Source organism: Pelecanus crispus, chromosome 9 (genome assembly GCF_030463565.1).
Source record: "Pelecanus crispus isolate bPelCri1 chromosome 9, bPelCri1.pri, whole genome shotgun sequence".
NCBI classification, from domain to species: Eukaryota; Metazoa; Chordata; class Aves; order Pelecaniformes; family Pelecanidae; genus Pelecanus; species Pelecanus crispus.
Genome location: NC_134651.1, coordinates 22,609,035 through 22,753,213, shown reverse-complemented (window position 1 = coordinate 22,753,213; position 144,179 = coordinate 22,609,035).

The following is a 144,179-nucleotide window of genomic DNA, read 5'->3' as shown; positions in this document are numbered from 1 at the left end:
ATGTGTGTGTGTTTATACATAAATATGTACTGTATAAATGTACTTTCTAATATGTTCTGTCAAGATAATCTATCTCCTCTTGCCCCAGCATCAAAATTTCAGAGATTGTTGATAATGTTTCTGTGTCACTTTCTCATCCATGCCTTGTTGGATATTGCCTTTTTTTTTTAATTTTATTTTTTTATTTTATTTTATTTAAAAACTGATAAACTGCTAACAGTACTTGTAATGCATTGGATTAATGTGCTTGCTTTCTAAACAGTAGTTTGGATTCTGCGTGCTTGCAATTTGAGGAAGCAGAAAAAAAGCTGTGAATAACCAAACATGCACATTTGCAGGAATTCTGTAAATCTGTGTTATGTAATGATGGCAATACACAGCTGTAGTTGCGATGAACAGGGATTTGGAAAATGTACCATTCAGCCTTAAATTCAAAGAGGCAGAGGAATTCTGTGATGGCTTAGAAACTATGCCTTCTTGGAGGGGGGGGGTGGGTTGGGGGGTTGGGGTTGGGGTTGGTTTGGGGTTTTTTTTGGATGAGACACACAAATTCAGTCCACCTGTGGCAAGTAAATCTATTTGTGTCTGTAACACAGGCAAGGCCATATTACTGTTGGCACCAGGAGCTCAAGAGAGGTGGAAGGCTCTTGCAGCTGTGTATTGTTCATGCTGAGGTCCCAGGGAGCCTCAGAGCCAGTTCCCTATCTGGTTGTCACACACTTGTAAAGAGCCAGGTACAACTTGGGACAGCCCACAGGAAAACCCTCTTTAGTTTACCTTTGTGAACTAGTTTCCTTCCATCCTCATTTATTTCTCTATATTGCAGAGCCCCATTTTGATGTACAGGCAGTGACGTGGTGTGTAGGTGTTGTGGTTTAGCCCCAGACAGCAACTAAGCACCACGCAGCCGCTTGCTCGATCCCCCTACCCCAATGGGATGGGGGAGAGAATTTGAGGAGTAAGATTGAGAAAAATTCCTGGGTTAAGAACAGTTTAATAATTGAAATAAAGTAAAATAGTAATGATAATAACAACAATATAATAATGATAATAATGTACAAAGCAAGTGATGCACAATGCAATTGCTCACCACCCGCCGACCGATACCCAGACAGTTCCTGAGCAGCGATTGCGGCTCCCTGGCCAACCCTCCCCCCCGAGTTTATGTACTGAGCATGACATCATATGGTATAGAATAGCCCTTTGGTCAGTTTGGATCAACTATCCTGCCTGTGCCCCCTTCCCAGTTTCTTGTGCACCTGGCAGAGCATGGGAAGCTGAAAAGGCCTTGACTAGCAGAAGCAGTACTCAGCAACAACTGAAACATCAGTGTGTTATCAGCATTGTTCTCATCCTAAATCCAAAACACAGCACTATGCCTGCTACTAGGAAGAAAATTAACTCTATTCTAGCTGAAACCAGGACAGTAGGACAAAGTATAATTTTTAATTATTTCTGTTTCCACATGAACAATTCAATAATTTTTGTATAATCCTAAGAAAGTGATATAGAATTGCCAGAAAAATGGAAATGGGACAGGGAAGAGAGAGAAAGAAAAGGAAGGTCAGGCTGTGGGAGACAGTTTAAAGTGGTCTGAGTCTGTCTTTTACCTGCAGCTGGTTTGTCCTCACAGAAAATGAAGCTGAATCCAGTTGTTAGTGCTCCTAAGAAGAGTCTAACCTATTACTTAGAGTGAAACATTAAGCTACCTAATTAATGAATACCAATTAATTAAGTACTATACAGCAATGTCAAACATATGAAGTCTACTCTGCATATCTGCATTATAGGGCAAAATTTTACCTAGACTATTCTTCATGGATGCTGGGAAGTTGAGACAGGTCATGTACACCATCTGAAGGGAGAGAACTGGGGACCTTGCAGCATGGCTGAGGTGGTACTGTGTGTGATCTGCTGCATAGAGTCTGCTTGGGAGAAGACTGAGAAAAAGTAGAGATGCTTATGTAGAGCACAGATGTTGCTTTACAGAGATGGAGAGCAGAGATACAACTCTTGAATAGCAGCACGCTATTAACCTTCATCCCTGTAGAGAAAGGAGTAAGTATGTTGGCAGAAGTAGGCAAAGAACATGTCTCTCTATGGTACCCCATGAAGCTGCCTGTTTTCTTTGACTGTTGTTTCAGGGAAGATTAAACTGGCATCTCCTATGATCAGAAAAAGAACATTTGCTGGGAAACCAGGACCTGGAGGAATTTTCTAAATGATGTAAGTCATATTTCTTATGTCATTCTGGTGTCTTCAAGTAGAATTGCAGTCAGGCATTTGGCATGTCTGAAAATAGAACATCTTCCTCCAAATGCATACGACTTGCCTTTGTAATATGGAAGAGAATTAGTGCACATCAATCAGTGTTCCGCTGCAATTTCCATGTAGCTTCCCTAGTTCTTCAGCAGGAAAGGCAGGAGAAACACTTCTTAAATTCCAGTGGAAAGCCAAGGTATTTTGTTACCCTTTGACTAGGGTAATAAATTGTAGTGGAAAAGAGCAAATAGAGATAAGGCATTAAGCTAGCAATGTGCGCCAAAAAGAGTAAAGTGATACCAGTTAAAACTTTGGCTTAAGCATTGTCCCTAGATGTAATTTCAGTGACTTTCAGTGTGTATGGCACCATTTCCTAGATAATTCCTTTTATCAATTGCAGAGTAGAAGCTCCTTTCACATGGTACCAGTCAGATAGTATCTGACCACATCATCAGGCTCCCAACTGTATTTATAGTGCTGCTGTTTGCTTTTGCAGTTTTTTGTACCTGATCTGTAACCATGGCTGGAAGCAGTGTTTTCTGAATGCTAGAGAGTTACTGATGGCACTGGGGTGTTACTGCGTGCAGATGTCAAAGTGAGAGGTCATTGGCATAAAGGAAATTAATGTATGTAAATGAAAGTAGTTAAGAAGCTTAATCATGGGAATAACATTTTCTTCCCTTACTCTAGTGATGAAAGACCTGTGCTTATTTACAGCTCTTGTAGCTCATAATATGCTCGTCCTTTAGTCTCAGCACTAAAAGCTACTGTAGCCCAAGTATGAAGTAAGTTGGTCTGACTTAACATTGGTTTTACTTCAGTCCTTTGTCTGCTTGTAATGAACTTGTACATCTCTCGCACATTCCTTGACCTGGTTGGTTAAGGCACTTAAAGCGATAGGTTTGCAATGGTGTAGTCTTGAATAAATAGTCAACCAATAATGCTGAGGATAGATAATAATAAGAATATACTGTCACTGTATATGACAATACAACAAATCATTTCAAAAAGCAAAACTGAAATATTCAACGAAAGCCACATGAGAAGCTTAAAAGAGTTGCTAGGAAACATCTTTTTTCTTTTCTGTGCTCTTGTTCACCTTGGTGGTAGGTTTTATCAAGTCTTCTACCAAGGACGAGAAGGGGGGGGGGGGGGGGGGGGGGGGGGGGGGCGGAAATCATCTTTCTAAGTTGGCTCTTGTCCTCAATTAAAATGAGCTGACACTGTTTCTTATCAGTATTTCACTGAGGCACCCAAGCCTGTTCATTTCTTTCTTTAACAAATGATTGATCTGGACCTGAGAATTGAGGGAACCTTGTAAAGTGCTAAAGCAAAGAAATGGAGGTAAAGGCGTTGGTTGTGCTCTGCTGCAGTGATTTTATGCAAGTGTTTTTTATCCTTAAGAGATGTCTCACTTTTGAGTTGAAGAAAAGGTTTATATAGGCTCAAATCATTAAATACTTTATTTACTTTCAATTAGTGATATGCTGAACTGTTCAAGGAAAAGTTCTGGGATGGAAAAACTTGGTGCATTTGCATATTGGGATGGTGGCAGCTGGCAGCTTGTTTGCCAGGTTTTCAGTGGATTTTTATGAGGACTGTAACTGTAAAAGCTAAGATTTCTAGGTAGAGTGTTTGGGTAGCATATGTGAAACTCTTGGGTTAATACCTTTAGTCCTGATGAAGAGCTGAACATCACATCCTGCAGTTCATGGATGCACTTGCTGTAGCTGGGCAATCTGTCTTGTTGCAATAACCTCTTATGCTTGGCTGCCAAGAGCAAAAGCTGTCATAGCTTTTAGACATGTTAGTTTGCAGGACTTGCTTTAGGCATTACTAAAGTTGAAAGTTGCTGAGGACAAGAAGTGGTAGCAACCTAGCGACTTCCTACTCCTGGCAGCTGGAATGCCATGTTGTCCTACAAAAGCTAGCCTGCAGTTGTGGCCAGAATAGGCTGGGAAGGAGGGAGACTGAGCAGTCTTTTGAAAGACCTGGCATGTCTTTCCTAAAAAGTTCAATTTATATTACACTAAGGAAGAGTCAAAACCAGAATTCTATGCTTCTGTATAAAGTTTGAAGGAAAAATCTTGTGTTTTCTTCTTCTGTGATAGAATGCTGTGTAGTATCTATGAGACACTTCAAAAACACATAATATAGATGTGGTCAACATGTCCAAAGGTGAAATTAAGCAGTGGGTGGAGAAGCTTATCCTTACCTCATCAACTTAAATTTAAGTCTTCCATTGTAGCCTGCGAAAATGCCTGACATCTTTGGAAAATTCATTTTCTTTCTTGGTAATTCCTTACAGGGACTTGTCTGTGTTCGCTAACCTCACATAGTAATTGTTGCTGAGTTCAGTTGTGGATTTAGGCTTTACAGAAGTAAAGCAATAGAGGAAAATGTTAATTGGGGAAGTCAAGGGACAGGTCAGGTTTGAATACAAGTGACCGCTTTCTTTTCACTACAGGTGAATTATACAACTGGAACTGGAGAGAGGTAAGACATTTCTCCATCACCTCAAAGGAAAGGGAGGTGAATCCTGTTCTGTGGGTATAGCAACTTGTTGAAAACAGAGCTGACTGGTAGTTGGTGTTTGCACAGAAATAACCTGGACTGGTGGTGTGGTTTAACCGCAGCTAGCAACTAAGCGCCACACAGTTGCTCGCTTGCTCACTCCCTTGTGGCAGGATTGGGGAGAGAATCAGAAGGATAAAAGTGAGAAAACTCTTGGGTTGAGGTAAAGACAGTTTAAAAAGTAAAGCAAAAGCCATGCACACAAGCAAAGCAAAATAAGGACTTCATTCACTACTTCCCATCGGCAGGTAGGTGTTCAGCCATCTGCAGGAAAGCAGGGCTCCATCATGCGTAATGGTTACTTGGGAAGACAAATGCTGTAATTCTGAACATCCCCCCCTTCCTTCTTCTTCCCCCAGCTTTATATGCTGAGCATGACATCATATGGTATGGAATATCCCTCTGGTCAGTTGAGGTCTGCTGTCCCGGCTGTGTCCCCTTCCAACTTCTCATGCACCCCCAGCCTACTTGCTGGTGGGGTGGGGCGAGAAGCAGAAAAGGCCTTGACCCTGTGTAAACACTGCTCAGCAATAACTAAAACATCTCTGTGTTATCAACACTGTTTTCAGCACAAATCCAAAACACAGCCCCATACTAGCTACTATGAAGAAGTTTAACTCTATCGCAGACGAAACCAGGACAACTGAGTAAAATGTGGCCAGCAGTTTCGGAGAGAGATGGGAAGACAGAAAGAGGAGTTATATTTAGCCTATGTAAGGAAGGATTGAATCACATTAATATAGTAACTATAGAGGAAAAGAAGGCAGGATAGATGTTAGCAAATGAAAGAATGTTGTGAACAAAGATACAAGATGATCCTTGAGGTTCAAAGTTGCTTTTTTTTCTCCTGTGTTCTTATAATGATTCTGCTTGCGTATATAAAGTGCATCCTTTCAATATGCTTAACATAAATGCCAAAACAATGAAATATACATTGACAGCCATAGTAAAGCATCTGGTCTTACTTATGTGCGGCATACGAGAAGTCCTTCCAGTGTACTTGAAATGCAGGCTAGGTAAACTGTGAAGTTGGGTACAAAAGCAAAAGCGTTTTAGCAGTTTCATTCTTAAAAAGGAACAAAAAGTCTGCAACGCAGCAATCAACTGATTTGCTTGTGCAGTTCATGTAGCATCTTGATGTATTGTAAATAAACATTCAAATAATTAATACTCATGGATTTCATCCTGAAATGTGAAGCTTCCAATTAAACTTGAGTCTGACTCCTGCTTCAGGAAGGGTTATGAGTAGGTATATCTCACGTGATCTCATGACCTCTTATTTACTAATCATTAAAAATTAAGGGGTTCATCAGGATTTTAATATCTGCATACTCTGCAACCATGTTATTGCCTCTCTGTGGTGAATTCCAAGGCTTAGGACCTAGAAGGTAAAAATATTTTACCCTAAACCTTCTTTTTAGTGCTTAGCATATAAAAAAAGCAACATAACAAGTAATTGGTGTCAAAACTTATTCTTGAATTTAAAGATCATTTTTCTTCACTGCTAAACACCAGTCCAGTCTTGTTGGACCTCTTGAATAAGAGGGGTATTTTAAGACAGTGGTTATTTAACTACTGTTAAGAACATAAAAATCAGCAGCCAGCCAAGTCAGTGAATTCAGGAGACGACTCCCTCACTCTGAAGAGATCACTGCAGATGTTTTCCTAATAATTGCAGTCATGTTTTATAAAGCAGAGGATATTCTGGCAGAAGGAAACTGGAACTTAAAATATTGGCAGTGTTTTCCAGCTAGGACAAGCAGAATTTATCATGTGTCCACTAAACTAACTAGCCAAATAAACATGCTTAATTTTGCTGGTCAGGGTGTCATTCATCATCTTAATGATGGGGGAGCTGAATTCTATAGATAGACATTTTTCTATAAGAATTTTATTTCAGGGAGCATTTTCATTCAACTGATATTCTTTCACTGAGAACCATACCTAGCAGTCATATCAAGTGCAACAAAAATTTAAACTGGCAGCAGTTATTTTTTCTGCCTCTTTTTTTTGAAATATCATTAAAACCAGATGAAATTAAAGCTTTGCTTTATAAAGTCACTGTTTTCCTGACTATTACAGTTAAAGCAGTAAATGCAAACTTTCTAAATTTATTTGCCAGAAAAAGCAGAGATAGTCCTGAGAACTGTTTCCCAAGACAGTGTGCTACAAATCTATGTCAATATAAGTTGGTGGCAAGAAGTAACAAACACTGGCAAGATATTTTAATTCTTCTATTTTTTTCCAAAAAAACTTTGTTTATTAGATTGTCTGGATTGTTCCCCTCCTATAGTCTCAAAACATTTGTGTTGCTTTTTTCCATTTAAATTCTTTTATTTCCTCCTGAGAAATCTGAAGGCTTTCACAAGCATTAATGACACAAACCCTCGGCACAGTTCTGCCACTGTAATACTGTTCACAGGGAGAATTAAAGCGTAGGATAAGTTAAGGTCAGAGCCATGATGAGAACCCAAATTCTTTTACTATTCCTGCAAAGCTTTAATCTCTTTACATTTTTGAGTTTATGGTTTTGCTAATTATTTCCTAACTATTAAAAAGGAAAAAATGGTTGATACTATCAGAGCTTTCTTTTCCCTTCTATGTTCAATTCCTTTCTCTTCTATTATGGTTATGAATGTCCTTTTCCTTTTAATTGCCAAGCCTTGACACCTTGTTATCCAATTTTCTTCTTCCAAAATCTACTCTAATGACAAGACAGAGGAAAATTCTGCTGAGTGTTTCTCTGTAGCAGATGAAAGATCATTCCTTTCCATCTTCTTTGTAGCAAGTGTTGTTCTTTGCACTGTAGTTTTCTCTCTGCTTTTGTAGCCAAAAATGTAGGCCTCGCTCAGACGTCACTCACTCGTCGCTTCCAAAGCCCTTCAAAATACCAGCACAAACCATCCCTTTTATGTTATTCATCCGTCACTTGCAAATCTCTTCGCTGGCTCTTGTGTCTGTGCTGTGTTATGATTCTATGTAGCTCTGTCTTGTCTGAATCTTTTTCTTAAATTTTTGGTCACTCCCTGTTCAGTCTTCTTCCTTCATTGCTCTGGCGTCACGCCTCACTCTGGACACTGCGCTGTAATTCACATTGCTGCATTTCTTTGGAAGACACTCCATTGCTGTTACTGTCCTCCTGTGAAATCAGTCCTTTAGTGAAATTCATTTGTCTGGCCTTCACTGGTAACATCTTTTTCCCACCTGTCGCTTAAATTATTTTCAGTTTGATAATGAAGGCTGGGTTTAGCTGGTTTTTGCTCATGCAATAATACATGAGGAAACCCATTCAACTGTTGTCCTCCGTGTTCCTCAGCAGGAGTCAGCTCAGGCCTGCAGATCGCAAGAACCTCATGCTATATACTGTAAAGACTGTTTTGCAAAGTGCTGTGCACAGAGGCTGTGAGGAAAGAACGCTGTAATCCCATGCTGTCTTCTGTACAGCTTCAGAGAAAAATAAAAAGATGACAAGGAAGGTATGGGTACGCAATTGAATTTTCAGGGGTTTAATGAAATCGGTGTTTGAAGGTTCCAGGATGGGAATGCCATGAAAATAAATAGTCTGCACAGTGGTCTTCATAGTAACATCTTTTGAGCTACTGTTTGTATGACTCCAAATCTGAAAACATGTACCATTCCCAAGAAATCATATGCACTATAGGTAGATGGGCTCTTCTTAAGACTTTCAGTCAAATAAATCCCAGAATGAATTAACTTTATTAGTAATAATATGGTTCTGGTCATGAATGATGGATGAAACGATGAGTAAATTAATACTGACCTGCTGCTGGAAATGAAAGTAGAAGTCAGATTCATCACACAAAGACGAACTTTTGAGGACTGCGTATGGTAGAGAGTCAGTAAAAGTATTTTAATATCATTTAATGAGCAAAGGAGTTTTATGTATTGTTTTATACTTACATGTGTAGCATATGTTAAATAGCCGTGTTAAATTTTAGGCTGCTCACCTGCCTTTGCAATAAGCAAAAAATATTACTGCTACAAGTAAATTTTTGAACTAAGGAAAACTATGTTAAATTGTTAGCAAAGAAAGGAGATGTATTTATTTCTGCCAGCCAACCTGAAGGTTTTACTTCGCTGTTCCTGGTGCAAGACAGACCTAAGAAAACGAGTCTAATGATCTTTGAGTCATAAATACACATTCTAAAGCTACTTGAAAGCCAATTCTAATCAGTTATCATGAGGATTCCTGGGAATAAGAAGCTTAAATAAAGCCAATTAAAGAAAATGCACAAATAAACTTCTAAATTGAAAGGGGAACAATAAGTAAAAGGAAAAGCTCGAATTTAGTGGAGGTCACATCATAAAGGATTGATAAAACCAAAGGATGAGAAGTTGCAAGCAATCTTGCCCATGCAGGATGATATCTCTTACTGTTGCACAACTAAAGTTGTTGTATTTGTAAATTAGTAAGGATTCTGCATACTGTCAACAACCAAGTGTTTAAATAAGCCTCCTGGGAATGGCTACTACCTGACTTCCCTACTCTGTGGCATGGGAAGTACACTCTTAAAAAAAGGTTAAAAAACCTTATGTAACATTAAATACGGCATTTTGTGTAAAATTACATTTTGTATTTTATATATTTCATACATTTATGTTTTATATAAATAAATGCATCTTAGTAATTTTACAGTTTTGCATCAAGTTCAACAGTGCAAATAGATTGTGTTATTCACAATTTATCTGGTATGTAGCAGAAATTATGGAGCAGGGGAATCTTTAGTTGGCTGAAACTCAGTCCCGATGAAGTGGGGAGATACCTCGAAGCTGCAGAGAGGAGGACAGTATTTTTATTTCCAAGCAGTGTTTTTGTGATGAGCATCAGCCAGTTATTGTGTATCAGGCTCAGGATGGTGTGCTATGTGCTGCTTCCTGAAAAGTAGCAAGGTATTTCTACAGCTGAGGTGGTTTGGTTTTTTCCAGTACTTAATTGCCTGCTCTTCAGCTGTGCACAGCATACTGCTTGTTTGGTCAGAGTTCCCAAGCTGTGTCGGCACGGCATTGTGTTTTGCCACACAGGCACTTTCTTAATTACTTTAGAAATTTTCATGCTCTGTAAATTGGTGCATGTTGCTACAGGAGTGGAGGTATGCCGAAGACTGTCAGCAGAGATTCATTCTGTAGCACTTTTGTTTTCTGTATAGCATCAAGTCATGTATTTGTAAGGCAGAATTTAGACAAACAAACAAAACCCACCCCTCCTAACCCCCACTAACAATAACACCTAGTTATGTCCTAATTTGGGACTAAAACCACATAAATGTTATCCATAAGCAATATTTAAATTCTCTTTAGTATGACAATGTGACAGAATTGTTTATGGATGCACTAGTGTTGTTTCAGCTGGAGTCATCTTTCCTGTGCAGTTTTGAAACCAACTACTCTTTACACGTTTTGGTGCTGCAGTGTCTACTTTAAGTCTCTGTGAGATTAAAGTTGCATTTCAGTAAGTTCTACTGATGGTACAGAGCTGTTAAAGCAGCCAGGATGCCACATTGCAGGACTACCGTAGTAACTTTATATCTTACAGAAGTAGCCAGAAATTTAGGTTGATCACTCTTTTTCTTTTCTCAGAAACAATAGCACTGCTGTTGTAAGTGGTTTCAGATTGCTTTAAGGACTGATTTCAAGGAGAAACACTAAGGAAGTGAGGTTTTACAAACAAATTACCAGGAATGTCCTGAAAATGCAGTTATGTTTCACATATTTTTATTAGACTAACTCAAAAAAATTAGCAGAATAGCTTTCCGACTACAAGACTCACTTCTTCAAGTCAATACTGTGGTAAATACAGGGGATCTCCTGATAAAAAGAGGCAGGTGCTCTCCTGAAGTTGTCTCAGACAGATATTGTGCTTCAGGCATGCGCTTGCTGTACTGTATGATTCCATTTCAGTTTTTCATTATAGTTGTTCTTTGGGGTGAGTGGGTCAGGAATTTAAATCCTTTGGTTTGGATCAGGTTCAGGTCAGTGGAAATTTTAAGTGACCTGACCCAGCCATGAACCAAAGATAGTCCCAGAAGTTTCCCTTGAGATGGAAACTGGACTCCTGATGATGTTTGTCTACTGGTGACGCAGTATGGCTTTGTAGATAACATATGACATTGTGGGGTGCTCATGATCACAAACCCTTGTTTGGATAAAAAAAAAAAAGGATGTTTTACTGAATTTGATAAAGTTGCTAGTCACATTGTCATTTGCTTTTAGTTCACTTTAATAGGCCAGTGAATCTGTAATTTTTACAATGTGTTCCAAGGCTTTTATCTCTGCTTGATCTATTTTTAAATGTTTTTTATTTTCACAGCTAATTTGCAGTTTCTCAGAGTATAAACTTACCATGCAGGACCACAATACCATACGGTTTTATGGTTTCATTGATTAGTTTCACCTTATTACCTTTAATTTATTACGAAAAAAAAAGAAAGTTCCTGTATGCTATAGGTCATATAATTGGGATCAAAACAGCACGGATAAGAGCTGCTGCCACCTTATGAGAAAAACTGAGCCAAGGATTGCGTGTGAATATAGTGTGTGCACTATCACGTGGACCAGCTTAGCCTGAACAAAATCGGCTTCCTCTCTTCTTGCTCTCTGTTGTTTTTTTTCTGCCTACCCTGATCCACACCTGGGCACTAAGATTATCTTCAAGAGTCTCCTGAAATATTCCACGTATACTGTGACATAGAAGGATGAGTGAGGAGCTATTAAAAATACAGGTAACGTTTTTCAAGACCCTAGACATCAAGAGATTTAATACCTGTAAAGCTTCTCCTCGCCAAAGAGATCTTGGTACCTGAAAGGCTGAGTAACTCTCCTCATGATAACTTTGACTATTGCTACCAAAATTATTATGATAAAGTGAAAATGCACCAAAATGATTAACCATTTTTTTCCCAGTTAATCCCCAATCCCCATTTCTCAATTTCCTATAAATAATAGCTAGAGTGTGTCTGGCAGCATCTGTTGGTGTGGGTTTTTTTTTCAGTTGTATGGTTGTTTGGGGGTTTTTTTTAGGACAACTATTTGTTTGCAGTTGTCTAGTGTAGCCAGTTAAATTGGTTTACTGACAGAATTTGCCCTGTTGTCCAGGTAGCACTGACCTGCAGATCTGTGCACTCTATACAGCGCTGAGTGTCACTGGCAAACTTTGCTGGAATTCTCCCTTCGTCTCGCACTGAAAGGGATATTGCATTTCACTCCCCAGGCTTGAGGATATTGCAGGACATGAGCCTTCATCCCCTCTACACAACTTCTGTCTTCTTTTTCCTCCCCACCTTCCCACCCATCTGTGTATGCTCAGTTTTCAGTGGAAGGCTGGTGACACAGACTCCTCTGATGTGAAAGATGCCTCCATCTCTTTTAATTCAAAACAGTGAAGAAGTAGAGGTTGTCATTCTACAGGTCACGCTTCATCTTCATTTGTGGCCGTAGAGAGTGGCAAATGCAGCCTTCATCACCCCCGTCCTCCCCCACCCGGAGCCCAGTGGAAAGAACCCGCCCCCCCCCCCCCCCCCAGTGAGATCCATAACAGCCTGTGGGGGAGAGAAATCAAGGTAAAACATGACACCAAGGCTCCCTTGTGTTTAAAGAAATGAAGGGAAGCATGAGGGCATAAAGGGGTATGTTTTATTTCTTAATGAGATTATTTTTTGCAAAGCTTGTGTTACCATGAAGTCCAAAGATTGATAGGCCTTATCGTGGTTAACCTAGTTTGTAACCTCTTTCCCTTTAAATTCATCCAGCTCAGACGTTAATAATAGGACCTCTAAGATAAATAGAGATGGGTATTTTATTAAGATAAATAAGATGGATGTTTCAGGGCATAGCGCTGCAGAACAAGTTTCATTTTGGAATGCAGCATAGTTTGAATCTGTTCTTTCAAATGGATGCTCTCTTCCGGTTATTGTCAGAGTGGTTTAGTAAGCATTAAATTAAGGAATGAAGGCACTTCGGGTGATAAATAGGAAGAGCTGATGTCTCTGATGGGAGATATGTGAAACTGTACCTTCTTATAACGTATATTATTTAACAGGCCAGAGACAGCCCAGTAAAACTAGCATGCAGTGAAACAAGAGAGGTATTTTGAGAAATGCCCCTTCCTGCCCCGAGTGCCTAGCAGTCGCTCTGCTAATACGTTCTTCTGCTGGTGCTTATAAGTAATAAACTAAACTCTTAATTACTGGATTTCTAAACTGATTTCAGGTCATTCATTTTGTGAATAACACCTCTGGGGAACGTGTAAGTGAAGAACTAGCTCTATAAATATCTGTTGGGATTCTGTAGCTTTCCTTTATGATATTTCTTATTTCTGAGCAGCTATAAGTATGAAACATACCTCTGTCCAGAGGCCAGGCTTTCCTGCTCTAGTACAAAGCCTACTTCAACTCACTGTGCAAATACTGTGTTTGTATGTACTCAGTCCTTTCTGTCTGCTTGGCCAGTACAGCTAATAGATTTTTGAGGTTTTTTTAAGGCCCTACAAGAACTTTGATCATCAAGTGTGCTCTCTTATGTGCTGCACACTGGTTGATTTTATCCACTTAAGACCTACAGTATAAATTTTGGCTAAAATAAACCTCTCAAAAAGACATCCAGTCATAGATGGAAGACATAAAACACTGGAGGATCTCTTGGTAGTTTCTTCTACTAATTTCCCACTCAAACCGTTAACGATTTGTGTCTTTAATACTGAATTTGTCTGGCTTCTGCTTCCAGCCATTTGTTCCCGTTATGCCTTCCTACTAGATTAAAGAACCCTTAAGGCCAGGATTTTCTCCACTATGATTGTCATCTCTCATCTTTTCGATAAACTAAATAAGTGATGGAGCTCTTTGTGTTTTTTACTGTGAGGTGTTCTGGTTTTTTGCCAGCCTCTCATCTGTGGCTTTTTTGACATTTCTTTCTTTGCAATGCCTATTTATTTTATCATTGCAGTTATTGCACGGAGCATCTTGGTATGTTTTTTACTTTTTGAAAATACGCTGATCTGCCAAAATTACATAATCAAATGCACACCTCATATACCCGAACCAGAGAAGTGACAATGTTCCAGATGTATAGAGTTACCAGAATTGTGCGGCCAGGAATTTCCCAGTTAATGTGTTTGAAGCTGGAGGCTGGTGTTCTTGGAAATGATACAGCCTTTCTATGTTCCAGATCAAGAACAATGAATCTCATTCTCAAATTCTTCAAAACCTTTTTCAGACATCACTTTGTGAGCCAGATTTTCAGCTGGGCTAAGTCAGTGAAGGTCTGAGGTCAGTAACTCTGATTTCAGCACTCAGCTGAAGACCTGAAGCATATATATAATATATGTAGGTAATTCATATTTTTTGCATTGACTTTTAAAAGATAATTATCATGATACTTTTTTTAAAATTAGTAAAATTTAATACTGACTGATTCTTGTTCCAGAAACAGACTGACATTATATCAGTAAAATATCTGGCAGCCAGTCTCGAACAGATCTACCAAATAAATTGTTGCTCAGTGTAACTCTAAACTACTGTGACCTGTGATTCTGCAGTAGAGTGATGCCCTGGTAACAGGCTTGGTGTTTGTCTGATGGGGCCACCGAGCCAGATATAGCAAACTGCTAGTCACCTGACTTGTGAGTTGCATGAATTGTGAAGATGTTCAAAGCTGAAAAAGATGAACCATATATATATTTTTGTATGTCAACTTAACCTGTGTAGATTATAGTCTTCCACTATAAAGAAATTTGTGATCTTCCAGAGATTGTCCTTCATTATAATTTTGCATACTATTTGCTGCAAAGCAACAATATCTAAAGGGAAATACTCGATATACCCCTATTGTATCTGTTATCCGGTATTATTTCCATGTGTGCTGAATTCATTGTATGATGTAGTTGCTGGGGCACTTTCCATGCATATGGCTGGTTAGAAAATTTATTGTAATAGGAAACTACAAAGTGAGTTTTTGGTGTTAGTTTTATTTTGTTGAAGTCAGACTGAATGGATTTTTGTGTGTGTTCTATATGTATTTTTTAGCATTGTTGGAAGCCCTGAGTGCTTTTAGACTTAAGCCATCAGAAGTGTATTTTCTTCAGCTAATTGCACTGACCTAAAACCTCTGTGTATACAGTGACTGAATTTGGCAGATGGCTTTTCCCCTGAAATGTGCTTAGACTGACTTGGACCCACACAATTTAGGAGCCTGAGGTAAGATTGAAAATTACTGTCTTTTTGGTTATTCTCCATGATCAATAAATAACTGAGACTTCCTGAACCACTGGGGTATGCTCTGGGCTGGGTGAGAGTTAAATAAAATGACTGTGTTTGTGTAGCTTGTTTGACTTAGCTTCATCAGCATCCTGAATGTTTAAATTGAATCTTTCTACACTAAATTCATTATCATTAGGTAATCTGACAAAACAGAAGAAGTCAGTCAAGTTTGATACCTCTTCCCAGGGGATCTACAACAAGAGTCTCAGGGCAGTAGACTATATTACATCATAGCTTGTTGTGCTGAAAGTGACCTTTTCTCAGGAGCTACAGTCCTAATTCCAAATTCCACCGCAGGAGTTGCTATTTCAGGTTTTCTTTTTGACATTATCTTATGTGTTTAATTTCCTGATCAATTCTTACTGGGAGGGCAGGGGTTGAGGTGTGTGGTATGTACTAATAGATTAGGGTTTGAGTTAAAGCCCTGTGGAGTCAATGAAAAAAATCACCTTGGTTTGGATAGATTCTGGATGAGGCCTTGATGTCCACACAACTGGAGCAGATAAAAGTTAAGAATATTCTATTCTAATGTAAATATGAAGAATATTGTTCCTTGGCTGGCATAATAGCAGTTCATGTAGCATAGCTCTGTCCAGGTGTGTAGCCAGTCAGTTGTAGGATCAATTAAACTGAGCATAAATTGAAATCTGAAACTTTCAAAGTTTGGAAGAAGATCTGGATGTTCTTTCTGATTGATTTTTCTGGGACTGACCTCCCAGATTTTGCAGACAGCTTTGTCAGTCTGTATAGCGTGTTGATGGTACCTGTCTTCTTAAGTCCAAGGGGATTACACTGAGGATTTCAGGAGTTAAAAACATAAATTAAGAGCCCATACCTGAAGATGTAGAAGGACTGAATTCTCTGAAAACTGGGCACAGTAAGGGAAGGTGTGATAATATACATCCTAAAAGAATGCATAAATTTGTTGTTTTGAATACTGCATGTTACATGTATGTAAAGAACCTTCAAAACTTCTGCCTTATCTTCTACATAAGAAAATGGAAAGAAAAATCTCCTCTTTAAAAGGCCCGATCTTGGTGATCCATAGGTGCGGGGAAGAATTAGTCCAAATTTGAGCTGGATAGCATTTTCACCAATAAAAATAAATTCTGTAGTTCTGTATTATAAATTTGGCCACTCTAACTGCTTGTAAAAAATTACATTATTTATCCACTTTTCATGTGGGTCAGGTGGCTCATTTTTTTTTTAACTACTCCGTGAACAAAAGTTTTTCAGTGTTTAGTAATACAGTTTGGGATGAGCTATGAAGTTTCTCAAAAGAGGAAAACGTTATTTGTTTTTTTTTTAAAAAAACAAACTATGTGTGGTATATATAAATATGTTAAAATATGTGGACCCTGTTTGTTCCATTATTTGTGATGTGGTTGGCCAGCTGAGTCATGGTTCTGCTCCCCTGTTGAGCCATTTAAAAGGGGAATAAATGACTTAATATAGTTTCAAAAACTTATTGCCTCCTCTTGGCATGCAAATGGTTGTATTTTTAAGCAATGCATTCATTTGAGTATTTGTGAAGAGGGAATTAATAAAAGAATTCTTGGATTTTGAAAAAACTGGGCAGGAGGGAAGGCAGAAAAGGATCCTTGAACCTGATCAAGATGAGCAGTTGTTTGAATGCAAAAGACTTTGTGTACTGTAGTGGAATGTTTTTGTCCATCTGCCTACTCATTCTGAAGTGGAAGAAGTACTGTTGTAATCCAGCAGCCTTAGTCCCAACTATGATGCTGCTGTTATGTTTTATTTGACTTATCTGTCTTTCTCCGCTACACACTTTAATTAAGAAAGCTTTACTACATATTAGTCACCATAACATGCTGGTGGCTCTCAAATTAAAGAAACCAACCTCTGACCTTATGGATAACAAAGGTAATGCATAAGTTAATGCCTTGAACATCGAGTTTCTGGAGATGTGCTTTTGAACTGCTGGCTGCAGGTCAGGGTCAGCGTGAGGAAGGCTTGGAAGAACACTGCTCAGTATAGTTGTCTAAACAATGCAATCTCTGTCCATAAGGCTGCAAACCCATCCCCAGGGAGGGACATATATCAATGAAACACTCCACCTGTCATGCAATTCTTTTACATTCTCGATTATTTTCTTGGAAGACTGATGTTCCTCTCCATTTTACTGTAGAACCTTATCCTCCGTTGCCTTCACGAAAGGCAGAATCTCAGTGAAGTGATGATAAGTAACAAATGTCATATATTTGATTAACTTTCTATAACTTTACTTTTCCACTGCTGAATATGGAAGAATAACAAAATGCATATGTGTTTCCAGAATCTGGAATCCCATATATCTAAATTGTGCCAAAAATATTATTGTTTTGAAAGTGTTTTATTGGAAATACTTTCCGTGATATTTATAGAGAACATGGATATATGGCAACACTATTGGAACTCCTGAAATTCAGTGAGAATTCACTTGTTCTTAGTATTCCACTAAAACATTTCAGCAAGAGCAACAAAAGCGCCACTCCGTTACAGTCAGTTCAGCAACACATTGTGATAGACAGTACCACCAATAGAGACCAGTTTTATGTTACATTATTGAGCTCGAAGTCAATAGAGCAGTACTAGAACAAGTCAACAATTTCATTCTTACTCTGCCAGAATCATTATAGTGACAACTATAGTTCAAGGACAGAAGATTTCATGTACCCTTAGTTATTTCCACAGCTATGTATAACTGATGCCAGCATAAAATGCTGTAGACTTAAGATTGGTCTTCTGTTCTTAGCCACGTTCATTCCTTCTTTGCTAATTAGGAAAAATTGGTCAGTGATAACCTGGAACTGTTGCTTTCCTAAAAAGAGCAATAATTGTACAAAGAGTGTAAGATAGTGCTATACACATACTATTTAACTATGATATACGTCCAATGTACTTAAGCATAGATTATGATTTTTCTAAAAAAAAATTCGTCTGTATATACTAGCAAAAAATATTTGCTGAAACTCATTTCCCTGATTGAATTATGTATAAAATCAATTTTTTTGCAAATCAGTTGCTACAAAGTACTATAAATATATGCAATATTTGACATCGCTGCATTTAAGGTGTAAGTGCTAATAAGAAAGTCTTCTGGTTTTCTAAATGGAGAAGAGTGGATAGTCTTGTGAGGAAGGCTAGAACAAGACTAGAACTCAGACCTTTTGCATTCAAAGCCCTGAGTGTGCCACATAATCATGTTTAATTTCAGTCCTTTTGGCTCTTAAGATCCTAAGCTTTCTGCAGAAAAGGCTGTTTCTACTCTGCCAGGTACAGTGAGGCCCACTGTAATTTCCAGATGCTAGTACAGTATTACTGAGTGAGAATTGTCCAGAGCTCAAAAGTCAGAGGAAAATAGTAAAATTAACCAAAAGCAGTGATTGGTACAAAGACAGTTGATGAATGTCAACACTTTGGATTTTTACCTTTTTTTCTTTTCCTCAAGGGATCTGTTCACAGCCTGAACTGAGGGCTTCAGAAGGCACGCCAATGAAAACCTCAGTGACGTTTGAGCACGGAGGGTATTCACACGTCTGGAATATCTGTCAGAACAGCTTCTCTGGTTATTGTAAAAGTAGGCTGACCATTTCACAACTAGTTAGGTGAATTTTAATGTGTACCTGTGTGTTCCTATGTTGTGCTTTTTAATTTTTTTTTCTAATTAGAAAAGTTTGACACTTTTTTCCAGCTGGTACCATAGATGCAAATTTGCCTTTCTGACACACAGAAATAGTGAAATGGCTGACAGCAGTGCAAGAAAGTCATAGAGAGATCATGTGGTATAGGAAGTGGCTTTCATCTCTGAGGCAAGGGGATGCATTTAGTTAACTAAATTCCTCCAGGTCCAACTCAAAGTCTAAGCTTCCTGTCCATCAACATGAACTAGTGGTGTGAAGGTTGTAAAGTACTCCCATTACATGCAGATCAAACATACCCTTGTTCAGAGCAATCTAGACTTTTCTGCCTCTTTTCATTTCCCTCTAGACATAGATTAAGCATATTTGGTATAATTGTTTTTTTTTCCTAAGGATATTACTGGATCAGCATATGTATTTTTGCTTACTACAAAGAAAATGCATTTTTCCTTGGAAGAAAAATGCTTTTTGTTTAATAATTTTGCAAGCTCACCAAAAAATGTATGTGCTTGTGGATACATACCGTAAATGTATCTAGAAAATGTGTGCAAAGTATTTACTGCTCATGTAGAAATACTTCACGTACCTGCTAGTAAAACAAAGGCATTTTTCAGTTTGCTGTGCTGCATGATGTAAAAGTATGAATTCATAATAAAGCAGAATTAAAAAAAAAAAAAATCAGCTGATGTGGTGGAGAACGTTAGGCTATATATATTGAGGTAGAAACAATTCAGGGGAAGTAAAGGATTTGAATTTTGATCATAAATATTGCACCCATGTAGTGCATTGCAATCCTTTTGCAGGGCAACATGCACCTATTAATAATGTATGACTTACACATAATTTACATTCTGGGGCTTCCTCCTGGAATAGCTGGAGTTACTGACTAACTTCTGCTTACAGTCGTGGGAGTTTGCAATGCTCACCCAAAGCAGGTGTGAGGCTCCATTGGCTGTGTGTTACTGTTCACTCCCACTCAGAACTCCCAGTGTCTTTTCCCTGGGTCTTGCAATGGCACTATTATCAAGATGCAGTACAAAGGTCTCTCCAGGATAATACAAATTTAATCTATTAGCAGTAAGTTAAAAAGGTATTTTTTTAAAAATTATTCATCATAAACTGTGTTAATTGAATTTGTTGTTGGTTATGTTTGCGGTGTTTTGAGTTTTGGGGATTGAGAAGGCCTGACATTAAGCATTTGAGTGATTTCTTTACAAAAGAATTGCCTTCCTTTTAAAGGACACTTGCAGTGCAGGAGGCTGAGAAACTGCTCCCTTTAAAAGGACGATGTTTTCCATCTACTGAGAATACGTTTTCTCAAATTTATTTTAAGAAAGGAGTTTTGTGCTGTTGATGATGTTTATGCATAGTCTGTGCACAGACCCCCTTGTCTCTACAAAAAAATCTAAATGAGGCCACAATCTAGGGTGCAATAATATTTCTGAGATTATAAACTGTAGCTCCTGTAACAAATGCGAGGTTACTACTAGGTCATGAAAGCTCTCAGAAACCTCATAGCTGAGTCATGTAAGCTAATAGAATAAAGCCTTTAACCTACTGAACAGCATTAGGCAGGTACCATATTAAGTAACCTTGTCTAAACGGTGGTGAAGTACACTTAGGAGAAATGCTGTCAGAAATACACATGCCAGAAATGGTTACATGATCTAATAAATGCTCTGAAAACCCTGAAGTACTGCATTTCATTTACATGTTCTTTCATTGTCCTGTAATAAAAACTCTTTTGTTAGGAGTTCTTTAACAGGGAGTAGGGGAAAGAGATGTTTTATTATAAAGGAGAAGAGTTAATTAATTTTGTTTATTACAACTCCTGCTATGAAGTGTTAATTCTAGTGTTGAAGTCCTTTAAGATCCTGCACTGTAACAAAAAATTGCTGTAAAGGTTAAAAAAAAGTTAAATTAATTGGAAAAGATCAAGTTCAATCAGCTAAATTTTCAGTCATTTCAGTTAAATTTGATATCTGCAAGGATTGAGGGGGGTTAGACAGACTTAGATCTAACAATGATTCATAAGTGGTGAATATTAGGGGGAGTGTTAGAAAAAGAAATGAAACCATTTCTAACTGAAAGGTAAGGAAAATGACTGGCTTTTGGTTGACACCGTCAGGCCACATATTGAACAAAGAAATAAAACAACTCTTTCAGAAGAAAAGTTGGAAGTTACTCATTTGGAAGTATCAAAGGGAAGCTGCACGGAGATGTGTGCAGTCTGTGATACAAAACTATTTCCTTCTATTTTGTCTTTTCTGATGCTGTCAGATGACTACTGTTGGTCATCAGAGCCAAGCGTGAGCTGTCTGTGCCTGTGTTGCCACAGCCCCAATCACTAATCATTATAATCTCTTGTGTTGGAAAGAGTAATTATGAAAATAATCTGTCATTTATTTTGTATTCTTCAGACAATTGAGATCAAAGAGTTGAAGTCAGCTACGTGGTAGGAGAATTGTTTCAGTGTATCCAGTGATGGGACGCATGGAAATGGTTCAGAGCTGCGCCAGGGGAGGTTTAGGCTGGACGTTAAGAAGCATTTCTTTACTGAGGGGGTGGTCAAACACTGGAACAGGCTTCCTAGAGAAGGTGGTTGATGCCCCAAGCTTGTCAGTCTTTAAGAGGCATTTGGACAATGCCCTTAATAACATGCTTTAACTTGGTCAGCCCTGAATTGGTCAGGCAGTTGCACTAGATGATTGTTGTAGGCCCCTTCCAACTGAATAGTCTATGCTATTCTGTTCAAAACAGTGAATGTTGCTAAAACAGAAAGGTGTTTAACTGTGTGTAAACTTCTTCACTTATTGAAAAGCTTTTTCCTATAGCTGCGCCTGAGGCTGTATGGGCTTCATACAGCAGACCGTCAACATTATGAATACCTTCTATATTAATGAGGAGTTTCCTAGCATTAATGCTACCTGTGAGTGTGCAATTGGTGAAATGTTACCCCATCGCCCCCACAATAACCTTCTGCTCCATGAAGGGTATTCTGAATTGCAACACAGCAAGTGTTTATTTCCTGCCATTTTGTCTGAATGTCTCAGGGTAGCGTTGTTGCGATGTGAGCTATTATCACTGCTCTCCCTGAAGAGCTCCTTAGAGCTCTTCCTCTCATTTCTGGTGGCAATTGCTTTGTTAGGAAGGGCTTCCTCTGTCCAAGCAGAACACCCAGACTGCGTTCTGGAATCCAGAAGAACGGAGGGTGCGAAGCAAGTGAAAAATCTTACTAAATCTTTTTGAGCAGTATAACTCCTTTTATAGATAGATACACCTATGCTTTTATTACTTGCTTGTCTGTATACTAGTGTTGCTAGTGGCCAGGTTGCTGGTTCTGATTAGGAAGCATCTCTTTGTGCTAAATTTGTTAAATTTGCAAATGATTAGGGGGAATGTCTTTGGGAAATGCATATAGTCTTGTGTTTCACAAATTATAGACTACATATGGCAGCAGCTGGCAATAAATTCAAACTTCAATAAATCCAAGCCATACAAAACTTGCAATTAATAAGAATTGCTCTCGTGAGATACTTTTACACTGCTTCCTTCAAAATACAGCGCTTCCTTCAAAACACAATGCTTCCTCCAAAATGATAAGTCATGCATTTACTGTACTTTAATTGAAACAGTTCCCAGTGGGTTTTAACACAGTCTTTCAGCTAATTGTAAAGAAGGTAAGCCTGAGTCTTCTCTGAGTATGTCAGAATAAAACTCAGGAGTAACTCTACCTAAAGGTAAGGGATTACATAGGTAAAATTGTTGTGAAGGAAGAGGAAATGCAAGTAAAATATAGACATAAATATACATTATTTGGGATAGCACTCAGAGTGTAACTAAATAAGAAACCACTGCCTTGGGATATACTACCACATCAGGAGTTGTGATTGACTAGCTTTGGCTGGATCTGAGAACAGAGAAATGCAAAAAACTCTTACACTGAAAAATTAAAAGCAATCAACAATGATTAGGCATGTGTGTCATATGTAAATGTAGTAAAAATGGGTTGTGTTTTTTCAATTAAGCCAAAACTAAACAGTTTGTGTGACACTACTTTCGGATAGGAAAAATACCATTTCTGCCTGGCACAATAAAATTTAGACAAATGAAAGAGCTGATTTAAGTAATCCTTTGTCTTACATATGTGCATAAATTAAGGCATGATGAAATCTTTTGGTAATTCATTCTAGCCATGAAAATGTTTCTCTGGGTTTCTTTCTGGAGAGAGATCAGAAAACAGTTATTTCACAGGAATAAGGATTTCATATTGGACCACACAGTAAACCGAGAGTTATATAAAAACAAATCCAACATGTAGACCATTTTTTATTTCCATATAAAGACAGCAGACTTTTGTTTGTCGCACACATGTGGAAGGTGTCCATTGCTGCTTTTGAAATGGATAGAGCCTTGTCCGCTGGACACCGAATGGAGTTCTTGTGCTGAGAATTCTGCAAACCTTTGTAGTGATCTGGTCTGTTTTTGAAGTAAACAAACTGATGAGTAGAGCCATTTTTGCCCCATATTTGTTTTTTTGTTTAAATGGTCTTGCTATGGATACTACGTCCTGGCTTCCTGGGTGCTCTTATTATATCCAAAGAGGACTAGATAAAGCTACCATTCACGTTCGTTTGCTGCTAGGGGGGAGATGAGGAGTTGTATCTGCAGTGGCTAAAGTGACTTCATTCCTCCAGTAGATTTTTTTTTTTCCTTTTTCTTCCCCCCCCCCCCTTTTTTTTTTTTTTAACTTTCTCTCAAAAAGACAACAGAGGAGTCTTCTGTGGCCTCTTAACTGCTAAAGCAAAAATTTTGTATCATAATTCCTGTTGGTCTGGAGATGCAAGCCAAACTAAAAAAAAAGACATGAGTGATTTTCAACCCCAGGCTGGAGGAAAAGAGCAAAGAACATGATATAAAATAGTGTTGGTAAATACAATTTCATGCCTACTTTCTCATATCCCTAAATACGTTTTTGTACAATATGCTAAAATGTAGGATTGGGCATCATTGTATTCCAGGCTCATAGTCTTAGACTTCCAGTAAAAAAAAAATCAAAACAAAATAAACAAAAAACCTGATAATTTTAACATTTGACAACGCTGTAAATACCATTTGTGACATGAAAATCCAGGCTAATTCCATTTTTTATTTCTTTGTAAAAGGGCGAGTTAAAGGCTCAGGTATTCTCCAGCCTTCATGGTTTGCAAAGGTTAATGAAATGAAGATGACACTTTCAGTTGTGGATGAGAGGCACTCAGGAGCAACACAAGGTTGGAGGTATAGATATGTAAGGTCATGGGAGGTAGAAATGTTACGTGCACTAAAACCAGTTTCTCTACCGAGTCTGTAATTTTTAATATCAACATCAGGAGCTGATGGCTGTTTGACATGTTTTGTCAGTCCCCTCCTGTATCAGATAGTCACATTTGCTATTATGATAACTTTTGACAGTGTTCTCAGACCACTGAATGATTCTGTAATCCGCCTTGCTTTATTGGAAATCAGAGAAGAATCCACTGCAAAAAACAATTCTTTAAATGGAGAAGGTGTAATTTTTACTTATTTTTCAAGGAAGAATTATGAATTTAAGTGGCAAAGTAAGCCATATAATGACAAGTGTTTGAAGTGGAGGGCTGGAAAAGGTCAAATTGGTGCAAATGTTACAGTCAGAGGCATTGTAGAAGGGATGTAGAGGTAGTGTACTACAACAGTAGTCACAGTACATGCGTAATTCAGCAACGTCTTTGACACAAGTTCCTTTTCCGCGAATCACTTAAGAGACTTGCATTTTTGTCTGGCTTAGTCATTATTCGCCAAACAGTTCTTGCTAAATAGTTCTCTTCACAGAATTAGTAGCTCAGTTGTGAGGAGTGTGTGTTTGCCATTTGTGAGGTTCAAGCTCTTTTGATTGCACACCCCACAGAATTCTTACTTTTACAAATAGCAAGTTAAGATATTTGCAGGTATTGTCCAGTATTGATTAATTTTTATAATTCCATTGCTACTGGGAAACTTTCTTTGCTGCAATAGCTGTGGAAAGTGAACAAATGAATATATTCAGAATGGGAATAAATAAATTGGAAAACTTGTTTCAGCACTTGACCAGAGTTCATTGGTGGCAAGTCTTGTATAAAAAGGTGGCATGTTTTCCGTGGCTTTGTTCAGTTACTCAAAAAAACCCCCTAAGGTTTAAAGCAGCTGGAACTCTTTATCAGATTCATAAATGATTTTACCTAGAAAAACAAAAAGCAAAACAGCAATGGCAGTTCTGTTTATCAGGCTGTGTTTCACAGGGATCTATGGATACCATCCCCAAACCAAGGAGTGCCAGATGATACCCCACTATTTCCTTCCGTGGATCTTTGGAGAATTTACCTATGTTTGTGTGAGCTCGAAGTTCAGGTTCCTCCTCCCTTTATGGACGAAAGACAGACTTTGGCCTGTTCTGTCTTGTTTGGTGAGGTCAGAGTCATGTTATTGTTTTAATTCCACGTTTCCAAGGTTCCTTTCCTTAAAAATTCCTCAGAAGCAGTATTTTTTGACCATGAATGATTTTTACTCTTATTTATTGCGTTTTTTTTCCAAGTTAGTTGAAAACATTTAAAATTCTTTTTAGTTTCAACAAACACAAAATAAAATTAAATGTATTTCTTCATCTAGTTCTGATGCTGCACTTACTCCATATTCTACTCTCTCTGACTTGAGCTGACCAACCAGTTCTTCACTTTGAGCAAGACTTTTTCTGATAGATCACCAACATCCACTCTTCTGGCCTCTGTCGCTAGGTAGTATGCAGTATGAGTGTGTGTCTGAATTGCCAAACAGACATAAATAATATCTTAAGGTCATCTTTATTACTTGCTTCTGCTTTCTTAGGAAGTGCATCATCAATCAGTGTTTGTGAGCCTGCATCCCTGTCATCCTTGTGGCTGGCTTGTGTGACTAGTTGTTAATGCTATAGGCAGAGAACAAGAGAGCCTGGATTTAGAAAGGCAAAGGGTAAAGCCATGAAGGAGAACTGGTGCAGATTCTGCTGATGGAGTGGAAAGAAACTTAAGCAAGTAGCAGGAGTGTTGTCAGATCAATGATATCCTTGCAGTTTTTCCACTCTCTCTCTGCTAAAGATATTGTACTTGAAATAAGCCCGAGGCAAAGTGATGGTGGTGCTGAGGAAGCATGCTGTGCTAATGGGCATTTTGCATTGCTTTTCTTTGTCTCTGGTTTTTTTTTTTTTTTTCTATGTTATAAGCTGACTCTGTATATAAGTATTTCTTAAATACTGTACAGTTCCTGATAGAGCATTGGTCTACTCCTGGGAAGACTGTGTTTTAACATCAGACAGGTGATAACCAGCGTGTGAACATTAGGTGCACAGTTACTTGTTAAATTGCCCAAAGGCCAAGGAGAAATTTGATTCTTTGTTAGTTTTGGATCTAGACAATTTGGGGAAGCATCCTTATTGTGGAGATGCCTAACAGCACAAGTCTCACTCCTAGAGTGCAGAACTGGTATATCTAGGAGAGGTAACTGGCTGTATCTCATTCTATCAGTGATCACTTTCCATCTTGCCAAAATGAATAGGTTCATTGAATCGTGGAAAATATTGTTTGCCTTTTAAAAATGTGCTTGTGTGGATAGAGTTGCAGTACTCGCCTTCCTCTCAGTCTGCTCTTGTATCACCTCAGGCTATGGTCTGTCAGGTATTATTACGTCTACAGAAATTTGGGCTCAGTCGGGGTTATGATAAGAGATGGTAAAAGAAAACTCATGTGGGAAGAAGTATAGGTGATTTTGAGGCTTTTTCTCTGAATCAGTTCTCATTCACTCCTCCTTACACTGATGCTAACTAGCACTTTGCTGTTAATTTTTTAATAAGACATAAAACCCATCTGGAATATTGCAACAGTTTTCAATTAATATTTTCTTTAATTTCCAATTAATTTGTTTTATTGGCTTTCATCCCTGTTTTCTGTTCATTTACCATGAATTGCCTGTGAAACCCTGATTGCATGTGATTTTGCAAGGCATGAAATATTACTATTACATTTCTATTGCATGAATATTTGAGGGAACTCAGAACAATTAACTTTGGTTAGGAGAAGCACCAAAAGACTTGGAAAATCTTCTAAATCTTATCTAAACTGGCTAAGATTCTTGTGCCCGGTTGAATTCTTACACTGGGGAAAAATCTTGTTATGAAATTACAGAGCTAGGTAGAAAAATCTCAAGAGAGGAAGCTTCTCTGAGATCTTTCTTTTAGGTCTTGTTCCCAATCAAGAAGTATATACAATCTTTTTGAGGTATTTTGGCACTTGGCTTGATGGTCCGTGCCAGAACCCAGAAGTGCATGAAAATGAATAACAAAAATAAACTGTGTTAATTGGACAAATCACAGTTTTGAAATCTGTCTCATTTAAGGTTTGGGAAAATAGTTCATTTTTATTGCCAGGATTTCCCTTCTCTGTTTTGTGGCCTCTCCTACTCTTCTAAGATTTATTTACAGAGATGGTTTTAACTTTTTCTATCGTAGATAACAAAGTGATGTTGATTCAGTTGCCGTGTATTTTGATAGATGAATTCCCTGTTACTCATCAAAATGATTTGGACCATCTTTAAGTGTCCAAAAGAGGACTTACAGATGTAGCACTTATGGATGTATTGAGAGTGACTGACTAATGGTCATAGTGTTGTTTGAATAATGACTTCTTGCTTCCCGACTCACTAGCATCCACATTTTAGGCATGAAGAGAGGTGTCTGAATTCTCAATAGAGAGAGACTTTTGGCTGACATTTCCCTCAAAGCTTATTCTACTTCGAGTGCATTTTTGTGACTGCATTCAATGTGGAAAGAGAAACTGTGGGAGGCTTGATGTCACATCTTATTTAGTGTTGCTTCAGGAATACAGAGAGGGAATTCTGTATGTGCAGAAGTCTCAGTGCGTAGTTCCTACCAATAATAAAACAACTAAGGTAAAAGAAAACTGATACTGAGCAAGAATGTTGAACTGAAACAGAAAAGGTAAAAATCCACATTTCTGCATAAACTATGCTGGGAAATTAGTAGTATCTTACTTGTTTCTGAAATTGCCATGATGTATTTGTTACTAACTGGGATGGGTTCATTTTGAGGTCCATTAATTTAATCCAATAAAAATTTGGCTCAGGTGAAGATGAAGAAAATAGCTTGGGAAAAAAACACAAACTATGAGCAAGCCATCACTTATTCTTACATATTACTTGTGCATATTCTGATCCTGCATAGGAAAGTTGAAACTAAGAAACATTTTGCTTTAATAGGGTATAAATCTTATCTTAACATTTAGATTAATTATTCTTTGTAAAATAATGCCATATCTGTTTTAACATGTCTAAGTGAAATAGTTTAAAGTTATTAACTTGATTCAGTAACCCAGAATTAACTATTACCAAAACTATGTCAAGGACTCTGGATTTTTTGGTTTTCATTACATGGAGAAAGGCTTGTGCCAGCAGAAAGGGAGTTTCTTTTCTTACCAGACTCTTATCACATTGGTCATTTGAACTCAGAGACAGAAGTAGAAAACACCACTAAAGGCTCAGTTTTAACATCAGAATTAAAGAATGCTTAGGTGCACAATTGTTCTGCAAGACCACTCCATTCTGGCTGTGCCATGTAAAATGGAGAGTACAGTTTATCCTAAAATCGTTTTAAAATTTTCTGACCTGTTCCAACCTTAGAGTATGATTCTTCAAAGAATTTTAATTCAAGCATGTGCACAATCTTAGTGAAGGAAATTTCAAATATGGTTTGAAAGACTATTTCTTAACAAAATCACGTTAAAAAGTATCTGTCATTTTTAGAAATGAAAATTTATCCTTGAAATAGGCTTAATCTTTGTTGCTTTTTATAAATGATCTTTTGATTAGATTTACTTGCTTTAAGAGGTATAAAGGCGAGATAGTGACTTGCTGTATGTCGTGGAACTGTCACTGAAGTTGACTACTCTCATTTTCAGCAGCCGAGCATCTTGAACTGTGTCCTCACCTTAAAATTTAACTTTAGATTTAAGGATGCATGTTTTCTTTGTTTCAATGAGGTAGACTTAAATATAGCCTTCAGCAACCTCTGGAAATTATATGTCTTTTGGATTTTATTGCTCTTTCTGGTTTTGAGCATGTTGTCATTTTTATCCCTTCTTCAGTCAAGATGCTTTGACTTTCAGCAATATGACCTTCCACAATCAAAGTTGTGTGCCAAATTGCTAGTATGTCTGTTGTTAAGTTACCTGTTGCCCAAGTAATCGACATGCCTTGTCTCCAACACCCAGCAAGGCTGGAGAGAAGGAAAGTATTCAGCTCACAACTCTGTCTTGATTGCAATTTCCGTTTTAACCTCCTCCTGTTTAAATCCCTTATCAAAGTTGTTTAGTCTCTTTCCAAATTTGTTCCTGAGCCTGTAAGCACTTAAGCACCTGAGTATCGTTATCACACAACTAGCACTGCTGACTCAGATCAACATGACTGCAGTGGGAGTGCTCAGAGAGGAAGAAAGAGCACATGTGTTCAACCGTTGGCAGACTCGTAATTTATAGAGTCAGTGTTTATAGTCCATATTTTAGAAGGCATAGATGATAAGAATGTGAAGTCCTTTAGGTACCTACAGATAGTACTGGATGTGCAGTCAGAGAGGACTGACTCCCATATAGGTCTCACAAAAGCACTGTTTCCATCTTCAGGCACTTTTCAAAATCTGACAAAGTCTCCTTTCTAAAAAGACCTCAAAATGTCAAAAAGAGCAGGAAAGTGTCAGGCTGAGTAAAGTGATGGGACAGAATGCATATGTGTAACTTTGCATACAAAGGTGATGAACTGCAGATGTTTAGACCTGACAACAGGGCAGTATTACAGCGCCTTTGTTCCTCTGAACCAAGCAGACGTTATATCCTTCTCTCTCTTTTTCTCTCATCCCACAACTTAGTTTTCCCCACTGTCTGGTTCTGCACTTGGATTGGAGTGCTATATTTTTGTGTCCTATTTAACAGTGATACTGTTTTCTGATAATTGGGAATATGGGGGGGGGGGGGGGGGGGGGGGCGTTTGCACCTTGATTGCTGCACATTGTGCGAAGGAAATCTCACCTTTCCTCCTGTTCAGAGTAACTGAAGAGAACTTCTTAAGCCAGCAGGAAGTGATAGAATCCATTACACACAGGATGTTAGGAAAGCTTACATGTACTAATACAGCAGAAACTACTCTGAAAGAGAGATTTGCATATGTGAAAAGGATGATAAAATCAATAATCTAACCCATCCAATTATAAATGAGATAAGCTGATTTGGAAGAAAACTGAGCAAGATTCACCTTGACCCAACTTTTGGTCACAAGGTGGAAAGTGCTTAAATTACTGTGTTTTAACAAGGTACTACCAACAGGTTGGTCCAAATAATTCCTCTGCACATGTGCTCTTAGCCAACTCCCAGTTGTGAAACAGGCCATGTTAGATTAAATGATCATAAAACGTACTCTTAAAAGTTGTTTTCTTTGCAAAGGGTGTGGGTTGAGAGCACATGACTCACTGCTATGACTCAACTACAGATGGTAACTTGTTAAACTAGAGTAACTCAACTAATTTCAGTTGTGTCTGTACATCCAAGTCTTCTGTGATGATGTGGAAATAACAACACATGGAAATACAGGAAGGTCATAACTACATTGCTAGGTTTGGTTTGGAACTTTGATATACTTTGCAAGAAACTTAGGTGAAATTCACAATCAGCGCCACCCATTTTAGTCATATTGATTATATGAATTGTGATCACACAGTTATCACATTCATCTCTATTCCATCAGCACACTTCTAAGCTGCCTTCTGTCTTTACTATTTGTTAGGAATACATTTTACTGATTACACTGCAGAAGTGCTTACATTCTATGCATGTCTCGAATTGTCCTGGACCTTTTCTGCTTATCATGTTGTATTTACTGTTGGTAAATGTTCTTTCTATATATCATGAAACCATCTATTCAAGACACTCTATACTTCACCTGTGTATCCTAATGACATCAATAGTCAACATTCTCTAATGCTGTTGGGAAGGGTTCACTTGGTGCTGGACTTGTCTCAGAAGGCCTGAGAGAGAGCTCCTTGTTGCTTTTGCAGAGGAAATTTTCCCACTGACTACTGCTGCTCCCAGTGGGCTCATAATCAGATGTAGCAAAATGAATGAAACTACATGAACAGGAAAATATTTCTGCATGTCTATGAGGGCAGCAGAAATTGGCCCCAAGAGGCAATGAGAATGTTAATCTCCAGCTGTTTGTAAAGTTACATTTGCCGGGCTTTTTTAATCCAAAATACCTGAATTTTAGGCCAGTCACATCAATTGGCAGAGGGATGTCATCAGTTCTGCTGCACCAGTAGCAAAACCAGTTTTAGGCTACTGAGATTTTTAGTTAACACATCTGCGTCCTTAAACCAGGAGACCACTTTGTCTAGGGCTGTAAAACTCACCATACTAGACAGTGCTGGTCCAGTGGAAACATTTTGGGGGTTGAATTTTTAATATATTTTCTTAAAATTATTTCAGATGGCACTGGGATGCAGTCATCTAATAGTTTTCCTGTGTGACAGTGGCAGTTCTGCAGATGTAGAACTGCTTTTCCTGGAATATTTGTCAGGCTTAAACCATATGTTTGATGCTCTTTTTTAGATGTGTATATGATTGTTATAAAAGTCAATTTATTGTCTGCATTGCACCTTCTTTCCTGAAATCTATTTAAAAGCATACAGTGATACAAAAGCATATTTTAAATCAGTGATTGAGTTCTAAAATATTTTACTCTTTAGCTTTTGAAACCTGATTGCTTGAAAAGATCTGAATCCTACATAAAGTATGTTCTAGACCTGTGAGTAAAGGCAATTTGGATTTGTAAAGCCTCCCACTTACTCCATACATAACTCTCACTAAATTGCAGTGGATGCTTTTTTGTTTTCTTCTGGATGGAAAAACTAAGATTTGTGATAAGAAAACATACAGATGTTGTTTTGTATAGCAAGGAAGACATCTGTCGTGGTTTAATCCCAGCCAGCAACTAAGCACCACGCAGCCGCTTGCTCACCCTCTGCCACCAGAGGATGGGGGAGAGAATTGGAAGGGCAAAAGTAAGAAAACTTGTAGGTTGAGATAAGAACAGTTTAATAACTGAAATAAAATAAAGTAATAATAATAGTGATAATAATAACAAAAGTGCAGTGAAAAGGAAAACAACAGAAAAGAGAGGAACAAAACCTGGGAAAAACAAGTGATGCAATTGCTCACCACCTGCCAAACAATGACCAGCCTGTCACTGAGCAGCGATCGCTGCCCCCCAGCCAACACCCCCCAGTTTCTATACGGAGCATGACGCCATATGGTATGGAATAGCCATTTGGGCAGTTTGGGTCAACTATTCTGGCTGTGCCCCCTCCCAGCTTCTTGTGCACCTGACAGAGCATGGGAAGCCGAAAAGTCCTTGACTAGTGTCAGCACTACTTAGCAACAACTAAAACATCAGTGTGTTAGCAACGTTATTCTCATCCTAAATCCAAAACACAGCACTATGCCAGCTACTAGGAAGAAAATTAACTCTATCCCAGCCGAAACCAGGACAACTTCCCACTGTGCACAGCAGTGGTATCACTATCTTATTGATTCCTAAAGTTCATCAAAGTGTAGCAGGCTATGAGAAGCACAGAAATGAGGAGTGGAAGATACAGTGCTTAGGGTGCTGACAGTTTATTTAAGGGCATGCTTGCATCATCAGCTGAAGACAGTTGTACACTTCCACCTGTGTTCGAAGTTTAAACTAGCTGGTATGAAAGCTGGGTAGCTACATTAGCACAGAACCGTTAAATTAGCATAGCGCTGAGCCTGAACTAATAAAACTCACAAAAAGTCCAGATAACGTTAGTTCAAGCTGAGTGACGTTCCAGCGTGGTTTCGTTCCTTTGGAGTAGACGTGGCTTATGCCAGTTGTGGCAGAGCTGGCGTGTGCTACATGTGACTATGTACAGCTGACCGCACATGCATGCCCTAACGTGTTAAGGTCGGCAGGGGTGTGTGGAGGAAAGTCAGTTTCTGTATATAACTGCCCTGGCAAACAAGTGCATCTATGTGAGAACCCAGGAAGAGTTAGCTTAAAAATTCAGTTTAGTTTCCCATTTCAGTTATGATGGGAAATTAATATATTTGTGGATGAATAGGAAGTGTAAAGGAGTATAAAAAAAGGTATCTTCAAGCTCTGTTTCTGGTAAAAAATATGCAACTTTAAAGAAAACGGCATCAATTAAGAACACAGCTGCCACTCTGAAGCTGCACTGAAGACAGCCCCAGATGAACACTCAGGTTGACTTAAATTTTGTAGCTAAGGTTTACATTTTCTTTAAAGTGATATTCCCATTCCCCATGTCAAGGTTATCTTAGTGATAGCCTTTGAAACAGTTAGACCACTTACCAATGGATGGATGTTCAGAAGTTTGACAGTCTCTGCATTGATACTACTCTTGCATGAAAATGGCTTTATCAAGCCTATAATTAGAAATGAAATAGTCTTAAATGGTTTCCACACAGCTTGACTTTCAAAGAGGTTCCAGTTTCACATAACTTCATATAAACAGAGAATCAGAAGATATAACCAGATACCACAGTTCCTGCTTACTAATTGCCATAAAGCAGAGCCATCTGCTTTATACAAAGTCTGGGTCAGGTAATCCTTCTAAACTGTGACCTTTGGGGCTCCATGGAACTTGTTCTTGATTAAATAAAACCTTCTTAGGAAGTTATTGGGAAACTTGGTGCAGGTTCAGTATGAGCAGAGAATGTAACTGATTGGATTTCTGTATAATCAAGCAGACTGTTCTAACCTAGTCTGTATTTTGAACATTTTTTTTCTTAATGTTAATCTTTCATAGCAATTCAAGGTACAAATGTATTATTTCAGTTTTTAAAATGATTCCTCATAAAAGATAAATTAGATGACAAATGAATGATTTAATCATAAATGCATGACAGTTAAAGACAAAGAGAAGTGACTGAATGTTTCATCAACCTAAACTGGGCTCAGAAGCTGGGCTGGGGAAAATGGCATGCATCCTCCATATTGTGCAGTTGCCTGACCTTTTTTAGAGAGCACGCACCACAGTGCAATGGGGTGGCAAACATGAATGGAGCAAAATAGATATAATTGCAGCTCAGCAAATACAGTAGAATACTTGTAATTCCTCACAACTATTGCATTACTAGCAAAGCTTATATCACGGATGCTTTCAAGTTTGTCTCTTTTCCATCATATACTTTATTTAAATATTTGATCCATTAAATGAAAATAGTCACTGTGATTATATAATCAAGTACTTCTGCTCTAGTTTTCTTTTGGCATTGGTGACTATTAGTTTTGGCTGTCTATCTTTGGCAGGCAACTGCCAATTATTCACTGCCAGATTAAAAATAAAAGTATTATTGCCAAAGCAAATAATATATTATTTTGCAGTTACACAGAGCTTTCCAGTTGAGGATCACAACATAGTTTGTAACCACTAATGAATTTAGCCACTTACCACCCACCGAACATTCTTATCCTTGCCTTAGGGATGAGAAAGATAAGGTATTGTCGTGGTTTGACCCTGGCTGGATGCCAAGTGCCCACCAAAGCTGCTCTATCACTCCTCTTCTCAACTGGACAGGGGAGAGAAAATATAACGAAAAGCTCCTGGGTCAAGATAAGGACAGGGAGAGATCACTCAGCATTAATGGAATAGATTAATGTTTTGACACAAAATACACAAAGTGTATTTTGAACTTTGATAGCTCCCTTCTTATTTTGTGGAAGATAAGAGAGGAAGTCAATCATGGCAGACGACCCAATTATCTTGATTGTTTAAACTTCATCGTGATATTACTGTTCCTCTCAACAGTTGATGCAGTCAGATGTCCTCATATTGACTGTGGTCTGTGTAGCTACTTTGCATTCTTAACAAAATTTTGTGAAGAAGTACTGCAGTGGAGAAGAGTTTCTTACTGAACTAAGTGATCTCCTTATGTCTGAGGTCTACTGTCTTCTAGTTTTAACACATCCCTTTGAAAATCTCCCTCTAGCATCAGGATCATAAATCTGAACATTACCTCCAAAGTTTTTGTCATCCTCACATGTATGAATATGTTCCTTAGAATTGTGCTAGCACAGAAGTCTAGCTCTGCACTCCACGTTTCTCTTCAGGTGAAGGTTTTTCCTTTCCCAGCTGCAATGTATGATAGGGCCACTCCAAATCCTGAAGGGATATTGGTATTTGGGGAAGTGTGACTCTGGTTCTAGGTTTTGTTCTTCATTTGTAGCCCAGTATAAAGATGTGATGAGAGTCTGCTTTTCTTTGTTCTCGGTTGCTGCGGGGGCTGATATGACTGGTGATATAATGGTCTTCTATTGGCTGTGAAGTGAAAATTTCTTCATCTCTGTACATTTTTCAAATTGCAGAGACTGTTTTCACTGTGAGAATCACCTTACATACACCTGATCACTTTGTGTAAAGCACTGAATACCTTAAGTGGCCATTAAGTGCAGAACTTTGCTGGATTCGACTGTCTGTGTCATTTTATTAAACAGAGGCATCTGAAATCTGATATCTAATATATTCTGTGAGCAGAGCAGCCGTTGGGGGCAAACAGAGGCAGTTTCCCTTGAAATTCAAAGTGCAGTAGCTCAGAGACAACCATCTGTATGTATTTAGGGAATCTGAAATTACCTGAATGCCTGGCAATTTTTTTGTAATTATCTCAGAAATTAATTATGATATTTCACAGATAATTCTCTAGCCCTTTCATTCCTGCTTTGATAAAACCTACTAAAAATCTGTTGCCTATTTTAGTCCTTGCTGAGATTAAAAAAATCCCCCAAACAAACAAACAAGCTTGCTTTGAAATATCTTGTTGGAAAGTGTGTGTGTGTGTGTTTTAAGGATTCCACATTTTAAAGACAAACAAGGGAGTGCTGAAATTTACCACAACAGCTTCACTGAAAAATATTCCATCACTCAGATCAGAAGTAGGCAAAAATCACAGAAACATTTGGAAGAAACAGCAGTGCCAAAGCATGATTTTAGCTATTTTGGGAAAGCAGCTGCTTCTCTCTGACATGGACTCAAAATGTAGGATATTCTGTAAGGTGGATCTGTTTATTCAGATCATTCCCTACAGTGTTTTTTTCATGGGAACATTGACTAGCATAGTTATTTGGGATAAGCATTTATTTTGAGCTAACAAGAAATCTCTCTCCTAGGCAGTCACACAATTGCTAAATATCAGTTGATTTTAACTCCTGAATGCTTATTTTCAAATACTCAATGTAGAATGGCAAGAATAACATGGGAACATGAACTTAATTTTATGTTGATATGTTGATTTTGTGTAACTAAAGAGATACAGCACGCTAAATTGCCAGTGAAAACCAATGCTGAACAGTAGCTTCTACTTTGAAAATCTCTCTTTAATTACAGAGGAGAGACAAAGCTGAACAGCACGTCACCAGAATACTACCTTCAAATTTCAGAAGTGGGAAAATTGGATAAGCCCCGGTATTCGGACATCCTTGACTCATCCTGGCTTAACTTTTATTCTGGCAACTGCAAATGTCTGGGATAATCTTCTCCCATCCCTCCTGGATCTCAGTGTTGTAGGAATCACAGCTGGTTTCAGCATGGACCCCTGCATTAGAACTCTCTGTGCTTGACAGGCTGTATTTGGCAGCATGAGAGTAATATGGTTCCTTTATTTGATTTTGCATTTGATTGATTGTTTTTAATGAATTTATTTTCTTTCTTGTGGTTTAGCTATAGTTCTTGCTGATGGCAGCAATATCAATCCGTACCTCTTGTCAGCTATGGCTGGTTTATATAATTTTTTAAATAATTTTTGAATGAATGCTGATTGCTGTGTCCATATTCTTTAGATTGGATGGTATATTCACTTTTAATTCCTAGCAGCTCTCAAGAATATGATAAAATATTGTAGCTGGATCAGGGTACAGTTGCAGACAGAAGACTTCACAGTCTCGGGGGTATACCATGCAGTTACGTGCCTTTTGCACTTGCAGTTACATGACTTTGGAGATGCATGCTTATACCTCTGTGCCATACTGCGTAATGGCATATAATGCAATAACTGGCTTGTTGAGAGCTTTCCCCCTGTGTTCTGTTGCTTGCTGTAGGCCCTGCCTGAGCTTCCACAACCCACAAGGCAGGGTAGGTTTTGCTGGGCACGGAGAGACCTATTACTTCTTAGTGAGTCCCCATACCTCAACTGGCTAGGATCTGCAGGTGTTTGCTACTTGAACGTGTTGTGTTGTTTTGAATGCAAGCTTTCTTAGCTCCAGGCGGAGGAACACCTAAATGATTTGCGTTAAGGGAGTTTTTTTCCAATTGGAACTTTGAAGTTCTGTGAAGCCAGTTTGTGGTCTAAAGTAAACTCTTGTTTTATGATGTGACAGGACAATTTCGGAAAGATGTCTGGCAACGTTACATGTTTTTGTTTCACAATATTTTTCCAGTAGGAAGTGTTTAATAATGGAAAATTTGTATCTTCATACTCCTTTTTCTTGTTTCCTCTTGGCCCCTCTTCCCCATTTCTGTTAAGAAACAGGGGTCGGTCACTGGCCCCAGCAATGATTTTGACTGCAAGATTTATTTGTGGGAAAAACATAGTGACAGGAATCTGAGTGAATCTATTAGTGTTTTAATCAGCCTGATTTTCTTTCTTTGTTCTTTCAGCAAAATTCTGTGACTTCCTGCCTACTCAGAACAGTGACTTTCTTCTGGTGGTGTTCTTGAAGAGTCTAAAGATACTGTCCTGAATAGCTTTTTGATCATATCGGTAGTTCTATCGTGGGATCCCAGGCATTAGTTGAATTTCTGAACTGCAGAAATTCTGCAGATCAGTGCAAGGTCAGTGCTGCAGTGTACTCATCAACAGTCCAATGGGAGGTACAAGAAAACAGATTTCTGAACCTGCTGACCAAGCTGAAGACAGTAAGAGAATTTTTCCCTGAATACTGTGGGATCATTGTAGAAATACCCAAAACTCAGTGAAATAAGTGTGAAAGGCACTTCCGGTAGAACAAAACAGGATTTATAAGAGGCTGATTTGAATTGTGGAGGTTGAACTGTAATCATAGCTTCTTCAAAAGTTACATTACCACATCTTTCTAATAATATACATGCATGTATGTTTGCCTAGCCTTAGGAGAAAAAATAAAAAGGAGTTAATTGAACTGAATCAAACAACTACTTCTATCTGTAGTACTGTGATTTTTGATGGAACAGCTTCAAATCCAAGCTCCACAACTTTTTCCATTGTTAAGTTCTCACTGTTACTCTGTTGTCTAGATGTCAGAGCCTGTTTTTCAATGGAAACCTCTGTGGTTGAACCTCATGTATCTTATTTTCATATGTAGATCCAGCACTTTTTGTTGTCATAGGACTTAAGTGAAAAACCCTTTCCTGAGTTTGGCTGGATTGAAAATATCTTGGACATTTTGTTCGATCTGAATTCCCAGATGTTCCATTGCATGTTAAAAACATAGTTACATGAGAGTCATGTTTATTTCTTTAACCTGGCCTTTTTGTGCACTCCCAAACAAATACGGGTTGCATGCTAGGAATACAAGCTTAGTAATACGTCAGTCAAAAGTGATGCCAGTTAGGTGGTGGTGCAAATGAACAAATAATTTCTGCCTAAATGAAAAGGCATGCTGTCTTGAACCTTATTGAAGAGAGCAATGAAGTGGAGTAAACTGAGTCCTCTGGGCAACCTGCGAATCTTGGAGTAGGAACATAACAGCAACGCAGAACACACTGAACAAGCCTGAATGACTGAAACAGTGAGTTTAATCCTATATTGCATACATATATTCTATACCTTTAATTGACTCCAATATTAGCAGAGAAGCCACATATGTTACTCTATGGAAGCTGTTAAGAGAAATACGAAAAACTTATTGTATATGGCCCTGTTTTATCACTGAATCCCAATGAAATTAAGGCCCTTTGATAAGATCCCTATACATATAACCATAACAAAACACAGGGCATTATTACCTGTCTGTAATCTCTCAAGCACTTTTGTTTGACTTCAGAAGCTTTGTCTATTACCTGTGTGCCAACTTTCCTACCTGTAAAATGTCTGCCCCTGCTGCTTTGTAAATGGTTCCTAGGAAGAGAATTCTTTCTAATAGGTATGGGAGGCTTTTTGGAGGTTCATGCTACAGCTTTATTTGTTCTAATTATATCTGACATTTCACAAGCTGCACGTTCGTTGTTTGATGAGCAAAACATTGAAAATAATTAGGCCAAATGATCACACAAACCCCAACAGAAAGCTTTTGCAGGGCATGTTAGCTGCTTTTTATTAATAATTATCCTCATTAAACTTTACCAAAGTATATTATAATCTCTTTCTGCTCATCGTTATTGAACTCCTAAAATCAGGTGAGGATTTGAATTTTCATATGAGATGAACAATGTTTACATTTGAAAAAACTTTAACTTGTTCAAATACAACTCATTCCTTCCTACCAACCCGTTTTGTTTCTGATAGAAAACAGCTATAGATTTTCCATTTTGCCAGGAGAGGTCACTCTTTCTCCTTTGTCTTGCCTGGTTCTGGCTATAGTACCATAAGAAATCCTCTTTCCTTGCTAGTGTACATTGGCATATTCCTTGAAGTAGTGTTTGGATGCTGTCTGATACATGTGATGAGCGCTATGCTTGAAGGATTAGTAACATTTGCTTGATATCAATATGGAAAAGTCCTAAAGAATTTTGTGGCAAATGATAACGTATCTCCAGGTTTCCATCAACCATCTGGTATAATTCTAACAAAAGCCCATAGTTCTCTCAAGTTCTATTATAGAATTATAAATGGAGGTTTTAAAAAGCAGAAAGCAGAGAAGATATCACTTAATTAAATTGTACAACTTTTAAAGGAATTTTGACAAACCTTAGTGTTTTAAATTCATGTGTTAGTGACAGTCTTCCATGGTGTCCAACACTGGAATAATAATACAGCTCAGTAGCAATTGGTAAGAATTGTTCAACCAACTGCAATTTGAGCAAACCCAAGCCAAAACTGGGTCCTCTAGAATATCTTATCATTCAATTTATGAGGAAAAAATCCTCATGACTGCGTTCTTACTAGACCAAGAACTAGAAAATCCTCAGGATATAGTTTGATTCTGATTAACAATGTGAGCAGGTGTGAAAAAGAAAATGCATTGATAATTCCTGTTTCAAACATTTCTTTCATTCCTATGTAGAATAAAATTCAGTGGCTTGGATAAAATTAGCTCATACCCAGACCGTCATGCCCCAGTTCAAATCTAACATGAACCAACATCTGAGGTTCAAAAAAAGTGTTCGATTTCCTTGCATGTTACATTTTTTCCCCCATTTTTGCACTCCTACCTTCCCAGTGATGCAGAAGCAGGGGAAAGAAATCCAACAACCGAAAACCAGAACACTGTAAAACTGGCTAGTCACACAGTATTGCATGATTTCTGCTGGACTGGCAATCTCCCAAAATGAGGCTGTCAAATGAGGTTACTGGTACAGTTTTGCAGACTTAGGAAATTTAGAACTTCATCCAAATGGTGGAGTTCTTATTTACTATATATATTGTATTATATATATATATTATATTTAGCTGCATGTATAAGATGTACGTAAGTCTCCTATTCCTATTTGTGTATTTTCTATATGGTAAAAGATGGGGGGAAAAAAGCAACAGAATCCAGTGCGAGCATCTCAGTATTAGTGTTCAAATGCTTCCTTGGCTTCTTCTTACCTAAAAATTGAGGATTCTAAAATAAATGGAAAAGTTAGATTTTATTCATAAATTAGTTTTTTTAAAGGACTTGCTACTTTTTTTTAGTTGTTGTTCCTCAGCATTGCCAGCTTTCATGCCATGATGTATTCTGGGACCAACTGGATCTGCTGGTTGTGAGACCAGCTAGTAACACATGTAATGTTAACCGCAGAATACCACTGTGGCATGAATTCCTATGTAGCTGCCTTAAAGGTTCCTGCGTGACGGAAGAAAATGAAGCATGTATTAAAATGCTGGAAAAGGAAAAAGATTTTAAGGCATACAGGAAATGTGTATGAATCATACTTGAATTTGAATCCTTTGGGAAAAGTTTTTCTTTGTTGTTTGCACCTCTAAATGAGATAAGAGCTAAGCTGTTAAAGCGCCTCAAAGTATGATGACTGTAGAAATAGTGAATAACAACAAGGGCACTCTCCTCTCTCCGTGCTACCATTTTGTTGTTGAGGGAGAAGATTATCAAAAGAAAAGTGAAAGTACTCCATCAAATCAAGTTCCTAGCAAACTAGAGCTGTAGCAAGCTGTCTCTCTGCCAGAGGTGTGAACAACGGCAACATGTCCCTTTGAACACATAAACCATCTGTTCTGTACTCAACAGGCAGGCTCCTCAACATAAAAGTCAAAGTGCCTATATTGTTATATCCTTCGCTCTCTACAGGGATATATAAATATTCAGCTTCAGAGTCAGAATAATTCTGCACAGAGGACGCATGTTTGAACAGTGAACTGGCTTCTCTATTACCCCTTCGCTGAGCTTTAACTTTTGCTTTCCTGCTACCTATCTATGGGAAACAGATAACCACTTTGTGGCCAGATCTATATCCTATCATCCATACCTGTTTCATGAGACACAGAAGAACATACTCAGTTTAAGTGGGAGTGGAAAGCTGTGCGAGAAAGAATGTTACCAGAGAAGTATCTATTTTTCAATACATTCCATTGTATTCTTGAAAAACCCACCCTGTAATTGCTAGATAGGATTCATGGGAATATCCTAACTTTCTTAATGTGGGATCTGTTAGAACTGTAGCCTACCTTTAGGAAATTTATTTCTAAAGCCTAACGAGCTTCCTCCTTGCTATATTTATTTATACATTACTTCAGGAAATCTTGCTAAAGGAGTCCTTTCAGCATTGGCTAAACTGGTGGTCTAGTTCCTGAAGTAGTGAGGACACCTTTTGGGGACCGGGCAATCAAAGAGCAGGAAGGTGAGGTGTTAACTGAGCCCCTTTCTGCATCTTATTTCAACGTAATAGCTCACTGCAGGTTGGCTTCTTTGTCCATATACTTTACTGTGCAATATTAGAACATGTTTCTAATCCTTGTGCACATGTGGCATCTTTCAATTAAAAAAACGTATGTTAACTTCGTTTTTGTAGTGGTCCAGTATGTCTGTATTGATGTAGGCCCTCCAGGCAGTAAATTCTCTTGAAGGAGAAATCTTACAGTTTTGTTAACGTATTGTGCTGAAGACTTTCTTTCCTTTTCTTTTAAGGAACATCTTAACCTTCCATGGTTGCATTTCAGGAAATAGCTCGCTCTGCTGCAAGGCCTGGAGTCAGAAGTGTTGCTTCCTATTACCTCCTCTCTTTTGTTGACACTACTAAATGCCTTGCTGCTGCAATAAAAATCTCCAGGCCTTCTACCAAACAGCTCCTATCTATGTGCAAATGCGCTGAGCTGTTTTGCAAAATCCCTGCCTTGCACATACACAAGTTCCTGTTAAAAGAAAACATTTGCACTGCATTGCCATTACAATGAAAAGTCAAACTGACATATACAGCATACCCAATATTAATTCAGTCCATGTCCATCTGATTGCCTCTGGCTACTTTCTTCCTCTAGCAGTCTGGAATATTTGGAAAATATTTAAATAAACAAGCAAGCAGGTTCGCTAAATTTCTGCACTTGTTTAAAAGTGAACTAAACTGTCATTGGGAAAATATTTTTTTTCTAATATTAGTAAATTATAGCTTTTAAGAAAAAACTGTGACTCTCAGTTCCTCCAAAACCAGGGAAAAAAAATTAATAAAAGAACTTTCTTCATACATGTATCTTAAAAGTGCTGTAAGAGGGACTGTAATTCTCATTATTCCCATTTCATAGATTTGTGTGTGAGTTTTGTCATTGTCATGCAGTGGAGAGAAATGTTAAACTCACTTACATACATCATAAAAAGTAATAAAAAAACCCAAAGACAGCTTTTCTGTATTAGAAGATGAATATGCAGCTTTCTAAATTTGTTTGAATTGCATTTAAACATTACATTAATTGAATGACTTTGTCACTGGAAGACTGGGAGGAAAAATTAGAAAGGTGCAACAAACCGGATTAGTTCTAGTTTAGGCAAAATTTATTTAAAAATTAAAAGTAATGTAGCTTCTACAAAACCAGGATGAACCAGTAACCTTCTTGTTAATATTTATTCTGCTTTTCCCTCAGTAATATTACTGTTGCGATCTTAAAAAAACCAACAAAGCTAAGGAGATGTAGCTATCTTAAGGTGTTATGATGAAATAATACTGAATAAATACATTACAATACATGTGATAAATTAATCGGAAGGATTTTAATATATCGTCACTGACATCAGTGCAACTGCAACAATCTACATCAGCTGGCAATTGGGTCCACAGAATTTGATAAACTGTGCCTAATATTGAAAATCTATTGGTTTTTATCTTTAAAAATAGAGCATTTTTTTCCACTTACAAAGAGCTATGAGATATGTGTAAGCCTCTCAAGTCAGTAAATTGCATGTTGAAAAGTTACCTTAAACTCTGTTCCAATTGTGAGGGGGTATTGTCTGATAAACTGAACTTACCCTGAAGTAAGGTAAATATTCAGTAGTGTTTATGGTATGCAGTAATAAAATAGCATCCAGTATTAAAGCTGTGAAATACATTAGTCATCCTACCAAGTAAAACTGTTATTTACTGTTAGCTTTGTATATAGTTGTTAGTATATTGCCAGTGTATCATGGGTATGTTCCAAATGCTTGCTTAAATCAGCGAGTCACTGGATAGACAGTAAGGGTCCTCAGGAGATATTCTGAACTTGTGAATTACTGGTGAGTGAGCGGTTTATTTTTTGTCTGCTTTCCAGAACTGAATATTTCAGGAAAATATAGCTTATTTACTGTAGCTTTTCTTAAAATAAAGCTCTACAGGATCAACTTTGAGCTTGCATAGAGGAGGTTGAAAGGTAAGGTAGCATCTCACTGCAGGGATATTCTATTTTTGTGCAACCAGAGAAGGAATTCATAGAGCCAAGACAAAACAAGGCTTCGACTGCTTGCCAGCTTACGTTGGGTATGTGCTTGAGACATTGCCCGATAGTTTAGTAGTAGAAGAAATGAGATTTTGTTACTGAAATCTATTTTATCATGTTCAAGCTGGTTTTAATATATTTTATGAAGGAGGTTTAGTGAGAAATACAGGAAGCACTCCACTATAATTCAGCTACACTGATTCTATTGAACCATTGTTTAGCAGGCTTTCATACAAACAAAAAAACCCCACAAGCATACATTTGTCTGTTTGTTTTGGTACATTTGACTCCTTTTGTTTATTGTTTGTTTTTCCATTACTGTCTAACAGCAGCAGCTGATCTTTTTCACATTGGCATAGATAATTTTTAAAAATTAAGGCAGAATAATAGGCAATGTAAGAAGCTTTTTCATAGCAGTACCATCAAAGACTGTGAAAGATTTGATTGTGAAACAATTTCTTACAAGGTAAACACTCCTGTAAGTAAGCATTTTGAGTGAGATATTCTTATCAATAGAAGATTAAATAATTGAAAATTTAAAGGGGTTTTTTTGGTACGAACATCACTAGGAATATCTTGGATTGAGAAAATGTATGTATTTAAAATCTGAATTAAAAGTTTCATGACTGGCAGACATTCTCAGGAATGTACAGCCCCAGATTTAGCAGTAACTAATCATTGCTTTTGAAAATGGTAATACAAATGATCTAACATCAGAAGGAATTACATATTTTCTAAAACTTCACTTTTTTCTCTTTTAATTTGCCTCTGATGAAACATTTCAAGTGAAACTCATTTTGTAAGGAGAGGTGACAGCATGGGATAGGGGGATCATTTTGGAGCAGTCTGAAAAGTAAAGTAGCATAAATACGTGGATGAGCTGTGAGTGAAGGAATATATGAAATGTGAAGGGCAGAAATATATGCTGCAATTATAAACATAGGCAGAAAGTAGGATACAAGCAATTAAGAGAAAGAAATGTTAGATGCAGAAAGCAGTGCAGTGGGTGGTGAGACTTATATTTGTTGCGTGGTTGATTTCAGCTGTCTTCCTACTGTTCTGATGAGATAGACTGTGAAAATTCATTGTGTTCAAAAGCAGTCAGAAATTCTCATTTCTTTTCTAGATCTGTACTGTATATGGCAATCGGGAGTTTAAAAAACCAACCAACCAAACAATTTTCTTTTTACCAGAGCTGGACAAAATAGTTTATTACACAAGGTAAAAACCCAAGTTTCATTCTGCATTGTTACATGAAAATAAAATTATTTTTCCAATGCTTTTCCACGTTGGTTTTTTTTCTACCTGTTTAGTACTTGTTGTCTGCTGCAGAATCTCAAGTGAATACAACAGACCAGCCTTAACCTATACTTGAATGTTTTCCTCATTATGTTACGGTTGATTCATACAGTTGTGTCTTGCTTATGTTTCTTTGAAATCTGTTTTCCCCTGCTTTCTTTAGCTGCAATTTTTTGTTATTGAATGTGCATGTTAGATGTATTCTATAAAAACAAAGAATAGACTGATGACATTCTAGCTCAGAAAACTCAGATTTTTGGGGTTAATGTCATCACAGCTGTCAAAAAAGATAGTTAATGGTCAGTTACAATATATTATCATATAAAAGTACATAAAGATATAGAATATATGTCTATAAATTATAATTAATAATTATAGCATTATCACTATAATATACAATAATGGTATTGTATATTAAATTATATATACATAATCCAATAATGATATTATATTACATAATTATGATACTACACCTTTGGACATGTCTCACTTACCAGCTCTTAAATCCTGTGCCTGGTTACTCTTCAGACTTCACAGTCAGTCCCACAAAAATATTTGACAGTGTTTGAAGAAATGTGTGTTAAATACAGTTCCTCTGTATGTGATAAAGTCATATGTGATTACAAAATCATGTGGAATGCGCATCGAGGTATGTGATATTCACTGTAAGAGGTGAAAATCAGGCCCCCTCTGTCTTAAGTTTACTGCAAAATATAAGCAGGAAACACTATATAGTTTATGTTGTGGTCTCTAAAGCTCTCTATATAGACTGCTATAATTAGACTACCCTTCAAACTAATAGTTCAAACAGAAATGATGTTTTGGGATCAAGAGAGGCTGCCTTTTTGAAAGGTGTTCTACAGTCAATTTTTGAGGCTTAGTGCAGAAATAAGGATATAAAAATGTCTGTTCTTTGTTACAAGTGGTCAGGCATGATGAGTTTAGTGGTCCTTTCTGTCCTCATAATCTATGGGTGCATGTGATCAACTTTCCGATTGTCGTGGTTTAGCCCCAGCCAGCAACTCAGTACCACGCAGCCGCTCGCTCACTCCCCCTACCCCGATGGGATGGGGGAGAGAATCGGAGGAGTAAGAGTGAGAAACACTCCTGGGTTGAGATAAGAACAGTTTAATAATTGAAATAAAATAAAATAGTAATGCTAATAGTAACAGTATAATAATGATAATAATAATAATGATACACGAAGCAAGTGATGCACAATGCAATTGCTCACCACCCGCCGACCGATACCCAGACAGTTCCCGAGCAGCGATCGCTGCTCCCCAGCCAACCCCCCCCAGTTTATATACTGAGCATGACGTCATATGGTATGGAATAGCCCTTTGGTCAGTTTGGATCAACTATTCTGGCTGTGCCCCCTCCCAGTTTCTTGTGCGCCTGGCAGAGCATGGGAAGCTGAAAAAGTCCTTGACTAGCATAAGCAGTACTCAGCAACAACTAAAACCATCAGCATGTTATCAACATTCTTCTCCTACTAAATCCAAAACACAGCACTATGCCTGCTGCTAGGAAGAAAATTAACTCTATCCCAGCCGAAACCAGGACACCGATAATACATAGTTTTCCCAGGTTAAGCATTGTATTTATGAAACAATGATTGTTGGTTACTATCGCTTGGTTTTTGTTACTAAGAGTAGCAAAATGGGTTTGCCAACTAGTGCAGTCTTTGATTAAAAATTATATCGTAGAATCTAGAGGGGCTGTTACGCATTTTTAGTTGATTAGTAGAATAAATACAGATTTTGAGAGAAAGTCAATCTAAAACCATGTGATAAATCTGTAATGTGTCCCAAGATCATTTCACTTTCCAAATGGATATGTAACTGTGACCTTATGGGTGCTTTTGCTGCATCTGAGCCTTCAATAACAAGAAGAACTCGGAGCAACTTTTCTGACTCCCATGTCTGCTCTTGAGAACTGTGGCACCACCTTTTCTTGCATCCCTCCATCCGTCAAGTATCTGATAGTTACAAGAACCTGAATGAAGCAGACAATATCTTTCCTCTTAAAACTTATTTTTGGTGAAACCAATCCCCTTTTAGTTAGGAGTGATACAAATATAAAAGAGCTTGCGACTTGGTGCTTATACTGTCTCCTCATGCTTACACTGGATAGCTCTTAACACAGTCAAAAGCACTATTGAAGTCAATGGGATGAAATAATAGGCCTACGCAGGGTCAGTAAAAGTGGCAGAAACCGGCCCCAATGGGGAGATTTCCTAACAGAGTGTTGTACAAGAGAGGAAGAGACATTTGTTGAAGAGAAAAAGGAGAATATTTCTATAAACCGTTTTTGTGTCATATTGGTGAAGTCTATTACCCCTGCCAAAGTGCTGCTTGTTTTATGGAAACAAGTCTGACTCACTGGAAAAGGAAAGCAAAAGGTCAGGGGCAAGTTCTACTTACCATTACATCTGCCAGCAGCTTGAGCATTACCAGCATGAGTATGCTCATGCCAAGGGAAGGTGGTCAGGGCTGGTGCTCTCATGTAGTTTGAGAAAACTGTGGCAAAACACTGTTGAAGGAAACAACAGCTGAGGATTAGTACAACTAAAAACCTCTGTCTGGCTTTTGTTCTACATCATCGGTGTGAATCCCAATTCCCTGCCTAAGGTGAGGTGGAGACAGAAGTTAACTTAGGTTTACTGCAGCAAGGTCAACACCAGAATCGGGCCTGTTTCCTAACCCGAGTTCAGAGCTGGAAGGGGAAAAGAATAGGGAAATATTTGTGACTAGATTTTGACTTTTCCGGCCAGTGACGCTGGCATAGGGATGAGGGGAGTGGCTGAATCGGAATAAGAAATAGGAGACAGGATTGGGAATTCAGGAAGGATTAATTCTGGAGCCCTCCAAGGCTCCATGGTGGAACAGCAGCCTGACTAGCCTTGCAAATGATGCAATTTTAAGTTTCCTTTGGGAAATTGGCTTGGAGTTCTCAAACTTCCTTTGGGAAGCTAGCGGAATGTTAGCCAGCACTACCAGCTGCCCCATTGCTCTGCCTTCCAGGTGACTGAAGCAGTGTTGGCAACACCTGCAGTGACCTGCTCAGCAATGTTGGTTCTGACCACTCTCTGTGCATCCCAGGGAAGTTCCCTGTTTTTCAGACGGAGGTTTCCTGATCTCCTTTCTAATTCCATGTGCTTTTTTCCTTTAAACTACCCTGCTTGGCTTGGTAGGTTTGCTCAGAATTTGAAAGCAGATCTGGTGGGTATGACAAGGTGAGGGAAAACAGCACAGGAAAAATTAAATACTATCTACCATTCACCCCAAAACAAAGAGAAGTCAGTCATTCTGAGAGCAGAAGGGTTCATGAAGCCTGATTCATTGTATATTTGTGCTTCACGGTTGATGCCTCTAGTGTTGGTTGAAATGAGATAGTGCGCTCAAAACTTACAGAGGAGATAGAAGGATTGAACAGACCTACAGAACGACAGGCACAGAGACACACTTAGGCACATACTGTGATCACATGAGTCTTGTTTACCTGAAACAAGAAATGAAATTAAACTCCAGAGGAACAGGGAGGGGAACAAAGAAGAAATAACTTTGATCTTTCTAGCAATATGAAAACAGTCTCTCTTCTAGCCCATCTGTCTGAACATTTGAGACACAATCTCCCAATCACATACCCCAACATGAAATAGAGGTGGTGGGAAGTGCAACTGCCAGGATAGCACAGAGCACATCTCCCTTTTCCCCACCCTCTCACCAAAGACAGCAGTTAATCTTCCTGGCTTCCAAACAGATGTTTCTCAATCTGCTAGTCCTCCACCAATGCTGGCTGAGACATCCTCTGTCTTTTCTAACCTGTGGTATTTGCAGCTGTGTTGTAGGGAGTGCATAAATCCTCCACTCCGCAGGAGTGATGTAGATAGCAATGACATCGATAGCTTATGCTTTATATCTTGGGAAGGCATCCTCTGCAAGCTCCTTCCTTCCTTCTCCTGATGATTGAGAGAGGTTTTGTGGGCCAAATTATTTTTGTCACTGGTTTCTCTGGTGACAGCACTTCAGTTCAGGAGTCATCTTGAAGTCCAGAGAAGTGTGAGCATGTGAGGCTAGTTGTCAGAGCAGTAGAGTTGATGAGAACCCTCAGGTCTTGGCTGGGGAGAGTGCCCTGGCTTTGCCACAGATGGGGAATGAGGTGCTGCTATTTTACTTTGAATTTTACAGGGTTGGCCTTGAGCTAAAAGGAACAGAAAATTTAGGACTGTGCAATTGTATAAATAAACTTATCTCTTCAGTTCTATTCTCATGGTTAAAGAAATGTAAGGACTGATTTGGTATAAAACTTGGATAAAGACTTTGCTCGACTTCCTTTGAAGCTAATGATGAAATGCCATCAATTCGGCAGCACAGACTTAGCTGTAAATAATAATTTACACTGGGATGGTAGAGAGATCTTCTGTTCCCTGAAGGGGAAGGAAGGCAGAAACACAGGAGGATTACAGGTTAGAGCCAAGTGAGGCAAGGCTACCAGTAAAGAACCAGCAGGAATGAACAGTCCTTCTTGTGTGGGGCAGTAGAGAAGGAGCTGAGTGTGAGCATAGCAGAGAGGTAATGGTGGGCATAGGTAATGGAGCTTCAGCTAACAGAGACACTGAAAGCAGAGTGGGCTGAAAGCAGATTTTAATGAAGAACTAGATGTGGCTGCTATTGTGAGTTGAAACAGGCTGGATAGAGTTAATCACAGTTGACTTGTTCTGAGTTTATTCCAGCGTAGCTTTTCCAGGAGCAGGACAGGCAGATGCGTCATCTCTGATACTGCTCGCAGCTGGAGATTAGCTCCTCCAAAGATACCCAGGCTCAGCACCTAGTGTGAGTATTTCCAAATCATTTTAATCAAAATGTCAGGTTAGTTGATCCACTTGTATTTTCACTGCTGCCTGGTGGTACTGCCCTAGGAGACAGATAATGACATTGCCAGTTGGGATGGAAAGAAGGCCTCTGGAATGCTTTTGTAAAACAGAATTGTGTTGAAGTAGTTTATTTTGGATTGCAAATCTGAGCTATTCATTTATGTCTCTTCCTCTTCTATGGTGAGAAGAGAGGCCCAGATCTCAAAATATTTCCAGAAGAAATTAAATAGAAATTGATATGACTGCAAAATATTTTGCATAGATAAAACTATGCACTTTAACAAAAATACACTTACCAGCTCTACTAGCTGGAGTGTATTTTTATAAAGAATTGGATTCTAACTGTTGAATTTACTATTGATTTGGTGATATGATTCAATTTGATACTTTATAAGAGCGTATCCAGGATCATTTTAACATTTTTCATTTTTGTTTCTGTTTATAAATTGTTCCCATGTATATATTAAATATTCATGGTTAATATTTGCTGGAAAGCATTGCTAGATAAATTATTGATGTCTTAACAGAAAGTAATATTTTTTCCATTTTAATGATTAAATTTTCTCAAAATGTGATTTATTTTTGATTTTTTAATACTGCTGATTTAATTCTTAGTTCTTTATTCAACTTGGACCGTAACATAAGACTTGTCAGGAAATACTGGATGAGATTCTGATCTCCCAAAGGGATTTACAATCATTCAGTTTCATTATCTTCAGGGAAATTTTGTTGCTCTGCCTGGGTGAATCTTACCTACTGACTCTACCCATTTCTTTAAGGCTGGTTTGTGTTATTTATATGTGAGGCTGTTGTGTATTTTTAAAAAGGGATGAGTTAATGATGGAATGCTATTGACCTTCTCCAATTAATCATATTTTAAGTCCTGACAATACTTGTATCCATTTTAGATGTCGGTGTTTTAAAAGTTCTAATTTTTAAGCCTAAATATAGCTGAGACCCTTTCAAGGTTAGTGGATGTGTTCAGCACAATGTTTCCACAGCAAGTTTGAAAGCATCAGTTCGAAAACAGCTTAGGATCAGCCTCTGCAACCCTTAGTTCTAGGAAGCAGTGTTTTACTCAGTGATTTCTTCCATTTTATTTAAATAATGGTGACAAAATTGCCACCACACTACAGTAAAAGAAAATACATTTGAAATTGAAACAAGAAGTGCAGAACATTTCAGGTATTTGAGGGTTTTAAACATTCAAAATAAGATTTCATGAAACACAAAAATTACTGTGTAAAGTAAGTCTTGTTCCTACTAAAAGTGACAACATAAAAAAGACATAAAATCCAGAGTAAAGCTATCTCAAAAGACTAGCATTATTGGCATTCACTTTCAGCTCTTCTCAGCAGACCTGTGTGGCTAATCTGGTGGCATCGTTTGTGACACTTATCCATAGGGCATAAAATAGCAGTTTGCCACCCACCTTGAGCAGGTTGTTTTTGAAGTGTTTGAAGGCAAAACAAAAAAGTACCCTGCCATTAGTGGCAAGCTGGAATTTTATATCCACTTGTTTTTGACAGTTATAGCTGAAGCTGTCACTTACTATTTTTTTTTCAGAGCCTTTAAAATGGATCTTTTTACATGTTAACATGAATACATTAAAGTGGAAAAAATCCCTGCAGCTTTACTGGGTGCTAGTTGACACATGAAGACCTCTGTATTCAATGCACACACAGAACACATGTGATTAAAATTGCAATTATAGCTCTGTGTTAAGCATTTGAAAGCATAAATTAAAGGGGATTGGTAATCTTTTATATCCCTAGCATTTCCCATTTCCACACACTCCAGCCCAGGATCTATGCAATCTTTAATTGGAGCACTGAAGAAAGTGAGGCAGCAAATATTGTACAGCTGTTCTTGTGATGAAAAGCATGAAATGTTTTAACTTGCATCACACTAAAATGAATAGTCTCCAAACCAGATTCTTTTTTCTCTCTTTTTGCCAGATGTCCTTTTGTAAATCCAAGGGACTAGAAAACCTTGCATGTGAGAAGACGCTGAGATAGCTGGCATGGTTTAGCCTGGAAAAGAGAAGGCTCAGGGGGGAATCTCGTCATTTTTTATAGATATCTGATGGAAGCTAAACTATTCTCGGTACCCAGTGACAAGACAAGAGGCAATGGGCACAAACTTAAATACAGGAAATTCTGTCTGAACATAAAAAAGCTACGTTTTTACTGTGATGGTGGTTGAACATGGGATGGGTTGCCCAGAGAGGTTGTGGAGCCTCCATCGTTGGAGATATTCAAAACACAACTGGGCAAGGTGTTGAGAAACTTGCTGTAGCTAGCCCTGCTTGAGCAGGAGGGTTGTACTAAATGATTTCTGGAAGTCCTTTCCAAACTCAACTATTCTGTGATTCTGGGAAATGTGGACAGGGTACCCAGGTTTTGTAGCTAGCTTTGAAAATTGTTGGCATGGTTTCTTGTATATGGGACTGGAGAGTATTTCCTGAGTTATAAGATTTATTAAGTTTGCCACTAACACAGACTCTGTAGCAGGAAATTCTATTTCTAAAACTGTATCATGACCTCCATTTCATAAAACATTCCTTTATAAAGAGGGAGGCCTTTTGGCTATGGTATACTACATGTTCACTCCAGTGAACTCTTCTGTATTTGTATTTTCTTGAAGTTCCATGCATGTGTGAGAGTCAGTTGTGTTATGTTCCCTTGCTGGGCTGTAGATGAGCAGTAAAGGGTAGGCTGGCTATTTGCCTTGTGCTGGTTGCTGTAAACTGGATCCAGTGGACTCCTCTGGAGGGAAAGGGAGATTGTTTTTCCCAGGAGCTATAGAGGAGTGAGGAAAATGGCCAACAGGAAGACCAGGGCTTTGTTGAGAACAGCGATGAGATAGTCCCACTGTTCTGATGGTCTTGGATTTAGAGGGTTTTAGTGTGGGTTGTGCAGAGTCTATTGTCACCCAGAAAATTACTAGAAGTTACGGGACTAGAAAATAAGTCAAGAGGAAAGGGATGTATTAGTCCAGGAGTAGATGCTTTTCAAACCTCTTTTTTTTTTTTCCTTCTAGAAAGTTTGTTCTAACTTATATTCAAATAAGTTTCACTTTCAAAACTCAAAAGTCTTTCTCATTCTGTTACTTTAATAAAAAAGTGGAGGGCTTCTGCTATAGCCAACATAATAGTCCTAAAGTTCTTTTGAACCATATTGAGTCTTGCCTAAATTCACGTTTAGCCCACATCAATGTATAGCTTAAGTAGCTCTTGATTCTTACTGTTCTTTTCTCCTCTTCTTCTTTTATCTACTTTCATTTATAGCCTCATGTAACCAAACAAGCCAGACTTTAGTTTCCTTTTGCTGTGCCTACTTTCTGTGCAGAATAAGGAATGTAGTGTGCGTGGTACACAGGGGGATCCTGGTATATAACTGCAATAAAGTATGAAGCAGAACACACAGCAACAAGGTTTATGATTTTTTAAAACCTGGCTAGAACGGCGCATGTCAATGCCCTAAAGAGCAACTTCAGCAATCAAAAAGTACTGAAACCTTCATCTTAAATTTAGATAAAGAACATCTTTTAACCCTTGTTTTTACTGGTTGGCTTCAATCAAATCATATAAATAGTCCTTTGTTGGAACTCTGCTTTAGCAAGGCCTAAGGAAAGCTTCTTTACTTAATTCTGTCGTTGTGAACAGATACTAGTGCCTCTGTTGCATTTTGGGTAGGGTTGTCAAAGTTACACGGCACTGGTCTCCCCTTGTACTGAGAACAGTGAATCTTCCATATACTTTACAAGCACTGTCTGTCATTACAACGGCTCTCAGAAAACAGCTGTGCCCTTCATTCTATGTATTTCTACTTATTCAGCAACTGTTGTGTGGAACTTCCCCATTTTCTACTTCTGGTTAAGTTCTAATACTGTGTTCACTTTAGTCTAGGCAATAACTTTGTAATACTGTGAATATGGCTGTAACATTATTTGGTTACAAAGGTAATTGAAAAGTGTTTTTTATGAAAACCCCCATGCTTTCTAATTTCCTTTGGCTATCTTCTGCGAAATCTCCTAAATACAGTGGAGAAGGAACTCCTCGCTCTTGCTGGTCATTATAACCGAGGGTCTGAAAACTGGTCCGAGAAGACTGCAGTGCTGTCCAATAATTACATGGCAAAATTACAGCTCTCTATGAAATAATAGTTTTGTCTTCTTACATACAATGGACTATTGCATTTTTATGGAAACATTTAAGAGATTTCCTAATTAACTTTGCAACACCTGCTCAGTTACTGCATTTATTATTCTTCATTTTTCACAGTCAACTTTATCATTCATCTTTGCAGAGAGAATTTCTGAACACATGTGCAATTACTACTGTTTACTCTGTTTTTTAATTCTTTTTCTTTTTTCTTTCTTCTCAGTCTCAACATTTATCTCCTTTCTTTTATATGCAGCTCAATCTGGTTAAATAGAAGCGTAGCCCAAAAATAGACCTGTTTAAGAATAATTTCCTGCATACCAGTCTCATGGTTTAGCTATAAAGTTGAATGACTGTGCTTTCTTCAGTTTGTGTCAGGGCTATATATTAAGAAATCCCTTTTAAACTAGGATATAAATGTACAAAGGAAATAAATTTACTCACATGAAAGAGGTATGCTAAGAGGTCTTCACTATTAATTTACCAAGTAAAAGATTTTAATGGGAAGGAGTCACAAGAACTTGTGTTGATTCTATCTTGCATTTTGGAAGGTAGCAAAAATAGATATATTTTTAATGTATTTATGGGAGCAATTTTTACAATAAATACCTGAGAAATTTCTCATTTCTTTTAGTAGGCTTTTCCAGGAGCAGATACAATACAATCCTTAGGAAACTGCATCAGGCAGAGGGAGAGAGTGGTTAGAGAGTAACAAGGTGCTGTGTGTGGGGGAAGAGAAGGCAGCTATTCTTTAAAAGGAAGGTTATGTGACTGACTTCCCCACTGTCACTTTCATATGATTATTTAGCATATAGGAAAGGGCTAAATTTTGTTGGAACTATTTTGTACAGCCATCATGGTTTAGCCCCAGCCAGCTACTAAGCACCACGCAGCTGCTTGCTCACTCCCCCTACGCTGGTGGGATGGGGGAGAGAATTGGAGGAGTAAGAGTGAGAAACACTCCTGGGTTGAGATAAAAACAGTTTAATAATTGAAATAAAGTAAAATAGTAATGATAATAATAACAATGTAATAATAATAATAATAATAATAATAATAATAATAATAATAATAATAATAATAATAATAATAATAATAATATACGAAGCAAGTGATGCACAATGCAATTGCTCACCACCCGCTGACCGATACCCAGACAGTTCCCGAGCAGCGATCGCTGCTCCCCGGCCACCCCCCCCCCCCCAGTTTCTATACTGAGCATGACATCATATGGTATGGAATAGCCCTTTGGTCAGTTTGGATCAGCTATTCTGGCTGTGCCCCCTCCCAGTTTCTTGTGCACCTGGCAGAGCATGGGAAGCTGAAAAGTCCTTGACTAGCATAAGCAGTACTCAGCAACAACTAAAACATCAGCGTGATATCAGCATTGTTCTCATCCTAAATCCAAAACACAGCACTATGCCTGCTGCTAGGAAGAAAATTAACTCTGTCCCAGCCAAAACCAGGACAACAGCATTAACTGCTATCCATAAATTTCCTACTTTAAAACTTCAGATCTGCTCAAAAAGGCATCCCTGAGATCTGTGTAATTAAAGATAACTGCTTTTTGAGTTTTACAGAAATAATTGAGGCTTTATTTCTTTCCAGACCATGATGAGTAATGGCATTACCGGATGTGGTGACCTATGTTTGTGTGTGAGGGGTTTGGAATGAGTCAATATGAAGAACTGGAAAGTGCTGTGCAGTGATGCGGATGGTTGCTGACTGGATCAGGGCAGTATACATGAGAATGGTGTGGCTGGGCCTCGAAACAAAAACAAAGACCAAACAGATGGTAATGAACTCTTGTTGCCTGGTGCCAGTTAAAATTTCCCATGCTGCCTGTGGAGGAAACTTGCTGGTTACATGTGTGGATGTAGGTTTTGCTTTACCGTTCTATATTATTGACTTTAAACACTATTTAATTTCTTTTGAGCATGCTGTGTTGTGGCACTTTAAATATTTGAACACTGAGAGCTCCCACAGGGTGAATTTCTAAATTCATTTTGAAGTATTGTAGGAATTGCAGAAGAAACAGCATGGCTGAAGCTGGACTTGGTCTCATAGTGCCAAAACCTTGCAGTTTCCCCTTTGGAAGCTCTGAGAAGGGATTCTCAGAAAGAGAATCTCCCAAATGTAGGTTAGAGGGTTAGAGCACGTGGGCATCCATGACATTTACAGTCCTATCAAGAATCTTCTTACATGATAGGAGCAGAGACAACTAGAAATTGATTCCATTTACTCCTCCAAGAGTCCACGTCTAAACTAGTGGTGTCTCGTAACAAAAATGTACTAGAATGTTATCATCACAACATACAATAAATTGTATCAGGTATTCTGTCACACCTGAGCTTACCTCTGGATGACTAGATGGGATGAAAGAAATGTTACCTGAATGATAAACGCTTCAGAGCTTCTTTATCCCAGTGTTTTCAATATCAGTAAAGTACAAAAATTTATCTTAGGAATAACAAATTCTGGTGATACCCAACACTATAGTTTACCAGGGTAAGACATTTTGTCTTTCCATGTGGATTCATACCAAGTTATGGAAACATTCATCTGAGCGCCTGCTGAAATGATTGTCAATATATTTGACCAATCATTGTGGAAAAGACCAGACCAGGTCATCATATGGTTAATTAAGTAAAATGTATAGCTAACTCTGGCTACTACTTTGTGGACTCTTACTAAGAGTTTTGGCTCTGCCATATTGAAACTGGTTTTGGGAAATTGTTTCTGGATTTTAGATGTGGGTTTTAGACATGGTTTGAGAATCCATGTGTACCTACTTAGGCTGTCAAAACTAATTTTTAAAAATCAAACACTATTCAAATGCCAGTTTAAAAGTAATTGTGAACAAAGCTCGCTCTTCCTTCTGCAATAACATTGATATTAATGAAGGAACTGTTAGAAAAAGGCCACTGCAGTATGATGATCAAAGCTCTGCATGATATGATTGTTAACAAAGTGATATTTTATTAACATTTCTCCGGTTCAGCTTGTTGTGATTTTCTATACTTTTTTTATTTTGTGTACTATGATTTGATTATTTTTCAGAGTAGCTCTTGTACCCCAAGAATCAAGACGTACTGAGTCTTGGTTTAAGAGGACAATTTCTTATAACAGGTTTTCACGTAATAGCTGCAATTTGGGTAGTGTTTATTTCTACACTATTTCAGTAGTTCAAGGACATCAGAACTTCCTGCCAACGGTTTCTTTCTTGGATGATCTGAAATGGCAGTTTGATTTTTGTCCTGTAAGCAGAGCCACAGTTTGGTAGAAAAGATAAGCACCAGACGATGCTGTTAACCTGGAAGAGGGCTTGCAAGAAGAGGGACAGCTATTTGAGCACTTATAAAGGATGCAAATGCACTGCTTTCACCTAATGGATTGCTGAAATTCCTAAGGATATTGCACTTGCAAATTAAAAGTAGCCTCTATTTTCAAAATGGTCTGGATGCCTGCTCACCTTTCCCACTGATATTTTACATTTAGATCTCCGAGTTTGTTTATTGTTACCCATTAGGCTATTATTCCATTTTCAACAAATAACTTTAATGTTCAAAGAAACAACAGTATGAAAAAACTGACACAGACAAAGGTGTCTAGTTTGTAGGTCACAAGAAGTGTCTAATAGCCTTCCCCTAAGAAAAAATGCATGAAGGTGCATGTGCTTATCTTCACCATCAATTTTAGTGAACTCAGCCCACAGGTAGCTTAATCCACACTCATCTGGCCTGAGGCATATGACAAGTACCACAAAAAGCTTATTGAAGCCCAAGGACAGATCAGTTCTATTTGCAAATAGTTCTATAGGGAAGTGCAGAACTTTTGCAGAGATAGTGGGGAAAAGATTATATTCTTAATTTTGACAAAATATTTATTCATGTAATCAATGATGTGCAAAATGTGTTTTGGAGGAAGTGGAAAATGTTGAGTAGATTTAATTTTGCTGCGACTATTTCATACATTAATTGCTATCCATAAATTTCCTACCTTAAAATGTCGGAATTACTCAAGAAAGCATTAGCATGACCAATGTAGTTTAAGGTGATTACCTTTTTGAACTGTGCAAAGATAATTAACCCCAGGAAGAAATAATATTTTTTGTTGCTTATGTGTATATATCCTGGTTATCTGTTATAACTTTTTATAATCCGTACTTGTACTGCTGTGTTTATAGAAGTATATTGGTTTGTAGGATTTGTTTTACTGTGTTGGATGAAAGTGTAATGAAAGAGCAATTTTAAGCATGATGCAAAGCCTCCTAGAATCAATGTGAATCTTTCTGTTGACTTTAGCGGGCTTTGAATCATCTTAAAAAATGTGGTAATATAAAAAGTTTTGTTTCAGACTGTCTTCATAGACAGACTTTCAGAATGCTTTCTGAAAATCCATTATTTTCAAAATTGCCAGGGTTACTTTTCTGCTGGAAGTGACCAATTGCAAAGCTCCTTTGTTCATTTCTAAGGTTAGATTAGCATGTCCCCCCCCGCCCCCCCCGCAAAGTGTTTGAAAATTGGGCCAGCATGAAAACACTGCTTGAAAGTATTTCTCATTTTGAATCCAAAAAGCTAAGAGCAGAATTTATAGAACTAGCTGTAAAGGGAAATGAGAGCTGCCTTTTCAACTCTCAAATAGTAGATTAAAAAGCAAAATTCTTTTTGACCCATTCCCAAAAGAAAATATAAACTGTTTTGTTTCATTAGACCAATGATCTATCTGGTTTATCTTCTGATGTCTCAGAAAAAGCATAAACCTGTATAATGGGCAAGCATTCAAAAATACGATTTTCTAACCTTAGGCATATAGTGGCAGGCATTCCTCTTCTAAGTACAAAGGCAGATGTAGTAGTCTTATAAATTATTGTTCTAGATAGTTTAATCACAGACATCTTTTAGTCCTGCCAACTTTCCTGTCTCTGTGATAGCTTGTGACATTGAGGAATACAATCAATTTACATACAACTTGAATGCACAGCTAGGAAGGAATGGAGGAGGTTAACAGAAGGAAAACTCTCTTTGCTGCAATAAGATTTTTCCTGTGTGAAGGCTGAATAATCATGACCTAATTAAGTGAAAGGGAGGTGACTGCTCTTTTTCTCTTTTTTTTTTTTTTTTAACTGTATGTTAATAGGTGCTTGTCTGAACCCTGACTTAAAAAGACTGAATCAGATTGTGGGAGCCTCTGTGTGCCTTTAATCAGGCTATAGCTGGCCTCTGGAAGTGGGAGTGCCAACATGGTGAATGAAAAATTAGAACACCTCTCTAATCCTGCCCTATCTCAAAGATGAATTCTTTTTCTCCTAAATCTCCTTTACTCTTACTCCTCGTCTTCAATAACAGTTAATTTGGGCAGAAGTCATATATTGTTGAAAAAGTGTCTATGGCATGAAATTAACGGTAGAGTATGACCTAACAAATACCTCCCAGTCTGAGTAACTAAATACAAGAGAGTATTTCCATTGTCAGTCGCAGACCTAGTCTTCTGCATGAAGTTAATGGGTAATGCATGGATTGAGGCCTAAATACATGAGAACTTTATGCCTAATGTTTCATTAAGTTGATTTATTGTATCTGTTAAGCATAGGTAATGATTTAATGGCTATATTTTTAAAGACTTTGTTTCCTCACAGGAAAGTACTGAGGATTTCATTATTTCTCTGAAGTATGTTTAAATACTATGAAACAGTGATTTGAAAAAACTAACATTAATAACTAACATTTTTATTTCATCTGATTACTGGCATTTCCTAATGGATTTATCATTAATTTAATGATTCCCTTGTCACCTCTAATGAATCAGAGGGTGTGGATGCAAAAAAAGAAAAAGTCAATTGGGCAGTTAAAATAGTGACATAGTGGGGGTTTTTGAATAACAATTTGGTATTTAAAAAAATAGAGCATATTATAAAGGTTTGCCTCATTTGCAGTCCTTTTTAAGCAAGCAACTTTTTGTGTGATTTCCCATTTGTTAGAGCGCAATCTGTACTCCTTCCATCACTAAGTTCTGGTTTTTTACACTGTTTTTTCTTCTGTTATTCTGAAGGAGTTTGGACTCAGTTCATTGTAAAATTGACCACCATATGTTCATATGAGTCAAGCTCAATAAAATAATGAATGAATCTTTGTTATGCATGATCATTCATTTTAATTCCCACATAAGGATGACATCTGTTCTTGATCCTTGTACCTTTACCTCTAATGAGAAGAATCATCACCAATTCCTAACACATCATTCTTATTTACAGGTAATATACATTTCAGAAATTGTTTTAACACTCTTTCAGTTTCTGAATGCAGAGGGCCAAAGTTCTGCCTTAGCATGTGTGGTTTGCTTCCACTTTGCATTGTGTTTGTGTGAGGGGAATTTGGGATAAAATTAACAGCAAAATGATTTTTCAGTAAAGAAAGATACACATGCCTGTCCATTCATAGAATCATAGAATGCTTTGAGTTGGAAGGGACCTTTAGAGATCATCTAGCCCAACCCCCCTGCAGTGAGCAGGGACAGCTTTCACCAGATCAGGTTGCTCAGAGCCCCAGCCAACCTGACCTTCAATGTTTCCAGGGATGGGGCCTCCACTACCTCTCTGGGCAACCCGTTCCAGTGCTTCACCACCCTCAGTGTAAAAAATTTCTTTCTTATGTCTAGTCTAAATCTATTCTTCTTTAGTTTAAATCCATTGTTCCTTGTTCTGTCACAACAGGCCTTATTAAAAAGATTCTCCCCATCCTTCCTGTAGGCCCCCTTTAAGTACTGGAAGGTTGCAATAAGGTCTCCTCACAGCCTTCTCTTCTCCAGGCTGAACAACCTCAACTCTCTCAGCCTGGCCTCATAGGAGAGGTGCTCCAGCCCTCGGATCATTTCTGTGGCCCTCCTCTGGACCCGCTCCAACAGGTCCATGTCCTTCTTGTGCTGAGGGCTCCAGAGCTGGACGCAGTGCTCCAGGTGAGGTCTCACCAGAGCAGAGCAGAGAGGCAGAATCACCTCCGTCGACCTGCTGGCCACGCATCTTTTGATGCAGCCCAGGATTCGGTTGGCTTTCTGGGCTGCAAGCGCACATTGTTGGCTCATGTCCAGCTTTTCATCTACCAGTACCCCCAAGTCCTTCTCTGCAGGGCTGCTCTCAATCTCTTCATCCCCCAACCGGTATTGGTATCGGGGGTTGCCCCATCCCAGGTGCAGGACCTTGCACTTGGCCTTGTTGAAGCTCATGAGGTTCACACAGGCCCACCTCTCCAGCTTATCCAGGTCCCTTTGGATGACATCTCGTCCTCCTGGCATGTCAACTGCACCACTCAGCTTGGTGTCGTCTGCAAACGTGCTGAGGGTGCACTCGATCCCACTGTCTATGTCATTGATGAAGATATTAAACAGCACTGGTCCCAGTACAGACCTCTGAGGGACTCCACTTGTCACCGGCCTCCATGTGGATATCGACCCGTTGACCATGACCCTCTGGATGCAACCATCCAACCAGTTCTTTATCCACCGAACAGTCCACCCATCAAACCCATATCTCCCCAATTTAGAGAGAAGGATGTTGTGGGGGACTCTGTTGAAGGCTTTACAGAAGTCCAAATAGATGACATCCATTGCTTTTCCCTTGTCCACTGATGCAGTCACTCCTTCATAGAAAGCCACTAGGTTGGTCAGGCAGGATGTGCCCTTGGTGAAGCCATGCTGGCTGTCTCGAATCACCTCCCTGTCTTCCATGTGCTTGAGCATAGGTTCTAGGAGGATCTGTTCCATGATCTTCCCAGGCACAGAGGTGAGGCTGACAGGTCAGTAGTTCCCATGGTCCTCCTTTCTTCCCTTTTTAAAAATGGGCACAATGTTTCCCTTCTTCCAGTCACGAGGGACTTCACCTGACTGCCATGACTTTTCAAATATTACGGAGAGTGGCTTGGCATCAACATCAGCCAATTCCCTCAGGACTCTGGGATGCGTCTCATCAGGTCCCATAGACTTGTGTACATTGAGGTTCCTCAGGTGGTCTCAAACCTGATCTTCCCTTACAGTGGGAGGGGCTTTACCCCCCCTGGTCCCCATCTTGCAGTCCATTGACTCGGGAGGGGTGAGGAGAGAGGTTGCCGGTGAAGACTGAGGCAAAGAAGTTGCGGAGAACCTCAGCCTTCTCCTCATCTGTTGATCCTAGGTCGCCATTCTTGTTCATCAGGGTGGGTATACTTTCTTTAACCTTCCTTTTCTGGTTGACATACCTGTAGAAGCCCTTCTTGTTATTCTTTACATCCCTTGCCAAATTCAGCTCCAGCTGTGCCTTGGCCTTCCTGACCCCATCCCTACAGAACCGGGCAGCTTCCCTGTACTCTTCCCAGGACACCTGTCCCTGCTTCCACTGCCTGTTCCTCTTTAGTTCCCTCTTCCTCTTTAGTTTGACCAGCATGTCTTGACTCAGCCATGCTGGTCTCTTCCCTTCCTTGCCTGATTGCTTATACCTGTGGACTGAGAGCTCTTGCGCTCTATGGAAGGTGTCCTTAAGGATCTGCCAGCTCTGTTCCGTTCCCCTGTCCCTGAGGACCGTTTCCCAGGGGGTCCTTCTGACTAACTCCTTGAAGAGCTGGAATTTTGCTTTCCTAAAATTTAGGGTCCTGACTGTACTCCTCGCTTTTCCCATGTCCTTCAGGAGCATGAACTCCACCAATGCATGATCACTGCAGCCCAGGCTGCCTCCAGTCTTGACGTCACCGATGAGCTCACTTGCATTGGTGACCATCAGGTCCAGTATTGCGTCGCCTTCTGTAGGGGTGCCTATTACCTGGCTTAGGAAGTTATCCTCAATGCATTCCAGGAATCTCCTGGATTGCCTACAGCTCGCCGTGTTGCTTTTCCAACAAATGCTGGTGTGGTTAAGTCCCCCAGCAGGACAAGAGTCTTCAAGCGCGAAGCCTCCTGGAGCTGGAGGAAGAAGGTTTCGTCAGTAGGCTCCCCTTGATCAGGCAGCCTGTAGTAGATGCCAGCCACAAGGTTCCCTTTGTTGCCTCTGTCTCTGACTCTTACCCATAAGCTTTTGATCTGCTCGTGGTTATTCTTCAGGGACAGCTCTTCACACTGTATCGATGTTTTATGTAGAGGGCAACGCCTCTGCCCCTCCTTCCTTGCCTGTCCCTTCTGAACAGCCTGTAGCCATCAACAGCCCCATTCCAGTCATGGGATTCGTCCCACCAAGTTTCAGTTATGGCAATCAGGTCATAGCTTTCTAGTAGCACAGTACCTTCCAACTCCTTGTTTGTTCCTCATGTTGTGTGCATTTGTGTAAAGGCATTTTATCTGGGCTGTTGGCCTTGTCGCCACCTTAGTAGAACATCCCTCGTTTCCCTTGAGGTGTTTCACAGAGGTTTCCTTGTTAGCTCCTCTACCTCAGGAGCCCCCAGCTCATCTCCACAAGACTTTGACTGTGCTGCAGCATCCCCAGCACGCCTCTGGGCAACAGGTTGAGGGCTCATAGAAGCACATTGTCCCCCTAACCATTGTGTACTATCCCATAGCTTGTCACAGGCAAGTCTGGTATGTTCCCCTTCTCCCTTCAGTTTAAAACCCTGTCAATGAGCCCCACAAGCTCCTGAGCAAAGACCCTCTTTCCCCTCTGAGAAAGGTGGCTCCCATTTGATGCCAGCAAGCCTGGTGCCGTGTAGGCTGTCCCATTGTCAAAAAACCCAAAGTTGTGACGGTGGCACCAGCCACCGAGCCATGTATTAATAGACTGGGTCTGCCTGTTCCTTCCAATGTCACCTCCCACAACTCTGAAGGAGGGAGGAAAAAATAACCTCTGCCCCAGGTTCCCTCACTAACCTTCCCAAGGCCCTGAAGTCTCTTTTAATCACCCTTGGGCTACGCACTGCAACTTCGTCACCACCCACGTGGAAGAGCAGTAATAGGTAGTAGTCCAAGAGCTGTACCAGGCTGGGAAGTCTTCTAGTGATATCTCTGACCCGGGCTCCTGGGAGGCAGCAGACTTCCCCATGAGGAGAGGCCAGCCGGCATATTGGACCCTCTGTTCAGAAGGGGGTCTCCTACAACTATGACCCATTTTTTCTTCCTTGTAGAAGTGGTTATATACATTGCTGCTACATAAAGCATGATGAGCATTTTGCATCTGAAATGGCTGGATTATAGAACATTAAAAGATGTACATGATAATATGATGGAGTAAACATCCAAATTCATAAACTTATAAATTCAATCCTTCCAAATTTATAAAAATTAATTACTGTGGCTTTGGAATAACAGAAAGGAAGTGTGCAGAATTTGCTCTATTGGTTCTTCGTGAATGGTTGAAACTTTCCTACTGGAAGTGACTTTTGGCAGGAACATGGACTTTCTTTTATGGTAAAAATCTTTGAAAGAGAAAATGAAATCATGGAGCTGGAAAGAGAACTAAAATACTTTCACCTCCCACTGCTGGACTTAGGTTTCCTTGTTCTTTACAGCTACATGTCACATCTCACTTGAGGTAGCAGCATTAGTGCATCCTAGGACATTTAGTCTGGACTCAGGCTGAATCTAGAGGCTGAGGCATCCATGACTACCAAGAGTTTTTTCCAACTCCCACCACAAAGTGTTTCAGCTCTTATTCTTTCATCTGCTTGCTTGTGTGGCTGTGTCCGGGCAGTGATTACACAGGAAGCTGTAAAAGCAGCTGAAGGAGACTGGAGGGGATTCGGACTGGGACAGGGATTGTTGCTTTTTATTTTCCCCAGGCCTTGTAGGCTCTTTACTGTTGCTCTGTTTGAATGTGATTACCCAAACAACTTCCATGAGACAGCTTGTCATCACTTCCATTTAATGGAGATAAACATTTCTCTTCTTCGGTGAAAATATTGATAAAGTATTCCTTTCTTCCTTTCTTTGACATCAGCTACAGAAATAAAGCTGATTTTCCATTCTGGTTATGATCTATTTCTTGTTTCACCCCTTTTCTCACAAGTCAGTAAGGAATATACTATTGCTCTGTCTCCCATCCTCAGAAGCACTAACCTTCAGGTTCAGGTCAAATATACCGACATTCCCTGAAAGGGAGGTTATGTTTCTAGTGAGGGGAGTATTTGAAGTGGTCAAGTTATAACCTTTTCTGTACATTTGTAAAAGGCAATTCTAAAACACTTCAGTTAAGACCTAATATTTTTCACTGCAACCAATATGAGGGCTGATATTGTTCTGTGTTAAACTGACTTTAAAATTAAAGTTGCTTTTGTTGAATGAAAGGTCTTTTTCCTTTATAAAATACCTCAGATTCCATCATTTTACTGAATGGACTGAAGCAATGTTTTACTGTGAGGTTTTCATATGACAGAGACCATCATCATAGAATCATCATAGAGTGAATCAGCATAAAATGCTTTGGGTTGGAAGGGACCTTTGGAGATCATCTAGCCCAACCCCCCTGCAGTGAGCAGGGACAGCTTTAACCAGATCAGGTTGCTCAGAGCCCCATCCAACCTGACCTTGAATGTTTCCAGGGATGGGGCCTCTACCACCTCTCTGGGCAACCTGTTCCAGTGCCAATAGCATGAGACACTGAACTGTTTGGTACTTGTCTCTTACAACTTTAGTTTTGTCAGATTTACCTACGCATTCAGTGAATCCCCAATCCGTAGGTCATTTATGGGTTCAAAAGCAGAGCCTCAGAATGTATCTGTCCTGGTGGTTTACTCTTCATGCTAGAGATCCTCAAATTTAAATAACCCAAATGAAAAGAATTCATACCAGCAAGCATCTAGCATTTATGTAAATAAAAGCCTGAGTTCATAAAGCAGGCTCTGGATGTTTAGTGGTTTATTTTTTACTAATCCACTTACGAATAAGGAAGACAGTGTTTGCTTTTTGTTTGCCAGTTACAGCTGTGCTCCCTCTCACCCTTTGTGTTGCTGCCATTACATGACAGTAGCGACTGCTTGTATGATTAAAACTTGAGTATTAATTCAATTCTTAATCTTCTTTGCATGGTTGGTTACATACGGCTAGCAGCTCACTGAAAGATTATCCTGTGGCATGTTACAAAATCAGAGTGTCCTGAATATGAGATTCAGATGTTCTAGGGGAAATTCTGGACCCGTTTAAGTCCATGAGATTCCTATTAATTTGAAGAAGACCAGAAAGTCCCACTGATTTGTGTTCCAGGCTCTCTTGAGACCTTGTGTATTATTTGGCAAGTCATATTACCTCCTGTTTCTCTATCTGTAAAAATTAAGAAAATTGTATTTACCTTCTTCTTTAAATACTATGAGAAATTTCTATACAGAAAATTGGATAGGTGAACTCGATTGCATTTGTTCCTTTTAAAATATATTTTTTCTCTTTTTCCAATCAAAGGATGAAGTGTGTGCTTGTATTCCTTATGTAATCTGTCTGTAAAGATTATACCCACCCCTATATTCAAAGCTGTTAATCTGTGGTCCCTCATGTGAACAGTTTTTTCCAGTGTTCTGTGACTTTCTTAATTATCTTTAGGTAAAGCATTGTGAATTCCTGTTACTCAAAATAATCTGACTACAGTAACACAGCAGCCTTTTACATCAGCAAGCAGGGTGGCTTTTACCTGCATCCACTCTGGTAATTAACACTTAAATCTCTTTGTATCTGGTCAACAGCAGGAATTGGCATGTCAAGTGTCTAAGCACACAGTAGGAGCAATTATTGGCATGACAGAGTCTACAAGTGTTGCCAGAAAAGGAAAAATTCAATTCTTTCTTCAAAAGCAGCAGCAGTGAGTGATGGGCAGAAGCAATTTCTTAATAACTGCCATCCATTCACTGATTAATGCCACAACAGAAGAAGATGGGATTAAACATTCATTCCTGCAATTTGTTTCTAACTATGCATATAAATGTTGATCCTGAATATTTTAGCTCCTATTTCCATTTTCTGTGTTGCTGTATCAAATTTACCTTAATGACACAGTATATCTGTTATGAGCAATGGTTCTTCTGAGTGCTTGGGAATGTAAAGGTACATAACTGTTTGCGGACCAGAAGGAAGTAGTCGATGATTCAGAGCTTCCCCCGTGGCCTGCTAGTTGAAGACCCTGCCATACCATGTTATTGGAGTGTTCGGTACTTCAGATAGTATTCAAGTTGCCGACTGATGCACTAAGTGATAATGATGCTTCGCAGAGAAATTTCTGACCCCATCATAATGATTTTCTGATAGGCACTTCTTTGATAAATTGCCGCATCTTAACCTGTAGTGTGAGTTTTGTCAAAGCTGACAGCAGGAATGAGTGATCTTGACATTGCTGAATGACTTACATGATAACTATAGTTCTTTCTTTAATCTGTCCAAGATTCCCAGCTTTGATTTTTATGTGTGTGTGTGTGTATATACTTCTTTTTTAATTATTGGAAACTTTTTGTTAGTATTATTTGACTTTTGTACTATGTGATAAATGCAACAAATTATCTGTGCAGTCCACCTCTTTGCTAAGACTGCCCTGAAAAAATGCCATGAACTGACTCATATGTTATGGTCCACAACAAATAATTGCTAGTGCTATTGAATATACAGTCATAGGACTGTATATTCAACTGAAAAAATTATTCTTGAGTGTTATCTCTGGGCACTTGCTAGCTGACTTCTTTCTTTCATTTGACTGGTATCTTCCCGCTGGTTTTGGGCATTCACGATCCATCGTGGTACTGGTTCTAAGTCAACACTGATTTTCATTTATTGAGCTATCCTTATTTACTGAAGCTACTTTTGCATGTAGTCTCTTATGTTTTTCTCCTTCCTGAGAAGATGCTCTGAAGAAAGAGTGAAACAGTCCTTTGAATTAGAGAGTTTTTCCTGGGATGTGTTAGAAAAAGAAGCATCATTCACAAGAAAGGGGAAAAAAAGAAACTAAACTTAGGTTCTGTCATTAAAAAGGAATGTCTCACCTGAGCCACGTAGTGTGAAAACAGAAGACATCTCATTGTGTCTCCTACTTCCTCTGCACTTCACTGGTGCAGGGCTGGAAGCTTACTGTGAACAAATTAGTTTAAGTGTTAGACTCCCAGCCAGACCAAATGCCAGAGGCTGGTATTCATCTTGGTCTGAGAGGACATGGCCTTTAATCTGGTTTTTTCCTGCTAATCTGAGCCAGCCATGATTCACTTTGTCTTCCAGAGACTGTGTGAAAAGTGTCTAACAATTGCAGCTACTTCATCCAGTTTGACTCTTGAGCATTTCATATTTACTGAGTATCTCATACAATGAGTGGATGCTGGCAGAGAAAACTAAAGTTGAACTCTTCTGCTTGCTGTATTTTTGTGGCTGAAGTGATCAGTGGTCTTCAGGGGAATTTGTGAGTGAGTGCTCTCTGCTGGTTTGTAACATTTTTGCTTGCAGCATAGAAAGATCTCTGGTGGCTTCGATTTCAATCACTTTCATCTGTTGTATATTTTTGCTTTCCAGTTAACTCAATCTGAAAACACCTGAGACAATTCTAACTAATAAATTACAATGGAAATTTGAAACCCCCCCCACATTTTTGCAAGCTTTAAATCCAAGACCTGAGAACTTTAGATAAACTCTGTTTTCCATCACTTATAAATTCTAGTATTACAGGTTTTTTTTTTTTAATTTTTGAACATATCTATCATGTTTATCTCCTAATGCAATTATAAAGACTTGAAATTTTACAAAGAAAGCAGACACAAAGTAGTCATTAGACAAAAATCCCTGTATTGTTGCACAGTTTGTATTAGTACTTCCTAAGTCAGAGAGACCAATTTTTAATCTGCTACTTGGTCTGTTAGTCTAGTTATAATAATAGTAAAAGTTAAAGGTAAAGCTGTTTAAGACAGACTCTTGCTACACCTGTAATTTTGAAAGAAGATAGGATCACTGTGGTGTGAAGTTTGTAGATTTTAAGAAGTGGTTTGTGAAGGACCAGAAGGATAATTATTGCTGTGGAAGAAGGAGCCTTGGGAAGCTTTTGGCTCATTCCCCTGAGGTCTGAGTAAACTGCAGCTGAAGGATGAAGGCTAGAGGGATCTTATATTCTTATTAAGAAGGTTGGTCCTGGAGAAGATAGGAGCAAAACTGAACTGCAGCAGAGGAGAGACCAAGATAGATTATATGTGAAAGACTGATGTTTGTGACACTTATTTTGCATTTTTTTATCTACCAAGGGTTAAACCAGCTCAGCTGTCTACATGCTGATGGTGTCCAGTACTTGAGAGAAACTTACAAAAGAAGATAAAGAGTGTTGGTCAGGTAAGCAAGAACTTAACTAGCTTCCAATGGCCTGTTGCAGTTGGCACCTTTGCTGCAAATTAGACTGAAGGGTTCACCACATGAGTCAAGTTGAACAGAAGGAGAGTTGTCAGACATTCTGCCCTGTAATGTGTCCTTCAGATTTTGAAAGTGAGTTTATCTGCAGCTTTGGGGAATGAGCTTACCAAAAATACTAATAGCATTACATAACAAGTGCCAGGTTTATGCAGGCTATCTTCACCATAATGGCGCACAAAAGTTAGTGTCCCCTTGCAGTACTTTATAAAAAACTGCTAATATAAGCATTAACACACTGAATACTCAGTGAGCAGCAGCAGCAATCTGAATTAACTCTGGTCAAACTGATTAAAGGCAGTAGGACTTTCTCTGACAATGGAGGAAGCAAAAGAGAAAGTAATGCAGTCATTATGTCTGCCAGGAAATAGGACAAGCTGAAACACCTGATCAGAGATAATCAAAATGCTTGAATTAAAAAATGAATGGATTTTGTAACATCTCCAGTTTTATTTCTGAACTAACACTTCACTGTTATGCTAAAGTGTGTGCACTACTCAATGACTTTGTAATTGCCCTTAAAAAGATTTAGGTAAACACCACTTTTCTCAATATTGATACCATTCTCATCGTGATATGCAAGTGTCTCACAGCCTCTAATGCTTACCCTTTATAAAGCACTTGTGAGGTCTGTGTTGCTGTCCTACTTCTACAGGGAAATTGAGGTATAGAGAGATACAGACATCTGTCCTGAGATTTAAGTTCTTCAGCAGAAACTCTGGGTAAATCTCTACCAAGGTCTTTCAACTGTATTTACTTCTAACAAGTCTAAAAACTTTATCAAGTGAAACCAAAAATAGAACCAACAAGATCTGTTTGAGGTTAGGGCTAACCAGGTTATACATCTCAGCATGATATAGATAGTTATGCCATCTTGTTGGTGTTACCATTGTGGAAAGAAATATTTAGGAAAGTAGGCATTCAGGTTTATGAAGAAGATTCCACAATTGTTCCACTGACAACTGTGACTGCGAAATTGTGAATTAAGGATATTTTGGGAAACTAAGAGAAAATTCTACATTCTACTTTATATAAACTTTGAAAGGATGTAAAATAGAGATCCTGACAGTTATCTTCCTCTGGTTTATTTTTAAACCCCCTCCTTATGACAAGAACAGCACAAGAAATATCCTAGGAACATGTGAGCATTTGGCCAACAGGCTCTGAGGGCATTCAACAACCTTGGCCTCATTACCAATAGACAGAAAGGTCTTTGCATCAGCAGAATCTTGAGACCTTCTGAACAGAGACTTTACCTCCGCCCCTCAATTTTACTTTACTGCTTTATTTTCTGGACAGCTGTCCACAGCCATTTAACTGTCCACAGACATTTAAAATTTTGTTGGACAAAATGCTAGAGGGAGAACTAACATACAATTCTTCCACTAATTGGATGCAAATATGTGAATAAGGATGATAGCTTTTGGGTTTATTTCTGGTAACCCCTATCTACTTAAAAATTCTGTTCTATTCTTACTCAAATAACATTTTTATTTTTGCATTTGTTGATCTAGAAGAGCACAAAAATCTTTGTGTTTAGTTTCTTAAGTAGATATTTTGTAGTGGCTTGGTGCTTTCATAAATCTCAGCCTACAGGAATTGGACTCACAAATGCCATTAACTTTTAGTAAGATGGTTGGCCCCTTCAATCCCAAGTGAAATCTTAAGACAGAGAATTTTGCAGGAATGAAGGGATCCTTTATCACAATGAGCTGGTGTAGCCACCTCCCCACTGAAGGGAAAGCCTGTAGAAAGTGCCCCCGTACTGCTGTAAAATGCATCCAAGAATTGTTGATTATTGCTAAAGGACATGGACAAAGAAAATAACTAGAAACACAGTTCCTGGGAGATCCACACAAATCTGAATTTTAATTTTATAGACATAAATACTTACAGAAAACTTTCAAATGCATTTATTGTCTTATATTTCCAACTGATACCCCGAAGGCAACCCAGATAAACTGCTGGATTGCACTAGCTGCTGAAAATACCATTGGCAAATACAGCTTAAGAGCATTTTTACTATTTTACTATTGGTACAAATATAAAACAATGTCAATGAGTTTTTGTGTATTCTCATGTCATATTGGCTTCAATACTTCATATTTTACTAATAAAGCTCCAGCACAGTCAAGTCTTAAAAAACTATCTGTGTCTATAATGATGGTACAACTGATGTATTTATATGTGCATCTCACCCAGGCACTGAATCTGAGAAAACATAAACAGGAGGCACAGCACCTTCTCACATTTTCTGAAGGATTCCATGAGGATACACAAAACCTTGCATCACTTTTGTTGCTTGTCTATATATTTCAATTCCCACCACTACTTCTCCCTTCCTGTGGATTCTCATATGGTATAAATTAGTTGTGCACTATTGTTTTCAAAGGTTATACCAAGTAGCTTCTTCTTATGATATGTCCTTTGATGTTTCCTGTCTTTAGGTATTTTGTTGGCCAAGTTTTGATGAAGTTTGAGTGCTGTGCAGTTATTGTATGCCATTTATTATCATATAATCTGACAAGCTGAATGTTTGACACACGTACTTCAAAAGCGAATACAGAAAAATTATGGACGAAAAGGAAAACGTGTTCTATTAATCGCTAAAATATATTGTTATTCTTAAATGTTATAAAATCTCATCTTTTACAGTTAAAAACTGGGATGTTCTTCAGAATTTGTTAAGTTCAATACTTTTGATATGGAATGATTTGAGCCCTCCTAGCTATACGGTAGGCTTCTTTCATTTAATTTATATTCAATATGTAAAATATTGTGTCAGCATAAGTGAAGATTTTAAGAAAACCTTGCTGTTCATTATTTCTCTTTTACTGGATTCTCTATGCAGCAAAATTGTTTCCAGTTTCATAAAGATTTTGTTTGGTTTTGATTTACCGCTTTCTATCCTTAGCACAGGGAGGATGACTGCTTTCTGGGAAGGTAAAGAAAAGAAACCTCCTACCTTTGCTAAGACTGAACATTCCCATATATGATGTATAATTAAGGTGACAGAAGAAAGAAACACCACCAGCTGGCTTTCCATACAATAGCTTAGGTGAATGCAATGTCAAGTAAATGAGGGAGAAACATATTTTTAAGAAAGGAAGGAAAAACAAATTAGGAATGTTTCTCAGTGGTCTTCTGTTTTCCAAGATCTCATTTGTGGCAGAGATGGGACCCAATTTTCTTCATAGCTTGTCTATGAGTTTACACATCTTCTTCTACGAGTGACAACGGGAGGAACTAGGAACTGGTCTATACTGATGGACTAGATTTTTTCTACTAGGTTAAAGAAAATTATTTGCAGTTGCAGGAGTGATTGGCTGGCTTATTGCAGCTCTGAACACATTTTTTGGTATTCTGGGCCAGATACTGGACACTAGAGTTCAACACAGGAAATAATTTAGGTACTGGAGAAACTAGTTGTCAGCTTCCCAGTAACAAATAAAAATTACACAGATAATTTCAGATAAGTGGTCTTCAACCTCTGTTTTATGGACCACAGTGGTCCATAGGCTACTTCTAGGGGATCTGATAATGACAACTGACACAAGCAAATCTATTGCTATTTGAAGTGAATTTTGTACACAGCTCAAAGAAGTTGTAGGACTTCTATGTAGTTGTAGGACCTTATGTTACCTTTGTTTGTTCTCATTGGCCTCAGAATGGGAGGGTGTATGGAGGTCTTAAAAAAACCTATTAAATCTTCGCTTCTTGTTATGCGTGATACTGTGTACCAGAAAAATAACAGTAATTAGCTGAATTTCTATTACTAGAAGTCATCTTCTGTTCCACTTTCTTTTCTCAGGATGTGAGAGTTTTAGGGTTTTAGTGCCTAAAATTTCAGGAATAGTGTGTTACTAGAACATAGAGTGGCTTATATGTACAGGACAAGATAATGACAACAAAGGTGAAGACGTGAAAATCACAGAGGTAAAATCAGAGAACTCAGTGTTACAGTTCCAGTACCGTTTTTCCCACAGAGATTTGCCAGTGGAGTTTTTACTTGCATTCATATTTTATCACACAGAAACATCCCACGGAGCTGTAGTTTTGGAGGAAAAGCAGCCTGTCAGTAGTACAAAGTTAGCCCTGGGGCACCAAATATTTGGCAGTTAAATAGCTGAGAAATTAATCTCTTAGCAACTTTTTTCTCTGTTTACTGTCAATCCCATGCCAAAGATAAAGTGCTGGAAGCTTAAAGAATTTGGTGTTGAAGTTCATTCTACACCGTTTCTCAACAAAGGGTCATGTAAAATAGGGAAAGAGACATATCCTGTTTGTATAAAAAATAATGCTGAATTGGTTAATATGTGAATCATAATAAACTGGTGGTTTTAAGTGGGTCTTACTTCAGGGATCAAGTTGGGAAGCCCCAGTTTAGTATGGAACTTTTCTCAGGAATGCCCCTGATGGTCTCACTGCTGTAGCACTTGGGTGATAGATTGTACTTTTCCAGCATAAGTGTATTTTCTTTTAATAAGGCAGTTCTGGTTTAATTCTAGAGGAGTGCAGCCATGCTGACTAGAGCATAAATTTGGACTGACTACAGTAAATACATTTCAGCTACTCCAGGTTTACAATAGCATGAGAAGAGTTTGTTCTATGCCATCTACTCATGAGCATGGAATATCTCAGTGCACAGAACATTAGTCAAATGTGAATATGAGAATATTAGAATTGTGATTTATGATCTTTCAGGACTGTTGGGAATGGCATTTCATAACTGTAGGTAGGCTGATGGGATACATACTTTAGAAAAGCAGGATATGTTTCACTGATGGTGCGAAGTCCTTGTTGGCTGGGCTGAAAAAAAATGTGACAGGAGAGTGAAAGAAACAAAAACTATTTTCTGGGAAGTTGGTAATTCTTTTCTGTCTGCCAGTAGCACTGCTCCTGAGGCAGATTACCCTCATTGCCCTTCATCTGCCTACCACATAGTACTTTGGCTGAGAAAGGCATTGTGACAAGACCCAACTATTGAGAAGACACATTATCTTCTCTGGAACTTCATAGGACAGAACTGATGGGAAAGACAAAATGTGCCAACTCTATGCACATCCATTAGTTTCACAAGTGAACTCACTCTTTCTGCTTGCTACTTTACCCACCACCCATCAGAAAAATTGGTAATAATGATTTCTTTTGTTGCCTTCTCCTCCTTCCTCTCCCCAGTTTAAGATGAAATGATTTTTTTTTTTTTTCAGTGACTGAAATTCCACAATTTTTTGCAGCTGTTTAAGGTGTCAAGTGATTCATGTCAAAAAATTATTGTACAGGTGATGAGGGTTTGACACGGTAGGCTTCCCAATAGGGTATTCTAATGTCTTTTCTATATATATTGTGTCTTTGAGAAAAAGGGGGAAAGAAAAAAGGCCTCCTTGAAACTCTAAAATTTTCTGAAAGTTCATGTTTCACAAAAAGAGTCCCAAATTACTTCTAGAACTTCCAGGATTTTTGTGAGGTTTTCTGGGGATTGTGTTTCACAGCTTTTTCATTAGAAAATGAAACTAATTTTCATAAGCTTTCTAGCTGACTCTTAATTTCTGACTTCAAGTTTTGGCACAGCAGTACATACATGCCACCAAAGAAAAATACATATTCATAAATATATTGGCAGAACATGCTTTGTACATAATATTTTGTATCACGTTTTAGGGTGAGTTCTATTGGCTATAATTGGTACCCTTAAGCTCTGGGAACATTCGTTATAACAGCCATTGCCCTGGAATGATACAATCCTGCACCCCAGAGTACTTTACAGTAGGATGATAGAATGATTAATTTTATTTATAGGCAGTTGCTGCACACCTTTACATTTTATCAGTCATTCACAACAAGAAGAAAAATCAGAATGAGAGAAAGTAAAGACTGAGATAGATTGTATGCAAGCAGAATAAATCATGAGAGCTTGTATTGTCAGCCCCTTACAATCAGGAAAAATTTATGAATCTGGTTTGAAAAATATTGGACATTTCTTAAAAAAGGGGGATTATCTTCTTGGTTTTCTTTTCTTTTGGGAGAGAGGATGATGGAAAAGAGACTTCTTCAGAAGGGCACTGTTCCTATTTATCTCCAAGCAATCCACAAAGGCTAATTCCACAGCAGGAGTTGGAACAGAAGCTAAAATTACTATTCTGAGTCTGTCTCTGGAGGTGCTTTTCTCTTTCCATTGCCTACAGAGGGACACAACTGAGACTCACTTTGTTAAACTAAAGGTAGGCTGTGTGCATGTGTCATATAATCAGTCTGATGAAAGCTTAAGATTCTCAGGTCATCTCTTGACTCCAGGTCAAAATTCACAGGAAAACTTCAATTATAATGATGATGTTAATACTAAAACCGTAATGCATAACTAAAGAATAAGTTCATCCTTAGGTCTTTAAAGAAGTAATCTAAAGGTGGTATCCAGCTTAGAAAGTCCCTCAACTGTTTGCCACCGAAACTGAGAGAATATACTCTATACTCAGTCTTATGCTTTACTCTTATATCCATTATTGGAAACTTGAGGACAGTGTGGGCTGGATGGACCTTGGTCTGAAAAAGTGGGAATGTTTTTTGATTCTTATGGTATAGCAATACCATTAATAGACTGAAGGGACTCATCAGAATATCGGGTCAAAAAAAGTATTACACAGCAGAAACCAGCAGTGATGATGATCATGTTTACCCAACCAGACTGAAATCTGTGTCTCAACCTATGGATAGGGACATTGTGTTGTATAAGGCCACTTTCTGAAATGCCTATGAAGCTTCTTTAACATAATAGAAAATAAAGAAAGACGAATTGTTACCATTTTCAAAAGTTTTGATGACTTCTGAAATTTTAGACAATTGGTGCCATTGAAACTGTTAGTGCTATGAACTGGGTCTCCTGCTTCTTTCAGTCATCTTGAAAGTGATGGATAGACTTAGGTTAGTAAAGTAGCTACAGTAAATGCATAGGAATTATTCCACTCTGCAAGAGCTTTTTATGTTCAGAATTACGATTCTATAATTCATGTGTCCATTCTATAAATCCATACTGCTGTTCATAAATATATACTCGAGATAATATTCATTCATGGTCTGATGTGTGAAATTGTTAAAATTTTTGCATACATGTATATTAAGAATAATATCCAAATGCAAATAAAGCAGCTTTGTGTTACAAAAACATGGTAGGAAAGAGGTATCACCTTTAAAGGACACATATATAATATTTTTTAACTTGTACGGTGAATGCTGTGGATTTAGATGCAGAATTATGCATACACAGGATGAAACTATTTTTACAAATCCACCACGGCTATGTCTCATCTTGTTACAAGTGTGTATTACTGGTAATCCTACACAAGCCAGTGGTGTAACTCTGGAGTTGTACTGACAGAACATCAAAACAATCGTATCAGTTGAAGTAGACTGTAGCCTAGTTATTATGGCTGGTATAAATGAGACCAGAATCAGGCCCATGCTCTTTTAAAACCATTGGAACATGTAATAGTGATGGATTGAGTTATTCTCTTACAGCAATTTTACTATACTTTAATTTTGAAATGAAATCAACCATCACTTTCTTCATCATGAAGAAAATCAAACCCAGAGATATCCGCCATCACAGTGTTCTTTGTAATGTAAGCTCAAGGGGTCACTTTTGCTTTATACTGGTTTTATGAAATTATTTCACTACTTGTGCAGATAATACAACAAACATTAAGACCAATTCTGCTAAGTTAAATACCTCTATATTTGTTGGAATGGAGAAAGTGTTTGTCACCAAATGCTCTCACGGTTGCCTAATTTTGGGACGATACAGGTGCTTGAGTAAGTATTATATGGACAGTTCAAGAGTCCTCAAGTTTAGGCATTTACTAAAAAGTTTTCATTACCAGGCCTGAATCTCAGCTATCCTCCTATGCTTTGTGTACTAAATTTGTATCAGCAAAACAGTGTATATGCCTTGGTTCTGATTTTCCAGTGTGTTTGTACTCTTTTCACATCTCTTTGAATGTCTGCAGAAGATCACAGGCAAATTATGGGTCGCATTTTAATCCTACTTGAAAACTGTGAAAAGTCCTTAAGCTGTTAAAAAATAGTTATGCGTGTGTTCAGCACAGAAATTTACCCAACAGAAGTAAAGGCACTAACAGTCACTCTGGGTGGTAGAAAAATTGTTGCTGTAGAGAGAAAGGCAGAAAAGAGAGGTACTGGTCAAAGTATGTACGAGTCAAAAAGTGCACATCGACACAACTAGAGCTAAACTCATTAGAATAGTACAAGCAACAGTGTAGTGCCTTAGTTAAATGGAGATGAAGATTCTGACTTCATATGGTTTACTATATGTCCGGCTTTGATATCACTGTAATGATGCCCTACTGTCCTCCTGGGACATTCATTGTGTCTGGAGATCCCTTTAGCAGCATTTCCTGCTTGTAGTATACTACATGGTTTTCTTTGGATTTTAGCTCATATGTAAGAACAATGCAAGGTGTTTGACAGAAAAAGACTCATGTTGCCTCTTTTGGGGACCTCCCTGCTGACAGTCTTTGCAGGTGGGACAGTTTCCACATATAGATCATGTTTCTGGGATTTGCTGCTCTAGCTGTCTGACAGAATTGAAGATTGCAGCTCACAAGGTCATTCCAGAGTCTCCTGTTTCATTTCAGATTTTTATTTTATTTAGTGGGCTTGGATGTTTGTGAAAGCGATTTTTATGTGCTGAGGATTTTTCTGAGTTTCATTACCTGACAGGATCTCAGTTTCATTTCTTTGAACACTTGTGGTATTATACTCTAAATCCTTACCTTAGCCTTGATGGCAATGGGGACACTCAGACCTCTCCATCTTATGTCATACTATTTTACGGGGACATGAATCTCTGTGCTGAAAGCAAACAGGGGGACATGTCTGCACTGCAGTGTGGGACAGGCATAACACCAAATGGGGTGAAACATACTCTCCCAGGCTCTGCACAGGGCCACAGGTTGAGACTTTTGGAACTGCTACAGGGAATGGCAATGAGGTGCCATGGGGAATGCTGGCAAATCTGTACTTGGACCCAGTGTTTTTGGCATAGCTCAGTCAGTTCCAGTAATCCCCTCAAGGATTGTATTGACTCATCTGTCCCTTTACACACTGCAGGGTGGCTGCAAACTGGAACTGTGTATGTAGCAAACTTTGGGTTCCATTTTGAATATAGCACAATGTGCGGTGAAATCCAGACTTCATTGCTGTTATGGGAAACAGTGTGGTATGCGGAACTTTCTTGTAATACACAGGAAACATAACTGGACTGCACTGGGAGTAAGATGCAAGGATATGATAGATACGGTGTCTTTTCCTTACTAGTTCTGTGTTAAGAACACTCACAGGGGATGTTCGAAGCCAAAGTTCAGTCTTTTTTCTTTCTCGCAAGTGGGAGGCCTACTTTCAGATCTTCTCTATTTAGGTAAAAATTAAAGTTGAACTTGGATGAACACCAACCTATTGAGCAAAATGCAGGACTGCTGTATCTGCTGTCAGTGATGTAAGTCTAATTCTTTTTTCTATCAGAATCTTTAATCCAATGCAAATCCCAGTTGAATCTGTGGATAATTCTTAAGTTGACTTAAATGGTATTTTTCAACAGTCCTGGGGAGATTCTGGTCTGTTTTGCTTTTTGTCTGCTCTATTTTTCAGGGAAAAATCACTTACCAAAACAATTGTATATTTGTGTACTTTGTTACATAGTTTTATTTTTTTATAATGCAAACTCTGCCAGCATGCTGTCTTTAAAGATGTGGATTTGAGTCAACTATAAATGTTGACATAGGTTGGAGAATGCAAATAGCACTAAGATTTTGGATCAAAATTAGATGTGATTGATGGGACTGGAAGAAACTGTTCTACACACATAACAACTACTTGTGGTTTCTAACAGGTGATTCTCTTTTGCACAATGGAAGTCTTTATGAATAAGCAATGATTAGAGAAAGTAATTCAAATTTATTAGAGCTGATCCGGCAATTCAGTCCTTACTGCTGTTTACAAATGCATACTCAGCTGTATTTGCACAAGAAGCACAGTTTGAAGGCAGTATGAAGACCTCTCTTTCTAACTCATCCTTACAGGTACTAGGAGGGAACCCTACAAAGAGAAACCATCTTTCTTTTTTTTTTCTTTAAATTTTCTGTCATTCTTTCTCCCCATAGCTCCTGCCTAAAGACAGATTTAAGTATGTTGAACTTGCTGTGCGGTAAGCAAAGCTACTGTATTCCTTAGCTTTTCCCTCCCTGGAAACGTTCTGTTGGAACATCCCTGGAATGTCTGTTCAGGGAGCAACTCATCTTCTTTTCTGGATAGTAAGAATAAATAGAAATTCCCCTCATATTCATGACAGAGTGAATGCGCAGAGGTCTGTGAATGGACTTGTATCATGCTGTGCAATTAGACTGATTGATTATCTTTACTGGTTCAAAACCAGTCTAAAACCCTCCAGGTTGATTTGGAACTGATCTCAATACTTGGCACAAACACACAGTATTATCAGTTTTGGGGGCTAATTTTGGGCCATCTGGAAAAATAGTGTTGCCCTTTCTCCTTTAAAGATGTCAAGATACTGAAATGCCCTGCTGTGTAGAACTGCAACAGCACCAACAGGGTTGGTGATCTTTGGCGGTGTATGAACTTGAGCTGGTAGCAATATTAGGAATGTCTCCTAGATAAAAAGACCAGACTAATACATGTACTCAGGCTGCCTGGGGCAAGAAATTAGGGGCTTTAATTTTCAGAATGAAATACAGTCTTATATGATCTATTGTGGATAAAAAGAAACAAAGCATTTTCTTCCTGGCAACTCTCTAATTATTCTAATTGGAAAAGGAAGAGGCTGTTGTGAAGGATAACATAAACACCTGAGAGTGCACTTAAACACAAGTAGCACTGAAAGGATGCCAACTCATTCTCTAGTGTACACTTGTTGTTCTCTGAATAGAAGTTAGCCTTGAAATTTGCATAGCAAAAGGTTCAAAGTGTGTGCCAGCACCAGAGTGGAATACATTTAATTAAAGACAACAGCAAAGGAAAATTATACTCTTTTTTTTTTCTTTCCCCTTTCCTTGATTAGGAGCTACTTGTTTCAGGATCAGGTGAACAGAGCAGAGTTTGTTGTTTAGCTCACAAGGGCATAGAGGGAGGGAGGGATGAGAGCTTTTGGATGTTCCAAATAACAGCTGGATTTCCCCAAGCTGCCATCTGCATTGTAACTCATATCTTGGAGATAGGTGCATCCTCATGATAGCACTTCAACAATGAAAAAGTGTTTGCCAGAATGGCTCATGTTCCCTCTAAAAATAAGGCCATTTAAGAAGTCTCAAGGAAATTCTCCTGTAATTAAAAAGGATTCCAGTTTAAATTAAATGGTGCTAGTAAAAACTTGCTTGAGTATTAAACCTGGATTTACCAGTGGGTGGTTTTTGGTTTGCTGCCAGTCCCCACCTTCTTTTCCCCACCTGAAAGGTACGTGCCTAATGTCCTCTTTCCCATTTCTATTGTACTTAATATAATTTCATATGAGGAAGTGTTCAAAATCTGACACTTATAGGAGAGTGGGAAGGAGAAGATTTATAGCAGAGTATGTGTGTTAGTATCCACTAATAAAAATGCCTTAAATTTCCATTGATTCTTACTGATGGTCATTATTCAGCCAGAATTTTAAAAATATCTCTATTAAATAGAGTAAAATTGTCTTTAAGTATTAGGCCTTCAGGATGTAGTATTTTTACATAGCTATTATCAAGTTATAGAGCTGTGTGGAGCTTCTCAAATTCAGTCTCACAGAATTTGTCTAGGAAAGTTAAGGATATTTGATTGATTCTTTTCCCCACACTAGTCATCAATATATGCTTCTAAGCCCCACACTATTTCCTTAAATATACAATACAATTGAAGTCTCACAGAAAGTCGGTGTCTGTTACCTCAAATACTGTAATCAGCACAGTCAGGAACCTAGAGTTAAAATATCTTTAAAGGATGTAGAAGTCAGCATAAATGTTTTTCAGGTCTTTAAAAGTAAAGAAATATGCTTGTGCAGATATCCTGTGAAAAAGTGTGTTGCTTTTGTTCTTCAAGAGGTAGAGTTTGATGAAGTTCATGAGAACTTTTGACACAGACTTCAGAAAGCTTCACAAAACTGTTCCAGAGCCTATTGGGGTTGAACAGGGACAGTTTGGGGTGCTGTTTTCAGTCAGGAGTCTGTTAAATGCCCAAGGAAATTCAGGATTGTTGATCCTTTTCTTGTAGATATTAAAAGGGAGAAATGAAGACTAGAACTATACCAACAGAGAAAAGGCTTAGTTAAGGCTTCTGTCAGTTCCTGCTGCATGGCTAAATGTTGCAACAACTAACATTTATCCAGGAGTCTGATCTCTGCCAGGCTTAATGTCCCTTATACCTGGTCTGAGAGTGTCTCCCAGTGGTACCTGCACAGAAGGTCTATTGTCAGGTGTTCTTGTCTCTGTTGAATGTACTTGAACATGGCTTCATTTTTATCCTGTGTTTAACAAATAGGTAAAACAAGGCCAGTGCACCATGTGACATACTTCACCATAGCTCTGTTTGGCAGAGCTTGTTGGTACAAAGTAAATGAATTGCATTTTGTTTTTCTCCTACAGAAAAATATTGAAGAAAATCCCTCTTCTTTAAGAAACAAGTAAACTTGAGAGACAGAAGAAATGAATGATTCTTTACAAATCTATAAGGAGCTTGTTGTTAACGATGACTTCACTGCTTAGGGTTTGAGTGTTGATTCTCAGCTGTAGATGAACTTCTGACTGTGCATTCTTTAAGGGTGTGTGAACTACATTAATATTTGCACTTGTTCCAGTCTCTGTAGGCTCATGAGAGAGCTTGCCAAGTTCATCTAGACTGCACACTTGACTCTTGTGATCTTGCAGTGCTTTCTGGAAAAACCCTGGAGGGTCAACACATCATTTGGAGATGTAAGCTCATAATGTTTTGTTTCAGAATCGATGACGAAAAATAGGTAGAGAGCAAGCTCTGCTCAGGAGGGACTATCCTGATGTGATTTATAAATCTGCATGGATTAATCTATCAAGTTCTGATTTATGAATTATATTATGTTGACCAACTATATTTCTTTACTGATTCAAAAGTCTTGAAATTGGTATGAAAACCAGCAATCCATCATAACATTGAATTATGTGCCAGTGATGCATAGCAGTATCTCTCAAAATGCTTGATTTTTATTCACTACTTTTGTTAGTAAAATTCACGTTACCTAATACCCTTCTTAGAAAAATATGTTAATACAGATATACATGATGGACAGAATACATAGCTAACTTTCTGGGCTTTTCATTAGAGCACATAAGGTTTACCAAGGTTTTGAATTCTTCAGTCTGAAGCAACTGCCTATCTGCTTAAGAAATTTCTGTTTTTAAAAACGTAGATCTTGATCACTCATATTTTTAAAACCAGGAACCGGTTTCTAAGAGTGTATCTTGCAGGTGATTATTATTGCTAACAACTATCAGAAAAAAGGACCAAAAGTTCAAGCAGAGGTTGAGGTTTTTGGGCATCAGCAATTTGTGTGGGTCCCCTAGTAATGCCGCAGAGGTATCAAAAATGGAGTTTTGGCATTTTGGCAACTTACTGTGTTGTGGTCATCTTCAAATAGAAGCAGATCTTGTAGGTATAACAACAGTATTAATGTTTTTGGAAAAAGGCCTTTATTGTACCAGCAAGAATTTCCCCTCTCTGAAAAGCAGAGTTATAACTGCAACTATTTTCAATATTGAGTGTGTCTCTTCATACAGGATCTCTTAGATAATATTACATCTTTGTCATTTTTGAAAGGCTTAGATGCGAAGAGATGCTTCTGGTAAGTCCTAACCTATATAAACTGTAAGAATATTTTGCTAAAGCAACTGGTTATTCTCTATGAGAGCTTTAAGCACTCAGTGACAGCTGCACCCTTGTTGTCTATTTTAAAGAAGAGTATTTTGCATCAGAAAAATGTATCATTAACACTTGAAGAATGGCTGTGGATGCACAGAACTGGGAGAGCAGAGATAACAATACAACATAGAAGGGGCCATGTTGTACAAGGTGAATGAGCTTCCAGGCTAGGACAAGAGAGCAGGAGAGAAACGAATAGAAGAAAAGCATCATGTCACTGGCTGGATCAGAGTTGGTGCAGGATTATTATAATTTTATGCTAGTGTGAGGCACCTACAACATACCAGTCTTTCCAGAAGATGTAAGTCTTTTCTCTGTGATTAATAATGTTTCTTGGGCACATTTTAACAACTGAAGGTAATTCATTATCACTGTGATAACTTAATGTCCATCACTTTTGAATTTGTAATGTGGATGTAGATGCTGTAGAAACTAAACCTACACTGCACAAAATCTCACTGAAGTATCACTGGGTCATGATTATTTGGATCTTGTATTTACAAATTGAGTCAGCAATCTGAACCAGCAACCTTTATTCTTATTTTATTACATTACTATCATTTTATTACATTAACACCTATGCATCTGCAACTGAGATCACAATTCCAGTGTGGTAGATATGTAGGGTGAGATAGTGTCTGTGCCCAAAGAAAATGCTGGCTAAAGAAGGAGTAGAGGAGGGAACAGACATGTAGAAACTATTGAAGACTGATAGGTTTTATATTGTCTTACTGTATGCCTCCAGTACTTTTTGATAATGAAGACCACATACAATGAAATCCAATATGTTGTTCTCACTGTTAGAAGAGTTGAAAATCCTTTTCAGTACATTTTGTGGATGAAATATACCTGTATGGATGATGCAATTTGGAAAACAAAAAGTTAACATACCAAATAGGAAATCACTTTCCTTCATGATAGTTGTGTTACACACAAACACTGTTTCAGTTGCAAGTCTAGGTATGTCCAGATAAATCAAGAAGTAACTAAACTTGATACCAGGTCTCTCAATTTTCTGATGTCTCTGCACAAGCACATGGGGAATGGTTAAAGAATGATACCATGTACAGGGACTGTGTGACTAAGTCCTTCTCTGTGAGGGCCTTATCACAGAGGAAAGCATAGAAATCAATTTGCCTGACCAAAGACCTGGAAAGTAAGGAAGATATTTAGGTCAATCAGCAGAAGTGGCATAGGAAATTATTTCTTTAGATCTTTACATCTTCAGCAACAAAATATAAGGCTTATATTTCCTTTTAATAGTAAAGTAATGGGAATTCTGTCACTTCGTTCCTCATTATCTAGAAATAGAGAGGATAAAGCAGATCAAATCAGCAAGAAAGCAGAATTACTTGATTGAGTTCTGTATTTTAATAACTTGTGGTCTTGAGGCTCATTGCAAAGGTCACTGAAATCAGAGGAACCCCACTGAATTTGGAGCAGGCTCCTGAGCATTATATTAATGCTATCTATCCTTTTACCCATGCACTTAACATTGTCATTTAGTTCTGCCTCTTAACTGGTTGCTTCACATAGACATTCTATATATCATCTACAAATTGAAATCTGGCAGCTGAATTTGTACAGTACTTTTAAGGATCAGGCCCTAAGTCAGTATGCATTTAGTACATGCTGCTGGCGGACTCAAAGCAGCAATGTATGGCAGTCTTACTCTGCAGCTGTATGCTGTTTACTGACACTAGATTCACAGCACAGCTTTCTGCGATGGGATTTTTTCTCTTTCCCCTTTTGTAGATGACTCAATTCTTCCTTTAAGAAGGCTAAGACCGATTACAATAGGGTTCAGGCCAAATAGTCTTGAAACAGCTCCTGTTTTTTCAGTGACAGCAGGAATATGTTAAAATGACCAATGCCATTTTCCCCTTACATATCTGTATAATCCTTTACATAGTGTCTAATCCACTGGCTTGAGTGAAGAAACCTGCACCTGCTTATATCAGTGGTGAATTAGTTTCATTTCTGTATACATGAATACACAATGGCATAGGAGTGGATATATGATAGAGTTTTCAATTCTTGGTGAAGTAAGGAGGAGGGCCAGCAAAACCACTACCATGGACTTCCAGAGGGCAGACTTTGGCCTGTTCAGGACACTGGCTGGGAAAGTTCCTTGGGAAGCAGTCCTGAAGGCCAAAGGGGTCCAGGAAGGCTGGGCATTATTCAAGAAGTAAGTCTTAAAGGTGCAGGAACAGGCTGTCCCCATGTGCTGTAAGACGAACTGGTGGGGATGACAACCGGCCTGGCTGAACAGGGAGCTTTTTGCTGGGGCTCAGGGAAAAAAGGGAGAGTTTAGCACCTTTGGAAGAACGGGCAGGCAACTCAAGAAGAGTACAGGGATCTCGTTAGGTCATGCAGAGAGGAAATCGGAAAGGCAAAAGCCCAGCTAGAGCTCAATCTGGCCACTGCTGTAAGAGATAATACAAAATGTTTCTACAAATACATCAACAACAAGAAGAGAGCCAAGGAGAATCTCCATCCTTTACTGGATGTGGGGGGGAGCATTACCACCAAGGATGAGGAAAAGGCTGAGGTACTTAATGCCTTCTTTGCCTCTGCCTTTAATCGCCAGACCAGTTATCCCCTATTCAGCTCCCTGAGCTGGAAGACAGGGACAGAGAGCAGAATGAAGCCCCCATAATCCAGGATGAAGTGGTTAATGACCTGCTACGTCACCTGGACACTTACAAGTCTATGGGGCCAGATGGGATCCACCCGAGAGTAGTGAGGGAGCTGGCGGAGGAGCTTGCCAAGCCACTTTCCATCATCTATCAGCAGTCCTGGTTAACAGGGGAGGTCCCAGACGACTGTAGGCTTGCCAGTGTGACACCTAACTACAAGAAGGGTCGGAAGGAGGATGCAGGGAACTACAGGCCTGTCAGCCTGACCTTGGTGCCAAGGAAGATTATGGAGCAGTTCATCCTGAGTATGCCCAACAGGCATGTGCACGTCAACCAGGGATCAGGCCCAGCCAACATGGGTTCATGAAAGGCAGGTCCTGCTTGACCAACCTGATCTTCTATGACCTGGTGACCTGCCTAGTGGATGAGGGAGAGGCTGTGGATGTCATCTACCTGGACTTTAGTAAGGCCTTTGATACTGTCTCCCACAGCATTCTCCTAAGGAAGCTGGTGGCTCATGGCCTAGGCAGGTGTGCTCTTTGCTGCATAAAAATCTGGTTGGGTGGCCGAGTCCAGAGAGTTGTGGTGAAAGGAGTTAAATCCAGTTGATGACCGGTCACAAGCAGTGTTGCCCAGGGCTCAGTTTTGGGGCCAGTCTTGTTTAATATCTTTATCAACAATTTGGATGAGGGGATTGAGTGCACCCTCAGTAAGTTTGCAGATGACACCAAGTTGGGTGGGAGTGTTGATCTGTTCAAGGGTAAGAAGGCCCTGCAGAGGGACCTGAACAGGCTGGATCAATGGGCCGAGGCCAATTGTATGCGATTCAACAAGGCCAAGTGCCCAGTCCTGTACTTGGGTCACAACAACCCCATGCAATGCTACAGGCTTGGGGAAGAGTGGCTGGAAAGCTGCCTGGCTGAAAAGGACCTGGAGGTGTTGGTTAACAGCCAGCTGAACATGAGCCAGCAGTGTGTCCAGGTGGCCAAGAAGGCCAACAGCATCCTGGCCTGTATCAGGAATAACATAGCCAGCAGGAGCAGGGAAGTGATTGTCCCCCTGTACTTGGCACTGGTGAGGCCACACCTTGAATACTGTGTCCAGTTTTGGGGCCCCCCGTACAGGAAAGACATTGAGGTGCTGGAGCATGTCCAGAGAAGGGTAAAGAAGCTGGTGAAGGGTCTAGAGCACAAGTCTTAGGAGGAGCGTCTGAGGGAACTGGGGTTGTTTAGCCTGGAGAAGAGGAGGCTGAGGGGAGACCTTATCGCTCTCTACAACTACCTGAAAGGAGGTTGCAGCAGGGTGGGTGTTGGTCTCTTCTCCCAAGTAGTTAGCGATAGGACAAGAGGAAATGGCCTCAAGTTGCATCATGGGAGGTTTAGATTGGATATTAGGAAAAATTTCTTCACGGAAAGAGTGGTCAAGAACTGGAACAGGCTGCCCAGAGAGGTGGTGGAGTCACCATCCCTGGAAGTGTTGAAAAAACGGGTGGACCTGGCACTCTGGGACATGGTTTAGTGGGCATGGTGGTGTTGGGTTGACGGTTGGACTGATGATCTTAGAGATCCTTTCCAATCTTAATGATTTCTAGTTCTGTTTTCATTAAAAAATAATGCAGCCACCAAGCCAGGAAACATGAAATTAATTATTACTCTCCCCTTAATGTGTTTAGTGGTGGACCTGGTAATGTTAGGTTAATGGTTGGACTGGATGATCTGAAAGGTCTTTTCCAACCTAAACAATTCTATGATTCCATGCTTCTATATGTTTTATATGTGATTCTATGATATATAATGCTCCATTTGTCCACTCCTTACATATAGAACTCCTGATATGGTTCAGGGTGTCCATCTATAGGTGTAAGTGTGACCTCAAGAAACCTGTTCATTATGATGACAATCAGAAATAATGCCAAATTAATTGTGCTGGCACAGAGGTTCTGTGAATGTTTGGGATGGTCATGAAATACCTCTTGTGTGTGCTGCATTTTTGTAAATCCTGAATGTGATGTATACATCTTGCAGGAAAAAGAAATGTGAATCATTTTGGCCACATCCCAGTGTTAGTGTCAACAAAGAAAGATAGCACCCATTGCATCAGCAAGGTATCTTACTGACCACTGTTTTAAAATTGTAAAGGTATTGGGGAAGAAAAAGTACACCTAAGGGCAAGGATCTGATCTCCAAATTCCTTAGGCAGGCAGCTGATGGGACGGGCAGCCCATGAGGAAGCTGAGCAAGGAGAGCAAGTGTATGCCTGTGAGGAAGGCTGGATGGTAGGAGAGGGAGATGGAATAGCATTTACAAGTGCATTAGACTCTCATTCAACGAAGAAATCCCCTCCTGGTGATTGCATTGGACCATTTTTGTTCCAAGGGGCTAATGAGTTCTAGCATAACTAACAGGCTAATGGTTCTGTCATAGACCTCTTCCTCAGTTCTCACCTGAGTAGCAGGAGCTCCTATTTAACTTTCTTCACATACATTAAAACCATGAAGAAACCAAACCCCAGACATCATTATCTTAGCTTCATTGTAATTAGTATTTTTAGGTGCCTGTGTATCCGTGCTGTGACAAGGTCAGGGTAACAGACTAAAGAGAAAAAATGTAGACCTGTTACTTGCGGACTTTTCTCTTTTAGAATGAAATTAAAAGGTAAAGCATGAATTCCTGTGGGCAATGACTATAACAATGCAACTGTTCTTTAACACTGTGTTTCAGTGTTTGTACAGTTTGTACAGATTCAGGCTGTCAAAGCAGCGTCAAGTTTACCACTACACTGATATTCCTGAAATCGCTCACACAGCTTGAGTATTAATTCAGTTTGATTGGCAAACATTGGGGTTTTCTTTTTGCAAGTGATTTGTTCGTTTTAACTTCACATGTGCCTTCCCAAAACTATATTCTTAACTGTGGCTTGAATAACTAAAAGGCCTTAATAATACTTAAAGTTGCACAAAAGTACACTTCATTATATGTATCAATGATACGTTGGAAGGCTTAATAAGCCAGTATTTTATCCGTGCACCCTTTTATATAAGTACAGTTCCAGCATACACATCCAGTTAAGAGGTTCTGTTTGCGTAACTCCAGCTAATGCAAATCTGGGGGCACTTACAAAGGGAAATCAGGATCGCTGAGCCAGTTTTGAAAAATCCTAAATAACACATGTTCTGAGGAATTTTGTCTTCCAAAATAAACAACTCGGAGCTTCTATTTTTGCTCCTAACTGTTCTTCACTGATGTGTCATATTTTGAAAATCACAACTGTTAAGCAGGGAGTAAAACAGCTGTGTTGAGTAACTACCTGTCAGTGTCCAGCTCGCTCTGCTCTGTTCTTGAGTGTCAGCAAAAAGTTTGAATTTGTAGCCTTTGGAGGTAATTTCAGTTCCCTGTTGGTGTTTGAGAACTAAGCACAGCCATTAGTGAAATGGAGGGACAGTACGACATTCATGGGCCCAGCTGTCTAATGCACTCACCTGTTTCCAAGGTCTAAAAGGCTGGGTTTTTATTCTCCCCTAGCTCTGCGAAATGAGGATCATATAACGGATAGTGAAAGCTAAAATGGTAGTGTGGGTCTTTTAATTTCTTTCCTTGTTATTCTTTTTTTTTAAAGCGCACTTTAAAGCAATCCATAAAGCCGAATGGGCAGTGCTTGAAACTCATCTCTTGTATGGTTACTACATTGATCATAGTCTTGCACCTCCCAGCTGGGCATTGAGCTGTTAAAAAAGAGTTTAAATACGATCTTCCTGAAATTAACAAAGCAACTGAATTATGTTTCAAAGGCATGCAAGGAAATACAATTTTTGAACAGCTTTGTGGTCAGGAGGAGGGGAAGTATTAGGGCTTTGTTCTCTTCTTTCTTGAGCTAGTATAATTTATGTGTAATTCCACTGCAGTCAGTGATGTAAAATTGGAGTGAAAAAGGAAGCCAGCCCTTCATCTGTGTCTTTAGAGCAGGAAGGAACAAAGTGAGACTGATTTCACAAAGGAGTAAATTCTATGATGTGGGCAAGAAGTCACAGTCTTCCTACTATCTTCAAACAAGACGGTCTCATTCTTCACCAGGAGGTGCTGTGTGAGGTTGTGTTCTAACAAGTGCAAAGTTCAAGAAGCAGAGAGAGGATCTGGTTGTTGAGCTTTAAAAAACTGCAACCCTATAATGTCAAGCTGAATTGATGTAGTGCTGTGGAAAGAATGCAACACAGATGAACGAATGTTAACTGGATTGTGCCATCGTATGCTGAGCACTTTTCAGGGATGAATAATCATCCCTTGGGAACAGGAGATTCCTAGAAGTGAATGTCATGATCATGTGGGAGTGGATTGAGGTTGTAAGATCACATTGAAATCTTAAGTGCACAGGTAATATTGTTCTCTGGGATTTCAGACTCTACCTGTTAAAATGGTTGTCTGTGGAAAAAATGTTTTTAAGAATATTGACATCGCTGTTAATTTGCATTCTTTAAGCAAGGTTCCTCCCCCAAAAACATCAGAAATATGAAAGAGAAATTAATCTTTTCCTGTTACCAGCAAACAACCAACCAAATTTCATACAGTGATTCATAGCTGAGCCTGAATGCAAATACAAGGAAGATATTCTACATTGTATGTATAAATCATCCTGTAAAAATGCTCCTTTGTAAATGACCATTTATTGTGGGCTAGTAGAAATGATGGTTTGTGGCACCTCTCAAAGACTGAGTCTGTTGTTCCGTGTACTCACAAAAAAAAAAAATGTGGTGGACATTTGTCTGTATACATTAAATTACATGCTTCATCTTTGAGACATACTGCATTTTAAGCTTTTGCTGATTATGCCTGTCACACCAACTCCTTCATTACTGATATTTTTTAGTGAGCAAGTGTGACAGCAAGTAACAAAATGCTGTAAATCTCCCAGAATACACAGAAAAAGACCTTTTCAAATTAGTTTATGTAAAGGATAGTAGGAAACTAGGTGTGGGGAAAGTAGCTCATGAGTTTATAAGACAAATAACTTCTGAGGGTTATATATATGTGATGCTGTATACTCAGGGATGAGCTATTCTTCATGTCTACAGCAATTTCACTGACTTGCTGAGAGGCGCTGGTGAAGCAGGATGATAGACCTTCATTGCTGGAGAAAAGACTACTTGTCATAATGCGGTAAACTGTTCAACTTCTCTTTTTACCAGACAGGGGGACTCCTCTCATTTGTGTTTAAAGTGAACATAAGGCATGTCTGTATTCCATTTACTCTCATTTTATTCTGCCAGAGTACAGTAAGGGCCTTAGTGAAAATGAAAATCAAAGCCTCATAATCCTTGAGTATCCCTTTTATTAAAGTAATTTCAAGTCATCGTGGTTTCAAATACATTTTGTTGTATACAGAAGATCTTGTGCTAAATAACTGGCATATTTAACGTGTCAGTTCTTTTGGATGAATCATGAACTTGGAGATACCAGAATAATACAGAGGTGTGTATATGACTATTAAAATGTCATGGAAAAGATTATTGAATATCCTCAGTAACTGCTGTAGAAACAAATTCTCCACCCCAGACTTCTCCAGATATGTAGGTCACGCTCAAGAAGCTAAACTCAGAAGGTTTCCTGTCAGGTAAAATGAGCAGGCTGCAATGTTGAGAGGCCAGGTGTGAGAGGATTTATCAGGTGCTCAGGGCAAGAGGGAAGTTTACTTGGGTAATTGCCAAGAACTGAAAATGGGATAAAAGCTCAGGATGGAAGGTTAGGCACTTTGGACATGTGGGAATTAACTGTTTGAACTTTAGAGAAGAGGAAATAGAGAATTAGAACTTGGAAGAAGATAGTGGTTGGAAGTAGATTAAATAGCCTAAACAAATCAGGTGCCTTTCTATGCCTGGAGGAAGAGCAGAAGAGAGAGACTCTCAGTAGATACATTTCCGTACTGAATAAGGACTTGGCTATGCCAGGTCCATAATTGCATACCAAATTTGCCTGGGAGGATAGAGGATTTAGGAGAGGTAGTTTTGGAACCTAATTCTTATGCGCCTTGGAGAATCTGATAAAACGCCTTTGAAGTTCTCTGGCTCTGCTATAGTGAGGACAATGAAAATTGATCCTGTGCATTCCAGCAGCCCTTGTCTCTGAGTTGTGTTTTAATTAGTTTCCATTTAGCTTTTTTACATTGTCCTCTTTCTAGTCTGCCTTATCCGTGGAGCAGGGGTTCTTGGAGGAGTCCATGCTGGAGAGTTAGCTCTAGCATCTTACCTTGTAGGGTATGCTGGCCTTTTAAAATTTTTTTATTTCTTTTTCTGGAAAACTCTGTGTATTTGTGAGGTCCTGAAGAAATGAAGCTGCAGTGTACCATGTTCCTCAGCACATAATCTATTCTCTGGCAGATCTGTAGTGCATATGGCAGGTATTCAGTTTGCTCTGTCTACTGTCTACTGTGATGTACTGGTGTGTTCCCTCTTTTGGTTTTTTTCAGGAGTGGGAGGAAGTCCTCTCACCATTTCTGCAGCCTGTTACCTAGGTTGGGACAGGTGTGAGGTACTGCACACTTACTGGAGCCTAAGCTCCTGCTGGAAGGGAGGGAGGAAAGGGGGCCTTGCCCAGCTGAGAAGGACTTTACCTGAATGTATTAACGTTGTAATAGCATCTAGAGGCTGCTGTCTTGGAGAGCTGTCAAGGGCTTCATATTCAGAGCGTAGAGGGATAGGCCAGCATCCAAAGTGCTTGCAAATGGTAAAGACAAAGAAAGTGGTGGCTCCATGAGCTGGTCTGAGAAACACCAAAGAAGCAAGCAGGGTAGTTTCAGTTAAGAATAATATGAAGTGGTCACAAACAGCAGCTGCCTGACTCACTGCTGCCGTTCTGTACTGATCACAGAGTGATGGAGGCTGGAGGTGGCAAGTGAGAGGAAGAGAGTACGCTTTCTTCCTGCTTCCCACAGTGGGTCTCAGGAGCTATTGCAATGTAGCTAGTAGGGTATGACCATTGCTAATAAGAACTGGGAAACTCTATTCCTTCACTTTTATCCCACTTCCTATTTCCTACACTTAAAGGCAGCTCTGCTCCACCTCAGGGAGCAACTTCAGTTCTTTGGCATGGAGAGTATCTTACATTGCTGTAAATAAAGCCAGGTTATTGTAGCGCTCTCTTATCTGAGGATCTCCAGACATCCTACAAATACCGATTAATGTTCCTGACAGCCTTGCAAAATAGAGTAACTAATCTCATTTTACAGGTGGAAACAATGAGGCCCAAGGAGATTGATGGTCTGATTTTTCAGCGGTACTAGGATGGGTGCCTGGCATTGCTGAAAATCCAACAGTAAGTGATTGGTCCAAGGCCACACAGCAAGTTGGTAGCAGTAGGGAGAAGAAATCCAGTTCTGGCTCTCGGTCTTTCAAGCAAGCCACCAGATGACACTTAAAAAGCACTTCTGGGGATGAAAAGTGCTATATAATTATTGCTTCCAATATAAATATTTTCCTCTTAAAGTAAAGCTTTTCTTTTTTATTACCACTGACTTTATTAAGCCCATGTGATTGTCTTTGTTTAAGCTGTTACAGTGTGGATCATTGAAACCATGTAAAACATTCAGGGTCTGCATGCAAAATTTATGTAGTTAAAATACATTATCTGCTATATTGCAACATTTTCTTGTAACAATGATATCTCTGCAATTCACATAAACTTAAAACAACCCTTAAAAATAGCTACCCACTCATGAGCATCCCTCAGAAATGGAAACTCTTGTTACTTACATTAGTGCAGATGAATCCTGGACCATGTCATGCCCAATTTTAATCCCAGTATCTCCTTGTATAGCTTTTTTATTGCAAAAATTTGAACATAGTCTGAAGTGAAACATTATTGGCTTCCTGCTGTAGGGCAACATCTATAACTGGTGCCAGATCATGGCAGTGAAATGTTCGGTGCCATGTTTGTACCTGTGGACTTTAGTTACTGGACAAGGCATATGGTAGGATCAGGAAAGAGGGGAGGGCAAACTGATAGCCAGTGCATGAAAGTCAGTACATCAGGGGAAATCGCTTAATAATCCAAATGTGGAACAGAAAACAAGAACAGAGGTAATAGCTAAAGGCATAAAAGCTAAAAGATGGTCAAGAAATCTTTAGTTTTTGGTCTTAAAGTAGTACCTTCAGTATGTTATTTATAACTATTAAGAGACTGGCAAGGTGATCCTGCAAATGCCAGGAAATACAAAGAGGCTGAAGTGCAATCATTGTCATCATTTTAAGTGTCCATTTGACACATATGTATACATTTTGTTACTAGAAAACCAATGATGTATAGAAGTATTTTTTAGACAACGATAAAATGTTAGCAGATGAAGATCACTGTACCAGTAGAGTAGGGTGTTGCCTGAAATGCTGCATGATATTGAATCAACCTCCTTCATGTTCTCCCCACCCCAGAAAACCCTTTATAATTATTACTGGAGTAAATTAATGCACGGGTTTGATTGATACCAGATCTTGGCTTGGTTCCAGGCAACTGAATCCTGCAAAGAAAAAAGATATAGCAACAAAAGAAGAAAACAGATGTCTCAGAGTTGCATACAGAAGCCAGTAATTTACTTGGTTCTTATAAACAGGGGGCAGTGTCAGGAGGAACAGATTCTGTATGGAAACAGTAAGCATAAACAAGGGTAACAAATGGTTTCGGGGCAGCCTTTGCTGAATTGCATTCACACCTGCTGGTGCCTTAATGCCAAGCATGGATCGCACTTATAACAACATTATTTTCCTTTGATGAAAAGTCTTGTGTAATAGCTATAAACTATGTCCCACTGTGTTACCTTCAGCCTGTATTTTTAGCTATATAATGTCCCTTTGGAGCAGAGGTTAAGCAAAGTGTATGATTTTTAAATGAAAACATTTTGTTTCCATTTTCTGCTGGTGTGACTGGCCAAAAGAGATGCTCTGAGACTGTCAAAGTTCTTTCCTCTTTGTTTTCAAACTAATCAGTTTTCTGATGAACTTCTTTGCTAGCTTCAGGTTAATCAGTTGCTGATTTCTTTTAATTGACTCCTTACATTGCATTTAGTCTGCTTGATAATCTGCAGTCAGAAAACAGTATTTGTTTTTAAATATGATACAAGAAGAAAGACCATAATGTAAAAAAAAAGAGACTGTATAAAAGATTATTCCAACCAGAGCTTTGTGAAAACTATCCCTTTGACCTCTGCAAAGCATAATTTACTGCAAAATATAATATTGAGTATTGCTTTCCAGATTGTCATGTAGGATTCAAGAAATAGCAACTGTTCAGGAAAGAAGGCAACAATCCTTTTTGAAATTCAAATAGAAATTTCACATAGAAATTTACTGAAATTCAGTATGTATTTGCAACAAATCTTTTTAAAAAAGACAACACTTTCAGTGTAAAACAAAATGTTTACATCATTACACTGTTCATGCAGGCAAATTTTTAAAGTCAAAAAGTACACAATTCAAGATATACCAATGCTGCATCTATGCTGTACTTTGGAATATTTTTACCTTATTCTAAAGAGGGAGCAAAAAAATAATTTTTTTTTTTTTTTTTTATTTTCACTCATTCTAAGCTTTCAGTCAGGTAGGTTTGTGACCTGAATATCTTCTTTCACTTTTTGTGTGGTATTATGAATTTTATTGTGTTTGCTTTTGAGGATAATTTAGGACTTGTCAGCTATGTGCCACTTCTTCATGGATGTGACTTGCTTACCTAAAATACGCATTATTACTTGTTTACTAGGCTGTAGAATTTATATTTTTTGAGAGCATTGGAGGTCTCTGACTTTAAGTATCAATCCTGCTTCGAGAAGGAAGACCTCTGTTTTCATAGTTCCTTGTGGGAAATAGAAAGTAGACAGAGTAATAATGTTCTATTAGAGAAAATTCACTCTGATCTCATATCAGTTTTTACCCACTTGAAATCAAGTTTTCTGTTGACTACCACCCCTATTGGGTTGCATTTTTATAAACTATGGGTGCTGGCTTGCAGCATCCCTTTAATCCTGTCTGTCTTTAAAAATAGCAGAATTGCTAGTACTCTTAGCAGCAGAAACAAAAGGGCTTCTGTTTCTATTGCTGGCAGTTTCTAGCTCAGTCCATTTCACCACAGAGTACTTGAACTTTCTCAGTCTGCTAATATGTGTATTGAGTAGTTTGTTTTGGTTGGGTTTTTTTTCCCTCTTCCTTTCTTAAGGTCTGTATAGTCACGTTCCCATTACCTGAGAAAGCTTGAATAAAAGACATCAAAGGAGGCTCTGGGGGGTGCACTTCAGGGCTGCCTCCACAACACTGCATAGAATCAGGGATTCTTAAATTCAGCTCAGACCCTGCTGCCTTCACTTTGGCTCCTGGAGGGCCACTGGAGTTTCTTCTCGTTCTTGCAGTATTCTAGCTCATAAGAATGCTCGTAAATACAGATGCCATTGCAGCTGGATCAGGCTTTATACCCTCTGGAGGACTCCAGCTATTTTGGTGTGATCATGTTTCTATACTATGTTTACCAATACTCTGACTCCCAGGAAGACACATTAAATTGGCTTTACACAGACCTACAGCATCAGTACTGGCATCTTTTGATTTGGACCTACACTGGAAGTAGACTACATTTATGTAACACTCTGCTTTACCTTGAAAACCTTATTTAGAGGTAGCTGACTCTCTGTGGACGTAGTTTGTCTCTCTAACATGCCTAACTTGCAATGAAGTCAACTGCCCATCAATTCCTTAGTTAACTATATGAGCTAGTGAAAAGTATTTAGACAGAAAGCACTTAATGTGCTATGCTGAAATGTGGTGAGCCATAATTCATGGTGCATTTATAAAGAAGGCTTTGAAATCTACCTCTGAGATCTTGAACCTTGGGCAGGTTGATTATGCTGAGACTGACTAGTTGGGGTGGTGTCAGAGTTCCCAAATATATTTCCCTTAAGGTTTTATTACCAAATCAAGGTACGGGAGAGTAGCAAGACTTTGACGTTTTGACCTGTAGGAAGAGGAGGGAGCAATTACAGCAAGTGACCAAGAGACATGAGTTGCTTTCAGGTGCTGAAATACTTTGAGCACTAATTTGTGGTGTTCTGGTTTTAATTCTTTTCTTTTCCAGTCTTGAGAGAGTTGTTTTTTCAAAGACTTTTGAAGAAAGAGAACATAGCAGAGTTCACTGGAGAACCAGAAAAGAGAAAGAGAGATATTTTTTGGTAAGTAATGGTCTGAACAGATCCAGGAGTTCCTTGTTTTATTTATATTAATTTATATTATTACTTTTATGTATTGCATTCATGCTGGATTAACCACTTCAGGCAGAGTAGTGACTTTAAGTGAAATAATTATTTTGTTGGCAAAACTAAGTGAAAAAGAGGATTTAGATAGACTGGAGAGTCAATGGGATCTGCCTGAGCATCATTTTGAGAACGAGAACCTTGGCCATGAGGCTACAATTTGAAGTGAATCATATTCCCATGTTGCTTATATTCAGGAATGTCACGTGCATTCCAGATCTTAATGACGCGCTTTAAAGATATTCAGACCCTATATGAAGAGTATTAGAAGTGTGGAGATGGAAAGATAATCAAAATTTTGTCCTGTTTTTAGTTTGCCTATTGCTCTCAGAGGAATGAAATTAAAAAGGATTCTTCTTGTGGATAGCCTTTAAATCAGTTCATGTTCTTTCCTAAGTGGAATGAATGTGTTATTCTCTGTTTCCAAGGAATTCTTTTGATCCTAGCTGTTGAGTTGAAGTTTATACAATGCAACTTCTATGTAAGCAATATTTCCTATTGATCTTTTAATGATCCTATTAGTTTCTTTCATTCCCTTAATAGAAATTTTAGCAGTAATAAAAGATAGAATCAGGCAGTAATTAGAACTGTGATTAGTTATAACATGTGTTTCTTTACCAAAGCAAAAACCCAATAAAATGTAAATTAAAATAATGGAACTATGTCTAGCTATCTTGAATTATATTAGAACATTCGCTTTCTCTCCCTTCTAAGGATTAATACAAGCTTTAAAAAGCAAATGCTTTTATTATGCAAATTCAAATCACAGTGCAATAAGTGTATTACTTTGTAAATTGCTCTTTCTCCTCCACAAACGATACAAAAAATGAAATGACTGTGTGAGAGGATGTGGATGTTTGTGCTCTCACATCTTGAGCCCACAAACATTCATGTCAATAACCTTTGCTAACTAAAGTGGTCACATGGATTTCTGTGACTCTAGTCATGTGTAAAACTGAATATGATGCAGAGTATGGATTTGCATAGGCAAGCTTGGGTTTTTCAATTGAGCAATGGGATCAGGTTTTTGGTCCCTGTCCAAAATGGTCTCAAAAGCTCTCATCTCTGCAGAGAACTAAGCACATTATAGTAGGTGGTATCTGCCACCACTTTATCTCAGTTCCGAGGAATTCCACAGCATCTTGTGAGTTCTTATTCATGATTGTCAGGTCATGCACAGAGGTATTTTTGGTGCCTGTATTAGATGCCCAGATCTTGTGACTCTTCTTCATTTGATATGACTATCCAGAGAAAACGGAAAGCTTTCTGAAACTGAAAGCAATTGTCAGGGTATAATTTTTCCATAGGTCTCTTAACAGAGTCATCATTTCCTGGCTCTTTTGATTAGAGCAGCTCTCTCCAAAAATTAGCTAGCCAAGGCAAAGCTTGACTCTGCTAAATAGTGATCACATTCAAGCACAACCTCTTAAGTTTATTCTTGTTGGTGTAGAAAAGTGCTCTGTTATCAGAGGAGTTGAGAGGATCCTGTTCCAAAGGTGGGACTCGTACACAGACATGCTGGGCTATGTGTTCCAGCCAAGTTCCTTTAGGCAGGATTGACAAACCCAGTTATGGCACAGTACTTGGTCTCTCTTCTGCTCTTGGAGCCCACAAGGCACATATGTAATTAGGTGTCTGCTTCTGGCAGGTGGGAGATCTCAACATAGGGGAAATCTCATGGCACAGTGCTGGAAAATGAGTCAAGCTATCAGGAAGTGAGACAGGAGCTAATTTGTGGGGGTGTCACAGTTTGTAAAAAGGCTTTTGAAGCTACGTAAAGTGGCGCTGCCAGCTCATTCACACAGCGTAAAGTAAGAGAGGAAGGGGCTTGGGAAAATACGAGTTAGGGGAAAAAAGATGGGTTGGTCAATGTTCTCTTCTTCCTCCTCCCCCCAATATAGTAAATATTGAAATTCCACGTATAGCTTAGCCACAGTTACTGAAACAGCGTACTCTACTGCATATGTGGGCCATAGTCTCTGCACTGCCAGGCAGAATATCCTGGTTTGTTCTTACAGAGAACAGATTTTAAGTTTTCAGGTTGTACAGTGACATTCTCAGGTGAGGGCATACAGTCAATCTCTTTAACTTTGTGTTTCTTAGTCAGTGGAAATGTCAACATTATTGTAACTTAATAGCACAGTTTGGGCAGGCAGACTGTTGGATTTGTGCCTGCCTTCATCAGTTCCGTAACCTCCTCAGCAAAGCACTTTACAGCATAGTGTTGCTGTAACATCTCTGGTTGGAATCAACTATTTTTGCAATATCTGACCACACTATCTTTCACATACTCATGTAAAAGTCTCAGCTGCTGTGAGCAGGTTTCCCATTTTGCCCTTGGCTAGGCTGTGTGCTGCTGCTACTCTGACCTTTTTTCTTTTCTACTTAACTGTATGTAATGTTACTGAATACCCTGGAAAGCGGCACTGAAATATTGCACTTGCTCTAATAGTACACACAGTTATATATAGAAATACCATGTTACTGATACCTGAGCAAAACTGGAATCTCTTCGTTTTTTCCCCATATACCACTGGTGAATTCCTGTACATTAGAAAGATGAGCAGTCTGGTTAGGGCCTACTTTCTTTTAGTGTCTTTAAAAAAAAAACCCAAACACAACTGCATAAAAAAAAGGGTGTCCTGTGGTCTGACTGTACTTTTATTAAAGCTTTTTAACTTCTTTTGGGTTTGCTACTGTTTGGACGGGAGGTAACAGGGGAGCCAGGGGGTGGTTTGAACTAATTAGTTTCCTTGCACTCCCAGGCCTTCAGCCAGATTCCTGTAAGTTTAAGCATAAAGTTTTATGGCATAGGTTTTGCTCTTTATGGGAAGAAACACCATGGGGAGCTGTACTTCAAAGAATCAAGGTCCCTTTTATGCCCTTTGCACTGTACCGGTAAACCTTCAGACAGGTTACACAGTGTGATTCCTGCTTAAGAGCTCTCCTTGAATTACTTTTTCGCTCTGCCGCTTTAAGGGAACTGTAGGTCTTTGGGATGAAATTGAGAAGAGAGAAAATAGGACCTTATTAGAAATCGTGAATTCCTCTAGATGTGTGTGAGCAAGATGCAATTCCCTGCCTGAAGCAGTGTGCTGCTTGTTACTCACAAGTACTTCTCATGTACCTGCACTTCTGTGGGAGTTTTGAAGAGTGTTGCTTCTGCGTTCTCTCTTCAGCCCGAATTCTGACTGATGCTGGCAGGAACATGGATGTAGGCCTGGGTATGCCAGCAGGAAAGGACTCCTGGGTTTGGCTTGAAATGTTCATGTAACTCAAAGTGTATCTTTAGGAAGATGGCATTGTATTACTGTATTAGTACATATAGTTTCTGATAAATACTTACACAGGATAACGTAATTGTGCACATACGTTAGCTGACGAACGTATTAAAATAGAATTCTTGAATTGTCCCGTTGTTTGCATGGCACAATTCACAAACCTAATGTCTACTCATTCACTGATGGGAAAAAAGGCCTTTGATTTTCCCTGCAGAAGTGCTGTGGAGATAAAGATGCAAGGAGCAAACCAGTGTGTAATGTCCAACTGGCATATGGTATGCCCTGCGTTAAGAAACTTAATGATACTGTTTGTTCCTCAGAGGAAAATGCTAGGTTTAGAAACTGTACAGCAGGGCAAGGACACTGTGAACAAATGCCGTGCACTTAGGAGGCTTCTGCAAGAGCCTCCCTAGAGAAGCATTGCCTGCACTGCGGCTTGCAGTTGCTTCTTGGTTGCTCCTCAACCCCTCTGCTCATTCATGGCAGATCCTATCTGACACCTCCTTTGCATGGTCAGCCAGGTAAACACAACATCCGAAGTGATATTTTTCAGCAGCTACTATATGGAATATACGTTCTACTAAAGGAATGGACATCCTACTAAATCCCATCCTACTATGGGATTTATAAGCCTAATTAATTTATTTGCTTCTGAAGATACCTCCTTAGCTGGCTACTTAGTTGAAGATAATTAAAGGAGAGCTGTTAATTTTGTCAGTTTTAAACATCCTACTGCTATCTTATGTGTTTAGTAAATTGAAAGTGATTAAGGTTAGTTGGTTTCAAAAATCCCTTTTCTGTCTGTGCAGCAGAGGTCATGCCATTGCTAACAGTAATGAATTAAGCACCACCTATTAAAATGTGGGTTTTATCATCAAACGAGCTGCTTTCTGAGATGGGAGACGAGACATTCTGGAGAAATGCTGGTGAGAAATTCTGTTAGTGACATATTTTAAATATGTCATAGATTCACTGGACGTTTGTGTGTGTGTATGTATTTTGTTTTCATACAATATAGCAGGAAAATGTTGTCTTTATCCAAGCGTACAGGTGCTTCTTTGACTACTTCTTTTGTTCAAGAGCTGCCTCTTTGATGTGGATAGTTCACCCAGGGATTAGATGTGCAGGCTTGTAAAATACGTGAAAAATGACCAAAGGGAGGCTTTCACAGCTAAAGAAATAAAAGAATTAAAGAAGTTATAAAATATATTTTAATATGCCTTTTCCAGAACCTTGGTTGCAGAATCTAGCCCTCTTGGTATTCATAAATTATCTCAATGTAGAGCATTAACAGCCATTATATGTGTGATAGACATATACTTTTTCCAACCTGGACTGTTTTTGAACTAAAGCTGCCAAGCCTATGCGAAACAGAAATGCTGGTTTTGATATACTGGGTTGCAAAAGTAATTTTTCTGGTGACTATTTATACCCATCAGAATAGGTTTATATTGTTTCAGATAAACAGCAATTTTTCTTTATTTTTACTTTTTTTTTTTTTCCCAGAGGAGGTTTGAGTTACCTTAACATACTGCATCAGTCTGCATTTTGTTTAAATGCACACAAACTGGTCTGGGAAAGCAGCCTGGCTTGGTACAGAGGGAGAGGGGAAGGGGGTGGGAAGAGAATGAGCGATCTGGAGAGATTCCCTAATCCCCTGTGTTACAGGCTTTCATAGTATTTCATAGCATTTCATTTCATATAATGAATGCAAGCCCAAGGCCAAACGGTCTGAGTAATATGATCAGATTCTTAACAGAGAATTTCTCTGTGTTTTATGACTTTCCAGGGGTCACAGTGTACATGGTGGGAAATCCAGGCACTGAGCAGGGGAAGGGCCTTAAATTTGAGACCTAAACAGGACACAATTATGAATCTTTATGAGGAGAACAAGGGAAATAGAAATAATGAAGCTTCTTTGAACAGTTTGTTCCTCAAATGGCAACTTCTTCACTCCCCCCTACTTCACTTCTGTTTGTGCAGAAATGTCAGTTATTCAATTTCCTTTGATCCCAAAGAATTTTTCTGATTGATTATCTCATATCCTGGAATGACAATCTATACTGCATCACACTGTAGTGTGATGTGTGCCAAATTTCTTAAAATATAAAATAGCACCAGGTGATGTGTCAAAGGTTCTGATGTGACTTTTCTTGGCCTAGTGTGACAAGACTATCCATTAAGGAGTTAAACAAACAGCTTCTTGAAAAAGCTGTGTCCTTTTGAGCAATTTGCTGAAAGTAATAAGCATTACTTTCCTGAAAGCAATGAGCAGGTATCTAAACTCTGCCAGCAATATGAATTGTTTTCTTGCCTACTGATCTGCTGATATGATCTTACCCATCGTGCTGTTTATACTAATAAATACAGTGTGGCACTGGGAAAGGTGATGATCTTGTAAAGTAAAAAATCTGGAAAGAGCATCTGAAAATCCCAGGGAGAATTTATTTCCCCAGTTTTTCAGTGGCTTCTTTCAGGGAATTCGATTTCCTTCTCCTTATTTGAGAATGGTCTGGGAGAATAAGTGTAGAAAAGGAGGTGAAATTGTCAAAAATTTGTTTATCAGCTCTTAATTGGTAATTATTATTAGAGACTGCTTAATGTTTCACATGGATGATAGATTGTGCCACACACATTGTTTTAATAGTGTGAGCGCCAATAAACAGCTATCTCCTGTCAGCTGTATCCCCGACACTGCAAAAGGATCTCTTCCAAAGTACTGCACAGTATTTTGCTTTCACCACCGGATATATATTGACAAAAGAAGGTATTGGAGATAGTGAATGTTGTATGGATTAGTGCTTAATAGCTGGAGTCTTGCACCTGCCAAAGAGGATTCATACAGGTTGTGTATCGCTTCTGCCTACCACCTCGGAAATAAACCTGAAGGGTCAAATGGCAATGACAGTCTGAAATTTGCTGGCCAAAGTATGTAACAGCTGATCTATTCCCAGATTCTAGGCTCTTACCTTGTAATGGAGAAACCATGTAAATGAACTTGGTTTGGGTCAGGTGCGTGCTAAAAGACCCATAGCAAATCAGGAACAGTAAAATATGTCTTGCCCCTGACGTGTCTGAGAAGTCTGAAGCTATGATCTCTCATTGTGATACTAAGCTTCCTTTTCTTCTTATTAGGAAATCTAGGCGTGCGTGGAGCTATTAGTGAAGAAACTCTGTTTAAATTGCACATTTTTTAACTTCACCATTAGTAGTTGGACGGCAGTCTACTTCTACCATGGGTACCATCACATTGTAAACAAAAGCACTGCCCTTTCTGTATAATGTGCTGGTTGATAATCACTCAGAGCCAGAATCCCTAATCAGTGGTGTACAACGTGAAATAAAAATCTCCAGCTGGCTCTTATAAAAGCAGTTTCCATCTGAAAGTCAAGCTTCTTCATTCATACTTGGGTACCTAAACAATCTTTCTTTCAAGAGGATCTGAACATGTACTGCTCTCATTAAAATCAGTGGGAACTCAGCATGTCTGAAAATTGTGCAGCTTTATTATTTATGTATCTAGCTTGGCATTTAAATACCTAACTTCAGGGTTTGAAAATTGTAATGACTGTTTTCTTCAAATAGTGAGGTATGCTACAGAAAATTGTTCTCTCTTATAGTCCTGCTGTCTGCAGTTGAGAATTAGGATATTTGAACTCAAAGCCTTTAGCTTCTCTAGTGACTGACAACTTAAAAAACCTATCTTGTCTTCAGTGGAATTTAAGCATAGGCTTAGCTTTAAGCCTGTTTTGAGGTCTTTTATCAAACAGGGATGTAATACTGAATCCAGGTCTTATACAGGCAGATAGAGTCCTAAAGCTTCGTTTCTCTGGCCTGCTGAGCATATTCTGCAACATCCTAGATGTAATTTCCTGTCCAGTTCATCTGAGTTAGTGCTTTTATTTTCTTCTAACCCTTCATACATTAGCATTCTAACAAAATTAAAACCCAAGCCAAAAAATCCAGAGGCATTATTATTTTCCCAGGTTTGTGCTCATGACTTTCTTCTCTGTGTGTGAAGTTGCCATGAAAACCGTTTAAGTTAGGATTCCTTCAATATTGCACATTCTTTAGGTAAAGCCATTCAGAGGCACAGCACTTTGGAGGTCAGTTTGGCTGGTAGGTAGATGTTAAAAATCTGGGTTTTCTTGGATGTTTTTAGAAAGCTGTGTGGGTTGCAGTGCTCTTAGAGACTGAGAGATGCTTTGGAGTAAAAAACCCTCAAACTTCCACTGAGGATAATCTGCCAACAGAGTTTGTTTTCTGTCAGTTTATTTACAATGTCACTGGTTTTATACAAATAAATTTCAATGACTGTCATGCAGGCAATTCTGAACCAATAGATAATTTGAATAATTTGCTTCAGCTGCCCTTTGGATGATACATTCTTTTTAGTGTGATTGGTTACAGTGCACTTTAGGTTTGCTTTCAGCTTTGTAAAAGTAAGGTAAACACTTGGCAGTTATGTATTAGGGGTTTACACTTGAGAGTGAATGTATGTGGAAATGATAGGTTGAATGATCATTGTTTAAGGAATTGCACTTTCAAATCCCTAATGTTAAAGTATAGTAATGCTATTTCTGTTAGAACAGGTTATCTGGATGGATTTATGAAATGTCCAAGTCTCAGTGAACCAAGGAACCTGGGGAATGACTGGCTTTAAGATTTGTTTTATGAGTTCAATTTGTACAAAGTTTCGGATCCTGTATACACAGAGGAGGGCCTGGCTGCTACAATGTATGATTCAGCATAGATAAAAATCTGTGGAGCCTCCCGTGGAATTGCTTCCATTTGTTCTATCCTTTGAGGCTACAGGAAGGCTTTTTTTCCCCTGTTTCACATGGGGTATCGACTCTGAGAAAGAATCACAGTTTATTTCAGGATATGTTTCTCTCATACCCCATTTTCTTCAGCCTCACATGAGTACTGTAACAGTTTGGCATGATAAAGTAAATTTTGCCATGGATCTTCAGCAGTTTTTATCTGAAGCATTCTGACTTGAACAGCTTTGCAAAGGATCATAGACTACTTGAACTACCTCTGGCCTAAATGTTACGTGTTATTTGGAACCTATTATGCTGAAAGGTAGGATCATACCAATCATATGACAGGTTGTCCTAAGCCAGCTGTACACAAGGAACTGTAAGACCAGTATCAAAATATGTACCTGGCTGCTGTAGAGCAATATGGCAGTGAAACCATTCAGAGCCAACTAGACGGCAAAAAGTTTTCTCAGTGTAGTCACTTTGTAGTGATTGCTGAGCTCTCCAGAATCTCATGTTTCTGTGGCATTGGTGCAGTGGCAAGGTTTACCAGGGCCTGATGCACACAGGAGTGTCAGGAATAGCCAGGAAGGTGAATGTCCTGTTGCAAATTGGAGTGATTTAACAAGAGATAATCTGTCAAGCAGTATTGGGGCAAGCATGGTGAGAAAACTGTGAGCCTGAAGGCATCCATCAGAGCTGATCTTTGGTAATAATCAATGGTGCGACTCTTACTTCCACTCCTGCTGCTTCAGGATTCAGGGTAGAAAGCCCTCAGAAACAATGTCTGCTTGCCAAAACAAAGAGGTTTTGTAGATGCACAGGAGCTGGCAACAGAATTTGTGTGAACTACACTCAGAAATGCCCTAGAAGATACAGATTCTTGTCCTGTGCTGTGTTTGGGTATCATGAAAGAGATCTCAGGATTCTCCTTGATAAGCACAATCCTAAACATCTCGGAAAATGAGCATTACTCTTTCAGAAAAGCCTTTACAAGTGTCCAAAATAAAACTCAATAAAGGAAGTGTGACAAAAGTTTAATGTGTAGAAATAATTAAATGATAAATACACCTGCATGTGTGCATCTCTGGTTAGTTTTCCCATGTAGGTCCTGTGGCATGCAGCACTATGGGATGTGAGCACTTCCCAAACTTATGAAATGTTCCTTGTAAAGCTATTCTCTGTTAATGATGTGAAGTGCCTCCCCTTCGTTCTCCGGGGCCTGTAGCTTCACTGGCTGTTTCTGAACCAGAGAGCATTTCCTTTTGGAAATCTGTTTCGTGTTCATGGGCTGCAAATACAGTATTGATGGGATGTGCTATAGTGGCCTTTGGTAGCCCAGAAGAAGTCTGAGGTTGAGCTTGAAACTAAAATTAGGTTTTAATATCTGGAAATGAATTTACCTAAGTGAGGAGAAATCTTTTTAGAAAGAAAGAGTTGTCAGTACAGTGATTAATTTGGCTGTTTTAAACTACAATGTCCTAAGCCTCTCACATGATAAACTCCACTGAGAAAATGGATGTGTGCATCAGCTGTTCTCAGTGGGTCTCAGACTGGGTCTCTCTGTGCCTTGTCTCTTGATGCACCTTTCTAATTGAGCCTCAATTTATCTTCCTGCTTAAGTGGTGAATCAAGGAGAATGAAATCTGAGTTTATAGTTGTTGTATATAATATATATATATGTTTCTCCATTATAGTACACTGTACAGCAGTTTTCCTATAATATTAGAAACTAGCATATAAATTAGGAGTGGGGGTTTGGAGAGGGATCTTTATGTTTGTCTCTGTCAGCCTGTTAATACCCATTGACTCCACTAATTTAAAATATTAAATTTCTGTTGTTTGAAAGATAAAGGCAATTAGGAACCTTTTCTACTTTTTAAGGTAATTAATAATACAGATGTTTTTATTTCTGTACAGTAGATATTGAATATGATGTGATAATTATACTGAAGTGATGCTTTAATACATAAAGCAAGCAAACAAGAACTGCTGGCAAGACACGATGGGGAACCGGATGTTTAAGTTGTTATCTTGGAGACAGCAGCTCTAAGGAATTACCCACTTAGATCACAAATAATGTACTTTGCTTAGATTTTTTTTAAAGCAATATACATTAGTGTATTCTATATGCTATTACCTTTTCTAAGACACTTCTACAGCAACATTATTACCATTGGTACATTATTGTTAAAGCGTACTCATTTGCGTTATCAAAATGGCCAGTATCAAAACAGTACTGCAATCTAGACTACACACATTTGAATTTCAAAAGTAATCTTACTCTGAACCCCAGCAAACAAAATTCCAGAGCCCTCTGTTAATGTGGGATTCAAGATTGTGACTTGTTAGATTTCAAGGGTTTTCTACTTTTATTGAGATTAATGGAACAGCTTTTTGTGGTGTTGCTTTTTCCTTTGCTTTCAATCTTAGTCATCTAACAGTGTGCTTGCATGTCTTCATTAATAGAATAATCTCATTCTTTTTCAAATTTAGGTTGTATGTTTTGCAAATTGCTTAGGAGATCATATTTTTCCTTTCAAAGCTATAAACTGTGGAATGAGGAAGCAAACTGATTTTTTAACTGCTTTTATCATAATTAAGATACACAGTCCCTCCCAGACAGAAACATAAATATATTCAGTGCATATCAACATTCAGTCTAGGTTCATAGCACAATCACCAGTGTTCACAGTCATCCAAAAGATGTGGGCTCAGAATAATCTCCATTTAAATTTTGTTATTTTGTTGCTGAAAGGATATGCATGATGGTATGAAATCAATCTCAGAATAATTTTTGAGTTGGCTTCTAGTCCAGTTGTTATAGAGGTGATAGTTGCTATTACTGAGTGACTTAGAACTGAGAAATCTTAATAAAAAAAACAAGCTCTTGGTGCAAATTCACTGTGATGAAGAGATCAGAATGTTGCTGGTATTCTTATGATTAGTGTGAAGGCTAAGGATTTAGAGTAGAAGGTTGATTTTTCACTCTGACACACACTTCCTGAACTTTGGCAAGTCTCTGAGCTGTAAGTCCCATCTATAAAATGGAAATAGTAATACTTCTGCGTGAAAGGTGTGTGTTCTGGACACATACTTATGAAGCAACTGGCTGAAGATGAAGAACTACAAACACACCTTTCTTAACTGATGGAGATACCCTGTTTACATAATGAGGATGTCTTAAAACATCTCAGTATTAGAAGGGTATGATGATATTATAAATGGTTTGGGATTGTGTTGTGTATTCAATTTGATTCAAGAAAGTGACCAAATCCAGTTATCATTAGTTGTATTTATATTTGTCTAAGGTTAAAATGTTTAATCCTCACCAGCTTAGAATCATGTACCTATGTTAGCTTTTATGCCAGGTTCCTGCCTTGGGCAAATTTTTATGGACAAGTTATAGATCTAGTACTACAGGGTTCTACATGAAAATGCTGACACAAACTAAAGTGGTTTAGCAGTGGTGTAATAACCATGAATTCATATGAAGCACATATTTCCCTTAGATGCATCGTAAAAACCAAAAATGTCTGAAAGCTGGTATTTTAAAGTCTCTAAAATAGCAAAAACTGCTGATGCGCTCTTTGTCATGATTATAGCTGCTCTATTGACAGCCATATTTCACCTTTATTTTAGTGTCTGAAAGATTTGTCACCACTCACTTAAGCAGTTCTCTCCACAGATGCCGTACATACAGGATGTTTCCCCTTGTGAGTAGAAAAAAAAAGTCTAAGATCAAGACACAGTTTTTGGCCTGCACTCCTATGGGCTCTTGATGTACATCGGACTTGACCTTCCAACATGCAGCACAGTCAGTTTGGTAAAATATCCAGTGAATGTGCTCTGCGTTTCTTCATTAAATTAAGTAGAACTTATACTGGGTCCTGCTTGGTAAAAGTGCATTGACTCCTTATGAATGTCTCATTCTTTGCAAAGCTGCATAGTTGTATAAGGCCACATGTAAGCTCCCCCCAAAAGCAGAATATGAACGAAAGACCCCAAAACGTGTACAAAAAAAAAGGAGACTGGAAATTTTATTTTTTGTTTAAGCATCTATATCGGGTATTCTTAATGACTCGTTTAAGAAGAGACAGCCACGATAAGGAGATAATTATAATACTGTCCCACTTTCTCAATATTATCAGTGATACTGTGGCCATTGCCTGCTCTCCTGCTTTACCTGGTGAGCTATAACCCTTTTCACATTCAAATCATTCTTCCCTTATAGCACCATTTTGTCCAGTATAGCTTGTCATGTAGATCAGGAGAACTATTCGCAGTTGTTCCATATGGTGGATTGCTCCCCAAGGCCATATTTGCACAGAGACCTTGTGAAAAAACACTGGAGACCTGTACAAATGGTACGTCCCGTGGGAAAAGAATTTAAAAAGCAAGTGAGCAGATTATCAGGGTCAAGCGATGCTGGACATGCAGGCAATGCTTGTTATGAGTGGACTAAGGTTGGTATATTAGGCTAAATTTAGAAATCTCAAATAGACATGAGAATTTTTCCACAGTATCAGCTTTGCTATGAAGATTTATTTAGCATTTGCCTCATGAACAGCTTGTGCCTATTTTTGCATGCAACCATCTGAGACTGTGTAGCTGTAACCAAACTTCCTAAAGGTACTGAGCAGAGTATCAGTTCAGGGATTATGGTTCTTCTGTGAACTACCACTACAAAGAACAACCAGGCCATCGGTTCTGGCTTTTCATGGCACGTAATATTACTACTGGCTGCATGTGCGCCTTTCTGGTAGGAAGTAAGTCAGGGTATCAGGACGGTTGCACTTACTCTGCTGTAATAGATGGATCTGTTATCTTTACAGGCAGTCTGGTGAGTTATCTAGAAAAATAGATGGAGCCCTTTGAGTCTAATTGTAGCTGGTTTTATATCTGTACGAATGGAAAATAAGTCAATGGAAACAAACCTATGTGTGCAATCTGTGTAAAACTTCAGAAAAAGATGGGATAAGTGACTGGATTATATGGAAAAATATAAAAACTTGTGATTTTACATGTAAGGGAACACCCATCATCTTCAATAGCCCTTTCCCTGAGACAGATATGTAGGAAATGTGTAGACTTCCAGACAGATTTAGATTGAGAAACCAAACTATACCAAAATAAAGTGATCACAATGAAAACACCTGGAGATGAAATGTTACAGACTTTAATTTGAATCCATCCCCACGCTATCATAAAATTCAGATGTGCCAAGTTTTCTCTTGCAGGGTTTGTATGCTGTTATTTATGTCCTGAAACACGCAACTTCATACATTCAACCTGCAAGCAAAGACTCACAAATCCTGATTGCTTACAAGGCCTGACCTCATAGATTTGCACAGGTGCTAATTCCTCGTGCTTAACACTGATGACTCCGGTGGTCACCTCTTTGTCCTGTTTGGGCATTCTCTAGCAAAGAGAAAACTTAGGTGCTAATGACTAGGTCTTCCCAGTGACTGTTGAAGACCATGCCCATATGGCAGGATGCTTATGGCAAATAAGTAAAACAAAGGTCTGGAACAAGTAGAAATTGTGACCATCTGAAATGGGATGTTGGATAGAGAAGAGGTGGTTCTGTAGTTTTGGAAGGACTATCCTACTACTTCTCCTCAGTCTTTGGAAAGAGGGCTTTACTTGAAACCTTATGGAGTTCTCAGACTAATCTCAAGTGACCTCACCAGGTCAGAATTGAACATTCAAATTTTCCTAAGGTGCACTAACTGCACCTTTTCCTCTAGCATCACCTATCAGATAGTTGAAGCCTCACATTCCAAAGCAGTGGACTCCATTCTGAGCCACCGAACTTGATGCAAGTCAAGTTATGATTCCGCTAGGCTAGACACTATCTAAATTACTCTTATGAATCTGATTCAGAATCTCCTCGCTCTTCTGTCATGCAAATTCAAAGCAGTGTCTTTTACTCCTTTCAGGATGTTGCATAACTAACCCCAAATCATGTATTACAGATCCTCTTCTGCTTGTACACAAAGCCTGTGAGGTTGTTGAGTCCCCAACTAGGGAACCTGTTTTTTTGTTTTGTACAGTAAAAGTCTTGATAAATCAGGACTGACCACAATTCAATCTGTGGTGTGTTGGCTAGGATGGAATTGTAGTTCGTCCCCCATTCTGAGCTGCTAGCTCTGCTGGTTAGCATGTGGACTTTTAGCCTCACATGAGACTTTTCACTCACTCACTTGCTAGAGAAGCATCATCATGTAGGCTTTCAGTTCCTAGCAATACAGTGAGGAACTGAAGTGAGACTCTGTTAAAAAAAAAATTAAATCATGTGAGTCCCACATGACTGTCCCTGTCTCACTTCGTAGCAGGATCATCTGTGCCCACCATTACTTACACACTCTGTAAGACATCTGCACAATCTGTTCCCATGTTTTAGTTCAACCTGAGGCTTCTCCACTACAGTTTTGTCTGCTTTGGACATGGCAATCTCATATGTATCATTTCTGTAATTAATAATTGTAATCCTGTTCTCTGCATAAATCTCTTTCAGGCCAGTCTTTCCTTTTGGATCATCTAGACCATCTAGACGCTATGGTACATAAACTTGTTGCTTTTTTTTTTTTTCTGTATTGCCTCTGTACTACAGACTGCTTCAAGTATAAGAACAAAACCTGGGCAACAGTACTACAGCTGAAGCCTCTCCAGGGCTGAAGGTGAGAAAAGGCTAGACAACATAATATTTTTAGAATATTAGAATATTCCTGTTTATACATCCCAGTGTGACTGTGTCCATAATAAAAGTGACTCATATTCCACTTTCTACCAGCCATGGCCCCTTTACTGTATTTGTAGTATAGTTCTTCATCCTTCCCTTGTCCAGCTGACTATTCCTGCATGTGTTACAGACTTACATCCATTCTCATTATAGAATTTTCTCAATTCCCTGTGTACCTGCACAGGATAAGGATACAATTTAGCCCTAATGAGCACTTGTAAATATTTTCTTATACATTTCCCTTAAGTGCAAAACAGTAAATTTTCAAAGTCCAATAGGCTGGCACATCATGACCATGAACTTCCCTGGGAACTAATGCAACTGCTGTCGTGCCTGCTGTTCAGCCTTAGCAATTTGTGAAGGAAAAGAATGGCAGCAAAAACTTAAGGCGTGCATTCCTACACATTCTCTTCATATTGCAAACAGGCTGAAGTCATACTGTAGAAAGCACCCCATTTAGATACAGTTCTAGTGCTATGCAAATCTCACTATAACCACCTGATTCCAGTGAAGAACTGATGTACTGAAATACAGGGCACAACTCCTGATATTTCAGAAGTAGGAGCTTTGTAAGACCCACATACCCAGAAAAGATCTAGAGAGGCTAATACTTTATTAAGTAATACAAAGAGCACCTGTTGGCAGGTTGTCCTTTATTTGTGGTACTATTTTTTAAGTAAATGGTGCAGGATAATTCACAGAAGCCATGTAAACACAGAATTTTCCTATCCTTCTGTGGACTCCACAATTTTAAAATAAAGGCAGGTATGAAAAGTAATTAGTTTCCACAGGTGATAACTGCACTTTTTAAACGCAGGCTCCCTCATTATCCCCTGTCTCCAGAACTATACTTAGAAGATTATACAATAGCATCTTAATATGATAATTCATTTGGGTTTGAGTTACTTATTTTGTACTCTTCCATCTTTGTGGTTTGAATATGGACCTAATTGAACAGTTACTTTTACTTTATCTGGATGGCAAGTACATTGGTAAGCAATGAAAATGACATAGTAACTCACATTAACAGGACTACATAATTTCCTGATAACTCCAATTATCTTCTGTCATCCCTGTAATGTAATTAAAATGTTTAATTGTTTTCTTTAGATAAGAAAAGGTTATAAAAGCTGTAACAATTTGTGTGGACTTAATGACCAGCTGGTGTTAATAGCCCAAAGCCTCTAGTTATCAAGCCTTTCAAGCAATCATCAATTTCAAAAAAATGCCCTGTGTCTGGAGCATTCATATATTCTCTTGGAGTTTAGCCATATTAGACCTTGCAATCAACTGATCCCACAGATAACACTGATGCAATTTATTTTACCCTGACCTCAGGCTACCAGTGAAGATCTACAGTATGACTCAGGTTATGTCATGTCATTGAGTATGATAATCTAATGTGGTGTGCCTCCATGGGGTGACTGTAAGAATTATATGGCCATGGTGTACTAATGTTGACAGAGGTATACTGAATGTGAAACAGTCCAAAGATCACCCAAAAGGAGAAGCCCATGATTTTCCTGTCCATCTTAGAGTTGTTATTACATTGGCAGGAGACATATGTATTGCTGCACCTCTAATGCTTGGAAAGAGAAAAGAAAATTGAAAAGTAAGTTTGTTTGTGTTAAGAATAGTGGTACAACCATAAGAGAGAATTAATACACTACTCTTCTTTAAGGAAGTTCACCTCTGTTTAAAGGCTTCTGCTCCTTGTCTTTTTAGAGTCTTAAAACCTGTATTAATATGAGGGTGGGGGTCAGCACTGCCTGTGAATGTGATTGCCCCTAGTTTCTATCACAAGGGACTCTGTGAGTTACTTAAAACTTATATTAACTTTTATGTGTTGACTTAAAGTTTTTGTGCTTAATTCCTTCCTCAGACAGAATTTTCATATTCATCTCCTTGGCATATAAATGTAAAATCTGGGCCAATATCTGAACTGGACCAGCATTGGAAAGTAGTTTATAGTCTTTTGTAAATTAAAAATCTGTGTTCTATGTACTATCATGTATGTCTATTGTCTTTCCAATACCCAGTTTGTATTAGGCAGTACAGCAGAGAAGGTTGCCTAAGTTAAAAACTTGGGATATGAGTAGACCTACTGAATAGTGAGATATGGGAGTATGAAATCTGCAAATATTTTGTCTTGTCATCTTCAGGCTGGTGGTTTTCTTCTAATATACCAGTTTAGCCTTGATGCTTATTTGCCTACCTTACGCATTGTAGTGTTTTCCACTTTCAGCTGTCTTTTATGGTTTGTGATTGCCTATAGATAAGACTCCAAGGAATCAGCACCTGATTGATTAAACACCTCTGAGAGGAGCAACAGGTCCTAGCTTATATGTATCTTCCATTGATGGTTATTTTATCAGTAAATTGACACCTGGTCATATCACCTCCGGTCATCTTCTAAGTACTTAGGAAAGTGATATGTAGGATGGTGTAAATGGTTTTACAAGTAGTGTAAATCACCAGACATGTTCTGATGCCTATCTGCAGGCATCTGTAGACCTTGAAAAAAAGCTGTATAATGCACTGGTTTCCACTTCTTTTAATCCACAGTCCATCCTGCCACTTCTCAGATGTTCTTAATAAATATAACCTGTACTTCTGACATGCCCTGCATTGAAATAGAACAAACATCTCTTTTATCATGTGATGAAAAATGTACAAATTATATTAATTTTGCTAGCTCTGTTTAACAGTATAAATTTCTGACAACACTTGTCTATAATGCCCTGTAAAGAAATGCTAAATTCTGCATTATTATGATAAAACCTAAACACCAGAACTTGGTTAACAGCTATATTGTGCTAAGTACCAATAAACACTGAAAGATCCCATCCTAAGAGCATACAATCCCAATAGACCAGACAGATAATGAGTCTAGTAAATGACAGGCAGCTTTATGGGGCAGGGTAGCAGCATTTTATGTCATTATTAAAAAATAAAGTGTATGTGAGCAATCTAATGGCATTTAGTAGGAGTCTTTGGGTTACATGGGCAAGTGAAAATAATTTACTGGAAACTTTTATCCCTGCTCTGGTTGGAAAATATGTGGAAAGAATACAACTACCTAGCAAACACTGTGGGATTTTGTTGTAATTTCTTTAGGAATCTATTGGTTCCATTCCTTTAAAGTCCTGTGAGACTCTTATAAAGTGAAAATTAGGTTCTCATGATTTACTGTGTTATTCAAGCCTTTTGATGTATCTATAATCCGGTAGTTAAATTGTCATTGTATAAATGTGGGCCTCAATCCTGTAATTAGATTCATGCTGGTGAACCCTTCTGCCTACTTGGAGCTAGGGTTAATTCATGGAGCAGTTAGCAGTTCTGGCAGATCTCAGATTCCACTAGAGTGGTTGTATCAATGAGGTGCTTAGTATAGATGCTGACTTCTGATGACAATGATTGAAGTAAGCCATGAAAAATAACATTTGTTCTGGGGCCTCATGCTGATGTTTCTCTACTAGCTTCTCATTGCCTCACTGTAATTCATAATTTTAAGGATGTCACCTACAATATTAAGTTCTATTTGTATGTGTCATGCTTACAGAAGGCCTACAGATGGAGAAACTGTGAAATCTTCTCTCTCTTATTTTTGAGTTCTCTACAATTGCACCAGCTTGTCTGCTTAATTGAGATCCAGAGAGCAGCAGTTTATTAAAGTGGATGAAATTCCTGAACAGACAGGTGCTGGCAGAGGTCCAGGTCTATGCACTCTATTGTATTAAGCTGTCCCTGCAGAGAAATAACTCAGTTTTCAAAACTGGGAAGTGTTGTTACACACGTGCGTATTCCTCTAACCGGGGTATTTGGGTTGTTCTGTCCATTAATAAATATAGATTTTCCTTTGAACATTGTCAATGTGTTAGCTCAGCTTCTACATGACATTGAAGAAGTCTAGGTGCCAGCTGATTTGCTCTGATAATTAATTAATGATACAAAGAAGCATGGTCAATTTGAACTACATCATTTTAAAAAGTGTTCTGACTGGAGGTAACAAACTGTAGAGCTACAAGAAGTGTTGTATTTTAGGATAAACACAGGCTATATATTCCTCCCAACATGTCTGGTTGATGGCCTTGAGCTACAGAGGATAAGAAAGAAAGGAGGGGAGCAAATTCCTCCTCCTAGGCTGTTTGTCTGCCTGTGGCATTCCTAGCAGCCTCTGTTCGAGGAGAGCAACTTGCAGATTTTCAGCTTTAAGGGTCTCTGGCTAGTGTCTCTGCTGGCTTCTGATGGCTGGTGTCCCCAGCCTGAAAGAGAAGGTTTATCCTCTCTTCCCTTCCATTGCCTGCCAGACAGAAATAAGGATGGGTGATATCCAAAATATGAACACTTACGGAGTTTGGAGCTCCAGAACTGTCACCTACCATGTAGAAAAGATTAGGCAGTTATTGCGTAATGAAGGATAGAGTTCTTATTTTCTTTCTTAGTCACTGAGCGATGAATCTAACTGAGAATCAGAAGTTGCTTCCAGAGAGCATTTTGGCCCTTCTGGCTCTGTGTAGCCTCATGAAGGAAAGCAGGACCCAACAGTCGTTCAGCCTTACCTGCAGACTCAGATGCTGTCTAGGCACTCTAGTGTCCAGTCTGATGGGCCAGTTGCAGCACTGGTCCCACAGGCACATCTGATACACTGCTGCATCTCTGTCATTCTTAGATGATCTTATGAAGCCCTCCTGATTCCCCCTAATGACATTCCAGCTAGCTGAGTTAACCCCAGTGGCTGTGGTACTTGAAAGAGCAACTCTGCAGTGACAACACTGAAATCTCTCATAACTCTACCTTGCAGAAAAAAAACCCTTCAAGAAGACACAGTAATAGGGTGCAGAACAGCTCTGGGGAAGTGAAAGAGAATAAACCATTTCTAAAACAGACATCAGAAATTACACAGGGCAAAGCCAGCATGTTGCAGTGATCTAATAGACGTTAAATGGTTTGGATAAAACAGTGCTTAAAATGAAGTAGACAGAGAGTGGTTTAGGAACTTGTGATTCACAGACTAGCAATGAAGTTGAATCCTTGGGTATCGACAGTGGGAAATGTCCCCTCTGTCGATAATATCTTAGCAAATACGTGTAGTAGTTCCATCCTCATCCCACCCCCCAGCAAAACCACATATATAGGTTTAATTTAATGTCAGGCTTTCAGAGATTAGGAATGAAGTCTTGTGGGAGTTTTATACAAATCAAAACCATTCAGAGCTCTCTGGGTATCTTCTGAGCTCTGTGTGTATGTAGAAGACTAGATTCTTGAATATGAACTTTACCTTGTTGAGTACACTTTTTTTCTTATTAGCTAATGGCATTTCTGTCTCTTCTGCCTCTGTTCATATTTCAAAGGTTAGGATTCATTAATGTGCTTACAACACAAAACAATCCCTTTCATAGAACTGCCAAGCAAACACATTTCTAAGACATACTTGCCTTGCTTAGGTAATGAAAGAAAATTAGCCTGTGAAATTATCACTCATAATACATGCAAGGTATGCATGTATCCACTGTTACCATGTACCTCTTACATTTCTCCATGCAAATCATTTCCATAATCATTAACAGCAGCAATAATAGCAGTGCAGTAGTATGCAAAGACCTCATTTAGAAGTGAGCCCTGTTGTGCTGTTGAGAGATACTATATAAACATATAGAAGAAAGCAGTCTGTATCCCAGCGCTCTTGAAGCTGAACAGCTAATTGGACAAAAATGGGAATAAGGTGTGCAAAAAGCAAATCACATGCAGTGTGTGTACATGATTTGCAATTAGATACTTGAAATGTTACATATTTTATACATTTGCTAAACTAAGCTCTTGACTTTGGCAGTCACTCAAAGCATTTCTTATGTTTTGCTGGTACATTTTGGGACTACAAAGATGTGTTTACATATATATATTTCATAATTAAGGTTATATTGCCACTGGTTTTGTGGGAGTATTTATGTAATGGTGTTACATTGTTCTATCACAGTATAGTATTATCAGATTAATATTGCTTGTTGAATTATAAGATACTTGTAAATATTTTCTTTCCTTTTCAAGGGTGGTATATACTACATTCCCTTTAAAGTTAGGTATTTTGAAATATCAGTCACGAATGTCTGTATGTGCCAGCTTATCTGCCTAATTAGTTTAGAAAAGCATCTATAACAGACTGGGGCTGACAAATCTCAAATTAATCTCCTTTAGGATTATACCCTACCTTTAATTTATTTAGTTTATGTTACTGAGACCCAAAATCAAAACCAGCATTGCAATATCCAAGAGAGTCCATTTAAACTTAGGTCTTCGTAATTCTACGTGATGATATGGTACCCTTCAGTGCAGGCAACACAACTGCAATAGAAAAGGTAGCATTTAAAGGAAAAGTCTCACAAATGGAAAACTGAAACTTTCCAGCTTTCAGCTGGGAGGGCAGTTATTATGAGAACATGAGCATTATTTGTTGAGGTATATGTTGTCAAAAAAAATCAATTGGGCAGGAAACATTTTTAAATGACTGGAAAATAAGACTAGGAAGGTGCTTCAAAAGTCAATTTGTGGATCTTCAAAAGTCAGTTAAAGACTGGAGTACAGAATAATTTATTTTATGGTGAGGAAGATGGGTAAGCCATCTTGCAGCAAAGTGTCTGCTTTTCTTCAGCACTGTGGTAAGTTGGTAGAGCTTTGCCTTTTGGCTAGTGTCATTATTCTGAAGGCCCACTCTATCCTGAGTCATTCTTTGCTCATAAGATGGAGAAAACTATTGCAGACTTTCATTATTCTAGTTCTAGTCTTTTCCTGGCAGATAAAGGCTTGCAAAGGCTTACCTGGAAGATTGTGCGACTGACTTTTTATCAATCTTTTGCATATATGTTATATGCAAGGTTTACTGTGGCATTTGCAGCAATAGTATGCAAAAAGTCTCTTCATTCATAATGAAAATAAATATTTTGATGCTGATATGTTCTTGCATTTCAAGTGAAATTGTGGATAAACACTTCTTAACCATACAGAAAAGTCATTCTTTACTGGTTCCAGGTGAATTCTTGCTCTTGTAAACATTGGCTTTCTCTTATCGAATCGCTTTGGAATAAAGAGGTGTGGGGAAGGCAGGAGCGCTAGAAGGTGATGTCCTGAGGACATGAAGGATTCCTGTCAAGCATTGTTTGGGTCTGAAGTGTGGATGTCTGGGGAGGAGAGTAGGAGAGTAGCAGGAGGAAGATAGGGAAAGGGATTGTTGATGTTAGAGAACATGGTGATGGAAGAGAATGCATGGCTCGAATCATAAAATAAAACATTTCCTGGGATGCCAGGTTTCTGAAGTGTGTGCCCTTTCCACAGTGCACATAATAGTCACCTACAAATCATTTAAAAATATGCCTAACTGCCTAAACAAACCTGTGATCTGATAAAAAGGTCCTGACTTTGCTTTGATAACAATGCCAACGTCATCCGCATTTTCCATAGAGCTCTCTCATTTATGCAGTTTTTTTATGAGTTGCGAAGGCTCCCAGTTCCTGTCAATAATGCCACTGCTCTACCCTTAAACTGACTCTTGACAATACACATGTTCCTCTAATATATATGAAAAAAAGCAACGTGACACTGTCTGGGCAGGTGAGCTGCTGTGATTATTGCTCCTGCTATTTCTTCATCCTAACCTGTCTGTCTGTATCATCCACCTTCATGTGTGGTGGCTTCCCAGTGGCTTACCTTTTGGGAAAAGTGTATCTATAGTCATCTGTCAGCCCAAGATCACTCTAAATGTCACTTGTTTGCTTTTATGTCTTTGGTCTTGATGGATGTGTTTGAATTATTCTGAAGGCATGCTACTGGGTACTGTTCTTCATCTCATTTCATAGTAGCATTATCTTCTTTAGGTGCATCACAAGTGGTGTGTCCTGGGGCAAGAGGGAGGGAGCCAGGGCATGAGGAGGACAAGATGAGGAAAGAAGGACTCTTCTATGTATGTATTTGGTTGAGGACTGAGACTGTGTGTTGTACAGCATGGATACTTTGGAGCTGTTGCAGTCTGTCAGAGAGACCTCTATCACAACTGCAGCTGCTGCAGGTTTTTGCTCTGTTGTGTTATTCAGTCCTAATTACAGACAACAGAACCAAGCCTCAGTACTGAACCTGCAAAACCTTTGTGAAGTTTAACCATCTCTAGTTTTTCCAACATTCAAAATAATATCTTTTTTTTCTTCTTCTTCTTACCTGACTATTGCTTCAAAAACAATTCTGGTGCTACTGGCTTCATTAATATGCATACAGTGCAATGTAAATGGCTCTTGAGGCCTCCCCTTGGTAGATGATTTAATGTGGCAGTTATGAAAGCTGCTCAGACTGTGCTCGATTAGCATAATAATGAAGCTTCTGCAGCAGTGTTATCATCCTCAAAGGAAATAGCCTGAGCGGTCACAGCTCCTTTAACAAGTACTACTTTAGGATAAAAAGCAGAGGACTCTGTTTGAAATGGTAGATTGGAATATGCAAAGTGGGAGGGAGTTGTTTGTTGTCTTTGCTGTGCAGGGAGGCAGAGGAGAAAGCGGCATCCTCCACAGGCTGTGAGCAGGCAGCGAGGCAGGGCAGCCATACCAGGCATCACATGCCTCCTGGCACTGGGTACCCTGGCAGTGCAGGAGACTTTCTCTTTGTTTTATAAGTCAGGCTAATCAAGAAACTCATCTCTCTTTTAATCCTTCATCTCCTGTACTTGGCCTCTGATACAGGAACAAGGACTAGCTTATTTCCCAAGCCTCGGGAACCTGGAAAATCTGAAATGTTGTGCTTCAAGGCTGTATGTTTAGGTTTTGATTTTTGTGGCTTGTTTACAGATTAGTAAAGACGAGTAAATGACAAGACGGAATAGAAAGCTTTCCGGTGGCTGAAGTCTTTCTCTATGACTGAAGTGAAAAGGTGACTTTTCAGGTAAAAACAATAGAAATCATAAGTAGCACCACCTGCAATGTTACTATTTTAAAAGTATATTTTGAATAAGAAACAGATGAAAATGCAGAGGTGAAATTTTAGGGGTTTGTTAGACTTGAAAGAATGAGAACAGCTTTCTCTGCCCTTCCGATGGAGCAAAGTGGGCAGAGGGAAATGGTGTCTTACTCCCTGTGGAGGGAATGTCTCCCGTGTTTTCTGGGTGCAGAGGATTCAGAGAAGAGGGCTGAAGCACTACTTGGCTGGCTGTCCCTGAGGCTGCTGCCCCTGTGGCAATAATGATTTAACAACTAGTTTACAACTGAGTTTATTGAGCTGCTAATTTCATTTACTTTTAATACGGCAAACCAGGCCAACAGTGTTCTCGGGTTGTTTTACATCCTACTCAGTCATTCTTCTGCAGAGATCACAACTTCCAGGGAGCAGGCAGTGGTTCAGGCTTCCCAGCCTGGTCCGTCTTTGCCCTGTCAATAGCCTAGCACTTGATGAATCCAAATTTAATGAATATGTGCACAGATGCAAGTACAATGTAGTTCAGGGAGGAACTGGGACCTGGCCCTGAGCTTAATGGGGCTCCTGGACCAACATGCAGAGCGTGTGCAGGTGGAGTCAGTCCCACAACTGAAGCTCAAGGAAGCCAAAGCAAACTGCTCAACTGATTCTCCCCTGCTGGGTGTAGAATTGTTCCTGTTGCCGGCTTCTGGAAAATACGAAGTTTCCTGAAACTTACCTTTCTCAGTGACCCTTGATCTTTGTATGTTCTGTGAAGGCATCTGATTACTTCTTACACATACACATTAGTCTTCTGTTTTCCTCTTGCACAAAGGTTTTTGATTTGCTACCCAAGGAGGGATGAGGGAGGATAGCACCAGAGATAAGGATGTTTCACATACCATTTTTAGAATTTTTCTTTGCCATAGATTTCTGCAGAGGTTAAGGTTTTCTGAAGAATTCCTTTTTGATAATTTTCAGGGATTCTTTTCAAAGAAGGGAAACATGTTTTGCAGTATAATGTAATGAGTGGATATAACAGGGGTTAGTAAAACTTTAAAACATTTCAATAAATCTAGTTTACAAAGTAAATGCTATTAAGTCTTTGAACAACAACAAAAAAATGTACTAGAGTATTCCTCAGATAGCTCAATGGTAGCTAGGTGGAAATAGATAAGAAAATAAAATAAATCAATGGACATCCTGCTTGATCCCAAATGTTTGAATATTAAAAATTACTTCACATAATAGATCTGTGTGCTCCTGTATGCTGGTAAATCGTTTGCCTTGTTTCCAAGCCTGGGATTGCTCTTCATCCCAAAGCTTTACTTCACCAAATCCCTGAGGGATTGAGACAATCCAGCCCTGCTCCCATTGAAGAAGTGGGAATTTAGTCCCTGTCTTTCAAGAGTTCCCCGAAAGAATTATCCCCATGGAAGAGCTCTGTTGTCCCTGGAAGGGGAGTGTGCAAGGAAGGTGATGAGAGAGGGAGGGAGCTTTGAATGTCTTTAGAATTTATCTTTGCATACCATAAATGTCTGCAAAATGCCGAGGTTGACTATCAATGATTGAAATCCAGTTAAAGGATTTTTTCATACATCGTACGTATACATTCCTCAGTGACTAGAAATCCTATCACCTCACCTTCATTCAGAGTGCACACGTCTCATATCTTGTTGCTCTTCGTGGCATTGCCCTAAGCACACTTTCTGGGTGTTATGGACTCTCTATTTTTAATTTGCTGACACCACTCTTACACTGATTATGTTAATTACATGTATTTTTGTGACCTCTCGCTCTTTTTGCCTTTCTTCTTTTCCTTGCAAAGGTCCATTGGGAAGGCTTAGTCACATCACTTCTTTCTTTCCCCTCTTTGTTCTCTGCCACTTTATTGTTTTGGCTGTTAAAACAGCAATAAAGTAGATTTTGACAGCTTAGGGAATGACCTGTCCTATTTTTGGTTTCCAGAGAAATGGGTTTCATAGTTTGGTGCTACTGGCTGGCAACTCTGACCTTGGGACTCTGCTGGTTTATTCCTTGTATAATTCCACTGTGCACAACAGAGTTAGTTTTAGTATGCGTAAGTATGCATCAGTTGAGAATCAGACACGCTGTTTTCCTGGGCTTTAAGGTTGACTGCCTTTAGTTATTACACACCTTTACAGGAAGGGAGAAGGGGAAGATGCAATGAGCCTGACCTGATCCATTCTTCCACATGGGGAGTAGGACAGAGAGAAAAATGTTTTTCTTAAATTCTTTCCCTCTGTCCATCAAGGAGTCAGGTACTCATCAGCTGTGACCTTTTGCCACTCCCGTTGGCCATTCACTTTATTGATTACAACACATTCAAAAACAATTAGGCAAATTGATGGAATAAAAACTGATCAAGGCTATCAAAGGCAGTTGGCAGCTTTATCAGGAAATTGTCAAGCTGCAACTCCAGGAGCTTATGGAGTGTCCTGGGGAAGCGCTGCCTTGTTCTGCTTCACTTTCACTGCTGTCCATGCCTGGAGACTTGTGCAGATGGACGGCCATTGAGACCGAAGCGACCACTCTTGTGTGTGGTATGAGAAAGGTATGGGTGAAAATGAATGAGGAAGCCTGTCCGAGCAAACACTCTGGCCTTCTGTTCCCCTTTAAGAAGAGGATAGACTAGAAGAGAAACACCCTGAAGCAAAGAATAAAGAAAAAAGGGAAAGAAAAGAGGCGGCGTAAAAACCCGTAGCTGAAATAACTTTTTTTTACTGTTTTCTGCTTTAGTAGCAACAAAATTTGAAAACACTGTGGGAATCTGGAGTACTATAACTACTGCCCATGACTGATGCTTCTCGGAGTGGCGTTTGACTTTATGAAGGGCTTTGGAATCACTGCATTGCCAGGCTTTTCTAGCAGGGGCACGGCATGCTCCAGAAAACAGGGCTTTGCTGGTATGGCTCACATTAGTTCTTTGAGAAAGTAAGGGTAAAGAACCAAACCCCGTGTAATTAGGGATCACTACCTACTCAGTATGGTTGTAGTAGAAAAGTTTCAGAATGAGGCCTTGTGCTTTCATTATCTGCTTGCTGTTGTTACCAGGTTGTACAACATTGAGTTTGAAGCTACTTCTGTCTTTGTGTAGGATTTGCAAAGCACTCATGTAAGATCATTGGCTATCTACAAATACTAGGATAGAAGAGCTCTAGTAATAATGGGTGCCTGCGTTATATTTACCATAGACTAATGTGCAATGAAACATGTTTTTGTTAATTGTCTGAGCCAAGCCCTGCTCTGTGGAACATGCTTGACATTGGTGCTGTGGGCTGGTGCCACTACCTTCTGCTGGCTTCATAATGTTGGAAAGTGCTTTCTTATCCTCTTATTCTACACTCCTCTCATCTGCACGCAGTCTAGGCATTTATGTTTTACTGTGTATTGTTGGTAAGTAATATTAGGGAAAAAGGGTTTTGCAGCTCTCTTGAAATGAAAGGCTCTTATGCATTATGTGTAATGGGCATGTAGTGCTCCCTGAAAGGCGAACCTCTCAGGTGATAAGACCTGTCATTTCAGATTGAAGAGAAAATAACTAGAATCATGAAAGGCATTTGGTAGTTTCTGTTCCTGCTCTTGCAAGTAAATAGAGAGTAGGAGGGCTTCCTGCTAAGCAGACAAAGTTATTACTGTCTTAGAGCTGAAGAAATTGGAGTCAATAATCCTGACTCAGGGACTCTTGCCACTGGTTTTGGTGGTGGGTGGATTCTCCTGAGCCTGTTCACTGCTGTCTTAGTAACCTTAACAATTAGCATGTTCAAGAAAGTAAGCTTTTCCCTCTGATCTCATTGATTTACTCAATGTGTTGGTCAAACCAGAGTGTGTCATGTATTGCCACACACATAAACCCATGCCATCACTATAAATTGTGACCTTTCAATCCATAGGATGCTAGCACAACTTGGAGTGAAGTCACCTGCAGAGAAGATTCCCCTGGCCTGAAGTGCGTATTGCCAGGAAAAAAATGGTAGCATTGATGTCTCTATCTGTGACAGTCATTCGTGAGGGAGAGACATATGTCTAAGTGTAGGCTTACTTGTGTAAGATTATTACTGATCTTCAACCTAGTTCTAGGTTCATGGGGCAAACATGAAAACTCATCTTTCCCATCTAAGGGACTGTCTGACTTATGTAGGGCCATTGCTTTTTAGGCATGTTCCAGCTCCTAGTAAATAGTTGTGATTCTTTTTTCTTCTGGCCCATCCAGGAAGAGAGAGTAGAAAAAGATGCATTTTATATTACTTTTTTCTCTTTTTAATAATAGACTTAAGCTGAAAAATATGCAGTGCTACTTACCTTTGGTAATGCTTCTTTTTTATTGAAAGGTAATATGACTGTGCGGACAGAGCAGTGTTTGTTTATGCTGTTTAACAGTGCTATGCAACTGTTTTATGTGCTTACAGGATATCAAACATGAACTACTCTTCATGTTACATGCAATAAAAAATGTTATTTTGGACACTCCAGAAATGAAGTGCTACCAGCCTCATTGTATTCTTCTGTGCTTTTCAGGGGGGAGTGCCTTGCTTCTAATGTGAAGCTAAAGAGGACTGTGAATATTAAAAAGCAGCATGGCCAGCTAGAGTTAAACATTCAGGATGAGACATTAACTTAAACCACATGTGAAATGCAGCTGTTTCTGCTGAGGCTTTCATCAGTCTGTACTGGGAAGATTGGTGGGTTTTAATATGTGGTCTCAAGCAGAGCCAATAGAAACGTGTGGAAAATGTGTGTGAAATTGGTGTGTATCCACGGGGGGTCCATGGTGTTTTGTGTAGCATTTTATTTGTGTTAATATAAATAACAGCGATAATACCTATCTCATTCCAAAATACCTTTATTTCCCAGGCATACGTAAAAAGGAGTGATCAGATAAATAAATCTGGTGAATCACAGTAACCTGTGCCTACATGCTAAGTCATGTCCCTCTTTTTCTTTTTTTTCTTTCTTTTTTCCCCCCCCCCCCCCTCATTGGAACAAGTAGAAAGAGGAAACCATGAACTAAAAATCCTCTGGAGAAAAATATGAGACCTCTGAGACCTGCTGATCACAAAGCCATTGAAGACTGATGTTTCTGACTCAAACTCTTAATGCCACTTAACATTTAGGTGCTAAGGATGACTATGGATCAAAGAGCTGCTGAATCATAGCTGCTAAAAGAGAAATTGCTGTGCCTGTGAGCAGGGATGAGCAGATAGTTGAAAGTTGATCTGTTAACAGAGTATGTTGTATAAATTCATCCAAAGGAAAGGTTAAGGGATAGGGAAAGTCTGCTACTAGCCATGAGGAGAGCCAAACTTTTCTTGGCATGAGAGCTGAAGGCACTGGTGAAGTTTAGTGGATTGTGCTCAAATGCACATTTGACAGAATGGTGGCTGGACGCTGTACAGATGTCATATTGCCCTAATTAACTACATGTGCAGCCATTACAAATGTGAAGCTGGGATCCTTGGGGCCTTGCAGGCAAAGCCTTCATAAAGGTGTGCTAAAGAAAAGCCTTCCACTGACTATGCCAGGAGGATATGTGCTAAGCCTTTCCCAGCTGGAAATCGCTGCTGTACATGTGTGTACAATGATAATGCACCAAATTCAGTAACAACAGTAGAGCAGACCTTGAACAGGAAGGGAAGAGATCCAGATTCACTGAAGTTCTGCCCTTGTGTGTAGACATAATAGGATCTGGTAGACATAAAGGACAGCTTTAGAGTAGTTTTTCACTTAATACAAAGACAGCTTGAGTAAAGGGAGAGAAATAGGAAACCAAAGGAGGTGGTTGAGGCTTATTAAGTGTGAATTTTTTTAACCCCTGATAAGTGATAGAAGTGACTCAGACTTTATCAGCTCTCTGTAATTTTCAGAAGTGTGAAAGGAAGTAAAAGTAGCAAAGAGGCAAAGGTTCATTTTGTAATGACAGTCTTCGAGAGACTCATTTTGTTTGAACACTTACAACCAGAGAGCAAATGGAGAAGAGGTCAGGGAACAAAACTCGTTTGACTCCATACAGGAAGAGTTGGAGGGAAGAACTGAAAGGTAAACACGGTTATAACTCAAACAGGAGACAGTGTGATTTACAGAAAAAGGCAGGGGAATGGCAGTGTGGGTTCTTGGTTTCTGCTTATACCTCACCAAATTGCAGGGGAGCAAAACACAGATGCACTGTTAAATAAAATAGAAGAGAATGTCTTGTAAAGTGTATGTCAGTCCTTAGTGAAGCACTGTATTATAGTCACAAATTATTAATCTGTGTAACAGGAGTACACACACCCCTATTCCTTGTAGACATGGGAAATAAAAGGAGAAAAAAACCCAACAATCCACAAACCTATTCTGCCTATATTGGAGGGTAAGAATTCCCCTTTGGGTGCAGGTACTGTAATAGCTGTTGTAACAGCGGGTCCAAAAGGGGAAAAGATTTCAATGATGATTTTCAAATACAATCTAGAAATGCAATTAAATCAATATGTTAGCACAAGCACATGTAATTGCTTGGAGAAAGAGCAGTTTTACCTACTGAAGATCCTCAAGTGAGCATTTGATATGTGAAACTTGTTCAGCCCTGGCACGCAGGCTTGCCTAAGGGCATGTGTTGTAACACAGCAGCCAGAAGCTTGGAACCCATGTGAGATCTTAACTTTGGCAGCCCTCAAAAGCGTGCAAGCAGGCCGATGTTTCTTAACCTCAGAAAACCAGCAGCAGCAGTGATGAACAGTATCAAATACAAGCTCTCCTTTCCACCAAACATGCTGTGAAAAGACTTAACAAGAACTAAAGAGCTTCCTGCAGGGGGCTGTCCAATTCCCATGGGAGTCATGTCCTGAAGGGTAAAGGAAAATGAGGGAAGGTTTATTGGCAGAAAAATAAGATCAGTTCTAGCAGCTTTCTCTCTGAACCTCACTGCTAATGCTAGCCCCCTTTCCTGATACCTATAGCACTAGAGCATAGAGGCTGTCTTATTTTGTCTTCAGTATACAGCTCTTGTTTTTCTGTTCTGTGTGGAGTAGTGTCATTTGTTTGTATGGGCCACCGGAGGGGGAAAAAAAAAGCCACAGTGTGATTACATGCAAACTTCTTTTTAGACAAACTTTCTCCCTTTAGTTCAAAACTCTCTACAGAGGTAATTAAACTGAACTAGAATCATAAATGGGACTGGATAAATAACTTGACAGAATTAATGTGTTGGATTATATTTGGTTTTTTACTTCTCTCAGAAATTGTTCTGGGAATAGACTGATTGTTTATCTCAGGTGTTTAAATGTGTCTCTTCAGAATCTTCAAGGAAATTTAATGCATTCGTCATAAATTCAGTGCAGAAATTTCCAGGTTTTCATTGTATACCTGGAAATATTGTGTATTTATATTTTTCAATTGAATGAATTTGGTTGCTTCAAATCATGTTTCCACTGCAAATACTAGCAATTTGCTTTTCAAATCTGTTCTGCAATATTAATTTAAAGATACTTGTTTCTGAAGTATTTGTGCCAGATAAACTGTTTGCTAGAATATCTGTGGAAAGGAAATATGGGGTGGCGGGAGGATTGGCCAGAAACAATCAAAGTCAGTTTAGTCAGAAACTCAGACCAGTGTTGACAGAATGTTACTTATTTTTCTGTGCGCACCAGTTTGTTTTTTTAAAAAAATAATTAGTTAATGGCAGACATCATCTAGTTTGTTTATTGGTAGAAATACTATGTAGAGGCCCTTCCAGATTTCAAATTAAAGAATAGCAGGAACATATTCTGAAATAGCACAAGTCTTCAGTAGAATTGTTGAAGTTTTTACAGAGGGCAAGTGTCATGTATGGTGTGGTGGTAACAAGATACTTGGCTTTGTTTATTCACTTACTTGCTTTCAGCACCTTTTTCCAGTACTTCAAAATTATGGTAGAAATGTTCTTTTCTGCTGAAAAGAATAGAGATGGTGGTGATCTGTCTTCTGAGCTGGGTACCACCCAACTGGGGTAATAGTTGTAATTTCCTAACACCGATTACAGCTTCCACTCTAAACTATTGTGTCAGAAACAGTGTGGCCAACAGGACTAGGGAAGTGCTCATCCCCCTGTTACTTGGCACTGGTGAGGCCGCACCTCTAATACTGTGTTCGGTTTTGGGCCCCTCAATACAAGAAAGACATTGAGGTGCTGGAGCGTGTCCAAACAAGGGCAACGAAGCTGGTGAAGGGTCTGGAGCACAAGTCGTATGAGGAGCAGCTGAGGGAGCTGGGATTGTTTAGCCTGGAGAAAAGGAGGCTGAGGGGAGACCTTATCACTTTCTACAAGTACCTGAAAGGAGGTTGCAGCAGGGTGGGTGTTGGTCTCTTCTCCCAAGTAGTTAGCGATAGGACAAGAGGAAATGGCCTCAAGTTGCATCATGGGAGGTTTAGATTGGATGTTAGGAAAAATTTCTTCACAGAAAGGGTTGTCAAGCATTGGAACAGGCTGCCCAGGGAAGTGGTGGAGTCTCCATCCCTGGAGACATTTAAAAGATGTATAGATGTGGTGCTTAGGGACATGGTTTAGTGGTGGACTTGGCAGTGTTAGGTTTATGGTTGAACTTGATGATCTGAAAGGTCCTTTCCAACCTAAATGATTCTATGATTCTGTGAAAATTGTTCTTGTCTTCTGGATCATTCAGACCCTGAGTCTGGTGGTATGTGTAGTAAAATCCCTCAGCTCTAATTACAAATGAAGAGAAGTGGTAAGAAATGCATCCGAGACAAGAGTAGCATAGGACATGCAAGCATTTGTGGGACAGTAGGAAAAACGAGTGGTTGTAGGGTCATTTTGGAGACACTTCTTACTAAAGCTCCCTAATTTTCCATCCTCTGTGAGTTTATATAATAATGGTCAGGCAAGAGGTATTTTTATATATGCATATGTTTTAGCCATTTGAAAATTAAACTTATTCTTCAATTTTGTATCCCAGTGCTGGCAGCAGACCTGCTGGGGTGCTCCTAAAACAATAAATTGATAAAAGTCCTAAGAGGAGGAACTTAACAGGAAAAAAACAAAATGAATTAGCTTGCTGAGACATAGCTAACATCATTGAGTTTATATATGTTTCATTAAACTGAGACTTGACAGCTTTATGAGGAAACAGTGGGGTTTGCAGTGTATGAAGAACCTGTAATACTGCCAAGGCCGATCAGGTCCTGTGCCATACAGCCTATTTAATAGACAAATATTTGCACAGTGAAAATGTCATTTTAAACGACTGGTTTGATAATCCCTTAAGCTTTTAAATGATCTGCAAAGTCTGCAAATTCTACCCTGGTGTTTAAAATCCAGTGGCACATTAGATAATCAGAGCAAATAAAAAAAGATGGGTTAAGCTTTGTTCCTAAATTAGGGATTTTTTGGTGACTCCTGCTGCTTTTTTACCCATCAATTTTCTGTCATGTTTCTTGGGGAAGATAGCTGGAATTGGACTGATGTCTGTTCTCTCTGTTGCAGGTCTAATTTGTGTTCTACAGGTGCATTCAGTTTGCAGGACACTTACTTGGATCCACAGTTGTGCTTAGGCTGTGGGCCTAAGTATTTCCATGTTCAAACTTGCCTTGCCTGCCTGAAAAATGAGTAATAGCAATAAATAAAATCAAGGCTATTTTCATAGTTTTGGGTTTTTTTCATTGCCTCCTGCAATACGAAGAACACTATTAGCTCATATTTGTGCAGTGACAAGTTAGTGAGTCCATCAGAATTTGTCAGTAAGTTAATCGGGTATTTGTGATTATCAGAGTGATGCACCAGATTCTTGCAATGTATTTATCCCACTGCAACCTCACAATCTTGGTAATTTAGTATGGAGAACCCAGGCTATGTATAATATATGCATCTGATCATAAGCAGCGTAGCAGTTAAAGGAGGTTAATGAGTAAATCCAGTTCCATTTGACTGCATTTTTAAAAGATGAAATCAGTTTCAGATTCCCTCTTCTTCCAGCTGCTGTATAAAGCAAAACTTGAATTTTCCTTAACAGAAATGGGACTGAGACCTTTCATTTCATCCTTCCACTTTTAGTCTTTACTTCTCTGATCTTATCTATGACCTTATCTTGCTTTTTGCTCCTCTTCTCCACAAAAGTCAGTGGCCAGTTTGATCTTAGAAAGAAAGAGAGATCACAACATAAGAGGTCTATATGATACTGCTTATTTGAGAATGCAGATCTGAAAAAGCTGATAGTGAACTAGAGAAATAGGGGAGCAAAGGCAAAATATTCCAAGAAAGAAAAGGTTAAAGGCATTACAAGACAGCAATAACACAAAAAAGGATAAATACAGCACCTATTTTCCTCTCCCATACATGTATTTAACAAAGAGATTAGGACATAGCAGATGATTTAGTAGATACCACAAAGACAATCAGAATAAAATGGTTACAAAGACATGTAAATAATAGCAAGGTTACCCAGGTTCTGATTAAAAATAGTATCATGTGTCACTAGGTACATGTTTCCCTTAGACTGTATATTAAAAAAAAAAAAAGTTAAATCTCATAAGTTCTCAAAACTAGATTTGCGTATGACAAAGCAATATTTGGCAATGTGAATGACCAGATTCATGGACAGATGCCCTCCACAGCATTTTAACACTAATTGCAGTACAGCTAAGTGTCAAGACTGGGCAAAGAATTTACTGGGGTGAGAAGCAGGAAGGAAAAAAAATCTTGAAAATTGCATTAATGGAAACAGTGGGCAGGTGGCAATAACCAAATAGCTTTAATTGTCCAAGGAGCTCATGGGAATCAATTTGCTGTGATTATTACCCACATGTTGTAAGGAAGAAAAAATAAATTAAACAGAATGACACAAACGGTAGTAAACTATACGACAGGATTCCCATAGAGAGCTCGCAGCAGTTCTGTCCTCAAGGACACACTGTTTTAGGTAATTTTGTCCTGAAGAAAACGTAGAGGAGATGCCAGTCAGGCAATGAAACACAGTTATTATTTGTGCATACATACACCCTAACCTAGTAAACCAGATGTGTTTTCATTTTGGGTGGACTAGAAAACTTAGAGATCCACAGTGTAGTGGATTGATTTCTCCTTTAGAACTCCCTCGACATGATAGCTTACCCTGAAACAGACTGTTGCTATTAACTTCCCTTCTTGTCTGTACAAAGCCATACTAGGAGAGCACTCTAGACCACCTATCTCCAAACTTACTTGACCTAACAGATCAATAGTTTTCCCATCCCAGAAAGTTTTCAGCATTTAAAAAAAAAAAAAAAAAGTATGTTTCTAACTGAAATTTAACTGAGACCTACTGAGATTTTGAGAGAAGGCTCATTCAGAGCAGCTAGTATTCAGTTAACTCACTTCATTCACAGAGGACATGGGCGATGCACCTTCAAGCTTCTGGCTTGCCCAATTCAGAGTTGCGTGAGGAACTCAGAGTGGGATTTAGCTGACTAACCATAGGCAATTAGTGCCATTGGAGATGCCTTAAACTCTCTCACCTGACATCCACTGTCACTTCAGCTGGGCACAAGTAATCTTCCAGGTCTGCAGTTCTCTCTGTTATGTCTGCAGAAAAGATGTGTCATACCAAGGTATTTGAAATGGCACTAGAGTCCCATATTTAGGCATCTGAATGATGTCTCAGCCTTCTATATGGTATATGGATGCCACGACCAATATATCGTAGGCTCTTCAATAGACTACAGTTGCCTACAACAGGCTAGGGATGACTCTCTCAGAGGATTTGCTATTGATGTTGCTCTATTCTGTATAAATAAATATCCCTTGATAAAGGAAGGGCTGGCTTCCCAGACCAGAAGGTGAAGTATTTCCTGGGGACATGAGAGACTGTGGGGTTTAAATTCCTGGTCTGAATCAGGCAGACCAGGTTTGAACCCGGATCTTCCACATCCTCAGGAAGTGCCTTAATCATTAAGCCTTCAGCTAATCACAGGCCCTGAGTTAATTTGTGCCAGACCTTAATTATTTGAAAGTAATGCATTTCTGCAGAGAAGCTTTGATTTTTAAAGAAATGGCATTTCTAAAATGAAAAAAATCATTTTCAATGAAAGAATCCTAACTAATTAGGACATTGATTGCTATGGGTCTCAGACAGGATATTCCCTCTTCTTTCAAAGGGGAACATTCAGGAAACAAGGACAGAATTTGTCTTTGAAATAAAAGAATATTAATGACTGGATCTCTGCTTCTCAAGAGAGAAACTTTTAAAATAGTTCAGAATGGTTGTGATGCCCAACTAGAAAATCCCGTGCTGCATAACCAGACTAATTTCACAATTCAGCTTTGGGTACTTAGGTATCTCAGATGTCAGGCTTGCTGACTCTGCATTATTGTTTGTTTGCTGGTTTCTCTCCCTGGCATTTCTCCACATTTTCCACAGGGTAATAGCTAAATGTATTCTAGTAAAGCATCTGTACAACAACCTTCAGCAAGAGGACTCAAATGATGATGTAAGATCTTCACAGTTGATTTAAAAATAATCCTAGTTTATATCTGTGAAGTATTAATTGAAATCTGTACAATATACATGTTATTTAATTTGCCTGACAAGATACTAGGTCTAGCAGACAAACTGAAAAGCACACATGAACACTAAACTGTAATCTTTAGAATAATGGGATCAATTTATAGATTTGTCTCAGCTTATAGATTTTGGAAAACTTTAGAGTCTGCACTGGGAGCATATTTAGATACTTTAGGTGTATTACAGTTTTGATTTATGGCACCATTAACAAAAAAAATGCACCATAGTTTGGAAAATAAACTTCATATACCACATATCTCAAGTAACTCATGTAATTCTCTTTCCTCCCTCCTTTTTTTTAATGTAAAACCAAACCAAAATAAAACAAACACCTTTCTCTGTTGCATAATCCTTTAAAATCAGTCTTAAGCTAAACATGTCTGGTGGTGAGTATTCTCTTATAAAAGCTTCACATGAATCTTCTGTACTAAATAAACAATTCTTAATTACAGCTACCACCTCTGGCAACTATCCATCGTTCTTTAATAAGCAATAGCATGTGATTTACAGAATATCCAGTAAAGAATTTAGAAATTCAGTGCTTGAATCACATATAAATTGCCTAGTTTTGTATACCTTAGCAATTGTACATAGTATGACACGTTACCAACACTTATAAGCAGTAGCTAGTATGCTAGTGTATGCTAATAATAACAGCATTAGGCATAAATAGCCTTCCCTGTGTTTGTGTCTAGAAATACCTCGTGTTGTGACAACAAAATTACAATTTGTAGTTAAATTAACTTCTTTGTGTTTTTACAATTGCCTATCTGAAAAGAGAACAGAATTTAGGGGATAAGAAAATGAAATACCTGTTTTGGTTCTGTGAGATATCTGTGTGAATAAGAGCAGACTTTTCATTATTGTGTTTTCTTATAGTCATATGTGTTGACTTTTCTGACACATAGGCCAAATCCCAGTACAAGCACAAAAATACTTAACTGATGTCCTTAGATTTTCACAAGAAAAGCACTCGGTTCACAAAAAGAAGGACCATAATGCCTTCTTAAGTATATATAGCTTTTCTTCAGAATCCTCTGTTTCACAGTTCTTGGGGTGCAGGAATGAACAGTTGTAGTTGTATTCAGCATAACATTAGCTGTATTGGAGACTGCCCAGAATAAGAGGCTGTGATTCAACGTTACTTCTAGTAAGTATCAATAACTTGGAAGAGACTGTTAGGTGGAAATCTCGCCTTTGCCTTTAGACTGAACACAGTCTCTCTAGACTCCCAATTAATTATCTTTTCCTGGGGGCCTTATTGAACCTGTTAATTGTCAGAATATGCTGTTGAACTAGAACTTTTTTGACCCAAAGGACAACAAATAAAGACACATCTGGCTATTGCATGGTAAAACAATGCCTAGGCCAGGATAACACAACTTCTGTAGCACCAGCCAAGTGAAGATCTGCTTTGCTGATTTTTATGGATTATTAAAACATGTGGGTTCACTTGTGCTTTGAGAGAGTGGCAGCGGACGGCTGTTAAATCACCAGCAGTTTGTATTTATAAGAATATGTTTGTGGCAGACCTGTACAATTCTAAAACGGAAATGTATTCATGTACGTTAGCAGAAGACTAAGTAGTGCCCCACAGCTAAAGTTGTTAAGTGCTACTGCAATATAAATAAAGGAAAAATTATTGACCGCTTGGTTGTCTAACATTTTCCATTATCCTCTCCCAGCCTCATGAAAGGCTGAAATAATACTCCATATCCAAAATACTCAACTACTCCTCTTGTTTTAATGGTAGATGCCAACATCAAAATTTCAGGGTTCAAAAGCAGTGGTGGTGCAAGACCTGGGGCGTTGAGGTGCAATGTTAAATCTTAATTTTTTTTTCCCTTTAGGAAACAGCAGCAGCAGTAGAACATTAAGACACCGTTTAAGAGAAAAGACAAAAACTTTCATTTTCTAACTGTGGCAACATAGAGACTTTGCTATAGGCTGTGTGTTTCAAAGGTCTACTTGAGCGTGTTCCTGCACCCTCTAATAAATGGCGAGACTGAACTTTCTATGCCTCAGCTGCACTGAAGTACGATAAGAACAAGGACATGTTTGTCTTAGTTTGCTGCAGTCTCTTTGCTGAAGTTCAGGTATCAGAAGGAAGAAGCTGCCTGTCTCCAATCCAGAAATGATCAGCATCCCATTGACAGAGGAGTTGGTGAGGTTAAATTTAGATCCACGTAAGAGGGGGGGAAATAACTGTCGGGGCAGCTAGGGCTGGGACTGGCTGGACAATGAAACTGGACTGGAAGGAACTGTGGTGCTCAGAACAAGATGCCTGAATAGATGAGGAAATAGGTAAGCATGAAAAATAAGACTGTGGTGAGGTATGAGAGGCAGGAAAGGATTCTGCCTGAAAGAGAGGCCTGCACTGTCTCTCTGATGAAAGACTGCATGAAAACCGATGTGCCTAAAACAGGAATAGGTGAAACCTGCACTGGCTTCCCTACTGCTTCCAAATTGTGAGTGCTTTGATTGTGGAAATTTAGTGTATGAACACCGTGGATGGATGTGTTTGTGTATAGAATCATAGAATCGTTTAGGTTGGAAAAGACCTTTAAGATCATCCAGTCCAACCATTAACCTAACATTACCAAGTCCACCACTAAACCAATCAAGGGTAGACTAGACTAAACCATGTCCCGAAGTGCCATGTCTACCCGTTTTTTGAACACTTCCAGGGATGGTGACTCCACCACCTCTCTGGGCAGCCTGTTCCAATGCTTGACTACTCTTTCCATGAAGAAATTTTTCCTAATTTCCAACCTAAACCTCCCCTGGCACAGCTTGAGTCCATTTCCTCTCGTCCTATGGCTAACTACATGGGAGAAGAGCCCAACACCCACCTCACTACAGCCTCCTTTCAGGTAGTTGTAGAGAGCGATAAGGTCTCCCCTCAGCCTCCTCTTCTCCAGACTAATATATATATGTGTCTGACAAACAGATTATCTCAGTATCAGCCAAGAATTACTCTTCAGTAATAAAGCTTTCTTGTTAAATCCTTTAAAAATGTTTCAAGCTTAACATTCTCATGGCTGGCATAGTACTATTTCACAGGAGTGACCTTTGGGACATTGGTTAATTCCTTTAAAACTGGTTATATTTTTAAAACCAAGCTTTAACAGTCTTAAACAAAAGTAAAATGCATTTTACACTGGCAACAGGTATTTTGTGCTAGAGAGTATTTATTTAAAACCGTTAGCAGTACTGTATTTTTAAATATATATTTGAACTTTCTGATTCTGTTCAGCGAAAGGAAAACTTAACTCTGTAGCATTTAGCAATCACAATAATGAAGTGTTTCATGTAACAAATATAGCATGTAATGGTGCTGTTTATGCTGTAAAAGCATTTATGCTTTGTATATAAAATCATAACAGTAATCACGTGAATATAAATCAAAAGTAAAGCGATGCTATGCATGATAGGTAGATAAATTTGGACTAGTACCTTTTGATAAAGCAATGGAGGAAAATACCATCCAAGATAATCAGAAATGTGTATTCTTAGGAAATAATCAGAAATATGTCTTGTATTAACGGAGACTCTCATTGCTTTATACAAAGGCAGTGAAAATGGATTTGCTCGATAGTCTTGAAATGGAATTGGCTTATACAGTTGGAATGCATAGAAGGTATAGCTCAGTAACAGTTAAGCAGCAGGCCACATAAGTCAAGCTCTGTGTGTATAACATTGTGGGATGAATGTCCAACCTCAGTCCTCTAATCCTGATACAACTAGACATGGGGATATGTAGTGCCTAATTAAAGATACCAACTGGCTGCTCTGTGCCATTATATACAATGTTGGTCTTCCCAGGGCTGTCAGTATAATGTAGTGGTGTTGAGCAAAGCAGCGTAGGATGCCTGAAAGAATTTGGTCTGGAGAATTTGAAAGTTGAATGTAAAATTAATTCATTATTTTTCACAGATGTAGTTGTGTTCATATATGGTAAGGAGAAAATTAGAAATGCTAAGTCCTGACATGATTTCAGAGGACATTTTCATCTTTACGTCTTTATTTGCTTCTTTTAGTAAAACTTAGCTGGAAATACTTGGAAGAAAATTAGACATAGTTAACTGCTAATTATTGTGTTTATGTACTAACAAAAAACGTTCTTCTGTGATCTGTTCATGAGATTCATATGTCATATGGCTCTTGAAGAATCAAACATTCTCATAAAAAATGCTGCTAGTAGCTTGAATTTCTATGTTGACCATCTTTGATTTGAATAAAGTCACATTTAGGAATTGCTTGGCTCATTATGACTGGAACGTGGATATTTATCTTAAGAAAAGGCATGACAGAATGAAGACGTGTTTGGATTCAGTAATATAGTCCTCTAATGAGATGAGATGTTGTGCTTTACTTTATGTGCATGTTTGCCTGAGGTATATGTTTCTTCAAACCCACAAACTTAGAATGCGTCATCTAAAAAATATTATGCTCTGGTTGCAAGAAGTCTGGCAAGCAGTGCCTGAAGTGAATTGAGACTCTTAATTCTTCCCAGTGCATACAGATAACAATAAGTTTCATTCTGTAAAATGCCTAGTAGCCTACTGCTCTAGGGGCCTAAGCCTGATACCACTGATGTCTGGTGTAACTTTGAAAAAAATTATACTAGGAAATACATTGTAGGAGGAAGAATGTAAATGTTTAACACCTTGTTTCACACCCCTGCTGAACATTTTTTGGGGTTGCTTGTAAGATTTTTATTTCATAGGAAATGACCTGCTCCTGTTTATAATTTCAAGAAAATAACAATAATTACCTTCATCATGTGATCATTTCCACTGCAGTTTGATGAAATATCACAAATAAAGAGCTTTGACAGTGATTAACTAGAGTTGCTCTAGTTTTTACTAGAGTTTGAAAGTCTTTCATAAAAATGAAAGTTCTATAATTAATTAATTCTTAATTATTACTTATAATTTATGCTAAAATGGAGAAACGAAATACATTCAAAAATTATGATGCAGGGTTTTGGTTTTTTTTCCAGCAGCTCTCAGCAGGCCTTTTGAAATAATGTTGGTGCAGACATTCAGAAATCCACATTATCTATATGTGATACATACATACAAAGCCTATGTTTGTTCTCCTTTTTGAAAGGGCTGAAGATTTATCTTGAGGAAATCCTTGACTAACTGGGAAAACTTCCAAAATATTTTGCAAGTTATGTTTGAATTCTTTGCCTACATCCAGTTCAGAAAGCTTTGGGAATTATGAGCTCTTCGTAACAATCTGAGTTGGTTAAGAAATACAGAAAAATTCATCCTTAATATCTAGATGAGACAAATATTTAATAATAATAATAATAGGGAGAAGCAGAAAAAAAAAATAGCTTAAATTCAATAATTTTGAAATGTTGTAATACCTTACTTCCATGTTCAAATTTCCTCATTTTTGCTTGATGCAGTGGTGAGCAGTGTGTAACAGAAACGGATAGATTGTGCTTATTGCCTAGGCCGAGGGTTATTATATAATCTCTAATACATTTCCACAGAGCAACCTGAGATTTAGTATAATTTTAGTATATATGCATTATGGGAAGTGAAGGGCAGTTATGTATCCCAATTCCTTCTGGGAACTGAGGGTAAAAGCAATGAAACTACAAGTCATTTGAAAGTGAAGGCAGATGAAAGAGATTTAAAGCAAAACATTTTGATTTTGTTTGGAGTAATCCATGTTTGAATTTCACTTAACTGTAATAGTGGTTTAGAATTTGAAAACTGGTAGCTAGGTAGAGGAAAGAAACCCAAATTATTGCCCAGGGAGAAGATGGCCCAAAGAATTCAGCCATTTTATATTTTGCTTGGCAGCAGTAAAGGACACAAACCCGTAAGAAACTACGTTTTGTTACTTCTGCTGCACATAGAAAAACACTGTGCTGAGCTGAGAGCTGTCTTCTTGTGCTACCAATGTTCTGCTGTTTGCTGAGCATAAAAGTTAGTAAAAATCCGGGTTTTTTCTAATATCTTTTCTATTTTTAGCATGTTTTTCTAATATTTGTAAATATTCTTTTATACTTTTTTTCTACTCCCATTTTTAAATTCCAAAACTACTCTACTTTTGAGCAAAAATTAGACCAAGATATTTCACCTAAAGTGTAAAAGCTTTCCGAAGTTACTAATGAAAAACTGAAGATGAAGGAATAAAGGGGAAATGTAGGTTACAGATTTACCAATGCTCTTTTCAGTGTTATTTCTGGCTAAAGAATTTACATTCCATTCATACTACATCGAATAGATGATTTGGGAAAGAAACTATTTTACAAATACCTCAACATTTTATCGGAACACTTATCTTCTATAGCTATGTCTGTAAAGCACTGTATGCTAAAGCGCTCCTGATTTTTTACAACGCAAGTACCTATGCCAAATGAAGTAAACGGGTGACCTAATTGACTGTGTACTACTAATAGTACAATTAACAGTAACCAATTTGTTGTGCTGTAAAAGCTATGTATATCATTTCAGGATATGCTCCCTGAGGTTTTAAAACCTGTTCATATGATAAATAGGCATTTCCTGTAAGGATAGTTAAAACATCACTGTTTTAAAATCTTGGGACTTTCAGGGCTGGAAACAAATACTCTGAAACCCCTTGGGAAGCTGGCAACATTTAATCACTAGAGGAAAAAGCTCCCATTTCTAGCTCTGCAGAGTGGCATAATATTGATTTTTAAACCCAGTGCTCAATCTTCTTTGTTCAGCATTTGGGGCCAATATAACTTGGGGAGGGAAATGCTGTAACAGAGGATGTTGGTGAGGAGGAGGAAACCTGTTAAGGTGACAAAAAAAATCTAAGCGTCTTGCAGCTCTTGCACGTTTGACATGTTCAAAATACTTCTGGCAGAAATGGATTAATAAGTAGAATACAAAGTCAAGTGTCTGGTAGGTACAATTCATTACCTGCCTCTGATTTTTATTGCAGGGGTAGCATTTCCATGTACATCTTTTAAGAGAACTGGGATCATGCAGGGAGCTGTGTGCACTATCATCTTAAAGGATTTCTGCTGTGAAACCCTAGTGGACCCTAGGGGAAGGACAGTGCTACGTCTTGGACTTTGGACTGCATATCCTGGCAGCATCCCTGAGTTCCTATAAGGTGATGTGGCTGGCTTGTATGGGTTAGTATGGTGTTGCCCAAAGGAGTCAAGGTAGGAGGAATAGCCTCAAACTCAAGTCTATGTTTCTATCTTTCTGCATTTTTGTCCCTTTCTGCTTCTACAGTTATGCTTATTTCTCTTTCCACGATTGTGCCAGTTTTCAGAGCTGATATTCACATCGCTGTGTTTTCAAAGCTTTGTTTCATTTCGTATTATCTCCCTTGTAGACTAAGGTGGATTGGTGATTTAACAGTCATTGAACTAAAATGTTGGATTGAATTTAGTTTTTTAAAAAATTAAATTATAAATATACTGCCAAATTAAACAATATATTTCATGTCTGGTCAAACAAAGCATTTCCTTCAATGCTATTTTTGTTATTCACTTTGGTGAAAATATGCCCAAAAGAGAAGCCCAAATAGTTTGGGTAACACAGTAATTTTTTTTTTTCCTGTTTTTGGCTTATCCAGCAAGCCCCAAAGTACTAATTATCCAGATCTGTCACCAACCTTCTGTGTACTGTCTGATGCCAAGATTCAGTCCCTTTTTAAAAAGCTTAATTTAAAAGAAATACAACCAAAGAAGAACAAATAGGCTGTCTCATCCGTGAAGAGTGATTCTGATTCTTCAACTTGCTTGGAGAACAAAAAGACAAATCTTTGCCACTCACTGTGGCTTGCGACCCTTGTGAGTTATGGATCTTTCATAAGCAGGGAAGGAACCTAGCACTCACCCTTCATGGGTGAAACAGCCTATTCATATTCAGGAAAAGGTAGCAAACAATTATAAATGGATTTAAAGACATGCCAAGATTATAGTCTGGAAGTATCAATTATTATAAACTGGTTTTACTTTCTTCCTCCCCCTCTCCTTGTATTTCATATGTGGGATCTAGCAGTGGCACCTGGACACTTAATATTGAATAGAACACTAGACTCATTAACAAGGCTACAGAAACAGCATTACCTTTAAAATCGAATTAAAAATAAAAAAGACCTAAATTCTTCCCTAAGGATGAAGTGGACAAGTTGTACTATAGTACATTACAGCTACATTTCAGCTGTATCTGACTACAATCACATTTTGCAGGGCTACAGTCAGTGCAAGGTACCTTAGAGTAGGTTGCCTGTGACTGAGAGAGAAATAAAGTACTTTATGGCATCTGAATTCCCATGAGTTACAGTGTTTTAATGGCACTACGGTTTGTGCTTCCCTGTATACCATACCCTGTTACCATATTTATGGTAACGTGAGGATGGTGAGACAAAGGTATGCCCTTAATCTACAACCAGCCATGAAAATGTAACATCACGTCTGTCATGACCCATCTGACAGCAACAGTGTCCTCTTCAAGTTTCACTTTCCCTGAGAACTCCTTCTGAGGGGACAGCTCTTCTTGAGCAGGATTCTTTCTCTGCAAATGGGAACTAGAAAATAAAGCCTATATTCACCTGAGCCCTTATGAGGCTCTTAACTGAGCCCTACTCACAGTCACTGGAGAGGGACAAATAATCTGCTCTTTCTGGTGATTGGGATCCTAACCTAGATGTCTCTATTAGCTGTCTGCAGTCACTAGGAGTGAATCTCATCATATGAAATTTGCCATCTTAAGTTCAAATTTAAAGAAGGATAGCCTGAAAGTAGAATTTTTAGCTAGGGATAATTAACATTCAAATGGCACCTGCATGGAGTAGATTAGAGTCAACCTGTCATCTTTCTCAACTGCTTACATAAGAGAACATCATTACTAGGGCACCAAGTAAAATAGCCTGAGGCTTTTTAGGATACATTTTGCAGTAGTGCTGTGTAAGAATGAAAACAGATGGAACTGAGTGGATGGTAGCTGTGTGAGGCACCCAGTGACAGTGTAGTTACTGCCTCAAGACAAGAGAAGGCAAAGGACAAGAGTCTGGGGGTGGAAAGTGAAGGTGCCAGGCGATAAAATGGTGGCAAAGGTGTTTCTGTCAGGACATGAAAAGATGCACCTGGAATAACACTATCCCTATTTTTGATAATTTGTGGATAATATATTTTGCAAATGACATTCTGCTATGCATTAGTAGTAAAAAATTACTATTTTTCCTGCTCTGTTTCCTGTTGCCCCACTATGGGATTAAAAATGCTAAGAGGAGGATCAGAAGAAGAAAGTTGAGGAGCTGTCACTTGACTTTAACCCTGTCTGAAAACCGCACGGTACAGTATTCTTGCAAAAATCACAAACTGGTTTCTGACAACAGAGTGGATAATAACCTTGCAAAGGCAAGTTCTCTCTAAATACCTAGTTGTACTAGCTGTGAAGTAAACCTGTTTGTTTCAGTGGTACAATACTACCACTGCAGAAGAACATCTTGACTACTGAAGCTCTCTAGAAGTGAAGTTTGCATGATTCTCAGCAGGGAAGGAAGCCTGAAGGGCCTCTTCCAGCGACTGTTAACTTGAAGCTTTAAAAGAGCAGCTGGCAAGCCCATGAGCTTCCTAATGACTGTTTTGCTTGATATTTCAAAGGTTGGCTTTTGTGTACTAAAAAGCTTTTGGCCTGCTTTATAAGTTAGCTCATTATATCCTGTTGAAACAATTCTATGTATCTGTTGTGTGTCTTGTGTTTGCATATATACATATATTCGTACTTATATAGATCCATATGTGTATATTTGCAAATAAGCATAAATATATATACACATATCTGTGTATGTTTTATGTATAAAAGTGCATCTGTATCAATTTATTTCATTTTTCTTTTCAATTCACTTTCTTCTCTGTTTTCTGCATCATGAAGTAGACCACCTACATGTGTGTTTGCAATGGCTTTCAGTCAGTTGCCACTATAATACTGAGGTGGTAGAAGTGTACTACCTATTAAATAGGTTTAAGCAACTGTCTTTGTTATGCTCCTGGGCCTAATTCTTGGCAATAGCAAATTGCTGAAACTCTGCTAAAATTGTTACATTGACTTTCCTGGAGCATTTTACATGCTCTGAGGGTTTGGCCTAAAAGGCTTGTGGCTGTAACTGTGGACTAGAATACACAAAAATCCACGGGGCTTGTCTGATAACTGAAATAACAGAAGGGTTTTTTGGTCCTTTCTCCTCATTTTTCAGGCATTACTGTGTGAACCTCTCAAAGCAGGTTCCTTGCATATATCTCTTCCCCATGGTGCATGAGAACGCTAAGTCATGAAAATCAAGTGAGCCTCTTCCAGCCAATGCTTCGGGGGCCACAAGTCATGGCATAGGAATAGGAGATGCAGTTCAGTCACTATAGTTAAAGAATTCAGTGTTTGATTTTCCCTTGAAAAAAGATAGGGAATCCAGGAGGGCTCTCTTACCACAAATGAGGCAATATCAATCAAATGAAACTTCATTCTGTCCTGGGAATGATTGTAAGGTTTTTCATACTTGGTGAGCTTCAACCAAAGGTGGCACTAGGGG